At 44.8% G+C, this 116005-nt stretch overlaps 4 protein-coding genes across 5 annotated transcripts; 2 read left to right on the top strand and 2 right to left on the bottom strand.

The window, feature by feature from the left end:
- Positions 1–6388: 6388 nt before the first annotated feature.
- VPS37B (VPS37B subunit of ESCRT-I) lies at positions 6389–29398 on the bottom strand. The gene is made up of 4 exons (XM_065417860.1): positions 29283–29398; positions 11264–11435; positions 9150–9232; positions 6389–7585 (listed from the first exon to the last, which is right to left on the bottom strand). The coding sequence occupies exons 1-4, from the start codon at positions 29385–29387 to the stop codon at positions 7082–7084; spliced, it is 864 nt and encodes a 287-aa protein (XP_065273932.1). The 5' UTR covers positions 29388–29398; the 3' UTR covers positions 6389–7081.
- A 10708-nt stretch (positions 29399–40106) lies between these two features.
- Positions 40107–64563, bottom strand: ABCB9 (ATP binding cassette subfamily B member 9). Its single transcript, XM_065417682.1, has 11 exons — positions 63939–64563; positions 63527–63641; positions 62246–62376; positions 61517–61722; positions 58454–58651; positions 53944–54072; positions 51505–51693; positions 48588–48761; positions 46528–46687; positions 43747–43883; positions 40107–40406 (listed from the first exon to the last, which is right to left on the bottom strand). Exons 1-11 carry the CDS (start codon positions 64561–64563, stop codon positions 40107–40109), a joined length of 2364 nt encoding a protein of 787 aa, XP_065273754.1.
- Positions 64564–88823: 24260 nt separating this feature from the next.
- OGFOD2 (2-oxoglutarate and iron dependent oxygenase domain containing 2) lies at positions 88824–100349 on the top strand. The gene is made up of 7 exons (XM_065417642.1): positions 88824–89018; positions 90940–90996; positions 92694–92804; positions 94028–94127; positions 95210–95334; positions 97028–97285; positions 98239–100349. The coding sequence occupies exons 1-7, from the start codon at positions 88857–88859 to the stop codon at positions 98512–98514; spliced, it is 1089 nt and encodes a 362-aa protein (XP_065273714.1). The 5' UTR covers positions 88824–88856; the 3' UTR covers positions 98515–100349.
- A 2350-nt stretch (positions 100350–102699) lies between these two features.
- Positions 102700–113611, top strand: ARL6IP4 (ADP ribosylation factor like GTPase 6 interacting protein 4). Of its 2 annotated transcripts, XM_065417630.1 has the most exons (6): positions 102700–102840; positions 106114–106319; positions 106952–107275; positions 109337–109454; positions 112064–112133; positions 112479–113611. In XM_065417630.1, the coding sequence occupies exons 2-6, from the start codon at positions 106127–106129 to the stop codon at positions 112533–112535; spliced, it is 762 nt and encodes a 253-aa protein (XP_065273702.1). In that variant the 5' UTR covers positions 102700–102840; positions 106114–106126; the 3' UTR covers positions 112536–113611. The 2 variants fall into 2 exon arrangements, with proteins under 2 accessions (XP_065273702.1, XP_065273703.1); XM_065417631.1 differs by lacking the exon at positions 112064–112133.
- Positions 113612–116005: the final 2394 nt, after the last annotated feature.

Below are 116005 nucleotides of genomic sequence, written 5' to 3'. Positions count from 1 at the left end.
ATTGCAAAGAGTGATTTTTAAGGCACATCAGCCACATACATATGTGATAATGCATTGTTTTCAGACAGCAAATCGCATCAGCTTAATTTGTATTTAATTTGCACAGTATAGGTTTGCTTTTTTAGACAAAGTATCCCTGAATGGTCCTGTCATCATTATACAAATTACTTTAAAAAGAGGAAAATGTAACAAGTAAAAATATTTTGGAATATTTCTTAATAGAAATTTTTACTTGTATTTTACTTGGACTATTTCTTACTAGAAATAGTTGGGCAATACCACTCCCCCCACAAAGGTAGGTAGACAGTATTCAGTATAAAATTCAGACCACACTTCTTATCCCCTCCATCACGGAGAATTTTTCTTAGCTCAAAATAAATTGGCACTTGCTGGTTGATTTTACTATGCTTTTAAGAATCTGATTAGGGACATATTTACCACACAACCCCCCTAAACTCCCTGTACACAACCACCACCTCTTGTGGCCTAGCTCATTTTCACGGCAGCTTTATGCTTTGCATTCAGATACGACATTTAACATTCAAATGGCATCACCAAAAAAGTTATTTTGAAACATTAGTAGTTCACAATTAACTTAAAGCGAGCCATAATGGGAAGACAATACCAAGAAAAGAGTATGCTACTCTATTTAAAATCATTTACGATCAGCTAGTGTATTGGGAGACCAGACTTGCAAACAAATTCACCACACATTGTTTCACAACTTGTTAGGCTTACCAATTCCCTTCTCATCACTTTCCAGGCTTTCAGGGAGCTGTTCAGATACCAAGAACTTTGACCATTCTGGTGCCTTTGATCTTCTAGGGGCAGAGTTAGCCCAACAGCCTTCCTTCCAGACTAGATGCTATTATGCTAATGTTAGCATGTAGCCACTACCAAATTCTAGGGGAGAAACAACTAGATGAGTTATGATTTGTGTAGAGAAAAAATATTCTATTTTGACCTTTAAGGGAAAGAAATCCCTGGACCATTCCTGATGGAAAATTATTTCAACCACTTCTAAACAGTGGGAGATTGTAGTTTAAAAAACAGCTGCCTCTAGATGAGAGATGGAAAAGATTTTGGGCCTGGCTTTTTCGTAGGTGTCATTGTTTTAGGCTGCACTGGTGAGAGATCTGGGGTCAGAGGGAGTTTAGAATATGAGCTAGGCTGCTCAGCGGTGGATTAAAAATGTAGGCTTGTGACTCTGGCTCCAGTTCCTTGAATCATCACAATGAAATCCGAGCTTCCAAAGTCATGAAAAAACATATTCTAATCTAACCCACATACTTAGAGAAATTAAGCAAACACACAGTCAGCCCCTCCACAGCAAGCGTGGGAGAAAACCAAGATTGGGGTGGGATAAACTAGGGTGAGGGGATGGAGGGTGTTTTGAATTTGAAGTTGATACTACGAGTTTTCTTTACACAGGCCAAAAGAATTGATCATCTAGTACCAAAAGTGGTGAATCTATAATAATTTCTGGTGACAAAGGATATAGAGAGCTGAACAGTGTGTGCACACAAACTTCTCACCACCGTGAACATTCATGATAGATCACAACTGCTAGCTCGAAACAGACGCCCTATAATATCCGCAGGGTTGCAGTATGCCAATGACATGCTGATCTCAGTTTTAACGGTATTACACCTTTGTTTTATATTTAAAGACCAGCCTGAGTTAGGCAACCAATGTGTCTCCCCCCACCTCCAGGAGTTAACATAAGGCATTTTTCACCACTAAAGGTTACCACCATTTGGACAATAATCTACATAAGAAACATTTGTCCATGCAGAATAAATATCACTCTCAGCTTACCAAACATTTGACAACTTCCAGGATGGCCTATTTGGATCTCAGAGTAAATGCTTTTAACAGACTTGTTTAGAAGTTACATATTAACAGTCTTCAAACTGCAGCCATTGTCCCAACTTCCTAGAAAACCAATGCTCAGGAACTTCAACTTCTTGATTCTGTCTTCCCGCACAGGCCACATCATTTAAAGGCACAGAAAGAAAGCCTTTTATATTCCCAGCTTTCAACACTGCCAGTTTCCTGCAGCACGGGGGGAAGTGTGTCCCCAGTCCTTGCACCCCCAAGATGCAGCTAACGGAACAATATTATAGGGGAAAGACTTCTTAACCATAGCTGGTGATCAGTTTACTTGTGCTAGAGTTTCTGCTTAATACTGCGTTTAAAGTGGCAGATATTTTTGGGGAGTATCCCCAGGTCTCTCTTCTGCTCTTCCTATGGCTCAGGTGCCTAAGTAGACTTGGTAGTCTTATTTCTCCATATTTATATTGTCTTAACTATGTTCAGTGTAAAGTTTTTCTGCATGAAAACAGGAGCAATGTGTAGGCCTTTCTCCACACACTGTCGGCCTTCAAAAGTTTAGTATCTAGGATGTGCAAGATCTATCTTCCTAGCCAGGTTAAGTAGCAGGAAACTGAAACTTAAGAGCTCCTCTGCAAGTTGGCACCTGGCAAGGGTAAAATCTACCTGGCTGCTTTTCCTAAAACTTTAGAAAATCTAATGCAAGAATGTCGGTTTAGAGTTTGTGCACCTCTGATTCTAAGAGCAAATTTACTGTACACAACCACCAACACTGTGGCCTAGACCTGGGGTTAGTTTTTCAAGCAATACACACTTCCATTGCAGATTTATGCTTACCATTTAAATACAGTTACCACACATCAAATACCAATGGATGGTATAGAACATTATTTTGAGACAAATCGTTTACAATTAGCCATGCTTAAATCAGGCTGTAATGGGAACATAATACTAAGACAGACAAATATGCTAGTTTATTAAAAATCATGTACCATCACTAGATTACAGAGAGACCATACTTCTTGTGCAAACAAAACTACTGCACATTGTTTCACAACTTGCTAGGCTTATAAAATTACCCCTCTATTAGCGCTTTCCGGGCTTATCTAAGGAACTGTTCAGGTGCCAAGAACTTTGACCAATCTGCTGCCTCTGAACTCCTAGGGGGAAGGCTAGCCAAAAGTCCTATTTTTAGACCAAGGGATTTCCTGATAAGATTTCCTAGTAATTGCTAGCAACTACCAAGTTTAGGAGGAAAACAGCCTATTGAAAAATCATGGTTTGGATAGAGAAAAAAAAATATTTTATTTCTATATTCTATTATTCTAAAAAGTTCTATTACCACCGTTAGAGGAAGACAGCTCATGAATCATTCCAGCCAAAGAGAAATTACAGAAGCTTCAGGACACTGGGAGATGAGGGACGGAACACAGAAACCCCCAGACAAGAGAGAGAGAGCAAGACAGACACATTTTGGACTCTGCTTCTATATCATTGATCCAGTTTAGAGTGGGCAGGTTCAGGAGGGATTGGGAATATGAGGTTGTGGTGCTTTAATTGGACACCAAATGATATAGCTACCCAGGACTGGATTAAGACATAGGGTTGTGCTCAGTATCCTGCCTCCTGGAGTCACATGATGTAAGATTACTCTAAACAGTGACTCTATTGTATCACGGGGGTTGCCAGTATAACCTTTCTAAACAACTGATTGGTTGGTCCCCTCGGAGCTAGCTTTCCAGGGCAGCGAAACTTGTCTTAAATTATTACTATTCAACACTAACTACCCAGTACAGGTAAAGTGAATAAAGTCATCATTTACAAAGTTGCATACAAAAGGTTAGCAGAAGCACAAACCATCCAAAATGGGCATTTAAAATGCTACCTGCATTCTAAAACCATGTTACACCTTGCCATTTGAGCTCAGTGTCCACTTTTATATTATAAAAATGTTTCCTTAACTCTGATTCTTTTTAGAAGTATTTGCCATTTGTAGCACACATTTCAAATCAAACCACACTGTATATTAAAGAACATTTTGGCAAGAGAATGGAGCCATCCCCTTATATAGGATCCAACTTGCCAATAGCATTTTAACAACACTTTCATTACATACAGTACAGATTCATATGGTTCTAAACATCCTATCTATATCACAATTTACTCTTTACCTATAACAGATGAGCTGGAAACAGTGTCAGAGGGTGAGAGGCGTGAAATAGCCCCTGCATCTCTTACCCTACCCAGCCAGATTAGTGTGGTATAATTTGTGTTTCTGAAAATAAGACTCCAAAAGCTTTCCAAAGCTCTCTTCTTCCCCCACCCCCCAAACATTGCCATCAAGCAAGCACATAAGTTTGCACATACACCAATACTCATTAATGGCCAAGCATTTTCCATGAACATCTGGAGTACAGTTTTGAGACTGTTATAACAACTGAAACAGTCAGTCATTGTGACAGTGTCTAAAAACCAAACTAATCATCCACTGAGAGCAATTAAGCATACAAATAGTAGATATTGCCTTATTCTAAAGGACTAGGTGAAAAATCTTTCATAAAAGAAAGTGTCCCTACATCAAAAGGGTTAAGCAATGGCCATTGATTTGAAAGATATGCTAATATTCTAGTAAGAATATTACAATCACAAGTAGTGATCCTAAGGCACATCAGCCACATGCATATGTGATAATGCATTGTTTTCAGACAGTAAATTGCATCAAATTAATCTGTATTTAGTTTGCACAATACAGTATTTTTTTTAAACAAAGTATCCCTGAATGGTCCTGTTATCACTAAAGGTACTAAAAACAGACAAATTTGACAAGTAATAAAAAATATTTTGGACTATTTCTCAGTAATACCAATAATGGGCTATACCATTCGAAAAAGAGTTAGGTACATAAAATGCAGTGCAAAGTTCAAAATACACTTATCTCATCCCTGCCATCGTTTCTGAGGAATTTTGTAACCCAGAAAATAAGTTGGCAATTGATAAGCATAAAATCTACCTGGTTATTTTTACAAAGCTTTAGCAAATCTAATCTGAGTGCCCATTTAGAGTTTTTGTACCCATCTATCAATCTTGTAGCTCCAGACCTGGGTTTATTATTTCTACAGCAGCTTTATGCTCAGCATTCAGATTCAATGGTTACTATCCAGATCCTAGCACTGGTAGCACAGAACATTCTTAGTGAAAGATTTACACTTCACAATTAATCATGCATATATGAAGCCTCAATGGGAACACAATACCAAGAAAAGACACTTTAAAAAATCATGTACCACCACTAGATTACAGACAGACCATACTTATGCAACCAAATCCACTGCACATTGTTTCACAACTTGCTAGGTTTACAAAATTCCCCCTCTTTCCAGAGGGGGGAGCTGTAGGGGGAGCTGTTCAGGTACCCATCTGCAGTCTCTGATCTTCAAATGGGAGAGTTAGCCATGCAGTCCTATTTTCAGACCAGAGGATTTCCTGTTATGAGATTATTTATTATTAGCACCTATCAAACTTCAGGGGGAAATAACTAATTGGGAGTCAGAGGGTTTACATAGAGCGGGGGGTGAGGTGTGGGGGGGGGGAAAATCAAATAAATAATCTTTTGACCCTTATCAGAAAAAAGGCACTGGAGCCTTCCAAGTAATCTAACACTCGCCCGGACAGTGGGAGATGGTGGTTTGAGAAAGTCTGCCTCCACATACAAGATGCAGCAGATTCTGAACTATGTTTCTTAAGTCATTGTTCTAATTTGTGAAAGGGCAAAGGTTGATTGAGGATGGGAGAGGCTGGGAATATGAGTTTGCGGAATTTTGATTAGTCATCAAACAATATGGCTGCTCAGGGCTGATTAAGACATGGGCTTGTGCCTAGGGCCCTGGTTCCAGGAGTCACACAATGACATCAAAAGCTAAACTTGTGTAGAGATCCCCCTTCTGCCCCCAAATGGCATGGGAATGGGAGGACAAATTAAGCAAGATGCAAACAGCCATCCTAGAGTGTTTTGACTATTGGAGGGAAGGTTAATTGTACATTTCAGATTAAAAAGAATTTCAAACACTGTAGGACAGAAGATGATGGTGTCTAGGGGCAAGGCATGCCTCTAAATAAGAGACAGAGCAGAGAGGTTGAGAATATGCGTTTGTGGACTTTGAATGGGCACCAAATGAAATGACTGCCCAGTGCTGGATTAAGAGAAATTTAGGCCTAGCACTCCGGCTCCTGAAATCACAAGACAACATCAAAAGTTACACTTGTGTAAAAAAAAAATTGCTTCTCAAACCCATCACATGAGAAGGACAAATTAACCAAAAAGTAAGCAGCTACCCTAACAGCAAGGCAGGAAAGTGGGGAAAACAGAAGGAGGCTGGTGAGACTAGGTTCAAGAGGGTGTGGACGGTGAAGTTTCTACAAAAATATGAACTGGCACTACAAATAGTTTTCTTTACATGGCTTCCAGGATCAATCACCTAATAGAGAAAGATATTCGGTTACTTATTTCAAAAGACCGGGACTTTCAGGAAAGTAACAATGTACAGAAGTGAAAGGTGCACATTTTTATTGTGAAAAACCCAAAGCAACAACAAATTTAGGAGTTAAAAATATTTTAAGAATTAATGTTTTTCAAAATAAGCTACCGAACATTTTCTGATTAGCAGGCTCTGAGAACAAAGTTAGTGTACCCAGCCACCAATGTGGAGCCTTGGGTTTATTTCAAAGAATGCAGGTCATTTCCACTGCATTCTTTGAAATGCAGCTTTATGCTTAACATTTAGATACAATGGTTACCACCCAAATACCAGCACTGACAGCACAGAAAATTCTTTTGAGATATAAATAGCTCACAATTAACCATGCTTAAAATCCAGCCGCAATGAGAACACAATACCATGTCAGACAAGTATGCTATTTTCCTTAAAATCATTTACCATCACTGAAGTATTGAGAGCATACTTATAATGCAAACAAATCCACTGCATTGTTTCACAACTTGCCAGATTTACAAAATTCGGCCCCACCACCTTCCTACAAAAAATAGTTTACATAGTCACTGATTTTAAGAAACAAAAGAAAATGATTACATTTACTGAGTACAATTTCACAACCCCATGTTGCAGCCCAAACTTTGTGTTCCATTGTGCAAAGCACAGAGGTTTTCCATTGCCTATATTAAGTCTCTGAGAGGGACAGAGAAAGGACTAAAATTTAAGCACCAATACATGAGTTAGGCGCACTGATGTATTCACTGTAGGATAAAGCCAGGATGTGGTGGAAGACGAGGTGGTGGTCTTTGGGGCAGTGCTGGAGGGTACTGTGATACAAACTGAGATGGGTATCCTGGCTGTGGCATTTGACCTGCAGATTGAACTCCCACTCGTGGGGGAAGGGGAGGGTATGGAACTCCTGGATAAGGAAGAGCAGGTCCTGAATCCATTGCTGCAGTAAATGGAGTGGGAAAGCGTCCTGCTGGGACTGATGGAGGAGGTGGGGGTGGTATTCGCCGGGGCATAACTGAGGGAGGAGTGTTTGCATCTGAAGAGTAGGAAGTTTGAGGTGCTGGTGTTGTCTCAGGTGCTCTTGGCTGAGGCTGCTGCTGAACCTGTGGAAGTCTCTGTCCCTTCAGCACCATCTCTTGGAGCTTCTCGATTTTTACACGTCGCAAGTGAGCCAGTTTACGTTTGCTCTGGTATTCATCAATGAATGAATCCAGCGATACTTCACCATCAAGAAACTTTTCTGCCATATTCTGTCAAACATTGAATAACCCTGTTAGAATGTAATATGTTCTGAAGGAACCAGAAATAGCTTATATCCTAACAGCATTGTGTCTCCTTTCCTGTCATTTGTTCCAGCTTGCACATGGAAGACAGAAGACGGTATACTTTACAATTCCAAGCAATGTTTTTCTCAGTTATTTCTCAGATGTATTTGAGTTCATCTCTATTCAGCTATCATTTTGTGCCCAAGCCATGGTAGCAAGAACATTTAAACCTGGCTCTTGGTTAGCAGGGCTCTCATGTTTCCCTGACATCTGGAAACATGAATGAATCACATTCAACAGTTTTCCAGATGGCTGGCCAAACCATTCATTTTATGATTCAGCATTGCCAATACTGACCAGGAAACCACTTAGAACCCTGCAAGCAAGAACTGGTTCCAGCATCAGTAGAGAGTCAGAGATCAGTATTAAGCCATGTTTTTAGTCTACTCATTCTCACTGCCTGGACAAAGTGAGGCTTTGGTAAATGCTACTTTAATCAAGACAGGCAACAATACATTTCAATATAACCAATTATAATTTGCCCTGAACATGACTTTTTGAGATTACAAGTCAGTTTTAACAGGTTTGGTTATTACTCTTAACAAGCAGTGTAGTGAAAACAAGCTAATGTCCCACAGGCAATTCACAAATAGAGCCAACCACGTCAATGCCTGTAAAAACCTGAGCACAGTGAGGGGTGACCAGATACTAGACAGATATGCAAGAATCATAATGGAATATTCCATTGCTTCTGAGGAGGCTTTCCTCCTCCCCCAGAACACTGCACACTCGGTATCCTCATTACTGATATTACATTTTCAGTTTGAGCAAGACAGAATGCCTCACATCTGTTTTTCATCTCACCCAGACTCCAAGCGTGACTGACATGTTGTGTTAGATTAATACAGGCACCTGGCAAACAACATTACATCTGGATGTTTATTTAGAAGGAGTTCTACACAGACATGCTATTGGGTTGAAAACAACCTGAGGGCACATCTACACTATGGGGACTGTAGCAGCTCAGCTAGGCACCATACCTATGCCAGCATAACCCCGTAGCACAGACAGCCTATAGTGCTGGAAGGGGTTTTCCAGTCACTGTAGGAACACCGCCTCCCTGAGTGATGGTAGCTAGGTCAACAGAAGGATTTTTCTGTTCCCCTATCTGCATCTACATCAGGGATTAGATTGACATAGCTATGGCACGCAGGGGTGTGAATTTTTCACACACGCCCCTGAGCCTGTAGCTGGGTGACTATGGCCTGAGCATGCTTTCCACATACAAGCTAGAGAAAAATTATAGTATTTATGTTAAAAATCTTTAAAGTAAGCTTGCAATCCTTACTCAGACAAAATAATTCCCACTGAACTCAACTGGCTGTTTGCAAAAGTTTTAAGTGATGGTTTGGGCCCTATTCTTTGAAAAACCCTTAGATCTATGATATCTTTATTTAATAGTATGTTACAACTGTGCATGTTCAAAGCCTTGCGTAACTGAGATGAGTAGCAGAATCTCTTATTTGCCCTACACATGTACTGCCATTACCTCAGTGTCTTCTTCAATCTTAGCCCCCTCTGTTTGAAGAAGTGCTAATAGTGTCTCCAGGGAAGCACTGCTGGATTGTTTATCTGTAATAATATGAAAAGAATAGTTAATGGAGCAGCTGTTACAAGTAATAATTTCTGACTGAAATTATACAGATCCAGTAAGGATAAGGCTTCTTTTAAAGGCCAAACATACTATATGATTATTTATTCTTTGTACTACTCCAGACAGGAGGATTCTACGTAGAAAATTTTAATGTGTTTTCTGAGAATTTCATTTAAAAATTACTCACTACAGTAAACTTATAACTGAAAAAAATCAAATGAACTTAAGTTGGTAAATGTGTTAAGATAAAATACTTCATAACTTGAAGTATGAAACAAGAATGTATTAAATGCAAGATTATATTCAGTCTAGGTCTGAATTTTCATTGGGTTGGACAATCTCAGGAAAGAAAAATTTGAAGGTTTTTTTTTTTTTTTTTTTTTAAACGTCAACTGAAATTTGATCATATGCAGACAAAAGATCAACAATAGTTAGGTATGTATGTTCTTTTAATCATAGAAAGGAATGTGTATTCCAATAATACATACTTGTCTCTAGTTCTTTTTATTAGGTGGCAGAAGATGTATTTAATAATTAAGGCTACATTTTAGTCACGGGTATTTTTAGTAAAAGTCACGGACAGGTCACGAGCCGTAAACAAAAATTCACAGCCCATGACCTGTCCATACCTGTGACTAAACATACCTGTGACTAAAACTTGGGGAGAGGGGAGGTGCCTGGGGGGGCCTCGGGTGCTGGGGGAGGGCGGCCTGGGTGCTGGGGGGGCAGGCGGCAGCGCGCGGCCCAGGACCCCCGCTGCTGCTGGAGTGGGGGGTTGGCAGGGCCAGCAGGCTCCCCACCTGGCTCCGCGCCTCCCCTCCGCCCCAGCAGCAGCAGAGTTTGGGTGTGGGACGGGGCAGGGGGTTGGGGCACGGAAGTCTGGGCGGCACTTACCTTGGGAACTCCCCGGAAGCGGCGACATCCCCCTCATCCACTCAGCTGCTAGGCAGAGGCATGGCCAGGCAGCTCTGCGCACTGCCTCCGCCCAGACTGCTGGCTTTGTAGCTCCCATTGGCCGGGAACTGCAGCCAATGAGAACTACGGGGGCAGTATCTGCAGATGGAGGCAGTGAACAGAGCTACCTGGCCATGCCTCCGCCTAGCAGCTGAGCAAGGGCGATGTCACCGCTTCCAAGGAGTCCCCCAAGTAACTGCCGCCCAGAGCCCGCCTCACCCCATCCCGTGCCCCAACCCTCTGCCCCTCCCACAGCCATGACCTCGGGGACAAACTCGCAGCCTTATTAATAATCTATGAGAACAGTGGGATTTTCCAGATCTACTATCGACTGTCAGCTCGTTGGGGGCAAGGATGATTTTTTTTTGTTCTGTGCTTCTAGAGTGCCTAACACAGGGGTGGCCAACCTGTGGCTCCGAAGCCGCATGTGGCTCTTCAGAAGATAATATGTGGCTCCTTGTATAGGCCCTGACTCCGGGGCTGGAGCTACAAGCAACAACTTTCCAATGTGCCGAGGGGTGCTCACTGCTCAACCCCTGGCTCTGCCACAGGCCCCGCACCCTCCCCTGAGCCTGCCGTGCCCTCGATCCTCCCCACTCCCCCCCAGAGCCTCCTGCACATCACGAAACAGCTGATCGGGAGGTGCGGGGAGGGAGGGGGAGGCGCTGATTGGCAGGGCGGGGAGCGGTGGGGGGAGCAGATGGGGGACTGCTGATGTATTACTGTGGCGCTCTGGCAATGTACACTGGTAAATTCTGGCTCCTTCTCAGGCTCAGGTTGGCCACCCCTGGCCTAACACAATGAAGTCCAGATCTATGACTAGGGCTCCTAGGTGCTATGGTAGTACAAATAATAAATAATAATAGAGAATGATCTATAATCCAAACATTACTATTTTGACACTTCAGTTCTTTTACTCATACAGATATTCTATATACACACAGCTAAGAATTAGGGACATGCATCCGAAAAGAGAGTATATCTATCCATATTTTAGAGTAATAGAGAAAAGTACAGGAAAATAGGAGAGATATAACCACAAGAACATGTTATACCTAGCTTGGTTTTCTTGATCTGATATGCTTCAAAAAGAACCTGCAGCTCCTGATATTTTTGGTTCAAACTTGCTTTCAGAGAGTCCAATTTTGGTTGGTACAAAAGATTGCCCTCAGCCAAACTACGGTTACTGGCAAGAGTCATTTCCTTGCTAAGCTGAACATTTTGGGCCTGCAAAAGAAAGATATGTAAGGTATAATGGGACAGTGATATATTAGACAAATATTGATATCTACACAGACAACACAAGACTTCTATAAATTTGACTGAGCAGCAAAATCCAAACTGTCTTGAGTCATCCTCATCACCACTGAATCAGATTCTAAAACAGATGCTGATATTTTTGAACAATGCATAGTAAGCCAAAAAACTAAAGATGGGAAAGATCTATTAGGTCATCTTGTACAACCCTTATTCCAATCATTGTAGATTTGTTTCCTACCATATCTTCTGTGCTTTGTCCAGTCTACTATGAAAATCCATTTCAAAAACTGTGCTTTAGCCTTATGCTAAAAAAGTAACAAAGCAGCTCTAGAAGACACAGGTAAAATGTATATGGCAAGGAGCATATTAGAAATGCCTACAATAGAAAGGACTATTGTGGGAGAGGCTCATGAATGCTGGAAACAAACTTAAAAGGAACTGCACCTATGGAAATCTCTACCACAGGAAATAAGAGTGGAATCAATCACTTTCAGAATGAAATTAAAGACTTATTTCTTTGATTTTGCTTTCATTTCCTTCACACAAGCAGAAAGCTTATGAAATTGTTGTCTCTGGCACAAAGTGGAAATGATGACGAATATAGTAGTTTTTATTTTTAAATACTTGGGAGGCACTCATGCTTTGGAGAAGAGAACCATAGGAGTTGCGTATCTTTTTTTTTTTTTTTTCCTTTTTTGCAGAGGGGAGGAGGAATCACTGATACTGGTGGGTTTTTGCAAGTACAGGTTTTTTTTAATTTAAATTCTTAAATCACTGACCAAAGTAGAAACTGGAATAGTTCTAGCTCTCGCTACATTCCTGAAAGAGCCAGGCTTGATGTTTTGAATATGGTTGTGGCTAGCCCATTCTTCTCACACTGTAGACAGAGCTTTTGGGGAGTTTATTCAGAAAATATCTGCAAGGAAGTGGGAGAGTGTGCGCATTTTGTCATTTGAAGAATTTATTCTAATCCCAATTCTAAATCTATGTGAAAGATGTCTGGTCTACTGGTCAAGTCATAAGATTTTGAGTCCAGAGTTTTATGTTCTATTCCAGGCTACATTGACTCACTGTGTGTCCTCTTACAAGTAATTTAATCTATGTGCATAAATTTCTCCCTCTTTAAAATGGTGATTGCTGAAGGGTAAGGCAAGGCCTTTTTTGTAAAATGTGTTGAGATCCTAGAATAAAAGATGTAAACGGAGTGCAAAATATACCATCCTTCCTCTATTACTGAAAAGCAAAAATCAAGAATTGCTTCCTTTATGGTTCCCTCTCCTACAGATTGTTCCAAATAGTGTTAATAAAGCAATTCTGGGTTATGGGCAAAAGGTTTTTTTTTTTTTTCAGTTTAATCCTTCCAATTGACACATCCTAGTTTGAATGACGCTGTTCTCAAAGAATGAATGGCCAGTTCTCAAAAAGCAAGAAACAAAGATCACTGTAGGAGATATTCCAAGTTTGTCCAAAACCAGCAATTTTTCAAGGAAGTCTTCATGAGACTTTGGGAAAGCAGAGCATTGTGGGAAAGGCTACCTTGGCAGGATTTCAATTTAGACTTCAAAACAAGATTTAGACATCAAAAGGGAAAAATGTAAGAGATTTTATTTCAGTTGTTCAGTCTGAATCAACACCATGGTACTCTTTTCCCATGGCCTGCCAGGGGGACTGATTCTCTGAAGCTTGCCTTTATTATTTAATCCAACGAAAGATCTCTACAACTTTCAGTAGTTTGTGTTCTTTGCCTGCTGGACTAACACAGTGTCTACCATCCTGCACTATTTATTCTCACAAGAAATTTTATTTATTTCTTCATCCTCTTGTGCCTTTTGATAGGAAGATTTTGCTTCCATGGTAAATTTGGGAGTGCAGTGGTACACCAGTGTCCCTTGTGAAATAATCCCTGGTAGCATGCCACAAGGTGCATCATGCCTCATGCAAACACTGTAGGCAATTCAGGGCTAAGACTCTATCAGCCGCAGGTCCCTAGTCCGCTCCCCAACAGCTTTCAGCATTATGCTCCTCCTAGGGCCTGCCTCTGTGACCCCTCCTCCAACTGCCACAGAACTGTGACCTAGCCACTCTACAGCATAAGGAGAAGAGCAGTAGCAGATTCACCACACTGCACTTTGTTGACTAATGAATGCTCAAACTGATTCTCCACACTACCTGTTTAAATTCAATTAATTCCTCCCTCAAAAATCTCCAATCAGCTTTATACTATAGAGTTGCACACTTTGTTACTTCTAAGGGCTAAGTGTGAGCGCACTGCAAACACCAGGAGCTCCTTGCATCTCTCCATTCTCCCCACCCGACAAGTGACCTGTGTGCCACTCTCCTATCCCTTCTGTTTCAGACTCCCTGCAGCCTTCAGTCCTACTCCCTCATACCAAGGGATCTGTGTGCCCCAGCTGTCCCCTCCCCATGTCAGGGGCTCTGTCTCCCCTCAGTCACTCCACCAGATCACAGGGGCTCTGTCTCTCCCCATTCTACATTCCCTCACCATGCCAGAAGCTCATTCCCTCAACCCCTTGGCTCCCATTCATTCTTCTGCCACATGCCAGGGGCTCTGTGTTCCCCATGTTTACCTTCCTCCAAACTATTGTCTTATCTCTCCCCACTAGGGGTTTTGCTTACACCCTTTCATCCATGCCAAGGGCTCTGTGTGTTCCCATTCCCCCTTCCCCTCACCCCCATGCCAGGGCCTCACTCTCCTCTATATCAGGAGCTCTCTGTGTCCCCCACCCCCCCATATTTTTCCTTTCTTTCAGGGTGTCAGTTTAAAACTATATTGGGAGAACAGGCAGAGCTAAGATGGGGGTATTGCTATGCTGGAACATGTTAATGGCTGCCATTAAGAGATTCCTCGATCCATGGACAACTATAGAAGTGGTTGAAGTGGCTGGCTTTGTTAACCAGATGCCGGGGGCTACAAGTGTCCTTCCTTTTCCCCTTTCCCCCAAATCAATAGGGTTCTGGCCACTGACGCCTGGACCACTCCCTGAAATTCTGGAATTGATCAGTTGCAACACACAGATCATCAAGCTGAGCATTAAACCTCACTTTGCTTACCCAATAAAGATAGAATTAATAATAAAATTACAACTTCCACTTCTGTTACCTAAATATATTAGCTCCCTTTAGCATCTGCGTTCCTAAAATGTTTGGTTAAGTTGAAACTGCTGAAAAATCTCTCTGCATACATGACTTCTGGTTTCCCTTCTCCTTTTCCTTGACTTAAACTCAACTGTAAGTCTCTGTCCCCAGAGCGACCTTATTACTGGATTGTTTGGGTTGTTGGTTTTTTTTTTAATTATGCAAGTTTTTCCACTTAACTTTGTTTATTGTTCTCTCCCTAATCCTCCCCGTGTTATCAGTTTTACTCCTTAATATTTCCGCCTTGTCCACCCGTTATTTTAGCTGCTGCTTCCTTCCTCTCATCAGCCTTTTGTACAGACTCTGTGCCAACGTCTGCCCATTTCCTAGTTTAACATATAGTTCTCCAATATGCCAGTGTGCATGCAGACTAAAACTTGGTATTATTGATTAAATTGCATTGGTAAAGGGACTTAATTTTTCAAGACCAACAGATACAATGCCTATATTTTGTAAAGTGCTGTAGACACACCTACATGTAGTATTTTGTGCAGTCATGTTATACAGAGATAGACAGATACTTTTAACAGTCAGGCCAAAGGATTCCTTCCAGTACAGAATGCCAATGACTACTAAGAACACGTGATGCCCAGCACCAAGACCAAAACCACCTTTTATCATACAAAAACAGATTATACCAATATTATTCACTGATCGTACTACCTTAATTAAGATGAATCTCATTTAATTCAGTAAGGATGCTTGTGGAGTACAATACTACTAAACATTAGAAAGGATGGAAGAATCTGGCTCACAGTACTTTGCATTTATACACCACTTTCTATCTTCAAAGCATTGTCTATACGTTAATGAATCCTCAGAAACATCTCTGAAGTTGGTATGTATGTATGAAATTCCCTATTTCTGAGACAGGAAAGCTGGGAGTTCAAGTGACCTGTTCCATGCCACAGAGGGAGCTAGGATCAGAAGCCAAGTGTTCCTAGCTTCCAGTCCTGTGCTCAGACTGCATCAAAATAAAAAGAATGTTTATTTTCAAAGCACTAAGGGCAGTGTATAATGTCTTCAGAAGTAATTGTTCTCTTTTGAAAGGCTCTGGATCGTATGTAATGTAATCTGCCAACTTCAAACACTGCCTAATGCTGTATTTAAAATGCATATCATCCTTAGTACTTGAGGTATAGTAAGCGCTATATCTTGCCCTTGTTTTTTGTACTCCTCTACCTGACCCATCTCACCCACTCAGCACACCAGTAAGTCAACGGTGATATGGATCCAAAACTCAAGTTATTTCTTTCAATTTAGGACAAACTGAATTTGCTATTTTGTTTTACTTTCAGAGGATTTCCCCCAGAATAAAGGGCAGCAAGTCCCAACCACATATTTTCAACCTCATTCACTCCATTCCCTGAAGAAAAAAAAACCACTTCTACCCAAATCCAATGCTAAAGACTGTAATATTTCATGGTTGCTCCCATTTGTTCGTCCTCATCTTGCCACCTAAAGCACTGAAAAAAACCTCCTGCAATGGTTTGTCATTCTTAAAAGCGTGAAAATAAGTTCTCTCTCTCTCTCCCCTCCCCCCCCCGCCCCAATTTTGCCAGATTCAATTTGCTCAACATCACTCCACCCTCTTTGCCCTTCCCTGGATTTTGAATGTAACTGAAAAAAACATGTCTGTTCTTAGTTAACAACCTAATTTATACAACCTCATCAGCTTCCTATCAACACATAGACCATCAGCACAACTCTTAACAGCTTAGATATCTGCTAAAGAAACAGGAGATGGAGGGGAACGCAGCACATTGTATATACAGGGACCAAAAGGAGGTAGCTGTGTTAGTCTGTATCCACAAAAACAACAAGGAGTCCGATGGCACCGTAAAGACTAACCGATTTATTTGGGCATTTCGTTTATGCCCAAATAAATCGGTTAGTCTTTAAGGTGCCACCAGACTCCTTGTTGTTTTCAAGGAGTAGAGGCTCCATCTTTGGCATGTTTAACACTAGACAAAACTATAGTAAATGTACAAAAGGAAACAAACTGGTTTTGGCATGCAGATGACAGACTGGATAACCTAACAGGTCTTTTCTAGCTCTAGATTCTATGATTTCATTATCTGAGCCTCACAGGCTGCCCTACCTCTGTTGTGTAATGAAGGAATATTCCCCATTTCAAAACCTGCCCCATTCCCAACAGCTGACACACAAGCCAATTTAAGTAATAGTAGATTTGGCAATTCAGTCAACTGACCAGTCAAATATTCCAACAGCAGCACTCTGATGTAGGTGGCGGACTCCATTTCTGATTGCATCATGGTGTCGTTGTTTCCTTTTTTAGAACTTCATTTCATTGTGCTTCATATTTTTGAGTTAAAACAACACGCTAAGTAACTTGGTTACTTGATTAGGCACAAATATCTAAGGCTAAGCCTAGTGGAGAACAAAGTCTTACTCTTTTTTGTTACTGTTCTAATAAATTAGTGCTTTAAAATATTTGACCAATAATTTTTGGACAGGTCAAATGCCCAACCCTGTGATAGCCTTTATGTTACCTTGGAGAACACATTTAAATTATCATTGCTGGGAGGAAGCATGGTCTGAAGGAAGAAGTCAGGAGATAGAGCTGGAGGGCCCCAAGTTCTAATCCTGGCTTTGGCACTGATTCACTTAAGATATGTCTACACAGCCCATGGCAATAAGTCCCCGAGACCAGGTCGACAGACTCAGGCTTCCAGGGCTCACACTACAGTACTAAAAACAGCTGTGTAGACATTGCGGCTCGGCCTCGAGCTCTGAAGTCCAGGGAGAGGGCTGGGCTTCAGAGCCTAAGCTGCAAGTTAAAAGTACAGTTTTTAGAGCCATAGCGTGAGCCCCAAGAGCTTGAGTTAGTCGACCTGGGCTTGGAGGCTTGATGCTGTGGGCTGCCACTGGCTGTGTAGATGTACCCTGAGCGGCCTTGGGCAATTCACCTAACTCCCATGTCTCAGATTGTTCATCTTTCTCCACCTGTAAATCATGGATAATACCCAATTATCCCACAAACGTGGTGTGAAGATAAATGTAAACATCGAGGGAATGTATTAGCATAACAGGCTGCCTCCAAATTGCACAAACTTATCAGAATCAGCCTCAAATAGTACCATCCACAAAATAGCTAAGTTGTGATGTTCTGCCACAAAAGTAGGCTTTGTCTATGACCCTTTGAAGAATGACAACTTTGCGAAGCAAACTATTTTATTTATTTCAGTAACTTACCGGCAGAAGATATTTATTTAAATAGATGATAAAAAACTAAACTTTATTTTTAAAGCATATAAGTTATAAGAACAATCTGTTAAACACAGCTTTTCAAGTGTGTCACAGTTTAAGGTGCATTGAAAATAGAACATGATGAACTCAGTGACTCAGCCCGTTTTACATTACATCTCTAACAAGACCAAATTTTCCTACAGAAGGTGAACATGATTGGTGTTTACCATCATATCAAACACTACTGCTTAAGTAATCTTTACTTTTCTTAATGTTTCATAACGTGATAATGTCTCAGTTTTCATGAAAATGGTTAGCTGAATGAAGTGCAACCTCAATTTTGTCCGCCTCCAAAGAATGTAAAGTAAGTTAAACAATTTTACAATTAAGATTAAAAACACTGTTTTGGTCAACATATTGCAATTTGTTATTTACGGTTATTTTATTTAATTCAGAAGAAATAGATTCAAGAACTGCATTGTTCAGCATTATAAAAAATCAGGCCTGCAAAATAAGCTGTGAATGTTCTAAACTAATAACAGAACACTCGTTTTCTTCCAATTAGTCTCCACAATTAAGCTTTGTCTACACTAGAAATGGTTTGCCAATGTCGCTGTACTACAAAAGCCTCCTAGATGGAGGCACAGTTATTGCTGCTACAGCTTATACCAGTTCCTCAAACAAAATAAGCTATACTATGCCCAGACTAGAGCTTTTGGGGTATATCTAAATGGGTTAGCAGTGTGATTTTTCCACATAGGTTTTTTTTCTGACATAGGTAAGCCAGCAAAACTTTTAAGTATAAACCAAGCCTTAGTAAATCTAGAAGTTTCTCCAGTGAAGAGAAAGACAAAGTAACTGAAACCTTTGAGGATCTCAAAGATTACCTTCCATAATATATGAAAAAAGATCACCTAAGTATCTTCCGCCTGGTTTTTCAGGTGGACGTATCATCTTGAGAAACCTCAACTTCTCTTTTCACCTCAGTGGATGTCACAGGTGTGTACAACTGGAGGTGTTTGCAGGCAGAGAGAGAAAAGAAAGGAGGAGAATAATGACCTGAACCAGAATGCATTCTAGGTGGGTTTAAGATGGAAATACAAATGCTACAAATCCGAATACTGGATTATTTTCCTGCCTGGATGTTCTCTGAGCGTGTGGAAAAGCAGAACTCCCAGCTAATAGAGCAGTTCCGCTGACATTCTTCATCTTTGACCAGTCAAGATGCAAATTACCAACCTTCATTTTTAATACAACTTGAATAAGTCTTCTCATGGTATTATACGTTAAACATGACTATGTCTACATTAAATCATGTTATGAAAATGTTTGTATCCATGTAAAATATAGCTCCAATTTATGTAGTTATTGCAAAAAAAAAGATATATAAACTGTCTTGTGTGTCTATAAGTCTAATGGAAGCAAAACACATCTCATGTAAAAATTTGTAACTTCTTTAGGCCTGTCTACTTACACTATTAGACAAATTAAATGATCCCATTATTTTAAAGTGAATAGCAATCCCAAATACATTTCCTAGGTCAACTGTGGGGCTGTTTTATACTGTGTTAGACATCAGGACAGTACAGCAAAGAGGGGTCAGCTAAAGGAAGATCACCAAAGCCAACTGAAGACCTTCAGCTGAAAGAAATGAGATGTTTAAGGGAAGCCCTCCCATTATGTAAACTGAGTGCAAACTGAAGTAACAGTTAGACTTTTAAATATGCTGTACAAAAGGATATGAAATCTAAACCAAAAACTGTCTCAAGCAATCTCCCTCAGATCCCTTTCCAGCCAGCAGGGAGGAATGCGTCTTTCAGCTACTTGTATGTGAGCCTTCCCTCTGAGACTTGCTCAGAAGAGATCAAATCTGGAAATTAAGACACAAACTACAAACATTAGTTTTCAAGTACATAATCCAAGTACAGACAAACAGTTAAATCCAAATGAAACAAACCAGCAGCTCACTAAACATTTGCAGAATTGCCCATGGGATTGGTAGAGTACCTTAATGAAAGTTAGATAAAAATTTCAACGTGCAATTTGAAGCACAGATGGAGAACACTGGTCAGAATTGACAACAAGACAGTACCACCTGAGAGGGGGATCTAAACTCAGCTTTCTAATGTAACTACTTGAGCTTTCACCACATCCCACTGAACATTCAATGCAACAATACTGAGCTAATCAGAAGAGGAACCTAATGACAGAAGGATTGCTTAATGCTGAGTGGGTCATTCTGAAACTAAATATATATAATTATAAAGGCACAAGACTATGTGGCAAGAAATTGAAACCATGGTCACACATACCTAGGCATATATTTTTTAAAAGAGCAAAACCCTGATTTTGCTGCCATGCCAAAGAAGCTTGTTCAACACTTAAAAACATTGGTTTACATAAGAGATTCTCCAAGACTCATTTGTGTGGCGCAATGGTGGTCAGTTACTGTGTAGTTTAGTTTTAGAATGTGTGTTCCTAAGGGAACAATTCCAAACCAGATACCTATTGTAATGCAAGGTCTGAATGAGACTAACCCCAGCTAGCCACAAAGTCTGGCAAATCCTACCATAATTATAATCTTGCATTGGCAGGCAATACAGTAAATACACTGTCAGCATTTCCATTCAAAATCCTTATTTTCAGTGAATTATAAATTCACAAAAAAATGTTCCAAGCTGCAGCCCTTAACCTGCCTTATATTTAATTCTCTCACACACTAATTTCAGGCTTCCCTTCCCAACCCCACATACCCTAATACTCCCATGTTTTGCCCTCTCTTTACTTTTGCCACTATTGTACAAACACAAAAGAAAACAGCCAAAATGAGAAGCTATGTTAAGACAGTGCTAAGTCTTCCTTAAAGGAAGACTACAAATTTTGAATATTTGATTAGTAAAATATTCTTTCAGTAAGTGTTTAAATGGTCAAGGAATTTCAGTGTCTGAAAATTTGGTTAAAACTTGGTTAAAAGGCTTGTATAACTTGTTTTATACATAAAACACAAGGAATTGTGTTGTGTAAGCAGGTTAGAAAACAAGACATACTTATCAAATAGGTATGTAGATTTAACTGTGTGAAAGAAAATTGCCCAAATGTGACAATTTCTTATTTGAAAATTATTTTCATTGCAACAGACTTAACCTCCTTGCATCTAAGGTTTTGTCTACACTGGAGACATTTAGCAAAGTAACTCCCACTCTGCTACCACCAGACCTGGTGGTATCACTGGTAGGAGCTCTAGTGTAGACAAAGCTCTAGCTGCTGCTAGCATTTTATTACCAGTGGGAAATTTTTGCAAAAATTCTTTAGTATAAACCAGGGGTCGGCAACCTTTCAGAAGTGGTGTGCCGAGTCTTCATTTATTCACTCTAATTTAAGGTTTCGCGTGTCAGTAATACATTTTAACATTTTTAGAATGTCTCTTTCTATAAGTCTATAATATGTAACTAAACTATCGTTGTATATAAAGTAAATAAGTTTTTTTAAATGTTTAAGAAGCTCCATTTAAAATTAAATTAAAATGCAGAGCCCCTCGGACCGGTGGCCAGGACCCGGGCAGCATGAGTGCCACTGAAAATCAGCTCGCGTGCCGCCTTCGGCACATGTGCCATAGGTTGCCTACCCCTGGTATAAACACAACCTAAGAGTATTTCAGAAAAGCAAGAGCAAAGTTCGTACTTATGAACAAGTTGGTAGTCCACATTTCTAAGATACATGTTGGTACTTTGGCAGGTTTCCTTTATTTTTACCAACTGAAGTCAATTGAACCAGCACTGACTACCAGTTCTGCACCCTCGGTCTTTTCAGAATACCAGTGTTTCAGTACACTTAGGACTTGTGGCATAAAGTGAAACTGGTATGATCATAGTTTTACTTGCTCTAAAATGCTGCACCTGCAGCACAGTGCAAGACTAGCCATTGTTACTCTCACTTTTCAAATTTGAACCTAAAAGATGAGGACTTTCCTTATAGTTTTTCCTCCTCATTTTGTATCCCCCACTATGTTCACATTTACTAAGTGGAGTTCCAGAGAGTCTAGCTTTAGATAATCTACTGAAAGCAACAAATGAATATGTTCCTCTGAGTTTGTCATATATTCATTGTCAGGTGGAGGGAAAATGTTAACTTAAATGTACACACTGAAATACATTACTGAAGTGCTTTTTTATTCCTTGTTGATTAAGTTAATAGAAAGAGACACATTTTCCCTTAACATCAGACTCAAATGATACTATACTCTGCACATACTGTATTTAAAGCTACAACTCCTCTCTTCTTGTGCACTCAAAACCCTTGTTCCAAAAGATTGAATATACTAGATTTTAGGGCCTTCTGGCAAAGGCAGACTGAAGCCATCTCCCTCAGCTTCTATACATTACAAAAATTATTCATTTTGTTTCAGTGGTAGTGTATGAACTCTATCAAGTAGCACAGAATTCAAGCACTCACCCAAATACATAGGATGGGATGAGATGCATGGATCAAAAACCTACAACAGCAGAGTCTGGCTGATTCAGTCCAAGTTCTTAATATTTAACATTTACACTGCAGTTGCACTGAGGGCCAACCAGGTCAGGACCCTCTTGGGCTAGGTACTGTAGAAATAGATAATAAATGACAGTACCCATCCCATAGAACTAAATCATCAGGTTATTGTGGATATTTAGCATAAATTTTCTCTGGGTTGTTTTTGACATCTTATTTAGATTTAGTACTGATTTATTTATATTATATGAAATTATCCCAAAATATACCAATCTGAGTTTAAACTTTAATTCATCTCTCTTCAAAATTGCAAAGATTAGTTGTTGAAGAAACAGTGGGGCCATCTGATCTTCTGCCTCCTGTGGTATACTAAGGCCCAAGTTCTGCTGAAAGAGCAGTAACAGCAGCCTGAAAATATGAACCGGAAGCACGGTGGTGTTGGTTAAGTCAATGGACTAGAACTCAAGAGACCTAGGTTCAATTCCTGGCTCTGTTACTGACTTCCTGGGTGACCAAGAGCAAATTACGTAAACCCATCATTCCTTATGTATAGACTGGGGATAACTACCTCATTGGAGTGTTGCAGGAGTAAAAATATATGTAAGAAAATACTATGTCAATGAGCACCGTAAAGCAGACTATAAATAAGTGCAGAGGCACGCCAGTCTTCCCTCCTGGCCAGTGTTTCAATGATCTAGACGACAGTGGTAAAAATATCTGCTATCAGTCTTCACTAGTGCTCCCACTGGTGATAGTACAGTGAAGAGCAGTACAAAGTCTCTGGGGCAAGTGCACTATCTTATTTGTCTGTGATGCAACCAGCATTTTGGAGTACACTATAACTGAATAAGAAAACGTATAAGCTGCCTGTTAGCAGTTCTATAAACAAAACCCAGAACAAAAGATAGAAAACTATTTTACTTAGCAACTGATAAATAGATTAACGGAAGCTGAACAGTTATTGTATTTGTGGACATTTTAATCCATTTTGCCTGCGTTTGTTGGGAGATTAACTTGTGAATTTCGGGGGGGGAAAGCATTAAATAGTTATGAGAATTGGAACAGATTTTACATACTATGTATATTTTAAAATTAGGAACAAAATGTACAGCAACACTACAAGAGTACAACCATCAGAGTGATGCTCAACAAACTTGGAGGGATGGATCAATCCTGGAACAGTAAGGGAGAGAACTAGAACAGAGGAGGAAAGGGATCAGCCTTCTTACATAAGAGCCTGTATAAGAGAATCTATCAGTGTTGGTGAGTTATATGTACACTATAAAATTGGATGGTTTATAAAATATGTATTTATCACTAGGGCTGTCAATTAATCACAGTTAACTCACGCGATTAACTCAAAAAATTAATTGCAATTAAAAAAATTAATCTTGCGACGCCGTCTACAACAGTGCCATGAGAATGCCTGTTCTCACTTTCAGGTGACATTGTAAAGAAGAAGCAGGCAGCATTATCTCCTGCAAATGTAACCAAACTTGTTTGTCTGAGTGATTGGCTGAAAAAGAAGTAGGACTGAGTGGACTTGCAGGCTCTACAATTTTACATTGTTTTATTTTTTAATGCAGTTTTTTTGTACGTGATTCTACATTTGTAAGTTCAACTTTAATGATAAAGAGCTTGCACTACTGTACTTGTATTAGGTGAATTGAAAAATACTCTCTCTTGTTTTTTTACAATTGTGACAAAGTCAGGCCGGACGACTGCAAGAGGGTGTGGGAAGGCAGATATGTTAGCCTTATAAAGGCCCTCTTCCCTATAAGCTGAGAAGGGGTTACCTCAGATCAATTAGGAACACCTGGATCCAGTTAAGGGCTGCCTGAGACCTTTTAAAACCAGGAGGGAGTGAGAGACAAGCTGCTACCAGGCTAGTGGCAACAGGGAAGTAAGCTTCTCCAGGGGGGGAGGCTGTGCTCCTCCCCATAGGGGAAGCAGACAAGCCTGAGTGCCTGCTCAGGGCAGGCCTGACACCCCAGGGCAGGCTACAGGGCAACACCCAGCCCCATTGAGGAGGCAGGGGAAGGTATCACCCTTTATTTTTATGTCTATGGGGAGAGGGATAGCTCAGTGGTTTGAGCATTGGCCTGCTAAACCAGGGTTGTGAGCTCAAACCATGAGGGGGCCACTTAGGGATCTGGGTCAAAATCAGTACTTGGTCCTGCTAGTGAAGGCAGGGGGCTGGACTTGATGACCTTTCAGGGTCCCTTCCAGTTCTATGAGATATATCTATCTCCATATATTATTCTCCTTTTGTTTGGTGGAGGATCACCCCGTAGGCCTACCCAGGAAATACAGCCAAAGGAGCACAGAAGGGGGGGGGGGGGGGGACACAAACACTGCCCAGAGTAGGGTGGGGCTGATTTACCCCAGGCCCGCCATCGCCAGAGGGGGAAGTTCTTGGTCCGGCGAGACAAAGGAGGTGCCAGTGCAAATATTTGTAATCAAAAATAAATAGAAAGTGAACACTGTACCCTTTGTATTCTGTGTTGTAATTGAAATAAGTGTATTTGAAAAAGTAGAAAACATCCAAAATATTTAAATAATGGTATTCTATTATTGTTTAACAGTGCAATTAACACACGATTAATTGCGATTAATTTTTTAATTGCTTGACAGCCCTATTTATAACATGTAATTCACCTTTCAAAATAAGGCCTTTATTAAAGTTTAAATTATTTATTTTCTTGTGGTAACTATAATTACATTAAAGATGACAATATATAGAGCAGCAAATATGGTATAACAAACATTTTTACATTAGGAAGAAAGCACAAACAACAGTAATTTGTGCTTGTTAGATGTAGGCAATTTATTAACTTGACACTTAAGAAAAAATAATCTGTAGTTATTAGCATATTTGATTACTAACTTTCTAAGTTTCATGTTAGCCAAACAGTACATAACCACATACACAATGTGGTTTTAAAACAGGATTAGGGATCCAAGAAATCTGGGCATCTATTTACTTGGTTTAAGCTTGAGTTTTATCGCCAGTTCTTTTCAAGCAGCTTTTGAGAAAAAGACTATACTTGAAAACTTTCCTGTGCTTACTACTGTACTTTGAAGTCATGGGGGTGATGGGGAAATTACATTTTTGGCTTCTTGATTTTACATATTTAAATTCATAGACAGTGTATGCTTTTGCCAGTTGTACTTTGTAACATTTTAAAGAACTGCAGAGTTCAATATCATGATGGTTCACTGTTACTAATGTATAGTTCCAACACATGTACCAAGGGAAAAATCCATATTCACAAGGAATCTGAGAAGGTTCCTGGATCTTCTATTACTCAGATCACACACATACTGCCACTAGCTGCTCAACTCAGTTCAAAATCTGTCACATTGAGATTCTCTGATTTATGTAAACACAGTACTGTTATGCCATGAAGATTAATATTGTAGATTACTTATGTACTAAAAGATTAAACCCAAAAGCTTATAAAATTCAGAAGAACTTTAATAGATTAGGAGCCCAGTTAGAAAAATGAGGAAGGAAGCCAATTTAACAGATAAGATGTTCTCTGTTCAAGTGCTAAAAGCCTACAGGCTTCAAAAACATAACCTTACAAAGGTATGTCTACACTGCCCACGTTACAGCACGGCTGCGGCAGTGCTGTGACGTGGGCAGTGTAGTCACATTTTATCGCCGGGGGAGAGCTCTCCCAGCAATAAAAAAATAACCACCGCAACCGAGCAGTGGTAGCTTTATCAGCGGGAGTGTGGCATTCGGCAATAAAGCGGTGTCTATACTGGCGCTTTTCAGCGCTAAAACTTTTGTCGCTCAGAGGGGGGGTTTTTCACACCCCTGAACGACTAGTTTTAGCACTGAAAGTGGTAGTATAGACACAGCCAAAGGGAGAAAGTAGCTTAAACTCTTCAGTGGCACATTCTCACATATACCTTGGGGCTATGCCATTAAGGACATTTTCATGGAGTTGTCATGTACATACATGTGACAATATATACAAATCCCTCCAAAATGCACCTTAGAAATACATTCCCTTTAATATAGAGGCTGGTTAATTTTAGCTTTCAGAAAAAAATTCAAATGGTTTCCCAAATCTTTCTCCTTATTGTGAGCAGAATATTGTTCTATGATGAGCTGGGTTCTTCTTACAATAAGGACAACAAAGGATTTGTCAATTGTGGAGTAATTAGCTCCAGTAAATGTTGCCAGTGAAAAAAATATAAATGACCTCAACAAAATGTCCCTGGAAGCATGACTTATGAGCATGCTCAATTAAGTTATTCCTTTTAGGGACTTGGGGCTTAACCCAGCAGCATGATGTATATGAATGGATCCCCAAGCCTGTGTGGAGCCCCACTAAAGACACCTGGTCTCCTCATGGGTACAGGGGTCCACCCATGTGCACAATATTGCTGGATCAGGACCTTGTATTGCAAACCCAATGATACTCAAAAAAGTTAAAGTAAATAACTGGAGGAAGACAAATTTCACCAGAACGTTAGAAAACTTTAAGCAAAACAATGTGACAAGCTGGCACACAGTTAAATCCAAGTTATTAAAATTTGTGATTTCACCATTTTTAGGACTGTGCTGAGAATAGAGAAGGGACATTTGACAGCACTCATTAGTAAGAGTTAACCACTCCAGAATTGGGCAAATATGTTTTTAATTGAATGGACTCTGGTAAAGCCTCTATATACACAATAAAAAGGACTATACTATAGTAGACAGTAACATAGCTGTGTTTTGGCCCAACACTGAATACCGTCAAACCTAGCCACACATTCCATACACCACAAAATATTCCCTCAGGCCTGAGGAACTTTACTCTACAATTTAAAACATTTCTCTTGCCAACTAAAGAGGAAAACCATAGGATCAACTTGAGAATACCGTCTCGTTCTACAGACTGAAAAGGGTTTCTATCATTTTTATCTCATGCTAGTCTCCCACCACGCACATCCAATTTTGACCTGTACATCCTGAAAAAAATTACACATCCTATGGGCCAGATCCTCAACTATCATAGATTGTCAGATTCCACTGAAAGGTGCAACACCAATTTATGCCAAATGAGAATCTGGTCCATTATCTCAGACTGAAGAATAACCCTGTTGAATTCACTTTACATTTAGCGTGTAACAGGATTTCATTAGACTGTCAATGTTCTCATATGATCTATTACAATCTCAAAGTTATCTCTGCACACCCTAGTTATTACAGCACTAAAGCTAAGAAATAAATGCTGTTTCTTTAACATTAAACTGAGTGGCAAACCCACAGGAGAAAGGAAATTCACTTATGTCTGGCACTCCCCAAATCACCTACTTATTTCCATATTTCGCATTTTGCAATATGTAATGCAACAGGTAACCACAACAGGATGCACTACAGTAGTTATTTCAAACTCATCTTTGAACATGTTTCAATTTGTGTTACTTCCTTAACAGAATGATATAAGGAGACCCAGTGTCAGCCCCTTATGACTGCACAAGGATAAGTACATAAGGATATAAGTTCATGTAAATAAACTAAGAAAAACTTTAAGTTGCTTTCTTTAAAGCAGATCTCTCAACTGCCACCAGCTTTCCTCCCATGGCTTTACACTGCATGACTGGACCCTTTTAAAACAGCACTATCCTAAATCTAGTGAGGAACACAAGAGCACATACTCTAGCTCTCTGGTACATCTATGCTTCTTTAATCATTTTATGTATGAAGAGGCTTCATCTCATGTTATGCACATAATAGAAACATCTGTGAAATCTTGTGAGAGGACCTGTGATCTTGTAAAACTGAATTAGCCTTATATCAGACTACAGCATACAGTATTCACACAGATAATATTAATTAACAGACACTAATTTTAAGAGTACACCTAGTCCATATTTACTAAGGTTCTAATACACTAACAAAACAAATGCGTAAAAAGCAGCATAAAAACTCAACTAATTTTTTTCTTCTGCATTCAGCATACACACAGCACCACATGGAATTCTCTTTCCTGTTAGCTTGAAAAAACAGTTGCTTTTAGACTGAGAGCATAAACGTGTTTTATGCTAGAGCACAATTTTTTTTTATGCCCAAGGCACAAAAACCATGGAAACAAGAGGTGTATTAATGGAAAGACTGATACAATCTCTGCTACAGTGGTGTCTCTATAGTTGAGTACAATGATCTGTTGAGTACTTTCCGCATTTCAAACCTGTAGCCTAGGCTGGCTTTGCGCTTTATGTACTAGCCAGCTACTGAGGAATAACAGAGCAGAAACGCCCCATTATAGACTGCCAACAAACAAAAGAGGATATAATAGGGGACAGAAAAGAGTCAACACCCAGAGGTTCCTTATTTGATCCGCTGTTTTATTACCAAACCCACAGCAGCACGGCAACTCAAATAAAGAGGAAAAAGGTCACCTGCTCCTAAGTGAAAATGGGGGGGAGGGGGTCGGTAGAGCTACACCCAAGACTAGAAACTGGGACCCCAGGAGCTCATCACATTTAGCAAGTAGTGATGGAGAGCACCAAATGCAAAGGGGAGATGGACCCCCACAATCCCTGGGCCGGGGAGGGGGCCAGTATGTTTCTTTAACCTGCCCCATGAATCACTCTCCTGAGTGGAGGGGCCTAACCCGACCCCTCCCCCCAAATCTGCCAAGAGCCAGAGTGAGCTCAGGCAGCTCCGAGACGGGCCCGGGGGAGGGGTGTCACTGTCTCCCCTCGGCTGCGGGGAGGCCCGGGGCAGACGCCCCCCAACATGCGGGATTTCCTGGCAACAGGACGAGAAGTAGCTCAAAGAGGGCCCCCCCACCAGGCCCGCGCCCCCCACCATCACGTCCCTTCCGCCCACCCCACCCCCGGAGTGTGAGCCCCCCTCACAACGCCGCGGACCCCCCAGCCCGGCTCGCGCTCACTGCCCCGGGCCCGTCGCCTCAGCTCCCACCCCAGCCCCCTCTCCCCAGCCCCGCTCACCTCGTCCATCCCCAGGGCCATGCCCTGCAGCTGCTCCTCGTCCTCCAGCAGCTCGTTGAGCTGACACAGGGTCAGACCCTCCAGGAGCCGCGTGTCCACCGCCATCCCGGCCGCTCCGCTCCGCTCCTCCGAGCCGCCGCCTGCTCCGCCCGGGCCCTGCTCCGGCAGCCGCCACCAAACCGGAAGTGCCGCTGCGGTTGCTCCCCGTGCGGGTGGGTCGAGGGAGACGCCCCGGCGCCCGCAGCGCCCTCTGCAGGAGAGGGACAGTTAGGGGGCGCGCGGGGGTGGGGAGGGGAGAATCTGGGGCTCAGTGAGGGGGAGACACTAGGAGGGGAGCTGGTGTTCTCTGAGGGGGAAACACGAGGGGAGCTGGGGGTGTCACTGAGAGGAGACACTAGGAGGGGAGCTGGGGGGAGTCACTGAGGTGGAGATATTAGATGGGGGCTCAGTGAGGGGGAGACACTAGCAGGGGAGCTGGGCGGGTCACTGAGGGGAGATATTAGATGTGGAGCTGGGGGAGTCACTGAGGGGGAAACACGAGGGGAGCTGGGGGTGTCACTGAGAGGAGACACTAGTAGGGGAGCTGGGGGGGTCACTGAGGGGGAGATATTAGATGAGGGGCTCAGTGAGGGGGAGACACTAGCAGGGGAGCTGGGGGGGTCACTGAGGGGCAGATAGAGGAAGGGAGCTGGGAGTCACTGAGAGAGGAGCAGGGGTCACTGAGGGGAGACACTAGGAGGGGAGCAGGGGTCACTGAGAGGGGAGTTGTGGGGACACTGATGGGAACTGGGTGAAGAGACTAAGGGAGAGAGTTGATGAGGGGGTGGATTCAGGGCAGCATTGAGGGTTTTGGGGGAGAGTGCAGTTGGGTCTGGGGAAAGCAGAGTCACTGGAGTATTGAGGACACAAGGAAGATAAGCAGGGAGCGATGGGGTTGGACAGACTGGACCATGGGGTTTGGGATACTCTAGGGGAAGGACTAGGCAATGGAGACTGAACTCCCCTCTTCGCCTTACATGTGGCTCCTTCAGGTCAGGGAGGAAGAAGCTTGCCCCTTCCCAAGCTGTACCTGTTCTGTGGATAACAATCTGGCACTTTTACCAGCACTAAACTACCCCCCCACCCCTGCACAAATAAAAGGTACCAACCCTTTGATATTTTCAACATTACTAACCATTTAGGTCCATAACCATTCCACTCTACTCCGCGCTGATTAGGCCTCAACTGGAGTATTGTGTCCAGTTCTGGGTGCCACATTTCAGGAAGATGTGGACAAATTGGAGAAAGTCCAGAGAAGAGCAACAAAAATGATTAAAGGCCTAGAAAATATGACCTATGAGGGAAATTGAAAAAATTGGTTTTGTTTAGTCTGGAGAAGAGAAGACTGAGAGGGGACATGATAATAGTCTTCAAGTACATAAAAGGTTGTTACATGGAGTGGGGAGAGAAATTGTTCTTCTTAACCTCTGAGGATAGGACAAGAAGCAATGGGCTTAAATTGCAGCAAGGGCAGTTTAGGTTGGACATTAGGAAAAACTTCCTAACTGTCAAAGTGGTTAAGCACTGGAATAAATTGCCTAGGGAGGTTGTGGAATCTCCATCACTGGGGATTTTTAAGAGCAGGTTGGACAAACACCTGTCAGGGATGGTCTAGATAAGGGGTGGGCAAACTACGACCTGCAAAAACTTACGCACATGCTCAAACCTAAACGTGTGTGTAAATATTTAGAGGATTGGGGTCTTAGGATTTATATTTAACACTAAATGACATAATGTGACCCTTAGTGGTTTACATTTTGTAAATAACAATACAGGGATGGAATCAACTTTTGCTTTATAATTTTTATTTAGTACAAAATCACAGAGTAAAATTTAAATCTATTGATGGGATTTATACTGCCGCTTATCACCATAGCAGCTGAGCACCTGTGTAAAATCAACAGCAATAATTAATTCCCTAATGGACTTTCTGGTGGCTCTTGTACTTCTCCCTTTTTGAGGTCATAAGTCTGCATGGAGTAGTTTTTTGTTTGTTTGTTTGTTTGTTTTGGGTGGGGGGAGAGCTGGTAGAGGCATGGGAATAAAAGGGGTGTTTGAACTGTGACCATCACTTATGGTGGAAAGACTTTCTCAATGAGAAAGGCTTTGCCACCCTTCCTAAAGATGATCAGACTCTGGATTCACCTGCTCTTTACTGGAGGATTGTTCCTTAGTCAGATCCCTTCAACAGAGAATGTTTTGTCTCCAGCTCTCACGTACTTTGTCCTGAGCTTTAAGATCTGCGTTGTCCCAGAGGAGCTTAGCTGTCATGATGATTCATAGACTGAATTCAGTATTTTATGTAGTTGGTTCTTGATCCATTTGGAGCTTTGAAAATTAGGACCAAAACTGGCATTGGAAGCTGACTGGGAGCCAGTTGAGGGACTTGAGTTCAGGTCCATGGCATGAGCCATGGAAAAGGTGGGCATTGCATTCTGAACTAGCTGGCACCTGTGCATCATTTTCATGTTTAGTTTCCGATACAATGAGTTACAGCAGTGGTTTTCAACCTGTGGTCTGCAGACCCCTAAGATTTCCAAAGGGGTCTGCACCTCCATTTGAAATTTTGTAGGGTTCTGTAAATGAAAAAAGGTTGAAAGCCACTGAGTTTCAATAATCCAGACTAACACAATTACATGCATTTTTGTTCCCCTTTTGTTTATGACTGTACAGCTGTAAATTAGGAAGGAAAACTATATTTTAGCCAACTTCCTTACTAATTAAGCTCTTGACTGCATAAAGTCTCAGAAGAGTGACCACATTATTGTTCTCAAATCCAGATTTAGTACTCACTCATATAAAAATAGCTAATATAATATCTCGCCAAACTTTTGTCAGTGTATAAGTATCTTCCTATTTAAGGGTGGAATCAAAGAACATATGCAAAGCTCTTTCTATCAAGCCTGCATTTCATATTAAATCAAAAATTGTTTAGAGACTATTACGTCAGCAAAAGCCTGGAGATTTAAAGATTCAGAACCACCACACCAGAAAGTTATGTGGCTCATGTTGGAATGTCTGCTTTAGTTTTAAAATTTGCTCATTTCTTCTGATTAATATATGTTAAGTACATATGTTAAATATTTGTATAGCAGCAACATTCTGAAATGTTTTATAGACTATGGGCAAATGTATTTCCTGGGTCAAATTATTACTGGACCAAATTAATTCCTGGTGCAACTCCATTGATGTTAATGGAGTTACACCAGGAATTAATTTGGTCTAGTAATAATTTGACCCAGGAAATCTCCAATTACTATAGTAGCTGATAACTAAAATTATGCCTAAAAATAATTTACTGGATCAATATATTTTCCAGTCTGCATATTATGTAAGTACTGACTTATTGGAATGCTTAGATAGTTAAAATATTTGCAGCTAAGAGGAGGGGACAAGTAGTGGTCATAAGGTCATTATCCTGGTTTTTGCCACCTTTGATGTGATGGAAGAAATACAGTTACCATATTAGGTCAAGCTTATCTCTGGTTTATATCCATTGAAGTGTAATGAAGTCACATTTTAATTTATTGGAGTTATACCAAGGATGAAGTTGGCCCAAGATATCCTAGCAGACAGCTGAATGTATAGATTCAAAATATGGTCTGTCGTCAGTCTAATACAACATACTCGGCTTCTTGACCTGAACAATCATTAGAGAGACAAGGTGGGTATGGTAGTATCTTTTATTGGATTGACTTCTCTTGGTGAGAGACAAGCTTTCAAGCTTACACAGAGCTCTTCTTCAGGTCTGAGAAACATACTCATCAGATCACAGCTAAATACAAGGTGGAACAGATCGTTTGGCATAAGTAGTTAACACAAAGGACCATTCAAGGTGAAGTGGCCCATTAACTTCCCTCCAGTCACTGGGAAAAAAAGAAGGGAAGGGGAGAAAGCAGCTGGGCAGAGTTGGTAGCAGGTTATAGATTGTTGTAATAAGCTATAAATCTAGTGTCTCAATTCACTCCATGATTTTTAGTGTCTAGCAAAGTTATGAATTTAATCTCCCAGGCTCAAATATACTGAACAATCATTGTAATTATTATTTATAGGCAAGCCACACAACCAACATACAACATGTACGTTGTGCTTTTTGAAGAATCTCTCTGTTGTGTGTATATCCTCAACAGTGGGGGATGCTACATAAAGGGTAAATAAATGCTACTCATGAGCAATTTTCACCTGTGTGTTTACAGCTGACTGACATGAGCTGCTGCAGCATGACCTTGTTATTCAAAACCAGCAGATAGTTGCTATGACAACACCATATCACATAACATTTACACACACACCCATCATAGCGGGAAAAATAACATTTTAAAAAAGACATTTGAGGAGAAATTAAATAGATGAGGGCTTAAAAAAGACCCTCCTTTATAAAGGTATAAAGTAAGTGGGTATAACTTTATCAGGGTCACTTTATAAGCAGTATTGGGCAATGGTGTAGTTTAAGAGTGTGGCACTCTGATGTGTAAACCCAATTTTGCCACTCATTGTATGGTCTTGGGGAAGTTTCTCAGCCATTGCCTATTTCCTCATTTATAAAATTGGGGATTTCTTCCTACCTCACAGGGGGATTGTAAGGAATAACAAATACTTGTAAACTGCTTTGAATTCATTGGGTAAAGCACTATCAATAATTTTCAGAGGGGTAGCCATGTTAGTCTGAATCTGTAAAAAGCAACAGAGGGTCCTGTGGCACCTTTAAGACTAACAGAAGTATTGGGAGCATCCCAATACTTCTGTTAGTCTTAAAGGTGCCACAGGACCCTCTGTTGCTTTTTATCAATAATTTATTAGTCATATTACTAACTACCTGTTTAGGAAAATTCACTAGTTAGTTATTTGGTTTACAGTGGCACAGAGAGGCCCCAGTCAGGATCAGCCCACTTCCCCTCCCCCAGACTGCTGCACCAAGTGGGAGCTATGTGAAAATGGGGGTAGCTGTGAGTCTGCTAATCCAGCCATCAGTAAATCAGTTCTTCTAATTAGTCACACTTCACATTAGTAGCTTTTATTCCATTAGAGTTAAAAACCAGCTGATACATAATAGTGAAGTCATGGCAAAATGTACAGAGGGACTTGAACGAACTCATTAGCCCCAGGGCAGCTGCTCCTTTTGACCCTCTGCCCCCCCCCCCCCCGCCCCCCTAGGCAGCCCAGGGGGCCTGCTGTAACATCACTGCCCCTTTTGTGCCCCCCATCGGCAGCCCTGACGGGTCCCTACTAGCAGCAGCACTTTAATGCCAGCTGAGTACGGGCTGGTACCAGCGGCCACTTTTTACCAGTACGCCATACCGGCCTATACTGGCTTATTTTCAACCCCTGAGTACAACCCATATTGCCAATAACCTTTCTAACTGCTTAGTCAGACTTGTTTAAGAGCTATAGCTCCTGGGGTGGAGTTTCTGTTTATTGCAGGTTGCTGGGTGGCATTTTAGTCACCTATAGCCCTACCTTCTTGGACACAGTTTGTGTGTAATTTAGCTTCCTAGCCAGCTGGGAGAGGCAACGGAGGTTAAAAGAGAGGTGAGATGAGACAGCAGAGTTCAGCTGCTTTTGTATAAACATGTATTCCAGTCTTGACAGTTATGTGCAATTCCATTCAGCCACATTAATGAAAGATAAAGGTATTGAGGCAGAATGGTCTCTTGGGCTGAGCACAGGGCAGGTGTCAAGAACTCCAGAATCTTGCCTCTGTTGGGACACTGGGAGAGACGCCACACTTATCACGAACCGTGCGTGACAGGACATTAGACACTTAGGAGTGGTTCCTGTTTATCTTTCCTGGTATTACTTTTATGCTGACAGCATTTTATGAACATTAAGTTTGTTGACATGCAAATTATGGAACACAGGCTCCTTTCCTTACAGCACTCAGTCATACAATCAAAACCCACAGGTGTAGTGAAATGGATTTCTCCCATAGCCACTGAAAAAGTGCCCTGGATATCTATCAAAGTGCTTTCTTCTGGCAAGAGGAATTTATTTTCAGTAGAAAGGAACGAAAAGGCTCAAGATCAAAATGAAAATCATGTTGCATAGCATTTAATAAAGAATCCAACATTAGTATTAGAAAGAATCAGCATCCAGCCTATTTTATTAATATTTATATTGATGTATTTTTAAACATGATCCTGGATCTCCCTTTCTCACCTTGTATCATTTCAAGGTTATTTCTGGTACCAGCGCATATTTATTAGGTGTAGCCATGTTTTGCAAGTCACCTTCTCGACAGCTTGTTTTGCCTGGAAAAACTGGTTAGTTACACAAAAACTGAATTGCAAATCTAATCTTTGGAGTCTATTAACCCTATAAGTCTGGTTGGCAAACACCACGTACATTGTTCAAGCTACCCTGTGACTTGTTAATTTCCTTGTTTATATTTAGGAAGAGGAGCCCCCATGTGCTTCTCTTCAGACTCCACATTCTAGTCAAAGACTGATTCTCTCATGTATCAAAATGATGTGACCATCCAGCATATTGGGGTAGAGATAGTGGTCCCAGTGCTAGTTGAGAGATCAAGAGTTGACTGTCAGTGCCTTGCTTCTCAAGCTAGAAAGGGCAGGGGATGCTACAGAGGCAATACAGCAAGACCCTAGTCCTGGACACGTTGGTCATCATAAATTCCCAGTGAAGTCAGTGCACAAGACCTAGAAGCTAAGGTGCTCGGATCTGAAATACAAAGGTATCTAGCAACTCAAATATTGAAACAGAGGTGCTTTGTGGATCTGTAATGTTTTCCCATACCTGTGTAACCAAACACTCCAATGCCTAACCACTGAAATAAATACATGTTCTTATTTTGGCATAGTCAGATGTATTAGAATATACCGTACTGAAATAAACACAGCTGGGTTGATTCACCACACTCTGTTTCCATGGTGATGTCTGTCAACAGGACATCCGCATTCATTGTCAGCGTGAAGGTACAGATGTAACCATGTGTCACTGATGCGTGGCTATGATCACAGTATCTCACCTTGAATAGATTTTTGGTGGGGTCCTTCAGCATTTACACCAAACACAGCTGTGTTTATGCCAGTATGCACACAGCTCTTGGAGTGACATGAAGTAGCTGTAGGAAGGAAAGTGCTACACATGCTCAGCATAGCAATTGCAATCATTCCGAACTTCTTTCCAAACCTAATTTCTTCCAGCTCTGCAGCATGTGCCTTCAGTACCAAGGTCAAGAGGTTAAGTTTTAAAACAAAGTCAGTTGAGTTATGTGTGTGGAAAATAAATACCCTTTATCTTAAAAGGAGAAAACTTTTTCTCCAGGATTGCATAACTCAACAGGGTCTGAACAGAGTGATGAATGAATGAGGGGGTTTCGAATAGAACAGCTAGTTCAACCCTCACTATAGCAATGGTACAGGCACAATAAGAATAAAATACTTTGCAGACATCTTCAAAGTGCTTTAAAATGTTAACTGATACAAACATCTCTGTGAGGCAGTAGTATCCCCATTTTATAGATGGGGTAACACTGGAAGTTGTGAGTTTGTATGTTCGTGGAAGGCAGAATGTATTATACACTTGCAGTGATCTGTAAATATTAATTATTTAAGTACTTGCCCAAGTCAAAAAATCAGAGTCAGTCTTAGAGTTGCGATTAATATCCTGACTTTTAGTCTGGGATCATACCAAGGCACCAAAGCTAGAAGGAAATCTTAGGGACCATAGCATAAAGAAAGATCCAGGCCTACTTGTGATTTGACAGGATAACTTAGGGCATTCACAAACCTTAAAATTTAACCCTATCCAGAAAAAATGCCTTGAGTTGTTCTACTGTATAGCAGGGAATCCAGCATCTGTGGCAATGAATACCTAGAAAAGTCAAAATCTGATGTCAGGTCAGACTGTTGCCATGGATATGGCCAGTTTGCAGTTTCCAATGTGTTCTTAGGATCTAAGCATCTGGAGTATTAATACAAATGAGATTATTATCATAAGCCTGGGAACCAAGATTCCTATTTGAGTGCATTTTAACATAACACTATGCAGGCTCAGGTTCAGTACAGTCTTTGAGAGTGCTGGCATTGCAATGAAATGTATTACAGTTTACATACCCCATTTAATTTTTATAGGACTCTCCAGCTCACCCATGCACCTCTGGCTCTGTTTTCCAGCATCCCATTTGTTAGCTGGCACTTTATTTTCTTTACCTAGGATTATTCTAAATAGCACTTCATAGGCAAAGGCAGCATTCTCTAGGTCCATTAATCATATTTCTCAGACTTTGCAAAAGAGTAGAAATTTACTCCACTTTTAAGGACTATTGGCCACATTTTGTTCCTAGTATCAGAGGGGTAGCCATGTTAGTCTGGATCTGTAAAAAGCAACAGAGTCTCCTGTGGCACCTTTAAGACTAACAGATGTATTGGAGCATAAGCTTTCGTGGGTGAATACCCATGCGTCTGAGGAAGTGGGTATTCACCCACGAAAGCTTATGCTCCAATACATCTGTTAGTCTTAAAGGTGCCACAGGACTCTCTGTTGATTTTGTTCCTAGTTAAATTGATGTAAATGCAGAGTTATCCCTACCCCTTTCAGCTTCTACATGGGGTCCATACACCTGTCACACCTATAGAATAATTTTCTGCAATCAGGTATGTGCCTAGCTATTTACTGTGGAAATGTCCGTAGAATGGTACAGATGACTCTCTAGAACAGTGGCTCTCAAACTTTTTTACTGGTGACCCCTTTCACATAGCAAGCCTCTGAGTGCGACCCCCCCCTTATAAATTAAAAACACTTTTTTATATATTTAACACCATTATAAATGATGGAGGCAAAGCGGGGTTTGGGGTGGAGGTTGACAGCTTGCGACCCCCATGTAATCACCTCACGAGCCCCTAAGGGGTCCTGACCCTCAGTTTGAGAACCTCTGCTCTAGAATGAGGCAGAATTTCACAAGCACAGGAAGATAAAACAAAAGATTGTACTAGGAATGGTATCACCCTTGGGTTACCTTTGAATTCCAAGGCCCAGACTTTTATCACATTACAAAGGCTGGATACTAAAGATAGAGCTGGTCATGGGGCACATTGCTTTGTGAAATGATGAGATAATATCACACAGAAGGGCAGACATACTAACCAAATGAGAGACAGAATAAAAACAAGTCATGAAGCTGGTTACACCTACTGTTAGGATTCAATATGATTAGCTGATGTTCAGCATAACCTGATCCTTGTAGGTATTGCATCTCATCATTTCCAATGTCAGGGCCAGAAAAGTATGTGGTTGTATTCACAAGTTGTCTCGTTAAAAATAACCTGCAACTTATTTGTAAATGAATCAAGCCTTGAGACGCTAGTTATGAAGTTGAACGGCAGAGGTAGTATTTTATTTTTAAAGTATCCCCTTTGAGGACACTAAAACAGTTTGTAAAATGTCACTTTAAAAATAAAAAATAACAACATTGCAAACGAGAAAGCTGCCACAAAGTATTACAGAGCAGCATCCAAACCCCGGAAAGTAATTAACACGAGCGCTAAAGTGCTTGAGGTCATTAAATAACTGCGCAACCTGAATCAATCTTCCCTGTATAAGATACAATTAATGCTATTTTTAAACTAGCACCTTGCTGGCTGCATAAACATTCCTGCCAATCTTTATGGAGTGGTAGTAAGATTGGACCAGATCCACCAGTGTTGTATGCAGTTAGAAATGGTATCTTTCTTTCTGCCCTCCGACTAATAAATAAATAAATAAATAAATAAAAATAATCAAAGAACTAAATGTGGAATTCAGGCAGTTGCAGTTAGATTTCAAGGAACGCGGCTGTATGGATTTCTCATGCACGGACGCTGCTAGCATAGCCCATAGCTGAATGGGGCCTAGGTAGGGTTTATAAAGTGCCATCATTTATATTTTATGCCTGGTTTTAGGTAATATTTCTCAACCCGGCACTGAAATTGTGAATTTAAAAACAAACATAAGACTGACTGGCTTTCAATGGATGATGGAGCCAGACAGAAACCATGCTGGTGCCCATAGAGATAGAGCCATTTAAAAAAAAGTAACCAAGCTATGGTAAAACTTTACATCCGTTACAAACAAAAAAAATCACCAAACTCCATCAGCGATTCAGAAGGCAGGATATGCCGGTGGGCCCCTGGCTCACTGCAATGAAGCTAATAAAAGCTCTGCATGGTAGTGGTTTAGACCAGAACCTGCAGACACTCTGTGCAGAACTCTCATAGATTTGAATAAGAGTTCTGCACTTCGGGGCTGATCCAGCTCCCATTGAAACCAATGGGAGTCTTTCCATTGACTTCACTGAGTGTGGGATTGGCACCAGACTGACTGCAGGATCAAGCTCTTACTTTATGTTCAATGTCTTCCTACCAATTCACAGAACTACCTCCTGAAGTTCCTTAAGGGGGTTCATTCTTCCCCTCCATGCATGTGTATAACACCCATTACAATTACCAGCAATTAAACAGGCATATCAGTGAGAGAACAGACCTCATCAACTGCCTTGGGAATTGCTGACTCTAAGAAAAGAAACCCAGTAGAAATACTGGGAATTGCTAAAGACCCAACTCCCCTTAATAAACCAGGCCCATTGTTTCCCTGTTTTACCAGTCTGCCTACTGGAAGGTTAGTATGCGTGACTAGTAAACAGGCCTTGTTCTACAGTAATGTGTCCGAGTCTGGACTACAGTGGACTCCTGTTTCAGCATCCCAGCAAGGATCTTGCATGGAATCCCTGGTGCTCTCTCACTTGTGAGCTACAGGATTGTAACCATCCTGTCTCAATCCAGAGAGAGCACGTCACACCCTGAACTCTTCATCCAGTCCTCCCAGCGGCTTCATCGAATGTCCACTGGCAGCAGCTAAGCTAGTCTCCAGATGATAGCCGTCCCCTGTGCCAGTTTCGAGCCCGAGGATCTGTCTCTGCACCAGCTTGGAATAAAGGCCGCCTTCTTCCATGAGCTCCTTGTGCATTCCCTTCTGCACCACTCGGCCCTTGTCTAAAACAATGATGTTGTGTGCCTTCTCGACAGTGCTCAGCCTGTGGGCTATGACAAGCACAGTGTGGTTCTGCAAGTCACCATAAATTGCTTGCTGAATCTGTTTGGGGGATGGGGGTTGGGAAGGGAAGAGATTAACACACAAATGTCACTGTTACCCATGGAGGGGGGGCAGGGGAGAGTGTCTTTTATGACTCCTTACTAAGAAATCTGCAATAACAGGTTTATTCTCCTCTGGATACACATGGATCTATTAACAGGATGTCCCATTAGTATTAATGGGAAATAAGCATGAATATCACTGCTCTGGATGGACTACTTATCCCTAAGCACTCCCTCAAACCGCTCAAAATTCAACTCACAAATCCCATCTGTGCAATGCAGCAGCAGCTGCAGCCACCAACTGGTCTGGTGGGTCTAGAGATTACAGCCCTGATCCCACAAGGTGAACTCTCATTAGGACTGGGCCCTGAATTTAGAAGCCCTTCTATAGTGGCAGGGGCTGAAAGAAGCTTGCACCTACTAAATGCACTGCTTTGGAAAAAAGGGGATATTGGCTGGCTGAGCATCAATAAAGGCAGCATCACAAAAAAATGACATTTTTCTTAACATAGTAAGGCAGCCAGTTATGTTAGGTATGTGTCAAATGGACACACCTTCTACCTGCTTGGAAACAAAGATGGCCGTAGTCTCACAGCTGTCATCATTAATAAAGCATCTGGCTGTCATCAGTACTAATCCTGAAATGCATTCATGTTACACAAATACAAACCTGTATTTCCATTTGACTAGAGCCAGTTTCAGCCTTTCGTATATTTCAGTGGGACTTTCAGGCAGGCCCTTCCAAACTCCAAAGTCCCATCTGTTTGTGTGTGGACGTTAATGAACCCATACACATTTGTTAAGAATTAAGATTTTCCTCAGTAACCAGGGTCAAAACTTCCCCTCCATCCCGCTGCTGTGGAGTGTGGCAGGTGCTGCACTCTGTCCTAGAAGTGGCTGCATTTCAATGGTTGGAAGTTTGCATAATGCCGTGGGATAAATGTAAGGTATATTATATTAAACACCCTTCCACTGCTAGCTTCAATATTTAAGAGACAGTTTCTCTTAACCGCAGGGATCATGCTGTTTTGGGACAGGCACTGTAGACTACACAACTTGCTATGGTGCCTCATATTAAGTTGCATCGTGTACTGAGATGATAGTGTACAAGTTCAGAATACAATGCATCTGACCGCTCCTAACAGTGTTCCAGGCTCACTGTACTGCACTGTAGCATCAGCATGAGATATGCCCTTAGGTCCTGCTGTGGGACTTCAGCTCCACAGTCTGACTCAGACGAGTGCTACCAACTGAGTCATTCCGACATGAGGTATTCAAACCAGCTGCAGTCAACCATGGATCTCAAGTCCCCGCATTTTTGCTGAATTGTTCAGTAGATCTGCAGTCATATTACCTCCTCGAGCTGTGATTTCATCAGATCCCTGAAAGCAAAGCAAGTCTGGGGAAAATCACTACAGTAACTCCTCACTTTAAAAGGGGAGGGATAGCTCAGTGGTTTGAGCATTGGCCTGCAAAACCCAGGGTTGTGAGTTCAATCCTTGAAGGGGCCACTTAGGGATCTAGGGCAAAAATCAGTACTTGGTCCTGCTAGTGAAGGCAGGGGGCTGGACTCGATGACCTTTCGAGGTCCCTTCCAGCTCTATGACATAGGTATATCTCAATATATATATATAACGTTGTCCTGGTTAACGTCGTTTCGTTCCTGATCTATTAGAGAACATGCGCGTTTAAAGTAGCGCAATGCTCCCTTATAACGTTGTTTGGCAGCTGCCTGCTTTGTCCACTGCTTGCAGAAAGAGGAGCTAGCTGGTGGGGGCTTGGAACCAGAATCGGCTGGCAGCCCCCGTCAGCTCCCCGGTCCCCTAAGTTCCCTGTGCGGCTGCCTCCCAGCAGGCTATCAATTGCCAGGCAGTTCAGGTGTCCCTCCCACAACTGCCATGTGCTACTCCTGCCCTCTGCCTTGGAGCTGCTCCTGGGAGCCTCCTGCTTGCTGTGCAGGGTGTGGGGGGGAAGGGGGTGCTGATGTCAGGGTGTCCCCCTCCCCCCTGCTCCTGCACCCCATCTCCACAGAGCAGGGGGTACACGACAGGACTCAGGACGGAGGGAGCTTGCTGGCAGCTGCTGTCTCAACTTGCTGATCTACTTAAAAAGGCAGTGTACTTAGAGTGGGGTCAGCGTACTTAAAGGGGCAATGCACGTCTGTCACACACACATGCACCCCCCAGCACTTTGGAAAGTGGAGGGAGTGGTGCGCTCCAGTGGGATAGCGTGGGTTCATCATCACGTTCAGTTTCTGCAGGGAATGTTTGCAGCCACTGCCAAGCCTCTGTTGTGTCTCCTCCATTCCTGCTGCCTTGTAGAGTGAGGCTACATTAACAACAATATGTTAACCCTTGAGGGCTCAGCCAAATGCTAGTTAATCATTTCGCAGCAAGGCATTCCCTGGGAAATATCCCACCCACTGACTCCACCAAGCTTCACAAGCATCATTACTGTGTACAGTATTAAATTGTTTGTTTACAACTTTGTGTGTGTGTGTGTGTGTGTGTGTGTGTGTGTGTGTGTGTGTGTGTGTGTGTGTGTGTGTGTGTGTGTGTGTGTGTGTGTAAAAAATTTCCCTGGAACCTAACTCCCCCTATTTACATTAAGTCTATGGGGAAATTGGATTCACTTAACATCGTTTCGCTTAAAGTAGCATTTTTCAGGAACATAACTACACCATTAAGCGAGGAGTTACTGTACTCAGATGGGAGCTCTCTATGGAAAATGGAGGTGCTGCAGAAAGCGGCGCTGGCGATTCACCAACTTTCCTTCAAGATGGTACCAAAGCAATATCCCAACATGTTAGGGGACGCTGTGGTACCAAGGTGTCATATCAGACTAGACAAAGGCTCTGACTGCTCACTATCCCTGAAGGCTCCCTGGGTACTGTTGGCAAGAGCAGAGAGGCTCATTCTGGTGTCCTGGCTACATTCCAGCTCAGGCAATTACATTCTGCCTTACTGCAGTTTCACCAGGATACAGTTTTCTCCACTCCCTGTCCTAAGCTGTTGTGTAATGTTGCTGTGCACTGTTTAACTTCTTCCCTGGGCAAAGCGATTTGTATCGAACCTGAATTAGTCTTGGTATGTTATAGATGCCAGATCATTCCCTCTGTAATGGTTACAATCTTGTTTGAAAGAAGATAAAGTGGAAATTAGTTTCTAATTCTCACCTGCTCATACAATTGCCAGATGTTAAGAAGGCAACACATTATGTCCAGACTATGCAGGCCCACCATCTAGAAATTGCAGCTCAGGTCTCTGCCCGTCTGTACCCCAAAGTCCAGACTTAACTCCTATTTATTTCCTGGAATAAACTGAATTAGCCCTACTAACCGTGTGTTCACTCTCTGCATCCAGGGCACTTGTGGCTTCATCTAGGATTAGGATTGGGGGGGCTCGGATCAAAGCCCTTGCAATAGCCACTCTCTGCTTCTGGCCACCAGACAGCTGGGCTCCTTTTTCACCAGCTTCTGTTGGATGAAAGGGGGGGGAAATGAGACAAAAAAAATCAAGATGTATCATTGGATTCAGATTTCTTTCAGTACACCCCCGTGAGATAAGGCAGTGCGATTTTCCCTATGGGGAACTAAGTTGCAGAGAGATTCAGTGATTCCAAGACCAGATAGAACTACTGTGATCATCTACCTCCTGTATAACACAGGTCAGAGAACTTCCCCAAAGTAACTCCTAGAGCAGATCTTTTAGTAGTAACATCCAATCTTGCTTAAAAATAGTCAGTGAAGCAGAATCCACCACGACCCTTAATTAATTTAATTAATGGAGATATCCTATCTCCTAGAACTGGAAGGGACCTTAAAAGGTCATCAAGTCCAGCCCCCTGCCTTCACTAGCAGGACCAGATACTGATTTTGCCCCAGATCCCTAAGTGGCCCCCTCAAGAATTGAACTCACAACCCTGGATTTAGCAGGCCAATGCTCAAACCACTGAGCTATCCCTCCCACCCTTGATAAACTGTTCCAATGGTTAGTTACCCTAAGGCTAAGTGACTTGCCCAAAGTGACATAGGAAGTCAGTGGCAGAGCAGGGAATTGAACTGCAGTCTCCCAAGTCCTAGGCTAGTGCCCTAATGCGCCTCATCCCTAAGCTGAAAGGACTGCATCAAGGGAACTGGGGGGTGGGGGGAGTCATTCAATCTCGATGGCCTGATCCTCTTCAGTCCTTGGCACCTCTTCCCAGACTGCAAACAGGGACACTAAGGATACATCTACACAGTGAGCAGCAGTGAGTCCTCCAAGCCCAGGATGACAAGCTCAGACTCACAGCGCTTGTGCTACCGTGCTAAAAATAATTGTGTTGATATTGCGTCTCCAGCTGGAGCTCAGGCTCTGAAGCGCATCCCCCTCCCTTGGCTTCAGAGCCCAGGCTCCAGCCTGAGGTGCAACCATGTCACAGCAGCACAAGTCCCGTGAGCTCCAGTCTGTCGTCCCTGGCTTGGAGGCTCACTGCCATGGGCTGTGTAGCGGTACCCTTTGTGTCAATCGTTGGGTGTGGGTGTGGGTGTGTGAGATATACACACTAGAGCCCTGGAAACTGAACTGAGACCCACCATTCACATAAACCACCAAACTGCTAGATGGAGAATGAAGGGCCCAAGGTTCTTTATCTGTTTTCCCTCCCTCACTTCCAGAATATTTATTAATATGCTTTGGATACAGATCAACTTTCCCTGTTCGATATTTTGTATTATTTCCCCTACCCTGAAAACAGGAACCAAAAGTATTTTGGTACAAGAAGAGATGCGTGTTCTAGTCTCCCAGAAGCTATTCTAACTGTGCCCTCCTCGGAAATGCTGGCCTGGGATTTTTAAGGTCAATACTCCTCAATAAGGACCTGATCCAAAGCCCACTGAACTCAATGGGAGTCCTTCAGGCCCTAAGTTACCAAAATAACCCTGTGCCCCTATGGTAGCCATACCCTTAAAGGAATGCTATAACTGCTCTCTCCAGCAGTGGATCACCACAGTCAACCCAGCATTTTAGGGGATTGACACATGCTACAGTGATTCCAAGAGCCCTTGCTCTTAGAATGAGAAATGCTACATGAAACTGGAAGATCAACTATACAAAATCTTCACTGACCAGTTCTTCAAAGGAAACCTCAGCACTGAAAGGTAGCGCCAGTTATTGCTACTTCTGCACATTTATATATACTGTCGGTTACGTGTGCTCTCTCCCCTAGAGACTCATTCTGCAGATCTTTCAGTGAAGAGAGACGGGAGGGGAAACTGAAACATTTCGGTTGCATCATATAAGCCATTTGTCCCAATGCAAAGTGCTTCTGTCACCAACACATCAGCTCTTGTTCCTGCAGACTTATTGTCATTTTATTTTCTTGGTAAGCAGGAGCAGGTTGGTTTATGCCTCACTGCTCAGTTTTATTGCTATTGAGTTGCTAAGAGAATAAGCGCACTGAAAAACTAAAAGACATAGAGGGTGTGTTCCGTCCAGGACCTGGCGCTGGATGAAAGATGAGTTAGGGATCCAGAGCCCAATCCTGTTCCCATGGAAAGCTGACTTAAAGCCTCCCATTAGCCACATAACAGATATACCGGAGCAACAATAGCACAGAGTTCCACAACCAGGTGCCACAGCCCTGACTTGGAGAGACCACCTCTGTGGGGAGAAGATAGCTCAGTCTCTGTAGCTCATTCAGTCCTTGGCCTCTCTAATGAGTCTGTCAATAAGGGGGGGGGGAAAAACGGAGACCAAACTAAGTTCACACACAGTAAGCCATGGAACATAAGAAACATAAGAATGGCCACACTCCACACTGGGTCAGACCAATGGTCCACCTAGCCCAGTAGCCTGCCAACACTGGGCGATGCCAGATGCTTCAGTGGGAATGAACAGAACAGGGCAATTATTGAGTCATCCATCCTGTCAGCCAGTCCCAATATTTTGCAGTCAGAGGCCATCTTGGCCAACAACCATCAACTGCCAGTGAGTTTTGGTCACTGCTAACATGAGCTGAATTTAATCCCTTAACATACTGAGCCAGCCCTCTCAGGTTACCACCAATCTCCAAGAAGTGTTTTGGATATTTAAGTGCCATGCTTCTGCTGCAACTGAAGCAAACGAAATGGTCCGTACTACCTGTATTGTAGCCATCTTGCAACTCTGTGATAAACGCATGTGCATTGGCCTTCTGAGCAGCTTGGACAACCGACTCGAATGAGACTGAAGTTAAACCGTATGAAATATTTTCCGCAATAGATCGAGCAAACAACACTGGCTCTTGGCTCACCAAAGAGATCTGCAGAAAGGAAGGGACGAGGCAGTCAGAACCAAAACAGAACAGTCACAGTTTAATGATTACAGTCCTCTCGCCGATTATAATAATTGGTTCCAGTGGGTTTGTGAGTGTAGATGGCAGAGTTCCACCGTTAAACCTAGACCCAAAGTGCCTAAACCAGAGAGGATTTCAGCGAGGGTACTAATTACACTCTGTTGTAGGCTGCCCGTGTGAACAATGCAGCTGTGCCCTCAGAAGGAGCTCTTAGCTGACTCATGGAAGCTGCAGGCATTAGTCAGCACGGAAGCACATTTTGCCAGATGTACCTGGTATTTTAGTGTGGGGAAGTGATTACGCACCACCTTCATATTGAACCAAGAAACGAAACTGACGACACTGTAGGAGCTAAGGGAAATAACACCTTCTAGTGCTTTGTGGTTTCTGCTCTGTTTGAAAGTGCAGCTCTTGGAGAACAAAAGTGAATCTGGTCTGTTTATCTCAGGGTATTGCCCTATTAAGCACTGCAGCAATGGGACGAAACCCTGCAGCTTCCACTAGTGATATTGTTGCATTTTGGTTGTAACACTGCAAGCTCAGGGCTGTCATTTCTTATAGTCCACCAGGCAGTAACACTAAACCAGTCCCAGTGCTGGCAACATGTGTCAGTCAGACTAGAGAGAGCCTCCTGCTTAGTCTATCCGGTCACCATGGTTAGGCATCTTGAACACAGCATGGAGATCGCCATCGGTGCTGGCTGCAGCAACAGCCTAGCAACCAACACAATTAACTCATGTCCAAAACCATTTAAGTCACTAGAAGCATGAAGTCAGTATAAAGTGCTCCAGGCCTATAGAAGACAGTGCACTGGTGGGGCGTCTGAGAATTAGACCGTTCAGCCACACAGCCCTATTGGCTCTGTGTCATTTTTCAATCCCAAAATTAGAAAGTTAGAGAGCTGTCATTTTTGACTTCCTAAACAATGCCTTCTCCTTCCCACCATGAAAGCAACCATTTCAAACTGCAGTTTATAAACCCCTTCTGTAAACTCTCTTACATTTTAAAAATCAAATTTTCCAAACTATCTCTCAGAAATTCATATGTAGAGCAACAGCAGATATTAAAAGCATATATAACAAACATTAACAGCCTTATTTGTGTTACTGACACCACAACATCAGGCTATTTAAATGGAAAGGATTTAAAAAATGTTACTAATTTACTTTTCACCATTTATGCCACTGTTTATTTTTTAAATTTCTCTTGTCATGGACAAAGACTAGTCAATTTCATTTTTGGTTTAGAGTCAGTTTCTAATCCCTTATGTTTTCAGGTTCTCATGCAGAAGCTTAATGTTGTGTATTCTGGGTTGTAACCACTGCAGAGGAATGTTTATTTGTGTAAGAAATGAAGCCTGCAGACTTCCAGTGTCATCTTGGGCAAGTTACTTAACCTTTCTGTCTCTTGGCTTCGCCGATGGGGATCATATACGTCACAGAGGTGTTGGAAGATTTAACTAATTAATATTTGTAAAGTGCATGGAGATCCTTGGATAGAAGGTGCTGTAGAAGTGCAAAGTATTTAAAAAAACCTGGTTTATACTTGAATTTTTAAAAACACCCAAACAATCACGGACATGGTTCTACTTGTCTTAGGTTGAACTAGTCAAAACAAAGACAATTTTGGGGTGAAATTTTTTTTGGGGGGGAAGTGCATTTCTTCCTCTTCTTCCTCCCCACTCCCCCATCAAAAAAATTGATTATTTTTTTTAACCAGCTCTAGTCTCAGGCATTGAGGAAACATTTTAGAAAGAGCTAAATTAAATGTTGGGCCCAAATTTGACCAGACAGTATCCCCTGAATGATCTAAAACGTTTTGATCCATGGCAGATTAGAGCTATAATAGGTTTATGAGTAACTCGTACCACTGAGTGCAGGTACTTGTGATCATACATGTTAATAGGCTGCCCATCCAGCAGGACCTGCCCATCTTGAAGAGGGTAGAAATTCTCCAGAATATTGACGCAGGAGCTCTTCCCACTGCCCGAAGGACCCACGAGCGCAGTCACTTTGCCAGGATAGAGGGTGAAGGACACATTCTGTAAACGTAAGAGGTGAGTGAGTGATAGCCTGTGTACCCAGCCTTTTATAGCATCCATGTGTCTGATCTGCAGAGAGTACACTAGAAAAGGCAGCTGAAACAGAGTGAAAACAGTGATCAGGGTTTTCTTTAGTGCTGCTGTCCTACCACTGGTTGATTGGCTGCCTCCAGCTTCAATGCCAGGTGATGAGCATCTATGAGCTCCCACTAGATAATCTCCCAGTGCTGTATCATCATCTTCCACCTTACTCCTCCCCTCCCCCACAACAAGCAGGTGGGCCCAACATCTTTTCTTCAAACTCACCTGTTCATAGAACAGGCATGTCCAAAAGCCAGGAGAGAGACTGCAGATCACACCCCTTTCCTCTGCTACTCTGACCCAACTTAACTTGGAAATGGTCAGTGGCCTCTCTCCAGTCCCCAGTGGTCTGGTGGCCACATCATAAAAGGCACAACCACAACTGCAACTTTGTTGGTCGTCTCACTAGAGAAGCTGAGGGCTGAATGGGCTAGATCTAGAGGGTCAGGATTGAGGCCCACTGGCACCAGGCAGCATGGGGACGCTTTCTCTGCTGTCCCTGTGCTACACCTGTCCTGTGGCTCAGTCTCAAAAGCTGGCAGTCCAGCAATGCCCTGGTACCCATCCTCTCATCTCACCCCTGCTCTTTTTGATTTAATGGGCGGATCCTTTTTCAGGGCCCTCCCTCCACCTACTGGAGGTCGAACAGGCCAACAGCTTTCACTAGCACGACACAAAACAGAACATGCCTGCAGTTGCACAAAACACCACCACCACAAATGGGCAGCTCTACATATCCTGCTCTCCGTTTCCCTCCAGTGTTATATATATAAACACTTAGAATCTAGATGATTCTCGGAGACCAACTCGTTACCCATATATCCCATGCATCTGAGATCAGTACCTGGTTTGCCGTCTGCCAAGCCTCTCGAGTGACCTAGAAACATCCCTTCTGTCTCAGTGTTAAACAGCTACAAAAGGCTTTCTAGTAAGTGAGCTCACAGATGGACTTTTCCAGCTATGCAAAATCATAGGCATGAAAGATAGGAAAAACCTGTGGGGGGGGGGGGGGGGAAGAGACGACGACGGGACAACAGTGAGGAGTCATCTAGTAAGTCCTCTGGCAGCCAGTTACAAAGAGGCCAGTATGTTAAGTTGTGCAAAGTAACAAAAGTCCAACTCAGCTTATTATATACAATTGTTTATGAAAGTCGGCCAAAGTTGAATATGCAGAGACTGGTACAAAGTGGATGGTTTAGGTTCAGGGATCAAAGCTCCTGGTAAAGTCACAGGTTGGCATGAGAACAAGCTGAAAGAGTCTAGAAATGGGAGGGAACGTTGACAGTTGAAATCCCCAAAATGTGTTTCAACTGGACGTTGTTTATCTGGGGGTCACTCAATGGGAGCGGGGGAAAGGGAGGGCTGGAAGGAGCGAGTTTCACCGTCATGGCTGCCACCTGTCTCCTGGGATCGTCGGGCCTGGACTGTCCTGATCCTCAAGCCAGGCCAGAGAGGAAACCAAGGACACAGTCACCGCCACCAGATTCAGCTGAATCCTGAACAATACATGGGGCGGGAGACGTGGGTTCCTGTTCTTACCCACTCCTCATGTGTCCTTCCTCCCTTCCCACGTTATCTTTCCTCTTGCCTATCCTCTCCTTTGCCTTTTGTCTAATCAGAATCTGGCTGAACCGGCCAAGACAACTCCACCTTTTGCACCACCATGACGAGCCTGTGACCAGAAAGGCAGCTAGTAGCAATGCCTCAAACAGCCTGCTGCTGATAAAAGTTTGCCAGACCTTGAGTGGCTGAGAAGTGGGTGTGCTGGGCCTGTGTCCCTCCAGCAGCCAGTGAAAGTCAGCACCCGAGTCAGAAGCTGCATTTTCTATCTTTGCTGTTCTTTTCTGTCCCTTTGTCTGTCTGTGGGTGTCTTATTTAGTCTTCATGGAAACAGGACTGGACTCCAATAACAGCAGCAGCCGCAGCAATAGCTTCAAGACACCTAAAACTAACCTCTTCTCTCTTCCCCATCAAGGACAGAGTTAATAACATCGTCAATATCCTCTGTCAAACAGGGGCCTCTCCTATACAAAAATCTTAATACAGAGCAAGTAAGGGAAAGGAAATAAGGGGAATTATTACAACGAAAGCCTTACTTAACACTTTGCATTTCAAAGCCTTTAACTGTTTTCCCACCCCCTTTCTTTTTCTGTGTCTTTAATAAAAGCATTGAATGGTGGTCGCTACAATGGGAGTTGCCAGCGATAATGTGACTCAAGACCCTGGACGACACTTCAGTTGTAAGAGCGAACAAGGGTTTTATTAACATAAGTATCCCTTGTTAGGCCCTAGATGCCCTCTTTTCACCACACCGCCATGTGGAATGGTTTCCCACTATCTATTTCCCAGTGTTTTGTCCAGTCTGGTTTGAAAGGTCTCCAAGGACGGGGCTTACAACATTTGGTTTTTAAGGAGGCGTTAGACAAATGAGTTAGTCAGGGACGGGTAGGTCCTGCGTCCGTTTGGGGGGCTGGACTAGATGACCCCTTGAGGTCCCCTCTAGTCCTCCATCTCTATGATTCAATGATTATGCTGCAGTCTGCAACTAGTTAGTAATTGACCTGCTGGAGAAATACTGCACTTAACCTATTCCAGGAGGCAACGCTATCTATGATGCTGCGTATTCAGGAAGGGAACGCTGAACACATGCCAAGACCCTCACCTGTAGGACCTGTGTTGCAGACCGGGTAGCATAGGAAAAAGTAACATTTCTGAACTCCACTTTACCCTCCACATGGTCTGGGGCCAGGGTTCCATCGTTCACCATCGTCGGCTTGCGATCTATAAACTCAAACACTTTCTCAGCAGCTCCTACTCCCTGCATTAATCCGCTGTAGACGGAACCAACGGACTAAATAGAAACACAAAACAGGCCTAGGTTACACATCTCCATGTGTCAGGGCTAGAGATAGGATCCGTTAGTAAAGACAGAAATAATGATCATTAAAATATATCACTCTCTTGTAAATGAAATAAACATGCACTGCATAGTCATACATTGCAATAGAAAGTAACACCCCAGATGGCAGGGTGGCAGCTAAGCCCAAACTCCCAGGGAATGCCACCAACGTAATACCCTATGCTGAGCCGCAAAAGGGTGGGGCCGTGTGGAAGGGTCTATCTCCCCTCCCACCAATACCTGATGTAGCTTTTGAGTGACCCCTCTCTGGCTGATGCTTGCAGCAGCACTGATTGCTGGTCTAAGATACAATGTATACACCTGCGATTTCAGGATTTGGTCCAACATTCATTACACAGATGCGTGCAATGGTGGAGTGACGGTTATGGAGGTTGTAGAAGGCACGTGCGTGTGACAGTGGAAGGAAAAGCGAATGCAGGGAGGGGTCTCCCAGAAAACAAATCACCCAAACATGGATTGAAACCCTCCTGTCGTTTTCCGTGTGACCAAGACAAGCAGTTCCCATAACGCCTGGGATTCTGCAGCAATCCTATGAATATGGGACGGCCCCTCCCTCCTCTGAAATGCATTTTATCAGAGCCCCAATGGGAACCCAAAGCCCACTCCCAAACCCAGGTCTGCTATTCAGCAGACGGTGGGGCCGATTAGAGTAAAACATCCCTTGAAACTCTGATACTCTTCAGCCTCCAGCACCAAGCCCAAGGCTTCAGAACAGACTGTGCCAGGAACAGGCATCCCAGAAGGAGGAAAGCAGACTGGAAGCGGCACTGGATCCTGCAGTCCTGTGAACAGATGGCTAGTGCCAAGTGTGCTGTTCTTCACTCCAGGGGAGGCTGGAGCACCAAGGTGATCGCACCCGGCTAGGAGGAAGTTTGGCGCTGATCTCTTCTGCCCGGATTAGCTGAGCTAACGAGGCGAGACAACAGCAAACTTGTGCAGGTTCCGCAATCCCAGGGCGCTCCCAGACAGAATCCCATCTCGCTAATTCACTGCCAATTTAGCCGTTTATAACCAATTAAATAAAAGAATCCAACTAAGCTTTTAATGGGCCCTGAAATGTAACAAGCAGCCTCCGAACCCTTTCATCCTTCCCGCAGGAAAGCTTGCCCGGAAGACATCCAGGACTCTGCCCTTCAAGCAATGGACAGCTTTCCGCTCCACTTCCTGCAGCTGGCTGTCTCATCAGTGGATGAACTACTTCTATTATTCTGAGAGAACAATGTGATTCTCCCCAGCCCATGCTGTTCGCTGAGCGAGGCTGCCTTCTCAGCACACTGTCACACTGGGGGCAATTGGACCCGGAGGCAAAGTCCCAGGTCTAATCTGAAGGACGTCCTACAGGAGCTAGTGCCAGCTGCTATGGTGGCAGGAGAGGCCAGGAAACTCATAGGAATAACAAAAGCAACTAGAGACAGATCCTCAGCCAGTGTAAAACAGCCCAGCTCCATTGGAGTCTTTGGAGCTGATTCACACCAGCTAAGGACCTGGCCCTCAGTCTCATCTAGACTAGAGCCTGATTCTCTTGTGTTATTAGTCAATGTGAGTCATACCCAAATCTGGCCCTTCTGAATCAAAAGAGCTTTGCAAGGAGATAGGAGTGACCACAAACCTACCCGCTTTAAGAACTAAATGCAAAACTAATTTCCATTTATGGCTATGTCTACACTATCGCGGTAAGTCGACCTACGCTACGCAACTCCAGCTACGTTATTCACGTCGACGTACCTTAGGTCGAGTTACCACGGGGGGGGGTCAACGAGAGAAACGCTCCCATCAACTTACCTTACTCTTCTCGTTGGGGGTAGAGTACAGGGGTCGACTGGAGAGCGATCTGCTGTCGATTTGGCGGGTCTTCACTAGACCCCCTAAATCGATCGCCGGTGGATCCATCTCAGAGCGTCAATCCCCGCTGTAGTGTAGACATAGCCTACAATAACTTTCCTATAACACCGCCCCCACCAAGCAAAACCCTATACCCTGACCCAGCTATTACTCCTATCAGCTGGGGGGGAGGGGAAATAAAGAGTGACTGTCATTGTTTCCATTTTTAAATACTTAGGAGGTGATAAAATACTATGACGATGGTGACCTAGAGAGAAACAAAACACTTCTACTTCCCCTCCCACAGCTTTCCATCCTGGGATGTGAAAAAAATCTGGTGGATGGATAAACCACACTCACCTCCATGCAATCTCCCAAGACAAATTCATAAATAATAAAAGATATCAGGTTTCCGCTGGTCATTTGCCCAGAGATCACCAGATGGCCACCATAATAAAGGATACTGACTTGCACCACCAGAAGAGTCAGCTGAAATCAAGCACAGACACATAATCAGACAATGCTGGTTGTTTCTCGGGCTTGTGCTTATTCATTCACACAGCTATCCAGAATTCACCAGTGTAATCTTTATTTCTGGAGTGTCCCAACGGTGTACTTGAGGTTGTGCAGTAGATTGTAAACTCAAAGCAGGGTCATTGATGTTGGAGGAACAAAGTAGTTCAGAAGCACAGGTTGATCTATGGGATTTCTGACATCTCTTTCATTAAGAATAATGGAAGATGTGTCTAATCCCCCTGTGCTACTCTGAAAGTCTCAACCATAAAACATCTGATGCTCAGGGGATGGTCAGAGCTGTGGGAATTAAGTCAGATTTAAAAAGAGATCTGAACTAGAGAAGGGTTGAGAACTAGGGGTCACCAAATGAAATTAATAGGCAGCAGGTTTAAAACAAACAAAAGGAAGTATTTCTTCACACAATGCACAGTCAGTCTGTGGAACACTTTGCCGGAGGATGTTGTGAAGGCCAAGACTATAACCAGGCTCAAAAAAGAACTAGATAAATTCATGGAGGATAGGTCCATCAATGACTATTAGCCAGGATGGGCAAGGATGATGTCACTAGCCTCTGTTTGCCAGAAGCTGGGAATGGGCGACGGGATGGATCACTTGATGATTACCTGTTCTGTTCATTCCCTCTGGGGCACCTGGCATTGGCCACTGTTGGAAGACAGGATACTGGGCTAGATGGACCTTTGGTCTGACCCAGTATGGCCGTTCTTATGTTCTTATGCAGTTTGTTTCTGGATTATGCTAGAGTTCAGGCTGGGGGTTGAATCAGTGCCAGGGTTTGGACTGGACAGGCCCAAAATCTCAAGATACCGTAATAGATACTGTCAGCATTCAAAGCAGAAAACAGGCCCTTTCTGATTTAGGATCCAACCCAGAAGCGGGATTCAGATCTGGGAATTCAAAGCCAAATGCTCCGCTCACCTCTTGAAACGTGAAGGGTTTGGGATTTGGGATTCTGGGCTGCCTCTAATTCAATCTGAACTGTACTGCAAGGGGCAAGGAGAGAGGAGCCATGCTGCAGGACTGTGGTGTTATGTCAGATATTGGGAAAAACATGTAACATCTAAACAATTGATTTGTATGGAAAATTAAACCGGGATGAATATATGCAAGAGAATGTGGGCTAAAGAGATTGGACTGGGATCTGAAAGTTATGCTTCAGGCCTAACTTCCTCAAGGATCATGGGCATTTGAAAACAGAGTTTGGGGGAGGGGGGACACTTCTTTAATTCGGTAGCATGTTTTCTCAAGCAAGGGGCTGTAATTAAAAGCTCTGATTCTGAAAAGCCCCGAGCAATGGAAGGAAGCATGATCTTGTAGTGAAAGCACTGGCCGAGGACTCAGGAGATCCGAGTTCAGTTCCTGTCTCTGCCACAGACTCCCTTTGTGACCATGGGCAACTCCCTTAAATCTCCCTGTGACTCAGTCTCCAGACTTTTGCTCTGATGTTGTATCTCTCTCTCTGTCTATTGAGATTGCAAACTCTCACTGTGTGAGTAGCCAGTGCCAACTACAATTCAACCTTGATCCCAGCTGGGACCCCTAGGTGCTGCTGTGATACTAATTCAACAACAAGAAATAACAGTTTGCAGATCCCTGGTTGCTGCAGTGATTCAGCACCTCTCTGTCCCCAAGTTAGTGTAGAAGACTCATAAATCACAGAAGTGTAGGACTGGAAGGGACCTCGAGAAGTCATCTAGTCCAGTCCCCTGCCCTCAAGGCAGGACTATGTAATAAGCAGACCAACACAATTAAAACAAAGAACTAACCTAAACATGACTCGCCTTAGAACAGGTTTCCCTGACCAGATTAAATGCCCCATTTGGGGCCAAAGGGGAATATTTTAGCAGAGTTTTCACCTAGCCAAAAATGCTAGCTTTTCACTTCAGACTGAAGATGCCAGGAGAAGCCCATATTCTCTATGCCCATGGCAGGCAAAGCTGTTATTAACATTGCTGGCATCCAAGCAGAGGAAGCCGTAGGACCAGAAATCTGCCTACATGTGGTTAAAGAAAAATAAATAAATAAAAACACTTAGGAGCATAGGCAGGGTCAGCAGTGGTTTACATTAAGGGGTCAGATGAGAGGATGGAGTATATGGAAATTAACGAACAACACACCAGTACCCACATGTGCCCGTGGTTCCACCTGCAGCTGTTTGTTTCAAGGGCACTTAAGGCCAACCCTGAAATCCAGAAAGTACATGTAAAGTTCAGAGCAAACATTGGCACTGGAATGTACATGGAGCTCTGGCCTGGGGCCTAATATGCTAGACTAAGTTATAAATCACAATGGAATTACTTAAGTGTATTTCAGTGATGAATCCCGGCCATGTGCCACCTGAGGCACGTTGCACATATGCTAAGAAGTGCTGCCTTGAAGCCTGATCCAACTCTTACTTGATGTCAAAGGCAGTTTTTCCACTGACTTCAGTGGAAGTTGAATCAGACCCTTGAAAGAGAATTGAAAAATAAAAGTGCTTTGCACTCTTCATTCCCGGTTCTCAGGTGGGTAAGGCGCAATGGTTCCATGATTTGCCCAAAGTCACATGAGTGAGTAGCAGAGTGTGGAATATGGAACATAGGAATCCTGACTCATCTACTCTTCCACTGGCTAAGACAGGGGTGGGCAAACTACGGCCCCCGCAGGCCACATCGGCCTGTGGGACCGTCCTGCCCGGCCCCCGAGCTCCTGGCCCAGGAGGCTAGAACCCGGCCCCTCCCCCGCAGCCTCAGCTCGCTCGCTCCACCGCCGGCGCAATACTCTGGGCGGCGGGGCTGTGAGCTCTTGGGGCAGCGCAGCTGCAGAGCCCGGCCTGACCTGGTGCTCTGTGCTGCGCGGTGGGGACAGCGTGGCTGGTTCCAGCCAGGCAGCGCGGCTGTAGTGCCACCAGCCACCGGTGCTCCAGGCAGCGCGGCAAGGGGGCAGGGAGGTTGGATAGAGGGGGTGGTGGTCAGGGGGCGGGGGGGGGGGTGGATAGGGGTTGGGGCGGTCAGAGGGCGGGGAACAGGGGGGTTGAATGGGGGCAGGAGTCCTGGGGGCAGTCAGGAAGGAGTGGGGGTTGGATGGAGCGGAAGGGCGCAGGGGTTCCGAGGGCAGTCAGGGGACAGAGAGAAGGGGTGATTGGATGGGGCAGGGGTCCCGGGGGGGCCATAAGGAATGAGAGGAGGGGTTGGATGGGGCGGCGGGAGTCCGGGGGCAGTCAGGGGACAGGGAGTGGGGGGGGGGGGTGGATGGGGCAGGGGTCCCAGAGGGGCCATCAGGGAACAGGGGGGTTTGGATGGGGCAGGAGTCCGGGGGGGGGCAGATAGGAGGTGGAGGCCGGGCCACGACCCCCTCCCCTAACCGGCCCTCCATACAATTTACGAAACACGATGCGGCCCTCAGGCCAAAAAGTTTGCCCACCCCTGGGCTAAGAGGTCATAGCTAGCCAGTGAAAGCTGTTGACTATAAAGCCACGAATAAATCCATTCTACAAGCCAAACATAATGAAAACAAATTTCTCCTTTATTCATCTGCCAAGACCTGAGTTCAGGACTCTGCACTTCCCTGAGAAAGAGGTTGTTAGAGCTGTGCTAAATTTGTCAGTTTCATTTTGGACAGGTCTTCTCAATTTCCTGAGCCCCTGCGGGTTCATGCTGTGAGCTTTCCTTTGGATGATCCCAAAAACTCAAATTTAAAATGGTCTAGTTTTGCATCCAAACCATGAGAAACCACAAATCTTGCAGGGCTTTGGTAGAATGCCATGAGTCACCCCAGAGTTGGTTCACCAGGTTCACAAACCTTTCAACAAAGGAATTTAGTGGAACCAGGTCAGTTGCGTGTGAAGATTTTGCACTACTTTGGTTACCAGTAGAAGCCCCGAAATCTAGACTTGACTGGCAACAAAGTGCCCTTCAAAAAAGAAACTACACTGAAAATGGTTTTGTCAGTTTCTGAGCAGCAGATCAAATCGCATAAACATTGTTTTATAGCTTGGGATACCAAAAACTAGCTGGCCTAAGTACATAACACAATAACATGTGCACACAGTGCTTCAAATGCCCTTGACTGAGCTTAATTATAGTGCTACTTACTACAGGAAATTGCCTGTTGAATGACACTATTCAAAATCCTTAACAGAAATGTATCTTTGTTTGGAGAGTTAAAAATAAAGCATAGGGGATAGTGAGCAGACTTTACAGTTTGTGTCTTTTGTTAACCCCCCCCCCAAACCTTTTATGTACAATGTATTACAAAGTTCATAAAGCAGAGAATGAGCAGCATGAGAACATAACCCCTCCCAGCCCTCAGTATCATCACAGTGACGACAGGTGGCTAATAGAAACAAGGCACATACCCCACTGGACCACACATAGTACGTATAGGCCAGGGCTTCCTTTCTGTTCAGTTTGTACACTTGCTGCAGTTTCTCCCAATAGACATTTGCTTCCATGTCCTCACTTGCAAAGCTGCGCACAGTCTTCATGGCCGAAATGGTTTCTTCTGCTGTGTTGTTGGCCTTCGCCAAAGCATTCTGAACCTCCTTGGAGAGCTTCTGCAGTGAACAAAGGAAAGGCGGGAAGGGAAAGCAGGACTGTATTTACCAGAGGGGCTATTGTTCCATTTCATTGTGCACCCCCACAAAGGATGCACCGCACACCCGATGGAAAGGGATTTGGAGACCATTGTTCATTTCACTGTCCCTTTGTCCCTGGGTCTGACAGACTCCTTCAGGGGCTCTGGGCAATCATTATTATTCTTTGTGTATGATGATAGCGTTTAGAGCCTGAAGTCAAGACCCGGTCCCACTGTGCTAGGCACTGTACACGTGTACACACACACACACTTCCTATCCCAAAGAGCTTACAGTGTAAATAGAGAAGACAGACAAAAGGAGGAGACAGGATGTGCTATTATCCCCATGTCACAGATGAGGAACTGAAGCACTGAGAGACTAAGTGACTTGTCCAAGGTCGCACAGGAAGTCTATGGCAAAGCCAAGAAATGAACACAAGTCCCTGTACTGCTGGGAACTCTAAGCACATTGGGACAGCCAGCAGCTGCCTGTGACAAAAGCCACAAAGGGGTTCTCCAGGTCAGAACCTAGGACTGGGGGCAGGGCCGGCTCTAGGATTTTTGCTGCCCCAAGCAGAAACAATTTTGGCCGCGCCCCGCCCCGTTTTTTTCTTACCCCACCCCCGGCCCCGCCTCAGCTCTGCCCCTTCCCCAAATCCCCAGCCCTGCCTCCTCCCCCCAGGCTCTCAAGCCTAGGAGGGAGGGTGAGCAGCAGCGCGCGAATCAGCTGTTTCGTGCGCCGCGGCCGCTCGGGATCTCCCCCTCCCTCCCAGGTTTGAGAGCCTGGGAGGGAGGGCGAGCAGCGGTGCGCGAGCGGCAGCAGCAGCGGAGGTGAGCTAGGGCGGCCGGGGCACATTTTTAGGGGTGGCATTCTGGCGCCAGCCATGCCGCCCCTAAAAATGTGCCACCCCAAGCACCAGCTTGTTTTGCTGGTGCCTAGAGCCGGCCCTGACTGGGGGGCACAATCTGGTGTCTGTGCATGTGCCCACTCTGAACAGGCAATGGCAATATGCAAACTTCCCCCACTTGCCAATTACACACTTCTAGCAAGAATAATCTTGGGGAGAGAGCAGAGAATCCGTACAGGGGAGCCACAGCTGGCCAGAATCCAGGCACGGCGCCTCTGCTTTTACAGCATGCCAGCATGTGCATGTCACACGGGCGGCACTACGCACACAGGCAGGATTTGCCCCACGGCACTGACGTTGACAGCAATAAAGCTCTCAAAGCCCAGCCCCCAGCCCGTGCGCTGTACTGATTCCTGTGCTCCACCCAACGGAAGTGCGGGCATGTCACTTCGGAGAGGATTCTCGCCCAGGAGTCGGAGACAGGCTCCTTATGAACAATGAGACTCAGCCAAGTGCGCACACGCCCCAACCGGTATTACAGGTTCTGACAATGGAGCTGGCAGAGCTGTAGACTCAGAGGAGAAGATGCATTAGATCACCCCAGCCCTCTCTCGGGCACCAGGGCGGGATTCTTCCCTGCGGTACATTTTCGGTTGTTTTGTCCTTTTTCTAAAAGTCCCAAGCAATGGGGATTCCACTGTTCCCACAGACTAGCAGAGCTCAAATTGGGACTAAAAAGGGACAGAAATAGAGAAAGCAAAGGTCACATAGTACTGTGTACTGCACACACAAACACGGGGGGGAGGGGAGAGAACGAATTAGACAGACAACTTTCCCTTTAAAGAACACATTCCTTTGATATCCCCAAGATCATGTTACTAGAGAGCCTGTAATTCCATTAGATTGGCTAACAGAGAAATCCAGCATCAAGACAGAAGAAGGTCTTTTGAATACTGAGCAAACATCTGTTTGTTTAATCTTACGAAACGAGACCAATATAGCACATGCAGCCAGCACTTCCACTGGGACAAGAAAAGCCTCACAGGTCTGATTTAGAGTCTGGGGAGAACAGGTGTGGCCAGGAGGAGCGGCACAATCCAGTTTGGGGAAGTGACTCATTCCAGAAAGTGGTGGGTGAGAGCCAGCCACAATTAGACTGATGGATCAGGGGGCTGTGAACAGCTAAAGCTCATTGTGGGGATTTGTATTAACTGCTAGTTCTAGCCCACTCTTTCCACATCAGCAGCAAATGAAGGGAAACACCTCTGGTCTAGTTAAACTCCCTGTCTTGGTGGATCTGCAGAACGGATCACTGGCCACTTCAGACAGAAAGGAGAGATCAACAGGGAACAAAGATTGGGAACTGGCCTGTGGTGCAACAGTATCCTAAAGATTCCTCACCACATACTTTGAAACTAGGGTGACCAGATGTCCTGATTTTATAGGGACAGTCCAGATTTTGGGTCTTTTTCTTATATAGGCTCCTATTACCCCCCACCCCCATCCCAATTTTTCATACTTGCTGTCTGGTCACCCTATTTGGAACCCACGTTTTTCTAGACGATCACTCTGGGTGCTCAACAGCTACAGCCAATGTTGCTCTCTGGACAGCCAGCAGGGGCAGTACAACAGCACAGATTGCACCCTCCCCTGCTCATATACAGCATCCCTGATGTATCCGGCATCCTTCCCTGAACTCCACGGAGCCATCCTGACTCCTCAGAGCCAAAGCAGGCCTTAGGCACAAGCAAAGCAAGGGAGTGTTTGGGGTCCTGTGCTGCCACCACAACGCACAGGCTGGCCTGATCTCTTCTCCTAGCAGCAGGACTGGAGGGGAGACAGTTCATTCGCTGCTCACCCCCAATCTCCATGAGAAGCAGCCCACAGCTAGATCCCAGCCTTGCTCTTAGAGGTCACTTGGCCCATGGAAGAGTCCTGCTTTGTGGGGGAGACAGAGGGACTTGGAATATATTAAAGATGCAAGCAATCTGCCTTACCTTGTAATATTTCCCGTAGAGGTCAGACACCAGCATGATGATGGGGAAGCCCATGAAGGTCACCAGAGAGAGCTGCCAGGACAGGCTGAACATGAAGACAATCACGCCTGTCGCCTTCACCACGTTGCGCAGGAAGATGTTAATGTTCTGGGAAACTAGGTCGCTCACAATCGTTGTGTCCGAGGTCAGCCGGGAGATGATGTCCCCTGCAAGGCAAAGGGGAGTGGGGGAGAGCTCCGATCTGTCAGTGCTTCAGGAATCACAGCCCTCATCTCCGTACCAGCACAGGCAGGTAGTGATTGCACGTGCCATGAGCCAAACTGGAGGATCATGGGGAACCAAGAATGAAATGTGCACAGATCGGGGCTCAGGGGATGCAGCCATTCATGATGGGTCGTAGAACCTTTCAGATCTAGGCTCCCAGTTCAAATCCAGCCCAGGTCAGTAGTGACTGGAAGCGGTTACTGTACCGCCCGCTGGCAGGTCAGTGGGCAGCATGAAACGAGTTTGGCAGGTCTCAGTCAAGGTGAGAACACCACAAAATCTACCACCACAATCAGTGCGTTAGTGTTTCAGGTCAATCACTTACTCAGACTGTATTCTCATAACTTGAGAAACAAAGGAAATGTGGTGTATCAAGCACCCTTGTCTCCCAGAGATCATCATCACGCGAGGATTAGGCTGGACCGCTGAAAGAGAGACTGATCTCATGGATGGAGAGAAACCAACCTGTGCGATTCTCATCAAAGAAACTTGTCTCCTGAGCAACCAGTGACTTGAAGAGGCAGTTGCGGAGTCGAATATTCAGCCTGGCAAATACGAGCGTAAAAACGCCACCCCGGATACCTGCGGCAAATGAGCTAATTGCAGATAAGAGACGTTATATAGCAATGTGCACAAAATCCACTCCTTAGCACAACATACAAGCCCCGTCAGACCCAAGACAGACATATCGAAACAGGGGCCAATGATAATACTTTGTACTGCCAGTGCCTTTCATCCCAGGATCTCAAAGAGCTGCTCAGACAACTAAGTTAGCCTGACAACACCCCACCCCCGAGATAGATCTCATTATCCCCACTTTACAGATGGGAAAACTAACACACAAGTGCGAAAGTGGCAGGCCAAGTCAGTGGCAGAGTCTCAGGTATGTGCTATCACTACTAGACAACACTTCCACTGCATATTAACACCATGCATCCGGTTTTAGACAACACCCAAGTGTCAGGAGTAGAAACAAGAGAAACTTTTGTTACAAAACCCAGAATCAGGATGATTTAACCCGGTTCTGCTACAAACTAATCTTAAACAAAACAAAAAAAACCCTTTCGGTTGAGCCCTGGCCCCTTTCACAGTTTCAGATGGAAACCATGAAAAACTCCACGCCATTTCTAGTGGCAAGCAAGATGCACATGGCCATTCAGTCCGGGGCTCATTCACCCCTGAACGCCAAGTGACTTAGGGCCGCAAAGCTGCATTAACCAAAACTAACCTACAAGCTGGCATGCCATCTGGTCCCTCTGCAAACTGCATCTGCTGGTTTTGTGCAGCTGTCACCATGGAAGAGTCAGGGATGGGCCAAAGCTTTGCCTCTGAATCGCCTTGTCCTCCGCAAGGATGTTTGAAAGATAAAACTAAACTAAGTGTTTAGGAGGTTTCTTTCCCTGCTCCCTCTTGAGTCTGTAAATATTGTAACAAAGTCATGGCCATCTAAGGCTTCACGGTTGTCATTCTGCTGCCACACTGTGGGCACTTAGAACTGTGCAGCAAGAGCAGGGATTACCTACATCTTATGGGTCCACATGGACACATCCCTGCCCCCTGAGCTAAAGGAGAACTGCTGTTAACAGCTTCGCACCTGAAACACACAGCTGAGCAGTTCCTAATCCATGGAGCAGAGGTTCATATAACCACTAGCCAGTTCAGGCCAATACTATGGAAGAAGGTTTAAACCTCAACATAATAAACTTCTTATAACTGAGGCACAAATAATCTATCTATTGCAGTTACCTTCCTATAGCAAGAAGCGACATAATCACCACTGCAGTGGAAAACTGATCCATGCTTTTTTGGATGACTATTCCATCAATCGCCAAGCCCGTGTAATAAGGAAGGAATGTTTCTCCTGTATGGGAGCAGCATAAGAGAAGGTGGATTAGAACAAGAGGCAGGGTTTCAAACACAGATCTATCGGATAAAGCAAATGTTAGCAGTGGAGTTTAATTGGTTTCTGGGAACAGTAATATCTTTGAAGGTGTTTCTGGCCTTGATAATCTAGGTGTGAGACAAAGATTAAAAGGTTGTTTAAGCCCAATATTTAGATTTCATCAGGGTGGAGAGGTGTGATTTTTATAGAACTGATATTAATAGAAAATATGGAATTTTGATCTTGGCAATGTGCCTTTAAACTCTGTTCACTCACCCAAAGCAGCAACCAGGAGGAAGAAAGTGGCTATTCCGAGGAAGAGAGCATCTGGTTTGGTGTAAGACAGCAGCTTCTGGATAGTGGCTCCTGACGCCTCTTCCCTCTTTTCCTGCACAGTAATAGGGCTGGGGTCACATATCTCCTCTGCTTCCGCCCGGGACTCTGAACTGACCTCCAAGGCTTCTCTGGAGGACGTCACGGAAGACAGCAGCTGCCACAGGCAGAAAGTTGCAGCCAATGACACATACGTCCATGCAAACAAACTCCAAAACCAGGGGTCCCTAATGGTCTTCCTGACCTCCGAGTAGAGCAGCAGTTTGACCAGGGCATAAATGCCCACTAGCAGGCAGACCAAGGTGATGAAGGTCTGGGATGCTTTCAGGCGCTTGGGGCCATAGGTCGAGTTCTTGGCAACCCCAATGGCAGCGCCAAGCAGCAAGCAGCTCCTGTACAGACATGCCCCCCACACGTCCAACATGGAATTAAAGACATTGAAGTGCTTCAGATCCTGGACAATGTCCTTGCCGCTACGGCTGTGCATGTACAGCAGCGTGGTCACCAGCACGTCCACACCGCTGAACGCCAGAGTGCAAGCCACAGCCTTCCAGACTCTCATCTTCATCTGACACTGGGGCGAGGCAGATTGCAGTTTGAGGCAGAGAAACCCCTAGTTCAAGGTAAAAGCTTCCATGTTAGTCCTTCCTGGGATGGGGAAAGGAACAACACAAGAATATTAGTGACCTTTATGAAATGGCAGAGAGGGGGACCGAGCGCTGTGGAGCACTGCGGTTTAGTTTCATGTGAGAGCTCTGGTTCTCCCAGAGGCCAATTCCCTGCCATCCCCTCCCAGATCAGGATACCCCAGGGTGCTGGCAGCTGTACAATATGCCTTCATGCAGGCCTGAGTTTGATCCAGCTTTTCAGGCTGACTCTATAGTTCCAATCTTCAGGGCCGGGAATTATTTCTAGGCTACAGGTAGCGTCATGGTGTGTTTTCAGCTACTCTCTTCAATGCCGGACCAGCCCAATTCTCAGCACCACGGGCTAACAATAGGCTCCAGGAGGTCCCTAGAACATGATGTCAAGCAAATTGTTTTGAAATGTCTCTGCAATGCCTCTCCGTTGCCGCCACAGGAGGACTGTGCGGTAAAGGGAAACCATCAAGGCGGACAGGCTCCAAGTTGGCATGCACCATCCCTATCCCCAGAACTTATATTTATTCATGTTTCTTGGACGGATCAGGTCCCTGAAGCGAGAGTGGCTGCAGTCTAAGACCCAGGTGACAATCAGCTCTCCAAACACATGGTGGCTGTGCGATAGGGAGTGTCCCCAAGGCCTCTGCTGCAAGCTCCCCACTGCGAGCCAGCAAGAGAGAGAGGCCGGCTCTTTGTGCCCGCACGAAAAGAGCTCTTGAATATGATTCAAAAGGGATTTGCCGCAAGAGACAGAAGCAGGTGGCAGAGGTTAGAAATCAGACAGATGGATGGACCCCAGTGTCTAGACACTGAAAAGACAGCTCGCTCCACCAGGGCTGGTTATTGTCCAGGGCAGCATGAAAGTGTAAGGTGTGTCCAAGTGGGAATGCAGCAGCCAACAAAAGCAGAGGTAGAAAAACTGCTCGAGGGCGCCAGCAGCCCAGTGGACTATTTAAGCAATGAGGGGGGCACTTCCTGGCGGGCAGAAGAATAAATAATACCTAGCTCTTATCTGGTGCTTTTTATCTCACTCCTGCTTTCCAAAGGAGGGACTGGAGCATTATCCCCATTTACAGGTGGACAATCAGGCCAAAAATATTTCCTTCCCTTGGTTATTAAGATGATGTTTTTGTTTTTTTTAAAGTGAACGGAACAGAGTTTAGGCGTAGAAGTTTCTGGTTATCAGGGAATAACGTACAGATTATCAAGGGGTGCGAAATTCAGATTAAGATTGGATGACGTAAGGAATACATCATCTGCAATATCCCCAATTGGGGGTAAAAGGTTAACAGGTCAAAGTACAGACACTGAGATATGAGGGTATGTTGTTCATATGATGGCTAGGTTCAGGTGTGGAGTATAATGAATGGATACGATGATGAGGATGGATTGACCCTCATTTGGTGAGATTTAACGTTCAGTGAGCTAATGGTTCCAGTTCATATGGTAGTACGTTAGATTCAAACCAGGCAGCACCTGAAAAGTCTATTTTACTCTTCACTACTGATGCCATGTTTACTCTTGGCACTTCTCAATGAAAATAAACCGGTCAGTTCCGGTGTCCCTCCGCTCCCCTCATCAGTTTCATTCCCTGAGTGCCCTGCACGACCCCAACCTGCTGTCTGTTTGGGTTGCAAAAACCACCAGATCCCGACAAAACTAAGTTTTCATAGACAGAAAATGAACTAGTTAAAAGATAGTTCAAATGCAATCTTTCAAGAGAAAGAAAACCTAAAGCCTGGACCTACATTAGCTCCTTCAAGGAACAGCTGGTGATGCTGAAAGCCATGTGCTCTGTTCTGATCGTCAGGCCTGCAAATTTACCCTGTGAGCTCACGTATGACAGTATGTGAAAGGTCATCAAATGTCACAGTAACTTATAATAACAAATGTTAATGGAAAGAGGTAAGAAAGGGAGACAAAAAGATTGAATTAGTCTAAACAAAAAGGCCATGTTGATATAATCCCATGACGCCCCTGAAATCATGCTTGGTAAAGACAGAAGATCTGGAACCAAAAATTTATGAGCCAAGACTGGTGTGTCCAATATTAGGCCTAATTGGTGGACAAAATAATGAAGGGCTGGGCTACTCCACCCACCACTCCTTCTGGGGGTCTTTAAAGAAAGAGACTTTGGAGGGGGGAAAATAGAGAAGAACAGACGGCATCTACTGGAGTGAGCTTCACCGTCACAGCTGCCACCCTCACCATGTCCTGGAACCCAAGTCCTTGTTGGCCTTGATCCTGAGAGATGTCCTGACCAGATCGGGCCAAGCAGAGGAGCCCAAATAAGACCCCCACTCTGCCAGCTCCAGCTGAATCCCAGATACCACCTGGGATGAAATGGGATCGGACTTTAAGAGCAACAGCTTCAGCCCATCTCAACTCACTTCTTCTCTTTCCCCCAAAAGGCCAGTTATTACCATCTTTAATATCATCTAAGAGACTGTCAGCCAAGGGGCTATTCCTTCTAAAAACTCTCTCCAGCTAAAGGGAAATGGAACAAAGTTGTTAAAATGAATGCCTTACTGAATGCTTCACATTTCAAATGCTTTCAAAAGAAGGTTTTTCCTTCTTTTCCATATCTTTAATGAAAGGTTATAAAATGTAATGACCTGTTTGCCATGGTGCTAATCAAGCTGTTTGCCATGGTGCTAATCCATACCCGAACTTTGTTTAGCGCGGTTTAATACTGAACAGTGACTGGGTTATATTAACACCTTCGGCCCATTCATTCTCTATTTAAATTAATACAACAGCTGTAAACACAGCCCCTCGTTAAATGCCAGCATGTTCCTGACCTCAGAGGTCCTTATTATTTTCATTATAAACCATACAAATACTTTACAAAATTCAAAGGGCAAATAAAGTAACAGCCTTCTCACTTCAACGCCTCTGTCTGTTCCTATGGAGATGGAATACTGGGACAGAACCGGTCCTTCCCTAGCAGTTGGAGACCTGGACCAATAGGACAGCTTCATTCTCAGTGTGTGTTCCGACATACTTTGGAGCTGGCCACTGGAGGCCAGGCTTGGTTTAGGTATGAATTAGCTCAGTACCTTTCTGATGAAAGCTTGTAGATGAAGGAAAGTTTTGGCTATTAAGCACCATCTACTATTAAAGTTGCCTGTTCATAAAATCTTTGGAGTCTGGAGCAACAGAACAAAAATACCAAACGTCTCAAGAGCCACAAACCCTCTATTTACTTTTCAGTCTAAAATCTAAAAAGGGGCCTAAAATGTTGCTAAATCCCAATTCCTTCCAGGCTAAGACAAAATTTGTTTTTATGCAACAAATTTCAAAACCCTTGAAGTTTCTGCCAGAGATTTTCTATTGAAAATACTGATCCTACGGTGGCAAACCAGTCCTCTCTCACCCTTTTTACAAAGGAACAAAATAGGCAATCAAGTGCCTGAAATACGGGATTTCAAATAATCAAGAGAGCAGGCAGTTTCAATCACCACTGTCCATAAAGGACACACTCCACAGTCTAAATAACACTAGAAAGAAGATCAAATTACTCTCCCCTGCTGTGCAATACAAAATAAGGTAGAAGAATAAGGCTTCTCCCCCAAGACGGGGCAATGAGAAACCCAAGAGCGAGATCAACAAGAAGTAGGTGTTGGGGATACTCTGTCCAAGCACAGTGTGTCATGTTTAATTAACACAAAAGTCACTGCATGTAACCAACACAGGGCTAGCTCTGGGCAGCACCAGCAGCAGCCACTTCAAGGGTGTATTACTCAGTTGATAGGACTCCTAACAACTCGGGGTCCGTTTTTAAAATCTCACTGCACAAATGTGCATCGCTGCACTTTCCCGGGGTCCTGTTAGTGCGGTGCAGTCGATTGATCCAAAGACACGTATTGGCTCATGCTGTAGCACAAAAATAAACATTCAGGGTCCAATTTTCAAGAGGACTCAGCATCCAACAGCTCCCATGTAGGCACCTAAATCAGTAGCCAGAATTTCAAAGAGAACATTCATTGGGGGCCTAAATAGGAGCCCTGCTCTTTTGAAATTCTGGCCCACGCGAACCATCTCTCAGTAACCGACTGGCTCCCCCTACTGGATCTGCAGGAAAAGCACCATAATGGCTTTCTAGCTTAACCACCATTGGAGTCCTCAGCTCAAGAGAACTAGCTCCAATTTGTGCCTACCTCATCCTAATGCAGGCTCTGCACCAGTCTGTGCCCAGAGCTAACACTAGGCGAGGGAGAGAACAGGAATGATCAATCACCAACCAGCAGACAAGGAATTTCAAATTGCACGTCCTCCCTCGTGTTTGTATCGTGCCTAGCACAACGGGGCCTTGATCACCAGGGGGGCCTCTGGACACCAGAACACAAATGAATAATGAAGAGTAAATGCTGTTATCAGGTGGGTAGAATAAGGAACCTCACAAGAGGTAGCATGACCATGCCCTGGGTTAGAGTAATCAGTGCCTCGACTGACACCACTGAAGGCATTGTTTGTGTGAGAACCTTCTATATAGCTCTTGCAGGGGTCACTGAAATGCGGTCCCTTCTGCAGTCCAAAGAGGCTGGGGCAAACCTTTCCTCTAATGAAAGGTGCCTGTGACCTTCGATGCCCATGCGGAACAGACAGGGCCTTTGTACTGGAGGCCTCAGCCAACGTCATGGTTTACCATCATCATTTATTATTCACGAAATAATTCTCTAACGGCTTATATAGCTGTGGAAATTGACCAGCAGAGCTACAGCAGAATAGTTATTAATGACTGGAATAACAGTTATTCCGCTTTATCTGTGTTGGTCAATTTTCTTGGGTAGACAAGCACTGAGAGGGGCATTTTTCTCAAAGGCACAAGGGAGAATTAAGCACCCAATTCCTTGGGACAGTGAGGGGGCGTTGGGCACCTAACTGCCCTTTGTGCCTTTGAAAATCTCCCCCTAATTTATTCGATCTGTAGATTGCTGTCCACTACACGTGCAGTGAAGGTCCTGCTGCCAGGGTCTGTTCCCGTAGGAACCGCTAATGATCCAGCCAGCAAGAGCTGGAACGAGTAAAACAACTTCCAAATACCCCGGTGCCAGATCTCCATCTGCAGGGAAGGGCTCTGAACCCGCCCAGACATTGACAGCTGAGTAACCCCAGCACCAGCTCCGCTTAATTGGTCTCTTGCTCTGTTTGGGCTTTGCCTCTTTTTGGTGCTAGCTGGTCTCAGGACCCCTACAGCTCTCTCTAATCCTGGCCATCTCCCGGGCTCAGCTCCCCAGGGCAAAGGCCTTTGGCACAGGCTTGGCATCATCAGCCTCTCAGGCTGGAACCCACCCAAAACCTCACCCCACCCCATCCGCAGTGAGGAGGATCTGGAATTCAAAGGGAGCCCAATAGAGACACTTAGGTTAGGCCAGCCCTGTAACACGCGTGAACCCTGGAGAATGGAGGATTTCTAGTTCCTTCAATTTTCCTGGGCAAAAAAGGCTGATTATGATCTAAGCAGTAAATGCTGTTTGTCTTTCCACCGCCATTAAAATCTGCATTACACCCCAAATTGCAGCAGGGCTTCCTACAGGGGACAGCACCAAGGGCAAGCAACGAAGAAGAAAGCAAGCAGATGAAGGTCTGTGTGTGAAAACTTGAGGACATAGGAGAATGAAGCTTCCAGCAGCAGGAATGGAGTGGCTGTTTCATGGCAGGACCGGAACCAAGTGGAGAAAGGGCAGCAGAAGCTCCAGTCAAAACCAAAGATTTCTAATTAAGAACTCAGCCACAGACGCCCCCGTGTCCTGAATAACATTCCAGAATAGCACTGGACTGACACGTTATCTGTGGCATCCAATAGCATCTGGACTCCCTGTGTAACAGGTACAAGGTGCAGCTCCAGTAGATTGAAACCTTGATAGTTTAAATATTATTTCAAATAAACAAAACTGACTGAATGTCCAGATCCTATTAGTTGCATCGGAGGCTCTACTATTGTGGATTTCCCAGCGTCTGTGCATTAAAACCACCTATTACTCTGAGGCAGTTAAAAAAAAAAAAAAAAAAACATCAAGCAAATTTTAGTGCTTGTGAAGGATGTTGGATTGACAGTGCCTCCATCCAGCAGCTATGCAAACTGCTCTCCACTGCCCCACCAATGTGCTCCAGCCCTGCGGGGTGGCGAGGTGGGGGGATTCAGATTCCATGCACCGCTCAGCACTTGGCCTTTCTGTTGACATCCTCAGGGGTGCCAGTTAGTGCCAGCTGTGAGGAAACCTGACAATTAGAGGAATTGGACTGAGACCCACAATCTCATTTCCTACAGGACACTAGAACAACCACCCAGAGAGAAGGACTTTTGGTGACAGTCTGTGCTTGTTTCGAATCAGTGACAAATCCTAAGGCTAAAAACCTTCATATTCCCTCATCCATTCCTTTGGCCACATACAAACGCCATCTGATGCAGAGTTTTATAAATACGATTTCTAACAAGTGTCTCATCAGACTCAAGGAAAAGAGAATATATAGTAGATTAGGGAAAAGGCATTCGACTTTTGGCTAAAGTGATAGAAATTAGAAACAATTACAGTCTATTTGATCTTGCTTAGCCAAATCAAAAGAGGAAAACAATTGTAACAAATGAATTGCTTGATACGCCACATTAAACAGGTCTCAATAAAACACAGCCTTGACTTGTGCACATCAGTTTTTGAACTCTACTATTATGATGCAGCTGTTACTGTAATAAAAGGAATATAATTTGTGTTACTCTTTAGTTAAAAAAAAAAGTTTATAAAAACCTATATGATCAACAACGAGCCCTCTGCAGAATTTTGTTTTGGCTAGAGCCAGAATGGTGCTTAGTATAATTCTAGTTCATGTTCCATTAATAAAGTTATTTCACGGTTGTAGAAAATGTTGTAGAAGACTTTCTAAATGCAAAATTAGATGTACTGGTGTCATTATTGTTGTTGTTACTCCATTTATGCGACTGTTAATGACAGACTCACTGGAAGATTTATAGGAAGAAAAATGAACCTTTGAAATACCACACTGTGGCTTATCATGACTATAGCACCAAGTGACATGACCACCATGCAGTGAACTCAGAGCGGGGTGTCTACATGTATTGTTTTGTTGCAATGTTAACGTGTCTGTGTGTGGGGGGGGTTGTCTGAAGGGGGACCAGACCAGACCAAATAAATACAATTGACAAGCTTCACAATGTACAGCACTTACTGCAAACGGGAAAGCACAAGGGGCACGATTCTGATCTGGCTTCTGACCCTGACCTGAGTTACACCTGACTTGCATCATATAAAAGGAGGGCAGGATCAGACCCAGGGATACCCACCCACCCTCTCGTTCTGAAAGCGGCCAGGATGTCCGAGCTCTGATCTGCGCCAGCAGACGCAGGCAGAAATCAAGTCCCCAGTTGCGCTGGAGGGAGGAAAGGGAATTCAGTGCATGCTCACAGCTGCCCCGCGGATGCCAGCCTCGTTTGATCTTTCCAAACACATCGTCACCCTGCGGGTCCTGCATCAACAACCAGCGAGACTCTGAGCTTCTTGCAGCCGGGGGAGGGGGCGCCCCAAACTCAGCGACCCCCCCCCCCCCGCCGGGGCAGCGATGGAACAGGTACAGCGAGCTGCCCCTGCAGACAGAGTCCCAGACCAGGGGGCTGCAGCGCCGCGTGCTGCGCCCGGGCACCGGCGGCTCTTACCTGGCTGGCGGCGGCAGGAGGCTCGGATCATTGCGGAGCCGCACGGCCCCCGGTCCTGCAGGACAAGGTCGGAAGTGGGAGGAGCCTGTCCGGGTGACATCATCAGGGCACGCCCACCTCTGCAGCCGGTTTGGGGGGCGGGGTCTAGGAGGGAGAAGTCGCACCCAGGTTGCAGCCACGTGCCTGGCCTGACCTTAAAGCAGCTGGGGCCCGATGGGAGGGACCCTGCCCTGGCCCCTGGCTTGCACCGGCTGCTTGACCACAGGGCTGCAAGTGGGAGCTTGTGTAAATGCATCCGCCTAGCCCCGGTGGGCTCCTGGTCCAACCCCTGGGGTGCCAGTTTTGGTTGGACGCATTCCTGGAGGTTTCATCACATGACAATCTTGATTTAAAGATTAATCTTTCATTCCTGGAGACTCCAGGCCAATCTGGAGGGTTGGCAACCCTGCAGTTTGCACTGGGGGCTGCTAAGCAGGGGACCCTGCTCCAAGAGCTGCTGTCCTAGCCCCTGGCTGCAGGCTCCAGCCCTGCACGTGGGTGGATTTACTCGGGATGGGCAGGGCGAGGGTAACGCGCCACTGGGATCCACAGCTGCCAAGCTTGGCTGGAGCCGTAAACATGGGGTGCCGGCTGGGGATCAGTGCAGGGTGAGACCCTCCTGCCACGTCCCCTGAATTTTAACCCTGCAGTAGCCAGGGCCCCCCAGCTTCCTGCGTAAGGAGGTGCCCGGGTTCAGCTGCCAGGACCCTAGTGTTGCCTGGACTCTGTTCCTTTTAGGCTGAACAAACGAAATGGTGATGCTGATTTAAAGTGCAAAGTGAAGCAGAGCAGCAGGCCTTAGGCATAATCAACGCAAGCACCTGTGCTGAGCTCAGGGCCTTTGTACCAACCTCCCCACCCCCGACCACCCTTCTGTGCCCCTGTGCTGACCTGGCAACTCACAGCCCTCCCCCATCTTCCTTCCTGGAGCAAGGGCAGAAACAGCACCAGCTGCCCCCGTGGCAGAGAGCAGAAGGAATAACTTCTGCCTGAGCTCCTCTTGCTTCAGGCGCTTGGGACCTGCGGCTCTCCAGCCAAAAAGGCCTCACGTCAGTGTTTATCCTCCAGTACAAGCTTCCTCCACACTCCACTCCCCCTTTTTATATGTCCTTTTCATGGGGTGAAAATGTTTCTACAGCTGGCCCAAAGGGAAGTTCAGATTGCTTTGTCCATCGTGAAATCAATCCACTTTCCCTGTCGCGGCAGGATCCGGGGATGATCTTGTTATAAAGAGGCAAAATGAGTTAAACTAGGTGTGTAGCGAAAACAGGCGTAACAAACATGCACATTGCCCTGGCAGAGTTATACAGCAAGTCAAGACTGGAATGAGCCCTGTTCTCCCATGCACATCTCGCCTTCTCCTGGGCGACTTGGGGATTATTACGAAGAGTTTCTGGCAGTGTTACAAAGACGAGAGACGTTCATCAGCCAGCTGCACGTGCCCTTCTTCCTCTCCAGCAACAAAAGTCTGATCTAATGTACCCCAGATCACCACACAGCCAGCCCGGAAGTTACACACATTAAATGTTATCTACAAAAAATGTCTAAATGCTTTATTCTTTACAGTGCTTCAGTAGCCTCCAGCAACAGGAAAATACAAAATAGGCATTAGATTTAGACAATCAGCTCAAGAGGATTTTCAATTAAACCCCTAACCCTAGGTGAGAGTTGTGAGGGACCTAGTTTCAAGAAGTCCAAGAACTGACATATAAATATTTCCTTTCAAAATCAGAATAGCCCTCGTATCTCAGAGCTATGAGACTGTTGTAACCTCCTCCCCTGTATATGCCTTATCACAGGGATAGGACGCAGTTACTTTATATACAAAACAATATTAACACCTAGGCTGTTCATCGTCACAAGTGCAGTAGTCAATATTCCCCAGCACTTCCTGGACTTGCAAGCTACACCGTATAACCCAAGACAATATGGGAACTGACTGCATGGGACTCTTAGAATTCATTCCGTTTTAGGGAAGAGTAGGATGTGAAAGCTCAAAGCACAAGGCCAAGTCTCCCTCTGCCTGGACAATCAGAGAAAAACCCTTCTCATTTTCTGAGTTTTATCCCCCCAAGACAAATGTGTAAATTTCAGGCTATTTACACATCCAAAGGACACACACGGACCTGGTGCAACAATGATCTAGGCTGATGGTAGGAAGACACGATTTTCAGGCTAAGGCAACAGCCTGGGATTCAGGAGATCTGGGTTAAATTTCCAGCTCTGCCGCAGATTAGCGGCTCTGATTCTCCTCTCATTTACCCCCATAAAATTTAATGGAGTGATTCCTGATTTACACCAACATGAGTGCAATCCTAATCATGCTCACTGTGGGGCTTTTGGCCAGTCACTTAAACGCTTTCTGCTCCTGTGCCGTCTGTACAGTGGGAATAATGACACCTCTCAGGGACGTGGTATGGAAAAATCCATGACTACTTGGGAGGGGCTTTGGTACTACAGCAGTGGGGCCATATAGATACTCAGACACACCAGATCTGAACTTTTACCATCCCTTCCCACAGAGCTACCTAGGTCTGAGCATTCATCTTCCACACAGGTACCTTAAGAGAACAGTTCATGCTAAGATTACCAATACAACAGCAGGATGACACTGAGTTAGACCCCGGAGTTTAGCTGGTTTTCTTCACCCCGGATATACTCTGCTCAGGTGTCAGCACTGTCTCAATTTGAAATGCCATAAACTGGTTCTTCTTCAGCTTCTTCAGCGACGAGTTAGCGTTGCTGCCGAACACGCCCTCTTCCACTTTAAAGGCGAGGGACGGCAGGCTCCTCGTTTTCCTTTTCACGCTCTTCTGCTCCCGCTTGTAAGCTGCGGCCATGTTGGCTATCACCTGCAAAGGGGATTGCTTCTGTTAGTGGTGGTGGTGGGGGAGGGTTCTGCGGCGCCGGTTAATTAAAACCTCTCCTCTCAAACGTGCTTTAAGTTCTTATGTCAGCGTATGCCAATTGTCTCACCTACACTGACCTAGAACAAGGCATTCCAGCAAAAAGCCAGTGAGCTGCAGGGCCGTAGTCTGTGGGGATGCTGCTGGGGTGTGAATTACAGGTCTGTAACTAGGTATAAGGGGGTCTAAGTTGGTATCGTTTGCATGCTGGGGGAGAGGTGGGTATTGTAACTGACTCTTCCTTACACTTTCCTGTTAGTTGTTTTTCTTGCTATACCCTTCTCTTCCAGCCCCTGGGAGGGTGAGTTTAGGCTCAGATGGAGTCACTTACCAGTGTGAAGCTTACTCCTCCCCTGAGTCTGGATCTTAGCCTTGCTTCACAGCACATAAGCAAATTGTTATCCTTGTTTTACAGAGGGGGAAGCTAGGTCACAGAGCGGTTCAATAACTTCCCCAAGGTCACACTACCTGGCAAATTCAGGTGTAGAGCCCAGAGATCCAGGCTCCCAGCCCTCGTCTTGCCACACTAGATTTTACTACAATAAAAAGAATCAAATTCCTATTGGAATAAGAAAAGACAGTCTTACCAAGTCGACCAATTCAAATAATAATACCACCTAGCTCTTACATTGCACTTTGCATCCATAGATCTCTTCTGTAAAGCACTGGGAGGTCAATATCTTAATGCCCATTTTACAGAGAGAAACTGAGGCACAGAGAGGTGAAGTGACTAGCCCAAGGTCACCCAACAGGTCAGTAGCAGAACTAGGAACCAAACCTAGCTCTCCTGAGTCCCAGTCAAGTGCTCGATCCAGTGGTTCTCAGCCTTTTGGGACTTAGGACCCATCTGTAAAGCTTAATGGCCTGTCACTACCCAGTAAATAGCTTCAGTGCAAAAAACATCTGGCTTCCTAAATATTTCTTACCCACGCTATACAAGGTTAACATTAATGTAATAAGTACACCATGCATACCATAGCAGCGTCTCCTGGGACTCCCGTCCCATGGCGCTGGCTGGGCTCAGCTCCCCACTCCAGGCAGTGTCACCTCCGGGGGTCGCAGCACTGCTCAGGTTTGTCCCGGTTGCTCTGACTGGGGGCTGGCTAGGCCAAATCTGAGTGAGTGGCATTGCGACTTGGTGCATGGGGGCTCAACGCCACTCACTCAGATTTGGCCTGGCTGGTCCCCGTCATTATGGCAGGACAGCAGCTGAGCCAAACCTGAGCAGCGCTGTGACCCCCGTGCGCCAGGTTGCAACTAGGACTGGAGCTGCCCATGCGGGGTGGGCTCTGCACCCCTCCAAAACCTCTCCCTGACATCAGGCTTTCCATGCGACCCTTTGACACATTCTGGTGACCCCATTTTGGGTCACGGGCCACTGTTGAGAAACCCTGCAGTAGGCCACACTGGGCATGAATTACAGATGCAAAAGCAGTTTGTTGCCAGGGCTCTCCAGAGCTCCTGTCTCCTTACTGTGGGGCGGGGGGGAGTTTGAACGCAGCGTGTTCCATGGTGAGCTTCAGATAGGATTTCCGCCCCCCCCGACCCTCCCAAAGGATCCCCTGTGCTACTCCAGGCCATACTCATTATCCTGATATCAGAGATGTGAGCCAGGGCACTGGCCAGGCCTAGCCATAGCTCCTGAGCACCCACAACCCCCCACTGATTTCAGTGGGGCTTGAGGGCGCTCGGCACTTCACAGGATTGGGCCCAGGAGCAGTCTCCTTATTCAGCTCCCACCTCGGTGCCACGCTGCAACATCCCTACTGTGCTGGTGCTGGCCAACGAGCAGCTGTATCAAATGGTGCCAACTCTGGTGCATGGACCGTCCCTCCCCCTCCACGTGTGGCAAATGCTCCGCCCCACTCAGAGGATTCCAAAGCGCAACGTGACTTACAATCTCTTTCACTGCATTCTGCTGCTCCTGAACGGCCGCGGTGAATGGTGGGAGGCCATCCACTTTACCGGGAGCAGCACCCTGCTCTTTAGAGTCCTTGACAAACTCAACCTGAAAGGCACGGACGAGACCCAACGGTTTTTATTTGCGTTAAGAGAGAACATCTGCATTGGCTTTTCTTTCTCGAAAAGTTACCTCTGACGACAGACAGACATATCTGTTAAACATCAGGAAGAACGGGGTGTATTTAGTGACGGAGCTGACAGATGTGCGGAAGTCAAAGAGAATCGGGTCGAGATAGTCATCCCACTCGCTTGGCTTCTCATTCACCACATTTCGGATGGAGGATTTGAGCAGCTCATTGGTGCAGTTGTCCAGGCCGGGGCAATCTGCAGGATCGGCAGGGGTCAGTGTCTGGGAGATATTCCAGCGCTCACATAAACGCCGGCTCACCTGCAAAGAGCAGAGGCTCGCATCAGTCGAACAACAAGATGGTTTAATACAACAAAAATCATTTCACAGCCTTCAGAGGCTAAAGATCACGCTGGTCTGAGCTCCAAGATTGGCTATATTCAGCTGTGAACCAGCACTGTAAAAAGCGCCGTTGTCCCAAAAGGGCAGTGGTTTGGGGGGACAGACTGAATGCCCACTATCTCATGTGTGCTTTCAGATGGCTTAAGGCATTGGATTCCAGCAGTTCATGAGACAGAGGCTGCCAAAATCAGTTCAGAATTTCAGTGAGGGAGTCTGAAGGAAAATGGTAAATTTGCAGGATGGTAAATTAGATGAACCTGAGCAAACCTCACTGTTGTCAAGCAATGTGGTTGTAGGCATGGTCTCAGAAGTGTCAATTTTAGGGAGAAATGCTCCCTGTAGACTGAAAGGACTTGAGGGCAGGGAGGGAGTTTTTAGCGGGGTGTGCAAAGTGCCACATGAATGAATGATGCTGCATATGGCTTCTGCAATAAATAAATAGTAACTGTGTTTGGGGCCATGTAGAACCATGTGTAGCTGGTGGGACTCCATTGTGTGGTAGGAGAGTTTATGGATAGGTCATCGACTGGGACTCCTCACCCTCTCCACATTGTGGAGAGGAAGACCACATGCATGGTCAGCTGGGAGCACTGCCAATGGGTCTACAACTTCATAGAACCATTGGTCAAGATCTCCCTTAAGAGGAAGTGCAGATCACCAGCTGCTACTACAGTGCACACAGGTATCCTGCACTCTGCCCCTGGGTTGGAGCAGGGAGAGGATCCTGTTGCCCCCCAAGCACCACTTAAATCCCCTGTGCAAAACCCACGTACTGCACTTTGCACATGGATCTGGGATAGGATGCTTCACAGAGGACTGCAGCTTTCCCCCCGGAGGCACTTTCACTGTTACACGCCTCACCCCAGTGTCTGACCCACCTCGTCGCAGAAGTCCCAGCTCTGACTGGAATAGATGTTCTTGGATGCTCCAAACCTGGACAAAAAGGAGGAAAGAAAATTATAGAACCCAACCTTATTTCATCAGACTCAAGCCTTCAGTTCCCCGCAAGCTGCTCTCACATTGCCTTATGGGACAAGGAAGACTGACAAAGGCACTGATTTAGACACGGGGAAAGCTCTGCAGTGATCACCCACAATAGGCCTCTCAGCCAAGGTCAGCAGGTGTTCGGTTTTTTCATTATTAAATGGAAAGGCACAAACTAACCTTCCTTTGGGGCAGGGAACATTCGCTGTGTCCATCTTTTCAGTAATGAAAGCATCATCTGAAAGCAGATGGGTTTGGCTGAGGGGGAGAAATCTGGGGCGAGAGAGACAAATCTCTCAGTCTTCTCTAGTTACACCAGTCTCTTGGTTAAGAATGACCTCTGGGTTTCACATGCCTCCTCTATTCTTCAGGGCCCAATTCATATTCCATTGAGCTCCATGGCAACACTCCCCAAATGACTTCAGTGGGAGCAAGATCAGGCCCTGTATCTATTCTAAAGAAGGAAGAATGGTCTTGTGGCTAATGCACAGGGCTGGGAATCAGGGGACACCAGCTGTCATAGACTTCTGGCAACTCAAGTAACTGATCCATGCCTCAGTTTCCCCATCTGGAAAATAGAGATACTAATGGGTATATGTCACAGGTGCCTTGTGAGGAAGAATTCATTACCATTTGAAAAGCACTCCCTAGCATCCATACCAGAGTGGGAAATATTACTAGCAGAGAGAAGTGTACATGTACTGTAAAAATATACTGTGTCCTCAAAACACATCAGAAGTGTCAGTAGCCAGCGCCAGAATAGCCCACCTGTAAAAAATTGTAGCTAGTGCCTTGGCCACTGATAAGGCATCTTTCTTTTGCAGAGGGACAGCTTCGATCCATTTGGTGAAATAGTCCGTTACAGTGAGGATGTGTGTATTGTCCCGGCTTGTCTCTGGAAAAGGTCCTACGAAAACAAGTGTCAATCTAAATCAACACCAGGCCATAATATTACACGAATGAGGAAGATAAGGAACAACACCGCGAAATGATCAGTGCAAAGAGTGTCACGGTGAAATGGCTACGTCTGCAGTGCAATGGCATTGAGCTGTCAAATTTCAGTGACTTTTGTCAGCACAAAAATCTTCATTGCAGTCCCAATCCTGGGTGGCAGTGAGCGCCCAGAGCTCCTATTAACTGCACCGAAGATGCTCAGCAAACTGCATGGATCAGGTTGTATTTTAGCAGGCGGATAAATTCACCCTTGGTTCTCCCTCAGTGCAGAGTCTGGTAGATTTTGCTCCACACACAGTGATAGATTTTCCTTATCCACTGACAGTCTGCACAGGTTTCCTACAAACAACAGAGGAAAAACCTGTTTATTGGTGAAAGGCGGGGGGGTGCCTCATCCCAAACACTTACCATGAATGTCTAGTCCTAGCACTTCCCAGGGCGACTCCACTTTGACAGGCCTCGCTTTCCGCGACACGTTCTTATTGTGTTCTGCGTTCTGGCAGGTTTCACACATTTTGATCTGAAAAGCAAACAGCCCGGCCCAATGACTTGCCAGAGAGGCTGTCAAACTCTGCTAGGCCCAGACCTGAACTACTGGGAAGCCATTAGTCATGGATGGAATGGCCCCAGGATTCTGAGCCCCTCTCTCTACACAAGGTGTTCCCTAGAGTCGAGAAACTACAGTACATAGTAGTTTCTTGATCTAGGGATCAAGAACAGAGTCGAGAAACTAAATAAATAAGCACAGCTTGAATTGCTGTGGCACAGAACGATCCCCCTGCCCCCCACCCCTTCAATAATCTCCCTCTTCCGGCTTTACAGTAAGGGGCAGATTTTCCTCATTCCCTGCAGGAGGCTTGAGAAATACCAGAACGAACTGGGATTCCACTGCATAGTGGGGACCAGGATGAAGGGAGCACAGACGGGTTGTCAAGACGTGCTGCTCTGCAGGGACTCAAGCTGGATTGGTGTGCAGGCCAGAGTTTATGGGAAGATCTTGCCTTTGGCAGCCACCTGTGCCCCCCACGGAGAGTGGGCATATCTCCCAGAGAGGCTACAACAGCCCTGAGGCTACGGTTGTCGCTGCTCCAAGACCTGGGGGATGCCCCCACCCTGAGATCGCCTGACCCCATCAGAGCACCCCCCTATGCTCAAGCTGCAGCCTCAGGCTCTGAACAGGATCCTGGATTTGCACCCAACTAGTCAAAGCTGAAGCATGCTGCTTGGAAACATCCAGCATAGTGAACCTTGGGGGGAGGGGGGGAGGGGAGGACTTCTAGGGATCAAGAACAGAGAATCCTGACAATGGTATTGGGCCATTACTAGACAGAAGTGGTAGAATTATCACTAATAATGCAGAGAAGGAAGAAGTGTTCATTACATATTTCTGTCCTGTATTGGGGGGGGGGGGAAATTGATGATATAGTTTAATCATATGGTGATGAGAAAATTCTTCCCATTCCACTAGTATCCCTGGAGGATGTTAACCAGCAGCTACTAAAAATAGACACTTTTAAATGAGCAGGGCCAGATAACTTGCATCCAAAACTTTAGAAGAGCTGGCTGGGGAGCTGGTTTGAACATTAATGTATTGTTTTCATAAGCCCTGGAGCACTGGGGAAACTCCAGAAGACTGGAAGAAAGCTGATGTTGTGCCAATTTTTAAGAAGGATAAATAGGATGACCTCGGTTATTATAGGTCTATCAGCATGACATCGATCCCTGAGCAAGATAAAGGAGCGGCTGATGCAGGACGCCATTAATGAAGAATTAAAGAAGGGTGATGTCATTAATCCAAATCAACATGGGTTATATGGAAAATAGATCCCGTCAAACTAACTTCATGATGAGATTCCAAGTTTGGTTGATAAAGGTAATAGCGCTGCTGTAATATACTGAGGCTTCTGTAAGGCGTTTGACTTGGTACCACACATTTTGATTAAAAAACTAGAATGATACAAAATTACCATGGCACACGTTACGTGGATTAAAAACTGGCTAACTGATAGGTCTCAAAAGGTAACAGGGAATCATCATCTAGCAGGTGTGTTTCCAGTGGGGTCCTGCAGCGATTGCTTCTTGGCTCTATGCTATTTAACATTTTTATCAGTGACCTGGAAGAAAACATAAAATCACCACTGATAAAGTTTGCAGATGAGACAAAAATTGTGGGAGTGGTAAATAATGAAGAGGACAGGTCACGGTTTCAGAAAGCTCTGGATCGCAAGCAAACAATATGCATTTTAATATGGCTAAATGTAAATCTATACATCTAGGAACAAAGAATGTAGGTCATACTTACACGGTGGGGGACCCTATTGTGGGAACAGTGACTCTGAAAAAGATTTGGGCGTTGTGGTGGTTAATCAGATGAAGAAGATGAACTCCCAATGTGACACTATGGCCAAAAGAGCTAATGGGATCCCAGGATGCAAGAACAGGGGACTCTCAAATAGGAGCAGAGAGGTAATTTTACCTCTATGTTTAGCACTGGTGCAACTGCTGCTGGAATCCTCTGTCCAGTTCTGGTGTCTACTGTGAGTACTACTACTCACAAAGGCCCAACTCGGTAAAAAGGGACAATTAGACTTTGACAGGCTGCACTTAGAAGAGAGCCAGGGCTGAAAAGGTCAGATGGTCAATGAAGCCCAGCTGGGCAGGGGCAGGCTGAGCTGGTATAAAACCAGGAGTGGCGCTCAAGAATGGTCTGTAAAAGTACAGCGTACGGTGATCATAGACTCAGAAAGGGAGTCTGCTAGGCTGTAAAATGGAAGAATGAAAAGTGGATGCAGAAGGAACAGTGCACCACTCCCTAAAGAGGAGGGGAGAGGGTAAGAGACACGGAAGAGTTCTAGGGGAGGAGGGAACCCTGGGATCCTGCCTGGAGATACAGACTCTGGCAAGAATCCAAGAAAGAGTAAAGTAGCCACAGGAAGCAGAGGAGGCTCCAGTGGTAACCTGTCTTCTAGCCCATCCCAGAGACAGGAAGGTAGGAAAGAGTCCAAGGAAACAGTGAAGGGTCTGTGATTACTTAAGACTATAGTTGCTGGACATAGAGTTCTGGGCTAGAACCTGGAGTAGTGGGTGGGCCCATGTCCCCTTACCGAGGAAGTGTCATAGTCTTGGCAGAGGAATGGAAGACTGCCTGAGACTTTGATACCTAGGAAGAGGAAACCTACAGTGACCTGGATGGAGGGCCAAGCCACAAAGAGGAAGCAACCTGAGACACGAAGAGAGAGCACCCGAATCCAGAGAGACTGAAGGATGGGCATCAGACTGATCGCGAGTTCTTCCCCAGATGCGGCCACAAGGAGGCACCACAGTAGTGAACCCCGTTACACCCACAATCTAAGAAGTTAAGTTGATAAAGTTAGAGAGGGTTCAGAGAAGAACCATGAGAATGATTAGAGGATTTAGGAAACAGTGACAGACTCAAAGAGCTCAATCTATTTAGCTTAACAAAGAGAAGGCTAAGGGGTCACTTGATTACATTGTTTAAGTACCTACATGGGGAACAAATATTTAAGAATGGGCTCTTCAGTCTAACTGAGAAAGGTCTAACATGATCCAGTGGCTGCAAGTTAAAGTTAGATAAATTCAGACTGGAAATAAGGTGTCAATTTTTAACAGTGAGGGTGATTAACCACTGGAAAACTTACCAAGAGTTGTGGTAGATTCTCCATCACAGACAATTTTTAAATCAAGCCTGGATGTTTTTCTAATAGGTCTGCTCTAGGAATTATTTTGGGGAAGGTCAATGGCCTGCATTGTACAGGAGGTCACACCGGATGATCACAATGGTCCCTGCTGGCCTTGGAACCTATGAATTTAAACTTCTTGGGATAGTTTTTGGGGTTTGCATACTACAACGGAGTCCAAGAACCCTTTTTCCCTGGAGCAGCCGCACCCTAGAGTCTCCCCACAGCAATCAGGCAAGGCCACATATCAACAGGTTTGACCGCCTCTGACTCAGCTGGGATTTACTGTCGGGGAGTCCTGGGGTGAGGTGAACACCCCCAAATGAAGATGGACAAGACCAAGGTGCAAGGTCTGGTCCAGATCAGAACTTTCCAAGAGTTTGCAAGTGTCCCAATCTGGGCCCATCTTTGTTGATAATCATCTGCTTTGGAGGAGCTGGAATTGTTTGGACTGTGAGAAGGCATAAATCTTTCTTCAAATCATGCTTCAGCTTCCCCTAGTGGCTGGTTACAGAGTGACACTGCAGGGATTAAGCCGCATGTGAGTAGTGGTGGTGAGATAGTGGAGGTAGAAAACCAGCCATCCAGGATGTAGAGGTGGGTGGAAGCTCCGGTCCCTCCTGGAGAAGGCAGGAGGCTCTGGCAGGAATCCAGGATGGTCAAGGCCAGGCACAGCCAAGGATACCTCCAATGAACCCAACATCAAATGAAAAACCCACCACCAAAGGGTTCAGAAGGAAAGAGGGAGCCGAGAGAATCACCTGCCTCTGCCCCCCGAAGAAACAATTGGCCCTGATAGAGATTTCTGTTTGGCTGCCCTCTTCCCCCCTGAAAGCCACAATTCAGTGTGTGACCTTCTCCCAGCCACTTGGCCCAAACTGCTCTGCTGCAACAGCTGGGTGTGTAAGCATCAGGGTGGGGAAGGCGCAGATGGGATCATATCCACAAATAGTGCATTTCTGGAGGAACTCAACAGAGCTGCAAGTGAAGGTTTCTTGTTAAACAGGAGGGGAAACCAGTGACATCCAGATTAGGCCTCAACTGGAGTATTGTGTCCAGTTCTGGGCACCACATTTCAGGAAAGATGTGGACAAATTGGAGAGAGTCCAGAGAAGAACAACAAAAATGATTAAAGGTCTAGAAAACTTGACCTATGAGGGAAGATTGAAACAATTGGGTTTGTTTAGTCTGGAGAAGAGAAAACAGAGAGGGGACATGATAAGAGTTTTCAAGTACATAAAAGGTTGTTACAAGGAGGAGGAAGAAACATTGCAGCTCTAGTACTTACCCAGTCTACTACATCCTTCACAATCCCCAGCCAGTAGTACCGGCTCTGAATCCTGTGCACCGTCTTCTTCTGTCCCAGATGGTTCCCGATTTCTGTGAAGTGGCTTTCCAGGAAGACCTGCCGCCTCCTTTCAGGATCCACAACGACTTCGCGTTTTTCCTCCTTCTTTGGTCCCACATAATAGAGGCAGCCACCTGCAGTGGAACACGAAAGAGGATTAGCAACAGACAGCTAAAAACCAGCACTTCACAGCACACTGGCTAGCTCATAGCCTTTTTTATTTTAAATGCACACTCCCAGAACTTCCAGCTACTGGATCCCAAATGAGAGGCCATTCTTCCATGCTGAGAAAACAAACAGAGAATTGACCATGGGATGCTTAAACAAAAAGACAGTGCAAGGTGCCCACTGAGACAGAATTAAACTAGGACCAACACAAAATAAACCCAAGAACCTATTTTCTGAATATAGAATGCAGTAGAACCCTCCAGGCTAGGGAAGTCATTTTGACCCAGGATAACTTCACTCTAAGCAGAGGTTTGCTATAATAATAATTTACCCCTTACAGTGCATCAAAATTACTTTATTTTATTTTACTGCTCTCAGAGCTTTCCTCCCTCCAGAGTTGCCAGAAGCCAATTCCACCAGAGACTAATAGAAAAGGAATCTCATTGAGGGTTATATGAGATGGGCTGCTCTATTGAAATTCACCTTCTCCTTAGAATGTAAGTGACCAACTCCCCCCCCGCATGCGATATAGGTTCTTATACCTACTACTGATACAGTGAGTGGTAAACACACTATGCAAAGGTGCTCAGATGCTCTGGTGATGAGTGTGGTATAATAACCTCCACAGAACAGAATAGACCCATACACCTCTCCTCCCTCCCAGTGAAAGCATACACTAGTCAGCAGGGGCTGTGTACATAGGCGCACGCTCCTCCTCCGAGAGTGTAGGTGCAGAGCTGTGGGCGTGGTAGCAGGGGGGGTGCATAGTATGCATGTGCCAGGAGTGTTTGGGGCAGGGAGCCAGCGATCTGCAGGGGCAGTTCAGTGTTGCCAACTCTCATGATAATTATCATTTTCCTTAAAGCCCCAGCTCCTGGAGTCAGGTGGAAATATGATGATTTCAGCCTTCGTTCTTAAGAGAAAAAGCAAGTTTCTAGTCCTCATGGCTGCGGAGAAAGCTTCCAAACGTGACCCCGGTTTGCACCCGGGCTCAAAAAGCAGAAGGCAAATAAAAAGAACCCCAAATCTATGAGTTTTACATGATCTCGTTATTGTAAAGCCAATCTCGTGATTTCTGAGCCCTGGGGGTGGCAGTAGGGGCGGTTTCCGTGCCCCCCGTTACCTTCGATGATGAATTTCTGAGCGTAGCGCTTGAGGTTTTTCCTCTTGATGGAGCAGAAGCTGGGCGGGAAGCAGCCCTCGGACAGCAGGCGGTAGATGTCCTCGAACTTGCTGCTGGGGCTGCAGGACTCCACCACCTCCTCCTCGGCCACTTGCAGGGCGGAGTCCATGGTCAGCATGGGGGAGGCTGCGGGGCCCCCCGCCGGGGCTGGCGGCTCGGGGGGGCGGGGGCCGGAGACCAGCAGTGCGGGAAGCCGCCCTGCGGCCGGGGATCTCCGCCGCTGCCAAGGCGCCGCGCTTGTCTCCCCACCCGGAGCTCGGGCCGGGCCGGGCTCTTTTCACAGGGACACCAGCAGCGCCCTCTGCGGTTCCCAGGCTGGGGCCAGCTAAGGGTCCGTGTATCAGTGTCGCCTGGCAATGAACGCCGCAGAGAGACTCTCCCCACCGCTCTGCGTGTGTTCCGGGTCCTTCCCCCGCCGCCGGCCCGGATCTGGGGGTGCTGCTACTGCTACACCCCCTGGCTTGAAGTGGTTTCCATCATACACAGGGTTTACTGTGTGGTTCAATGGCTCTCAGCACCCCTGCTAGGGTGACCAGGTGGCAAGAGTGAAAAATCAGGACGGGGTACGGGGTAATAGGCGCCTATATAAGACAAAGCCCCGAATATCAGGACTGTCCCTATAAAATCGGGACATCTGGTCACCCTACCCCCTGCAGAGGATGCGAGTCTGTTATAGGGCTGGAGGGGACCAGGAGTGGTAATCTAGTCCAGCCCCCTGCCTGACCCTGGGGAATGACAGTGGGCAGCACAGAAAAATCTCTCCCTTGGGATTGAGGAGCTTGGAGACTTCACTAAGAATTACAGCACTGTGGAGTTCACTGGAGGCTTTAAAAACGGTAACGTGGTTTGTTTCAAGGGCAAGGTGTTCTCAGCCTTCACTGCGTTCAGAAAGTCTGCCTGAGAACAGAACTAGGTTTGGGTAGCAATGTGAAAGATGGGACATTTCCTCCAATGACATCCATTGATTTTATATCAGCCACACTCGATGCATGAGTGTAAGAGAGTGAGGAGGGAGTTTCCCTAACAAAATTAAACCAGGTGTTGAGATAAAAGTTACCCAGCTCCACGGGCCTGGTCCAGTTCCCCTTTAAATCAGTGGACAGAATCCCACTGACTTCAATTGGATCAGGCCCTACAGTTAGGGCACCGCCTCAAACTTACCTTCCACTTCAAACTTGATGGCATATCTGCGGAGACTCCTCTTCTGTAGTGCAGTGAGGTGCCTGGGATATCTGCCTTTGGCCAGGTATTTGTACACCTGCTTGTACCTCTCTAAGGATTCAGCTCTGGTCTCAGTCTGGATCCCTTCCACAGCTCGGACTTCTGTCTGCGTGCCGCATTCCACCTCAGTCAGACCTGCCATTCCTCAAGAAAACAACGAATGGATTAATTACAGCTTCCAGGCTCTCCATTAGTTTCTCAGTTTGGGGCTTACAGCATATATAACACACTAACGCCCTCCTACACTGTGTATCTGTCACCATTGCCCTCGACTGGATAAAGCATCACTACTCAAGTGCATAAGCAAGTGTGACCATGTTGTCTCTTCTAGCATCCACAGCCTACTGTTTTCCGGGGGGGGGGCACATAGGGGTTTATTACAGGACGCCCAAAGATGATATATGATTGGCTGGTGGCAGGTAGCTGGAACTTTAGGATGAGCTGGCTTTTACTAGAAGCAATTTCTTCATATAAGCTGTTACTATGTTTCATCAATAAGCAGTTATGTTTTTCCATCAACAAGCGGTTATCATGTTGCTAAGGCCTTTCGCATAGCTTCCTTCCCCTCCCTCCTCTGGTCATGGCCCCTGACCGTATTTGGCAGGGAATTGTACAGCTTAGCTTTGTTCAGGTTCTGGCCTGTGCTGCTTTATGTAAAGGCTGTCTGTGCAGTCAGCTTCTGTCAGAGGGCCTGAATGTGGGCCTTCGGTGTTACTTTGGTTGTTATAAAGAAGGCCACCTAGTTCTTTTTCCCCACAATTATATCTGGCATGATTACAGAAATTATAGATTAATAGCAATGCTCTTTATACTGATACAGTTAAAATTCAATCATACAAAATGAATTACTCAGTGTAAACAGAATTGACTTTTAATCAGCAGGTCGCAAAGTGCTTTACAAAGGAGATCAGGACCATTCTCTCCATTTTATAGAGGGGAAACTGAGGCATGGGGCACCCCCCCACATTATTCTGTGATGAGTGACATGGATGGGCACATATTTAAATACATCATAAAACATTCACAAAGGTGAATGTCTGTGCTGGTAACAGGTGAAACACTGACGTTTATTCAGTTTCTTCCAATTAGTTCAAAAGTTGGTCATTACAATTATCATCAATAGAGCATCAGCACAGGGTGATTGAGCTATGTCACCCCCAAAGAAAGACCCCAAACGCTTTCTAATCCATGCACAGAGGTCAGGGTCATCCACCCAGAACTAAAATGCCCCTTTCCATCCCACTGTTCCACTAGGGCTCTCAATATACCATGGGGATGATTCAGGAGAGCCCAATGCGGGTGGAGGAGGAGAGGAGGAAGAGAAGGAAAACAGGACAGGAGAGAAGAAACAGGAGGGAAGAGGGAAAGAGACAGTAAATCGGGGTGTGGCGACAGAAGATTGAGAAACAGGCAAAAAGCCCCCTCGGTTCTCTTCGTTCCCTCTCCCCGAATAATTTGTTGACGCTCCCTTGTGTGAGCAGCGGCCACCGGAAGCAAGGCCTGTTGGTTCCCGGCGGAGCCATTTGGTTACCGGACCCGCTGCCCTTACAGCCATTCCCTGGCGTCTGTCTCAGCCCGAGGCGCCGCCCCTCGCCCTCTCCAGTCCGGATGGAAACATGTCCACGGGGGCCGGGTCCCCGGCTCGGGGCGACTCCCCCAGACCGGCCCGGGGGTTCTTGGCCTGCGCCTGCTTCCACACGGACAACCTGTTCCTGCGGCGCTACGGCCTGCACGTCAGCTACCGGGACGAGCCGCAGCTCCGCAGGGACTATGGGCTGGTAACCGCCCCCCGGCACCCACAGGGGAGGGGGATATGGGAGCCGGGGGGGATTCCCCCTCTGGCACCCACAGGGGAGGGGTCCCTGGCTGGGGAAAGCAGATGGGGACCCCTGCAAGCACCAGCGCCTGGTGTTTACATTGTACTGTTGGATCCCAGGTACTGTATTGGGTGGTCACCCTCCCCCCCAGTTCAGCTACATTTGGGGCCGGATCTTCCCTACAGCTGCAGGCAAAATAGATTTTGAATAAACACTTATTGCACCATTTCATCCCAGAGGATTCCAAAATGCTTCACAAACTGTACACGGGCCTCTTGCCTGCCTCTGACGTGCATCCACCTCTGGGGCAGGAGGTGGTAGCTATTTAACACAACAGTCTCCATCAAGAAGTGGAAATGCAACATCCATTAATATTGCACTGCCATAGAGGATTTTAAGCCAGTCTGCAAAATTGGGAAAGTCTTATCCCTATTTTATAGATTGTTAAACTCCTTAATATGGACCTCAGTTTCCCTAAGGCCACAAATTTGTGGCAGAGCTGGAAGTAGAAACCAGATCTCCTAACTCGTGGTTCCCTAGACAACACTGCTTCCCTTTAAAATGTATATTCAGAACAGTTACATGCTAAAAGAAAATACACCCACAAGTCTAGTCAACATCTGGAGTCTTTCCATTAAAGTTGTGTTGCAAATGCTGTTACTGGAAAACACAAACCTGCACTTGGGCTATGCACTAGAGCAAGCTGTAGTGTTCAGGGCCTTTACTATAGAAATATTGTACTTTTCCCTATGGAGCCAGCCATCTCTTATGCCCTACGCAAAGTATTGCCATAACATATTATAGGTGATCTATGAACTCCATGTTCAACATACAGGCTTTCTATAAAGCTAGGATCATATTAGAAGGGAAAAAATGACCAAAGAGTCACTAAAGCAAGACCTTCAATGGGGATACTGACCACTGGGTTTTGGGTCAGTTTGGGTTTTCTCCCCAATGTTGGTCAATTTTCAGGTCTACCCATCTCTATAGTACCATTAAAAGCAGAATTGCATAATTCAAACTGTAACACAAACCTAGTAAAATATGTCCTTTAATGAGCTTTCTTCTAGGAACATGTTAAAAGACCAATCTTGCCAGTGTCTGGGATTTCCCCCCAGATTGGCAAGTCTCAGTACAGATGAGGTGGGACTCAAATTGTAGCCCATCTGGCTATGTCAAAAAGCTGGCAGGTAATTGACAACCTTATAGCACAACACTGTAGAGGATGTGCCAGAGCCTCTCCCTGCTGTGGGGCAAGGGCTCCAGCAGCAGGACACTATACTGCTAAAATTATCTGTGTAGATAGGGAGGCATGGATTGGGTGAGTAGAGAGCTAGTTATCTTCTGGCCTGAGAATCCAGGAGACCTCCTGATTCCTCTGGCAGCAGGTAGTGCTACTATGCAAAAGAACTGAGGATAAAGGAATTAGTGGGTATGGCCTGCACCCCAAAGGGCTGGTTGTGGAATGGGTATATAGGGATCAAGGAAAAAGCAGCCCAGAATAAAGGATCTGGGGAGAAAACCCAAACTCCTTGCTCATAGTCTGTTTTATATTTTAATTCTGCTCCTAAAGCAATCTTTGGGCTGCAGCATCAGAGCCCCAGACTGTTTCTTAGGGAGCTAGACTGCTGTGGCAATTGCTCTACCTATTGCTAAATCTAAATAGAGTTACATGACATAATTAGATTAGAGCTAGAAACTTATTTTTTTGTAATTAAATATAAGATTCGCACACAATTCCAGGAGTTGGGACTTTAAGAAAGACCAAATATCAGGAGACTTACAGTAAAATTGCGGGAGTTGACAACACTGCCCATGCCAGGTTGATGAGCACCATAAAAATCCATGATACTTATCAACAGTTAATCTCTCTATATTACAGGTGCTAGGTGATCATGGCTGCAGGAGTGATGAAGACTTTAATGCAGTTCTGGAAGAGGTATACACAATTTTACCAATAAGTCATTTGTCAGAGTCCAGACAGCTCCACATGGGCCACCTGTTTTCATATGTATTGCTTATCTCAATTAATTACAATTTTTCAACCACAAGTTGTGGAGTCTGCTTGATTAAGTGGGAGTAGAGATCTAATCTAGAAGGCGTTCTTCAGAACGAATCATCTTTATTTACAGGAACTTTCATATACAGGGTTAACGCTACAGCATTTGGGGATATAGTTTGTATGAACAGTGAAGAAGAGAGGTCAAGCGATTTGCTGAAAGCCAGAGGGAGGCAATGTTACATACAGGATTGAAACACTCTGTCCTGGTTTCTCTCCTGTCCCCCAACACTCTCTCACAGACATAAACGATGTGCTGGATTGACATAGAAATTAAAAACTCTCTACTAGCGCCTGAGAACAGGTTGGATATTCTGATGAGCTCATTTGCTGACAAAGTCCTGAAGTTAACCCTGACATTTATTCCATGACAATGGGTCCCTGGCTCTCCTTCCTGTTGGTTTAATCAGTCTGCCCCTGTCTTTTCTAATTTCCCCCCATTCTCCTTTTTTGTAAAATACATGTTTCTAAAGTTAGTGTAGTGCATTTAGATCGTACCATTTCATCCCAAAGGATCCTGCAGCACTGTACACACTGTGTACAGGGATCACTCGCATGCCACTGAAATGCAGCCACTTCTAGGGTGGGGTATTCAGCAAAATAGATTAATATTTATTGCACCATTTAATCGGAAAGGATTCCTAAACAACTTAAAATCAGTATAGCCCCCACAGTCTTCTTTGGCCATAAGGAAACCAAGAGTTCCCCAGCATCAAGACTGAAAAGAAAATCAATTTCAAGAAAAAACAGGATTAAAAATGCATTTACACTGAAATTACTCTGAAATACATGGGGTCTGCAGTACCCAGTTTCTGCCACTAGAAGATACTGTTAAAAGCAGGAGCTCTCCACAGGGCACTTTCAAGGGAGGATTCCATCTCTGGTTACCAAATAGGCCCAAATAAAAGGAGATCTTTGAAAGGAAGTTACCTCTCTCTCTGGTAAGTGCCTGGCTTTTTAGGCCCAGGAGAATGGAGGAGACCAGGCATGGTGTCCGCACCCTCCAGATAATTCTTCTGCTTCCTACTTTCACAAGGGTATCTCAAAATTAGCCTCCCGGGAGGTTTATGAAATTGGAAGAGCTGCCTGAGTTTACTATTACTACGGGTTGCTTCCTCCTTAAGTGACAGAGTAGTCCATCACAACAGCGCTTGGTAATGAGCCATCACTAATGAGCACCTTCTCTCTGCAACTGAAGTCCCTCATGTTGCCCAAACTTACTCAAGTGTGAAAATTCTGGCCTATCTAAAGTTAGGCAACTAAAACCATATGTAGGCACTAATAAGGAGCCTGTTTTTCCAAGGTGCTGAAAGTTTGCAGCCTGAGTTAACTTCAATGGAATTCCTTTAGGTGTTTTTTTTTTTTTTTAAACCCATCCGTCTGTCTTAATGAGAGTCTGACTTAGACCTCTCCTTTAGTGACCCATTGAAGGCATAGAAATACATTCAGGACTACCGAAGGTGCACATGAGCAGATGATGCATTGAGCAAAAATTACTATTTTGAATCAGTGAATGGAACTTTTTTTATTACTGCCAGCATTTGATCTCTTAATAAGCTCATTTCACTTATTCCTAGATTCAGAAAGAAGTGCAAAGAAGAAAGCAATTAGATCATCAGTCCATGGCAAGAAAAGCCATAATTTCACAATGTTACAAACCAAAGCATCCAGAAGTATACGTTCTACAGGTAAAATACATGCTGTTTTGAGTCTGTAATAGTGCTGTAGTAACCACATGGAAATCTAGTTTGAAATAGGAAAGCCTTCTTTGTGCCCTTCAGAATCCTGTATAGTCTCAGGACTGTATTCATTTAAAAGTGACTTCCACAACTTGGACATCTTCATAAATCTCTATTGAAGAAGACAGGACACCCTCTGGATGTGATTCGCTTCTTACTCTCGATTTATTCTGGGGTAACTTAACTAAAGTCAATAGTTACAGTCCCGTAGATGAGGATAGACTCAGAACCAGCTCAGACTGCTGTTGGTAATATTAGGCGTAAAGTCTTATCACGAAGACTATTGGGCAGTACAGAGTTTAAGGAGCAGCCAATAGAAAGATTAATCTACTAACAAGTGCTACACTCTGCATCACGCTCTTCACTGTGTAATATTCATAGCACAGCCCGATTACTGGATGGTGTTGAGATCCTGGCCCAAAGCAAGGTGGTTAAAAAAAAAAAAAAAAATCAATTGGGCATGACTGTTTGCACACTGATCTGCCAGGGGTTCTCAAACTTCATTGCACCGTGACCCCATTCTGACAACAAAAATTACTACATGACCCCAGGAGGGGGACTGAAGCCTGAGCCCTCCTAAGCCCCACTGCCCTGGGTTGAGGGGGGCCAAAGCCCGAGCCCCACCACCCTGGGAGGGTGGGGGGGCTGAAGCCCAAGGGCTTCAGCCCCAGGCAGGGGGCTTGTAACCTGAGCCCTGCCACCCACGACTGAAGCAACTTGGGCTTCGGCTCTGGGCAGTGGGGCTCTGGCGTTGGCTCCAGGCCCCAGCAAGTCTAAACCAGCCCTCGCGACCCCATTAAAACAGGGTTGCGACCCACTTTGGGGACCGACCCACAGTTTGAGAACTGCTGTCAGCTAGGTTATGTGTGCCCGTAGTGTGACCAGTGCAAAGATAAATCTGACCAGCTATAGCTTATAATTACAACTGAACTCCAGCAATAAGTAATTTACATAAATCTACCAAGAAAAATACAAGTGCAGATTACAGCTTTGTGCATTTTTTCATGATTTAAATATTTTATATATGTTTATATGCAAGCTAGGTGTGGCCCCCTAGAGTCCACTTACATTTCAACTGCTGCCTGCGGTGTGGCTGTTTGAAGGTCAGAGATTAAGTCATTGTGTGTTCATTTTATTTTTTTTTCTTTGTCTTTCTCCACATCTAACACAAGGATTCATTTCTGGCTCCGGAGTTTTTAGAGACAGTTAAGTACTGCACGTCACAAGATGCTGATCTCCAAGGCCTCGTGCGCCGCATTGATTCTATATCAGGTAAAGCGAAAGAACCTCTCAGCAATGTAGGTAGAGCCACACTCTGATATACACAAGTCGTTTCAGTGGTGAATTGTTTGTTCTAAACCAGTTCTTTAATATTGTAATTTTGAAAAATGACTGGAGACCATTAGGACGTTTTCTTCTGTATGATCAAAGTTCTTGAGAGAGGCAACATAGTCTAGTTGTTAGAGATGGGGGAAATCTTGGCCCCTTAAAAGTCAATGGCACAACTCCCATTGGCCAGGATTTCACCCTTGGAATCCTGGGATTTATTTTGGCCATGCCACTGACTCAATGTTTGACCTTCGGCAAGTCTGTTCAAGGGACACTGTACACTTGGATTATTTTAAATGGGCTATTTCCCAAAGTTACCATTTAGTAAATCCCCCTTTAAATTATGTCTTGAATATATTTTTAAAAGTTCCGGGTTTTTCTGCTTGCTTGTTGATGTGTGTGGGGCCTTTTCAGTACGGGAGAAGCTGACAGAATATATAGGGGAAGCAATGAAAGTATAAAAAGTAAAATGGAAAATAGAGGGGTTTTGCATTGACACCCATTGTGGGTGTTACATAAGAGGAATTATTTTCAGGTACAAGTGACTTTTTCAAGCTGTTGGTATCCCAGTTCCCCCATTTGTAATACTCATCCACTTTTTATGTGGATCTTTAAGGCCCTGTGCTGGAAGTGTAATGTAATTGTATTGTATTCCTAACAGAAAGGGCTAATTGATTGGCATGGAGAGTCCTTAGAGGGATGATGTCCCACCTCCCACAAAATGCCATGCCTCAAGTAATTCTCCATCACCACCTGGTCATCTCATCATTCAAATGCTTTTAGCTATTGGCCTGGGAAGTCTGGGAGGCTTTCAGTTTCCAGTGACCAATAAGTAACATGCCCTAGCGTCCATCCGCCTTGTAGTAATAACTGTTTAACAAACAAAACATGAAATGAGGCATATGGAGGCTGTCTTCTCTATTGTACTGCCGTCGAGTACTGTTTTCTGGCAAATAAAGTTATTGTTAAGGATAGTCCCTATTGCTATTTTACCTAATAAGAGACACCTCCTTTTTCTTGGTCAGATAAGAGGATATATCGACTTCCAGTGTTCAGTGAGGAATTCTGCCGAGTCTTCATTGAAGAGCTGGAGAACTTTGAGCAATCTGAGATGCCCAAAGGCCGTCCAAACACTATGAATAACTATGGGGTAAGACTCAACTTTGTAGAGTTAACCTCTCATGTGCTATTACAGCCTTTAGGGTGAGTGACACTCATCAGACCAACCTATTTACATGTATCAAGGTCCATTCCCCTCCAAGATCTGGGGAAATCCATTACACACACTGATGTGCAACCCCAAATGCAGAGACACTCATAAATTAAAAGGCACAGGGGTGAGGGAGTTAATTTTACTTATACTTCTAACTTAGTACATGTGTGGGGGGGAGGGGGTTGCCAGAAGGAGATGTGAGGTGGAATCTGCTTTAGTGGAATCTTGTATTTAAAATGTTATATTACATATAAAAATAAAACAATTACTGAAAAAGTTTGATGGTAAAATGTTAGCACCCCGCTTTTAAACAAAAAGTAGCACAATGTATACTAGTTAACTGAGATGGCTGCTTTACTGAGACATATTTCGGGGATCTATTTATCCGAGTGATAGTGAATGGCAATGATTGCTACTTAATTGGGGCAGCATTAATATAAGTGGGGACACACTTGGATAGTGCCAAGGGGTTAACTGGTGTTTAACTAGGTGTTGATATGGTAGATGTAATTCTGCTCTGAGTACAGAAGCTGCCAAATAAAGTTTTAAAAAATAAAGATGAAATACCATGCATAATATTTAATGTAATACTGTGTTCTGTTCAAGTCTATTTTTAATAAGTGTCTTCATTTGATGTGGGAGATTAGCCATCTACCCGAGTGTCCCACTTAAGAGACTTCTACTGTATAAATTGGGACATAACCATGCAAAGAGTGGGTTAGTAGGTTTATTGTTCAGACTGTAGGTCCTGCTTTATTATAGAGGACATAAGCCAGTGTCTTTATTGTAGTCACCTGTGCATTATAACTGCACTCTCTGAAAAGAGAATAAATCTCTCCAATATGAACTATCAACTGCAGTGTCCAAATGGACAAGGAAAGGTTGTAAGGAAATACACAGTTCAGGCAGAGTTTGTGGCTCTGCACACAAATTTCAATAGTCCTGATCTCTAGCTCCTCCACACTGGAGTTAATTTCCCTCAGCCATCCATGAGGCCTTCTGCTCTTAGCCTTTTCCTCTCCAAGGACTACAAGTCCCAGTTTCTCTTGCCTTTCTGCACAGCTGCAGCAAGTTTCTGGAGTCTACTGCCACTGCTCTGGGATCCACTGACTCCCTCCTTTAGAAAGTCGCCTCAAAACAGAGTGACTGTACACTGACCACACCATTCCAAGTATGGCCTCTCAGTCCTTGCTTTGGCTGTAGAAGTACTTCATACAACTGGGACTTGATACTTCAAGAACATAGCATTTTATATATGAATTTAGTGCTGGTGAAAGGGGTTGGATTGACAGCCTGCGACTGGAGTTCTCTTTAGCCACACAAGACAGGACTGCTCTATAAAACCAGCAGGAATAGCACAACATATCAGTAAAAATTGGCTTTGTATATGGCACTACCCATGCTGGTTTTGATCCTACTGGCATTCTGCTTGACATCGCTTTTCATTCTGAACTCATTGTCCCTGTTACAGCCTGGGTCTTTGCTCGCTAGTTCTTTATCCACGTAAGCAGCCAGGTTGGAAGGGAAGATGACTACCAGGAGGCTCAGTAGCATGTCTAATGATATAGCAGAAGCGACCATGTTTCTATTTGCTGATCAGTGTGTTCCATGTACTCTCTCTTTGGCGCAGGTTCTGTTAAATGAGCTTGGATTGTATGAAGCTTTCATTACACCTCTGCGTGAAAAATATCTGCAGCCCATAACATCCCTGCTTTACCCTGACTGTGGGGGAGGCTCCCTGGACAGCCACAAAGCATTTATCGTCAAGTACTCGCTACATGAAGATCTGGATTTGAGCTCTCACTATGACAATGCAGAAGTCACATTAAATGTATCCCTAGGAAAAGAATTTACTGAGGGCAACTTGTATTTTGGAGACCTCAGACAGGTACTGAGAATCTCTCTCTAACTTAGGCCTGATCCTGCTCCCCACAAAATTCCCATTGACTTCAGAGGTGCAGGATCAGGCCATTAACTTTGTTTCAGGAACTTTTTGAGTAACTGAATTAAAGGTGACACCATCAAGTAGCCTTATGCTTAAAATATAGGGTTAACTCTCACAGATCAAACCTGGCCCTTTTCATTGATTGGTTTATTTGATGTTATGAGCCTAACTAGAATAAGCTGTGGAGGAGGACTGGTGCTTGTAGGGAGCTGTACTTTGAAAAAGAAGATCATTTAAAAAGTTGATTGACTAAAATTAATTGTCTGCTTCTGACCGAATCGGGACTATCTTGTTCACCAGTTTTCCATGTAAGAGGAGGTTATAGTGAAATCTTTACTGCTGTGAATTAATCATAAATATTGACGTTAACGGGAGTCGATTCAAATAGACCACACAGATAACTCTTACATCAGAGGAGGGAGTAAAATGCTCTACCTCCTTCACAACTAAAATAATGATCCGGGGGGCTCATTTTGGAGGAGCGGAGAAAATGCTTTAAAGATTCAAGCAGTTTCAGTCTTTCACTTGAGAAACTAAAGCCCTGGTCATTTGCAGTTATTAGAATTTCCAATGTACTTTTAGCAAGAGAGGGTTAATATGTGCTGGCCGAATTGCTATTGGACTGTTACAGTCTGCCTCTCTATGTGCCTCTATGTAGTTTGAGCTGGGAACTGTTTACTGTCTGTCCTTAACAGTCCGAACGGTTTAACAGCTGTAACGTCTCATCCCAGAAGTGACTGCATTCAGATGTATGTGACGTGATCCCTAGATATCATTGGTTAGTAAAACAGTCTGGGGTGAAAGGCACTAAAAGCAAGTTATAACAACTCTTTAGAAAGTCAGCAGCAAGAGAGAGTTCGTGTAATCTTGTGTCTGCTTTATTATCTATTTTCAAGGCCCCAACCCCAGTGCCAAAGTACGTGGAGATTGAACATGTGGTATCCCAAGGCTTGCTACACCAAGGAGGGCAGATTCATGGGGCACTGCCTGTCGCCTCCGGGGAGCGCTGGAACCTCATTGTATGGATGAGATCATCTGCTGTCCGCAATCAGCTTTGCCCCATGTGCAACAAGAAACCTGAATTAGTGAATGCTGAAGGGTTTGGAGATGGGTTCACAAGAAGTCCTGAAGGTGACATGCCCAAGACTGTGGATTTATGCTCTTTAATATAGGAGATGGTAAGGAGTGAATTCTCCAGTCTGAGCTGGCTAAAACTGAGCTCCAAGCCCCAAGATAGCAGAAACAAGCACAGTATCCCTTTGACAGAAACATGTCAGGTCAACAAATAGCTTCTTAGAAGGCAACTCAAAAACTTCTCTTGGGGGAGGGAAAACAGCTTTTTGAGCAGCAGCCGCCATCTGGGGTCTACTGGAGGAGTTGGTGTCTGGGTAGACAATGCCTGCACTGTGGGAATTTTTTATAAGCATATTCTGAAAATGTAAAAAGGCTTAAGGTATTGATCTATACCGCGAACTGCAGAGGTACAATCACACGTATAGAAAACAGGCAGAAAGACTGCTTAGATCTTATACAAAGACAGCTGCTCTGACAGCCACTGTTACTGGTTGATGTGTAAAAAAAAGAATTATAACAATATGCTATCATGTCAGTCAGCGTCCATTCACAATTACCACTACCCTCTTCTGGATGGAATATCAAACTTCACTAGGGTAAGAGCCTACTGCTTCCCAATGGATGGAATGCAAGACCCGCCCAGAATGTGACAGTGTTGTCCCCTAGTGGCTAAAACAAGCAACTTTGTGATCAAGTTGCTTCCAATGGCTGCATCTTACAGGACAAACATAAACCTATTACTCTATAAGTGAGTCACTTATTGCCTTTATAACCCCAGACTCAAAGTGCTAAAAATCACTTTTTAAAGATATTGTGGATTCCACATGAACAAGCAGAAATCAGCTGTAGAGCCAAAGATTTGGGGGGCTGTCTGCAATTTATGACAACAGGTCTCTCTGGTGTAAGGAGAGAGTATGCAGAAGTAGTCTAAACATTTGTAATCACCTTCCATTAGGTATGAGAATATCCTTCCAAGGTGGGCATACAGAATAAACTATCTCCAAGGCTGTAGCCCACAAAAGCTTATGCTCAAATAAATTTGTTAGTCTCTAAGGTGCCACAAGTACTCCTGTTCTTTTTGCGGATACAGACTAACACGGCTGCTACTCTGTTAGTAGTGAATTTATTATCTCCAAGTGAAGAGTGGACATTCTAGTCCTTACATGACCAATGCAATCTTTTGAATTCTTGAATTTGGCACGAATATCCCACTATGATGAGTGCATTAGAGAGAGTGAGATTAGATAGTCACACACACTGTCTGTCTCAGGGCCTGTTAGTCCATGACATTAATTCAAAGCTTCAAGTCACAGACTCCAAAAATCTAGAAAATTGATATTCAAGAAGCCAAAATATCCTTTTGATTTTGTTGCCTCATGTGACTCCTGAGAAAACTAGATGTCTATTAGCTATCCATACGACTGACTTTACTGGGGGCTTCTTTAGGTCATTCATTTTAGCTCTGGTAATTACTTGATATGAACTTTCTCATTTGCATAATTAACAATATGATGAAAGGCAGACTCTGAATATCACCACTGTAGTTTATGAAGAGTGTTAATTTTAAGCATTCCCAGTAGATCCTGGAGTGTTTTGGCCTTGACATCTCATTAGTGTATGCTGCTGATTAGTTTGCATTTGAAAAACTCCTTCAAATTGCATTTGGAAAGTGAAATGGCCATTACCCTTGTACACAAAACCCCAGAATCAGCACCAAAGGATTTTGCTTCTGCTGTTTTCCATAACAACAAAACCAATCACGGAATCTTAATTTCTTCATCAGGAAATGTTTGTTTCATATTTGCATGTAAATTATACCAAGAAAATTAAGTTAATGAAAGAAAAATGTGCCTGTCAATATGGCTGCTGCTGTCTGAATTCTATTACCGTGAATTCAGATTGTAAATGACTGACAATAAAGAAAAGGCTCTGGGATATACAGGAATAATCTCTCTCCTCTGTAATCTAGTCATTAAATCAGGAGCGTAGGAGTCTCTGGCACTCACTCATTGAGTCATCATGAGTACTGCAACTCCGTGCCTCAGTTTCCCCATGTGTAAAATTAGGATAATACTGTTCTTATCTAACATGTATTCAAAGCTAAATTCATTAATACTTCTGAGGCACTTGCATGTTCTCTGGAGGAGGAAAAGATATCAAATATCTGCTGAGCTTTTAGCTGGTCATGTCTTTGAGGGTGAACAGCAGAAAGCAGACTACAGGAGGACCCTGGAAGAGAAAAAGCAGTAGGCTGTGTATGTCAGGACAGCCGTAACAATAGAGCAAGGGATCTCTACCTGGGCATCATCAGTGGATGCTCCTCTTACTGACCTTGACCAACAACCCACCTGAACTTCACTTACATTCCAGAGATCATTCTGAATTGCACAGGGAAAACCAACTCCTTCAAGACAGCGATAGAGGATAAGGAAGATTTTCTTTGGCTTTTGCTCCAACACCTCTTCTTCAGTGAGACTTTTGCCTGCAACAGGCTAACAAGGCGAACTTGCCTAACCCAGGGGATAGGAATGCCTTGGTTATCAGATAGAACCCCTGACATATTAAACTCTGCTCCTCAAAGTTAAGGAGGAAAGGAATGCAGACCAGGGCAAATATATGCATTGTCCATATGACAAATACACCCTAATTCTAACAGATCAGAGCCATTAAGCAAATGGACATCATAAACTGCTATTCACCTACAGAAAGTGGAGGAGGGAAAGTGGCAGTGTCATTAATTTCTGCTTCTGCAGAGTATTCTAACACAAATTGCAGTCATCCATAACCAGTGGAACTTCCAGTGTCTGGAAAAGCCCAGAAGGGTTTTGTGCCCAAAACAAAAACAGTTGAGCTGCCAAAGAAGCTGCACGAGGCTGAGGCTGGAATTATTTACCAGGAAGAAGATGACATTGGAAATAGTTTGGAGTACTAGGAAAAATATAGGATCAGCACACGGCTGCATGTTGAGAATTTTTTGTATTATTATTGCATCGGTTTCTTACAAGTTCACTCTGTCTCAGGATGGAATACAGAATTTGGGGGATATAAGGAGGGAAAAAATAACTCACCAAGAACCACGGGGAGACTGTAAATGTCTCATTATTCAGAGTGTAAACTCTTCAAAGGGTCAGGGTCTGTCTGCTACTCTGAACGGTGCCTAGCACAACCGGGCTCCACTCTCAGTCCTTAGGCACTACCTTATCTTAGTTCCTCTTGTGCCACTGACACATCAGGCAGTCTAGTTCCTCCATTGATTATGGTCACTCGCTAGTTGCAGTACAGTGGAACCTTAGAGTTACGAATACCAGAGTTATGAACTGACCAGTCAACCCCACACCTCATTTGGAACTGAATGTATGCAATCAGGCAGCAGCAGAGACCAAAAAAGCACTGTTTTTAAATGTAAAAAAAGAAAGCAGCATTTTTCTTCTGCATTGTAAAGTTTCAAAGCTGTATTGTGTCAACATTCAGTTGTAAACTTTTTAAAGAACAACCATAACGTTTTGATCAGTTACAAACAACCTCCATTCCCACGGTGTTCATAACTCTGAGTTTCTACTGTACTTTCCCCCCGTGATGCCAGAGTATTCAATATCCTCTGTCACTGTCTTCTGCCAGTTCTTCCCTGATCTTCCTTGCTTTCTCTTTCCTACCTCAGGTACCCAATTCAATGCTGGCTTAGCATGTTTCTGATCTTTCATATGGTCTATGTGTCACAATCACCTGAGCCTTCTTTATTTTAGGATAGTTTCTAGCAAGTCCTGCTGTGTCGGCTCCCCTACTTTCGGATTTGTTATTTTGTCTTTCCCTGAAATGTATAGCCAAAGCTGGGGAAGAGAAGCCCGCGATCTGAGCAGCATGACACGAAGAAGAGCTCTGTGGAGCTGGAAAGCTTCTCTCTCTGACCAACAGAAGTAGGTCCAATAAAAGATATTACCTCACCCACCTGGTCTCATCACCACAAAGCACAGACAGCAAGAGCCACCAGCCCCGTCTCCTCCCTGCTGCAGCCCCGTGGTCCGCAGGGCACAGCCAGCCCGGCTCTCACCAACACCTGGGCTCCCCCATCACCCCGAGAGGGAGACTCTACACCCTGCCATGGGCAGAGGCCCCCTCACCCCACTGAGGGCTGCCCCCAGCCGGGCTCAGTGGGGCACAGCAGCCGACAGGCTGCTGCAACGTCTCCTTCGGGCTGAGCCCTGCTCCCCCGGCCCAGACACAGCTGGGGTAGGAACCATGCGCGGGGTCTGTGTTTCCCCACCGGACCCAGAAAACACAAGAACACCGGAAGTGGGCGAGGCAACGAACTGAAACCAACTAAGTGACCCGTTCCCGGGGGTCGCTCAGCGACAGACGCCGGGGCTGTGCCGCCCCCTCCAGCGCGCGCGGGGCAGGCCGCTTGTTCGCGCCCCCCACCCCCGAGGGTGAGTCCCTTACCTGCGGCGGCCTGTCTCTGTGCGGGCGGGGCCGGGCGGGAGAGGGGGACGAGCCCTGGCAGGAGGAATACGGGGCGAGATTGGGTCCGCAAAGCCTTCATGGGCCGATATTGTTGCGCATACGCGGTGCTGTCTGGGGACGGACCGTATCTAGCAGTAATGGAGGAGAAGGGGGAGAGTCTTAAAGTGGCAGCCGCCTGTTGTGTGTCTTAAAGGGCCAGCACCCACTGTGTCGGAGTCGGGGGGGGGGGGCAGGGTTTAGGCACCCCATCTGTGAAATGGGCATAACAGCACTTGCTCTGCCTTGTAAAGCACTGAGAACTACTGATGAAAAGCACAGGGGTGTGTAAAAACAGCGAGGAGTCCTTGTGGCACCTTAGAGACTAATAAATTTATTTGAGCATAAGCTTTCGTGGGCTACAGCCCACTTCATCAGATGCATGGAGTGGAAAATACAGTAGGAAGATGTATATACATAGGACGTGAAAAGATGGGAGTTGCCTTACCAATTCTAACAAGACAAGTAAAGTGGGCTATTATCAGCAGGAGGAAAAATCACTTTTATAGTAGTAATCAGGGTGGCCCATTTCAAATAGTTCAATAAAAAAACTTCAAAAATAGACTCCAACGAGAAACTGCAAAACTGGAATTAATTTGCAAACTGGACACAATCAAATTAGGCCTGAATAAAGACTGGGAGTGGATGGGTCACTACAAGAACTAAAAACTAATTTCCCTATGCTAATTTCCCCTTCCTGTTACTCACACCTTCTTGTCAACTGTCCTTTCCCCCACCTCCCTGCACTCACCGGCAGCGGGAAGCACAGTGCCGCGGCTGGGAGCTGATGCGCTGATCCTCCGGAGTGCTGCTTTACTGCGTTGTATGTGAACCCATGTTATATCGGGTTGCGTTATATCGGGGTAGAGGTGTATAGGAAGGGAGAGAGAAAAAAGCTGATGTGTATATGCAGCTGTTTTAGGCTACTGAATAGTTTGGACTAATCTACTTCTTCAGCTTAAATCACTTTGAAATAAATCTGATTCCACTGTTTTAGGCTGAGATCTGTGGGGGTGGATAGCGTGTTGAACAAACACGAGGACAGGAAACATTTCCACTATTGCAGAGTTGTGTCTGCACATGCACCATTACAACTTGCTATTTTGGGCTAGTGTCTAGGACAGTGATACTCAAACAGAGGCTTGGGAACCGCAAGTGGCTCTTTACTGTGTCTCCTGCAGCTCTTTGCAGCACATGATATTAAAACATTGTGTGATTTAATTATTAACCAATCAGGATGCTTTTACTGTGTTTTATCAACTACAATTGGTTAATAATACTTGGTCAGTCATTTTGCTGTGAGAATTGTGTGTGTGTGAGAGAGAGAGTGTAAATGAAACAAGGAATTCATACTACTGTGGTGCTCTTGGCTAATGTTGATCAGTAATTTGGCTCTTGAACCACTGAGGTTTGAGTATCACTGGTCTAGGATCTAGTGACTTGTTCTCTAGCATGATGTGTCTAAAAGATTCCACGCTGGGTTTTGAGACTGCTGAGACCTCTCTGCAGCTGGGAAAACATTCTGTCAGTCCTCATTGTAAACTTCATTCGCCTGATTCAGACTCCAAAACAAACACACACCCAGCTTATCTAGCAGGCCCCGGAAAAACTTGGCTCATTATTTCCTCCATTTATCTAAGGGCAAAATCAAATGCCTTTTTAGAAAGGAAGGGCAGTGTTTAATGTCAGCATTCATTTACATTCACAGAGGCAATACATAGAAAAATCCAGTTCAGGGAAATAACCACATACAGTCTAGGCTGAGCCATGAATCTTTGGACTTTATCAGTGGAATTCTTGTAGAATCAGCTACTGCACTTTTGTCCACACTAGCGAATTGTACAGGATTGTGTCTATGCAGTTGTGTATCTGAGATCAGAATAGTGCTTCTAGGGCTATTTGGGTCTTCAAGGACCTAGTGAAAGAGATTTCTGTATTTTTGTAAACATATCTATGCATATATTTGGTGTGTGGATCTGATTCCTTGCAGCTTTACTACTATGTGTCCTTAAAGCAAATCTCTTGTTGCTTTTTATTGAGGCTTTCATTTGTAAATCAATTTGAACTTCTGATTCACTTGTATGTATCTTGGATTATCTTGTTTTGAACTTCTGTGTGGTAGAGACATGATTAATATATTAGCCAGGAACTATCTGATATGAGAGCTTTTCCCAGCTACAATTATGCTGACGCCAGTTTTTTTTTTTTTTTTAAATGAATGTGAGCTTGTATCTAACCATAGATTGGTTTGCCCTTATATTCCACTGCCCGTGTGTTGGGCTGATTGAAAAAGGTGCCAGTTCCGCATGTAATCTGTTTTATAAAAGTAAATTGAAGTATTAAAAATTCATTATTTCCCCTTAGCTAGTGGCTGCTGTCAGTATTTTAAATAAACCGGTAATTGATTCTTCTTTGTTCAGTTCTGAATGGAATTTTTAATGCTGCTGACAGCAGTGGCAGTATTCATCATGCAATGACTGGGGCCATAAAGAGCATGTGACACTCCTGCTAACAGTAATGGGGGCAATACATAGGCATAGATTAGAAAGAAGAACCCCTAGCTTTTAGTTCCTGAGAAGGATGAAAAATGATCAGAGAATATACAGTAATAAAGTGTGTTTATCACTGCCCTCTGCTGAATCTTCACAGCTGTGAAATTGTGTGTCACGGTAGCTACTGCTGACATTTAAAAGAAAGGGGGAAGAGAGAGTGGTGGAAGTCTCATGCCAAATCTAATCAAAGAGCTGTTTGGGATGCACAGAAGAATTGCCTAAAGATTTTGTAGTGCAAAGAAAAACAGCATTTGAAAGATCCTCTCGTGGAGTCCCCTCAGCTCTCTGTCCCTCACTCCTTTGTGTTTTATTGTGCGGACTACTGGGAAGGGCTTGGTGAACCCAGCCTGGCCACTGCTATGTAACAGAGTAACTTGCTGTGCAGTTGTCAGAGATTTTCACATATAGTTTCAGGAGAAAAGTTGGCTGTAAGTTGAGTCTAGTGTAATACGCTAAACCTGTCTTCAGCAACTACTTAATGGGCAAGCATAAACTGGGTGCTTAGCAAAGGCGGGCCTCCTAGTTACAGGTGGAGCAGAATTGGAATTGCTGTGTTTAGGGATACTTTGGGACAGTCTCCTTAGATGGAATTAAGTTTCACTGTCCTTTATTAACACCATTAATGAAAGAAAAATGAATTGTTTAAAATAGGAATCAAAGCACAATGGTTCACAGCCAATCCAGGAAACGCTCCCGAAGCAGGAGTGAAAGCGATGCTCAAAGCAGACAGGACAAAAAAGACGAAAAGAAAAGAAGAAAAAGCAGTAAAGACTCAAAGAGAAGCAGTCTGTCTCCTCCAAGGAAGAAGGCATCCAGGTCTCACAGACGCAGGTCGAGCTCAGCATCTACTAAAGACGGTAAGGGGAGGTGAGGGTGATAGCTACTGCTGAAGGCTGACTTCTCACATGGTTCTGGGAGCCACCAGGGGGCATATGCACAGTGAGTGCCATTGTGGGAATACACAATGCTTGCTTTTAGCAATTAACTTTATACAATCATCTCAACAAACACTTCATACCCATTACTCTTGTGTTCCGATATCTCTAGAGCCTTAAAAATTTCCAGCATGCAGATCTTTTAGCATTGTGCCTGTCACAGATCCATTCAGGCACCCCGCGCTGACCATCCCTGTGAGGGAAATCCAAGCCTCTGGGTTGCATAGTCCCTGGGTAGCATGAACCTCAAGGGCCTGAATGGAGTCCAACCCCTGCCCCAGTCTTGGGATATCTAGGCATACAGGAGGGGTGCTGACTGGATCAGGTACAGTGCCCAGTTATCACAGTGGGAGGGGGCTAATATAGAAGTATTAGCCCAGTGGGATTTTGCTGTGGCGTTAGTGTTTTGATTTGTTCAGTCTTCTGAGCAACCTAACAAAGAACAAAGCCAGAACAGCGAACTGTTGTAGCTTAAAATGCAGAATGTGACAGACTCTTTGGCTGCCATGGAGCAAATGTTCTCTCCAAACCACCCCCTTTTTAATGTATTGCAGAGAAAAAGAAGGCCAAAGACAAGAAGAAGAGAAAGGCAAGTACCTCCTCCTCTGAGACGACAAGTTCGTCTTCTGGGACTTCCTCCTCCTCCAACTCCTCTTCAGATGATTCAAGTGACAGTGAATCCAAATTGAAAAAGAGGAGACACAGCAAGAAGAAACGAACAACACAGAAAGACAAAAAGAGAAAGAAGAAAAAAATAAAAAAGAAACTGAAAAAGAAATCGAAGGCCCGGCCTAAAGAGGAGAGAGCCTCGGTGGAAGGCGTGCCGGGCCCGTCACTGGAGCAGTGGCAGAAAGAATCTTTGGTGGAACCTGGCCCAGGTAATGTTTTTGTTTCCAGGTTTAAAAAACTCACACTTGCCCACTTAAAGAGCAGAGAAGTGACGCGCCATTTGAGAAAATCCATGTGACTCTCCCACTCATTAATGAAGCAGATTCTTTTAATGTCTCATCCAAGGATCATTAGAAATTGCATGATAAGGAACACTGATTGCTGAACTCTGGATGCCTTTTCCCTCCTAATTTCAATGGCCCAATTTGAGCAACCATGAGTATACATGAGGACCCAAATGGATGGTTTTGTTTGTAAGCTTGTTAAAATTGCCTGTGATCTGGGAACAAGAGTTGAAAATGAAAGGGCGTACCCACAGGCAATGAATTCATGAAGCACTCGGTATTGGCATTCAGGATGTGAAGTTGATAGTTCTCTGCATGTTCCTTTGCTCACATATGTAAAGCCATGAGGAAGATAAGGAATGAACACAAGTGTAGCGCTATCTGTTGAGACTTGGTCCTCTATACAGTATCCACCACTGATTTAAGGTGCCCCCAGATCTTCCAGTGTATCTCATGGGTGAGCTGAGAGTGCAAGAAATACAAACCCAGGGGCCAAATTTTCAAAAAGCGCCCAAGTCTCATTGAAAGTCAGTGGGACTTCAAATACCTCAGTCACTTGGGTGTGTTGGAAAATTTTACCTCAGGCCTCAAATTTGAAATCGAAGGTCTATCTGCTCCTTGAGTTTGTGACAGTAAAAAAGCAGACGAGGCTTTGATCCCTCAGTTGGAGACATACACAAATCCCTGTTTCAGTTCCTCTCAGAATCTATGATTTACTTGGAAAGATCTTGTTCATGTCAAACTATTATTTATCCATTCTTTGTGTGTTATCTAGTCCTGGTGGGAACTCTCCTACATCTGTGATCAAAGCAGTAGGGGTTGTAGTATGTGGTGTATGCTAGTGCTGAAAGAGGACTGGTTTTAACAATAGGTAGTAATTCAGTTTTAATGTGTGTGTAATTATATACATAAGGCAGGCAGGCCAGATAGTCTCAGTCCCAGAATCAGAGGGGTAGCCGTGTTAGTCTGAATCTGTAAAAAGCAACAGAGGGTCCTGTGGCACCTTTAAGACTAACAGAAGTATTGGGAGCATAAGCTTTCGTGGGTAAGAACCTCACTTCTTCAGATGCAAGTAATGGAATTTTCCAGAGGCAGGTATAAATCAGTATGGAGATAACGAGGTTAGTTCAATCAGGGAGGGTGAGGTGCGCTGCTAGCAGTTGAGGTGTGAACACCAAGGGAGGAGAAACTGCGGCAGATGGATCTAGACAGAGGAATTGTAATGGAGCCATGGGGGGGGGGGGGGAGGTGCTAACTGATGAAGGTTTGCTGATAAGGGAGGAATCCAAAACCACCTGCTTTGGATGAATGCATTTTGCCCTGCCTTCCCCAGGGATTTCTCCTCTTCCGTCTTAAAGATATTTACAAAGTATCTAAATCCTTCTTACTGTTAAAAGGAAAGAGAGGATGCGGGGGATAAATAAGCAGGGTAGAATAGCATTGGAAAGGAAAATGTTCCAAGCAGAAGTGCTAGTAAGAGGGTTTTCAAAGACAGGTGTAGGGTTAAACGTCTGTAGCGTAGCAAAGGAGTGGGACCCAGGACGCCTGGATTCTAGTCCCATCTCTGCATTTGGACCAGTGGTGAGATTTTTAGAAGTGCTCAGCATTGGCATAACTTTGTTCCCATTGAAATCAATGGGAATTTTATCACTGACTTAAACAGGAGGTGTGTCAGGCTAATGCTGAGTGCTTTTGAAAATCTCACCCATTGTGGCTCTGGACAAATCACTTAGCTCTTCTGCAGGCCTCAGTTTACTCATTAGAAACAGAGCTAGCAATACCCTCCTCAGAGGAGCAGCGGGAGGCTTAAATAGTTCAAGCTTTTTGGGGTAGGTGGCTCTTTGGAACAAGTGTTTTCAGCGGTGCACTGCACAGAGTGGTGCTCCATAATAATTGTAAGGCCCTCTGCTTCATGATCCTCTGACAGAAGACAGACCTATGTGCACACATTCTTATTCAAGGAGCTCATTGAGGTTTGCATTCTAGTTTTGACAGATGAACAAAAGTCCCGCATCCAGGCTATGAAACCAATGACGAAAGAAGAATGGGACGCAAGGCAAAGTGTCATCAGAAAAGTCGTGGACCCCGAAACGGGAAGAACAAGGTACAGTCCCATGGGTTAAAGAGGGTCCTGAAACAATAGCTGAGAAACAGTGCTGTTTGGGAGCATTTGGAGAGGCATGATTTCCATAGTTACAAGAATTGTAGGGACCAGATCCTCAGCTGATGCACATAAGCATAGTTCTGTTAAAGTCTACAGAGCTAGACGACTTATACCAGCTGAGGTGTAAGTGTAGTAGATAATGGTGAGCTAAATAATCATAGTTCGTTCAGCATATCCACTAAGGGGTATATTTTAGGATGAATCACTTGTACTGCAGCAGGGCCCAAAAGGTGCTAGGTGCTGTATACTCACCTAGGAAGACACGGTCCCTGCCCCAAAGAGCTTACAATCCGCAAAGCTTCTGAACAGTGGACAGGAATTCACATCTTGTATTGAAACCAGTGAAACAATTTGGTTTCCTAGCAGTGTATGAGGCTGGCTGAAGGGTGGAGAGAGATGGGGCAGCAGAATCTTTTTAGGCTTTTCCAAAGAGAGGCAGAAGCATATGCCGGTTTAGCACCAGATCCTTGCTGTTTGTAAAAGCAGGGTTCTCTCTAAATCCCTTTTTCCCTCCCCTCCAGGGGCGGTCACTCTCAGCAGCAAGCTCTTGAGCCTTCATTGTTACCTTGCTGTTACTAGCCAGGCTCTTAGTGCAAAAGCTGAACACTGGGACCCATCAGGCCAGCTTGAGATTAAAGCTTTCAGGCCCAGACAAAGGTATACATCACACTGGTCTCTGCTTGACTAGCGGAGATGCTCAGATCAAAGTACCAGGATTGAAGGAGGGACGGAGAAAAAGGCTTGCTGTGTTTAGAGAGACAGGCTGAGACTATTCTTGTTAGAAGATGCCAAGTAAGGGTCTGATCCTGCCAGGTGCTAAGCACCTCCTGTGTAGTGCTGACTGCTCTCTGTTACTGAAATCAGTGGGATTACAGAGCATGGACAGCCTCCCAGAGCTGAGTCCTTGATGGCCTGTGCTCAGTATGAGCCTTAGAATGCAGCCAAGAGGAGCAGCTATTGCAAGATCCGGCTGAAGCCTTCTTACCCAGGGCGGAGGGTTTTTTCCTCCTTCCACTGAGGGAGAGATCAGTTTCCCCAAAGTAAATGCAATTCTAAGCTGTGGTGTGGGGATAAAATCTGAACCAGTGGATCTGGCTGACAGTTCTGAGCTTTGCTGTTTTCTGACCTGTTAGATGTTGCTCTTTTGGTGGCAGCTGCTATTTTGGATGCTTGCCTGTCAAGTCTGAAGCGTCCAGTCCCTAGTATAGACAGATCCTCTGGCCAGAGGGGTTTATTTGCACAATTGGGGGCAATTGCCCCTCTTTTCTAGGGGCCCACAGGAGTAGAAATGACCCTGTTTTCACTAAACTGCATCTTTACAGTGAATAGAAAATATCACGCTGAAGGAAATTGTGTGTGGCAAGCCAGTTCTTAAAATAGAAGGCAGCCAGCAATGCTCAGGAAAGATGTTTGCATGAATGTCAGTTACCCGTAAGGCACATAATGAAGACAATTAAATTCCTCTTCTGCATTCAGAGGCTGAGCACTGCCTTTGATTCTGCTACTGGATTTGCTGGTTTGAGACCATTCCCCTTCCCTCGCCCCACTGGGTCCTTTCCAGTTCTATTACCAAAGGTCAAATGCTTGTCTGATTACTAGATAATCCAGCAACTTTTATGTGCAACTAGGGACTGGACTTAAACCTCTGCATTGCCCCTCCTCAATCATAAAGGAAGCTGTCTGCACATGTTACATTTGAGTGGGAACAACCAACCCAGTTTCCCATTGCCGAGAAAATCCACACGCCGAGTTGCTCCTTTTTCCTTAGCACGTGTCTTCCCTGCAGCACACTAGCCTGCTAGGCTTGATTTGCAACATGCCTGATCTCTAGGGAATGCTCAGTGTGGGGCTGGGGATTGCCTAAAGCATGGCAGATCCTACCTCATGGGAATGCTGGGAGAGGAAGCTTGTTCCCAATATGTTCAGTACACGGCATCTTTCGAAGAAGTGTATTGAAGCAAGACCTTGTTGGTTTTAATCCTGCAGGCAGCATAATGGAAAAGGCTGCAAAAGCCATTTAACTGAGGGTTGGCTAAAGCCCGACTCCCGGTGTTCTATAGTGGAGCTGCCCTCATCTTTAAAACAGAGTCGACAGCGTTACACCCGTCAGTGGAGTTGACCCAGGTTTACACCAGATTGTCAGAGCAGCACCTGGCCCAAGCCCCAGCATGTGATGAGCCTTTTTGCCACTGCAAAGCTGCCACCCTCCCAGAGATTGTGGGGGACACCGGGCTGCAGCCAGCCTGTGTTGGCAGAGGCCCTTGACTCTGTTCTAGAGCACATGCTCACACAGAAGGTGCTGCTGGTGTTACCCCTCAACAAGTCCAGCTTGTTGGATGTCTTCCGATGCAAAATACTGTCTCCCTCAGCATGAAACATTAGCCGTGTGGGCGCGTGAGGGAGGTGATCTAGTCACTCCTCCAGTGGGTACAGAACCCTCATTGAATGTTGCCTTCTGCTGCTGGGGAAACAAAGCAATGTGTTGCTTACAGCTGGTAACTGGATGGCTGATAGACTTTACTGGTTGTGTTGATGTGCTTCTGTTACAGGCTTATTAAGGGAGATGGAGAAGTACTAGAAGAAATTGTCACCAAAGAAAGACACAAAGAGATTAACAAGGTAGACGGCCTTTGTACTGAAGACACATTCTGGAGCCAGCAAGGCCCTAAGCTGGGTTGTAAAGCAGAAAACATGGGCTAGTGGCTAGAACACAGGCCTGGGGGGCAGGAGAGCTGAATTCTGCTGACTCGCTGCGTGGCCTCGGGGAAATTGCAGCCCCTCTCTTGGCTTTTCCTACCTGTAAAACTGGGATAATAAATCCTACCTAGCCAGGGTGGAAGTGGGTTTGATCACTCACATTGGCAGAGGCCTTTCAGCCTCTCGCAGGTAGGTGGTATGGAAGCACCAAGCATGATTCTTTGGGAAGACTGGCCTATAAGTGCCTGTTTGTCTGTTCCTTCACAGCAAGCCACCCGAGGAGACGGCCTGGCCTTCCAGATGAGGACAGGGATGCTTCAGTAACAGTCCAGATGTCAAGTACATCAGGAAAGGTGGTTTTCTTGTTCTGCTCGCTGAGACACTAATCTGCCAAAGCAGAAGCTCCCCATTCTCCCTGCACTGACGAGATCTGTGTGTGACACAGCAGGATCTTTGCCCTTTGGACATGTCCTGTTCTGCTGGGTCCATTTAGTGCCTGGAGGAGGGAGTGACTTTGATGGCCATGGCTTCTCTCCTGCCAGTCCATGCAAAGTCCTTAAGACCTGACCACCATTGCTCTCAACTTGGTCACTTTCTGAGGCTCAACCCACTGCTGCTCAGTGATTAAGCAAATGATTCTCAGGCAGTGAGAATCCTACCAGGGAGCTCATGGGTGCCATCAGCACAACAATGCTGAGTCCCCGGGGGGAGACAAACTGACCCAGTTAACACCATGTTATCTTTAATACACTTCCTTGATGTCTGATTCAGATTCCAAGCTCTAAGGCAAATGCCCAGGTACCAGGCGGCCATAACCCCGCTGATACTGGGGTGACTGCCACAGTGATCCCCTGAAATGAGGCCGCTTTGAATCATTTTTCACAAGTGGTTGCTCTGTGCCTGCTCTTTGAATTAATACTTGCCCTGTGTTTGGTTGGATTGCCCGGTTACACAGGGGTCCCTTTACTAGCCCTGAGCTGTACAGAGACACATTCATACATTGCCCCAGCTTTGTGCAGGCTGCAACATTAGGTCCACATCCTGCAAGGTGCCTTCTCTCAGTGAGCCAATGAGAGGTGAAGGCACTTGGCATGGTACAGGTTCAAGCTAATTAGCACTGGCTCCCTTGATGGCAGGCTGCACTGGGAGCTCAGCTGCTGTACCTGCCAGTGGGTGAAGTGTAATGGGCAGGGGTTTGCTCAGCCTTGCTCATGTCCCTGCACCAAAGCAATGCCCCTTCCTTGCTCTTTGTCTCTTGCCACCCTACGAAGGTGCAAGGGGCAGTTTTGGTTTGTTCATGAAATTGGCCTTTCAGAAGCAAAGGAGCCCAGGAAAACTCAGTCTTCTGATTCCCCCCCCCCCCAACTTGGTGAATCTGAAAACTTGTAAAAAATAAACTGGTAAAATCAATCCAGCAGCCCAAGTTATTCTTTTATGTGCCAGTGTGAATGGACGACAATTATACAAACCAATCTGTCGCAAGGGGACAGGCAAGATCTTTGTGTGTGTGTGTGTTTGGGCTAATACCCAAAGCTTTACAATGAATGCTTGCCCCATCCTCCGCACCCAGTGGCTTGCTAAGGAAAGCAGAATAGGTCAGAGTTTTGTCCTTATGCTACCGCAGCTGAGCAGCTACAGCTAGTGAAGTGCAAGACCTAGAAAGCCCAAAGTGCTGTCAGTACCACACTGACTCCCCCTAGAGACGCCTGTTTTACCTGCTTACCTTGGTGACTTCTTAGTTTCCTTGGTCCCTTTACTCCACTCTGTTGAACGGATCCCACCACAGACTTCTTCAGTCACTTGGGTCTGATGCCTGTTGGTGGAAAGTCTTGTTCTGAACTGTAAAATCACTGCCTGTTTAAAAAAAATTGTCCTTCTGTATGGTTTGAACTAGTTTTCGTGTGCCACTTTTCTAGCCTCATAGACGGACTGGAGGTGTTTGACTGTGGGAGGCTGATCACGTATATAAGGATTCACCTAGTCTGCTGGCAGGTCTATCAATGCATCTTCCATTCCCCTTTAATGCAGGCCTCCTCCTCTAGTAGCTGGGTGTTGGCTCCATCTGACCCATGTGCCTAACACACTTCCCTTTTATAAAGGAGCTAGTTATGGCACAAACCTCCCTGGGACCATACGTTTAACAAGGAGGACACTGACAGCAGCCAGGATGAGAGGGGGACAAGCCCTGGACAAACAGGTAGGTTTTCGAAGTCGGGCTGAGCCAGGCGAATCTCTGCCTGTACTGAACAGCAGAGGGTGCAGCGCTCTTGAGCCTCCCCCTTTGGAAGGGTCAGGGTAAGGCAGCAGCGCTGACAGCAGGCTGAGAGACGGCCCCTGAGCTAGCCAGACTTAGGCTTTACGGATAGTGCATTTCCCCAGCTGCATTTACTGGCAGCCAGTTCAAAGTGAAGCACCCACATGCTGGTGGGTGTCTCCCTGTTCTCCACTCTCACGCTCTGCAGTCGTTGATTCACTTACTGTGTCCCATCATTTCACTCACACACTAGCTGTAGAACATCTTCTGCAATTCAGAGCACAGAGTGCTTGTAATTGTCTCTCTCTTTTCCATTTGGTTTCCATTTGCCTCGTGTCAATGTTTGCAGCCCCTGTATTTTTCTGCTCAGCAGTTTACGTCTTTGCCATCTTTTTCTTTGGCATCTAATCCCATTGGACACTTTCATTAAACCGGATCATTTTCAGTTCCCAATTCCTAGCTTTTGTGATGCATTAACTGTCAGTTTGTAAGTCACCAAAAGAAGCAGACACAGAAAGTAGCCTTCCCGTTTCTTTAATCTGTGTAATGTACAAAGATACTGTACACAAAGCACACCCAGGCATTAGAACAATGCACTAACAGCAAGGAGGAGAAGGAAGTTGTACAGTAGTTATGGTTTGTTACATACAAGCAAATAGATCTTAACAGTATTTTACACACACAACATAATACACAAAATGAAAACCAGGAAGCGGCAGACTCGGGTCTAACTCTCATTCCCTGGTGGGGTGCAGGTGTGTCTGTCAAATTAAGCGATGATGTAGTTTTCCCCCCCATCTGTATCCCTAAAAGATTTTTTTATAAATAAAATAGAACATTATTGAATATAAAATTGACAGTCAAGGATATCAATATCCAGGGTTTTCATACAAGGAGAGGGAGAAAAATGTAAGGCTTCTAGAACTAATAGGAAAATGCAGCAAAGGTGAAGGTACCTGAAGAGCAGGGGCTACTACAAGAAGTGCAGGTTGCTTGTGGGAAGAGCAGTTTGTTAGTAACCCTTTGGTTAGCTATTGGTTTTCATTTAACGCATCTTCTAACACTAGACACTTTTTTTTTTTGGTATTAAAATTTTGCCTTTTTAATAATTTATCAAAAGAAGAAAATAAGGAATTAAAGTGACAGTTTGGATTTAAAAAAAAAAAAAAGGAATGGAAAGGGACAGTGTCAGGTTTCTGTCCCAACGTTCAGATTACAGAAAAGCTGCTTTTTAGGAAAAAAATCAGATCCACAGAAATGTTTCCACGAATGTTTAATTCCAGTGGAAACAGGTGTTGTTTTTTAAAACCCAATAAATAAATCTCTCTGTCCAGTGCTTGCAATATAAACATTGCGGCTTTGTGCTGAGTGCATGAGAACCAGGAAGTGATAGTTACCAGAACCAACTAGTCTGTTTTCCTTGGCCAAGCTGATGAATGCAAAAAGGAACTAACCAGCATAACAGTGAAAAGTATAACAAACTTTTAATATTCCTTCTGTTTTAAACAACTCAGAACTGTTATTTGTAACAAAGGTAAAT

Source organism: Emys orbicularis, chromosome 16 (genome assembly GCF_028017835.1).
Source record: "Emys orbicularis isolate rEmyOrb1 chromosome 16, rEmyOrb1.hap1, whole genome shotgun sequence".
Lineage (NCBI taxonomy): Eukaryota > Metazoa > Chordata > Testudines > Emydidae > Emys > Emys orbicularis.
This window is presented reverse-complemented; position numbering and strand designations above follow the sequence as displayed.

Coding starts and splice junctions, on each gene's coding strand:
- VPS37B (XM_065417860.1), bottom strand. CDS start 29,387: ATGGCGGTGGACACGCGGCTCCTGGAGGGTCTGACCCTGTGTCAGCTC. Junction 9,233..11,263: donor GATCAAGAAAACCAAGCTAG/GTATAACATGTT, acceptor ATATTATTACAG/ATAAACAATCCAGCAGTGCT. Junction 7,586..9,149: donor AGATTGAAGAAGACACTGAG/GTAATGGCAGTA, acceptor AATGTTTGACAG/AATATGGCAGAAAAGTTTCT.
- ABCB9 (XM_065417682.1), bottom strand. CDS start 64,563: ATGAAGATGAGAGTCTGGAAGGCTGTGGCTTGCACTCTGGCGTTCAGC. Junction 62,377..63,526: donor TCGCTTCTTGCTATAGGAAG/GTAACTGCAATA, acceptor ATCTGCAATTAG/CTCATTTGCCGCAGGTATCC. Junction 61,723..62,245: donor CTTTGATGAGAATCGCACAG/GTTGGTTTCTCT, acceptor TTTGCCTTGCAG/GGGACATCATCTCCCGGCTG.
- OGFOD2 (XM_065417642.1), top strand. CDS start 88,857: ATGTCCACGGGGGCCGGGTCCCCGGCTCGGGGCGACTCCCCCAGACCG. Junction 89,019..90,939: donor TCCGCAGGGACTATGGGCTG/GTAACCGCCCCC, acceptor TCTATATTACAG/GTGCTAGGTGATCATGGCTG. Junction 97,286..98,238: donor ATTTTGGAGACCTCAGACAG/GTACTGAGAATC, acceptor TCTATTTTCAAG/GCCCCAACCCCAGTGCCAAA.
- ARL6IP4 (XM_065417630.1), top strand. CDS start 106,127: ATGGTTCACAGCCAATCCAGGAAACGCTCCCGAAGCAGGAGTGAAAGC. Junction 106,320..106,951: donor CTCAGCATCTACTAAAGACG/GTAAGGGGAGGT, acceptor AATGTATTGCAG/AGAAAAAGAAGGCCAAAGAC. Junction 112,134..112,478: donor GACACAAAGAGATTAACAAG/GTAGACGGCCTT, acceptor GTTCCTTCACAG/CAAGCCACCCGAGGAGACGG.